Raw genomic sequence first — 144179 nt, 5'->3', positions numbered from 1 at the left:
TATTTCTAGTATTTCTCCTTTGCAATGAAGGATCTGCACAACTAACAAATTCATATTCCTGTGGCACAATTCTGACCCTGTTATTCCTCTACTAAACAGTCTGCAGAGGCTGTCTACTGCCTCCATAATGTGGCACTTCAATGCTTTCACAGCTGGCTCCAACCTAATTCTCCAGATTTATTTTGTATTACCCCTCATCCCAAGCATTACATTCTTGTCAAACTCCCCTCCTAGCTATATTATTTCCCAACTCCTAGCCTTGATCCAGTTCAAGGGTTCTCTCCTACTTGAATTTTTTTATTTAAATTAATAGTGCTTTCTCTGCCCTCTCATTACCTTCTACTGCCTTATTTGTTTGTTTGTTTTATTTTCCTAGTAGAATGCAAGGTACTGGATGACAGGAGCTACTGCCTTTCAAGGAGAGAATATTTCATTCACCATATGTTTTTCTCACATGTCTGACATGGTACCTGGCACATCATAGGTACAGAAGAAGTTCTCATTAATTAAATGTTTTATTTTTTTCTTTGTCTCCCCAGAATCTAAAATGATGCGTTACACATAATAAATATTTGGTCCTCTTGTTGAATTTCTTTTGCTGCTATGAAAGTTTTGGCAAAACAGCCAATGCATGCCTGACATCATTGTGAATGGAGCTATCACTTAGTTCACCTTCCATGACCTAAGACTCTAAATCACCAGGAGTCCAGATTCTTTTATTCATCTGAATGTGTCTCCTCCCGCAACCCAAGTAGCTACGACACCAAACCCAAATTCAGACCTTTTACTTGGAAGAATGATGCAACAATATTCTTCCAATCCAATTGCAGCATGTTTCCAGTAAAAGGAAGAGGAATGGGAACTTGTGGGAGCTTCCCCCTTTTGAATCCTTGGTCTCCATAGAGTGAGGAAGGTCAGGAAAAAGAAACAAGCTAGGAGGGCAGTTATGGTGAGTCCTCAATGATCCATTGCCTTAACAGATGGTCCTACAGCTCACAGAGGCACCAGATTGTACTAGCAATTAGATTTCAAGATCTTTCCCACCCATTAATAGGCCATGTGACCTGTTTACATCACAGGAAGCCCAAGTCACATGTGCTGGTAGGAGCTTCCTGAGAGGAAAAGGAAGTTATGGAGAGAGAGAGAGAGAGAGAGAGAGAGAGAGAGAGAGAGAGAGTGAGAACAGTTATGGCTGCTAATGGCTGCATTCATGATGGTTAGAACTGAACAGGCTGACTTAGCTGTACTGTGAGTTTATCTTTGGGAAGACCCCAGCAGGGGGCTGGAGAGGTTTAGGTATGGTGAGGCTCCATGTTTTGATATAGGATTTTAAGTTTCTTGCTGTTATGATAAAGTGGGCTAACTGGCTGTGGGAGCTGAACATTTGGTTATGGGATATGGTTCTCTGGTGTCTGCATAAATGTTATACATCTTTTCCCTTCTATATGGAGAGTCTGTCATACTTTGAGATACACAACCACATAGGTATATTCATGATTATTTTTGATGTTATGTTTATTGCCTTACTGATACATAGATCAGTTGCCAATAATCATTGGTAGATAACAAGGGGTGGGAATGTGCAGCCAATAAACAGATAGTCCTTGTAGGCAAACAGGACTAGTTTTCAATTAACTTTGATTACTTTAGCAAATAAGAGGTAATTAAGAAAATGTCTACAAATTTGTTGCTTTGCAGGCTCTTCCTGACTCAAACCTGGCCTTTAATTGCACAGGGAAAAGGTGGGTATGGAAGATTTTTTTTCAAGTTCTTCTTGTTGTGGGCCATGGGCTATTGACAATCAAATTTCTTTTGGCCTATAGGTCTGTGTTAAGCTAAGAAGAGCAAATATCCAAATTTTAAGTCAGAGTAGGTGGTTATAGAGTCCATAGTCTAAGATCCTGCAGACTCGACCTCACATTTAAGAGGTTAGCTGCTGTTTTCTTATGTTCCAAGCTAAACTTGTCTTAATTGACTTCTTAACCATAGCTTTTCTTTCTCCAACTTCAAGAACATTCTTCTTGAGAGAGAAGATGCCAACAAAATGGGCATTAACATGCCCTGATTTCTTTCTGTCCTCTTTGAGCCTTTTACCCAAGGGTCCTCCCCACTATCTATCCCTTCATTTTATTTATTGCTTGGGCATTTGGCTGCCCCAACATTTTTACATCCTTGAATGCCTTCTGAACTTTAGTTTTTCTTACCCTGATCTTTCAGGTTGGTGCTTTTTCTAGTATCGGTTCTTAATGATAATCCACCTCTGACCATCTTTGGTATATGCCCTCATCTTCTAATGATACCTCAGTCAAAGCTTGAACCTCTCTGTCTCACAGACTTCCATGGATGACCTGATTCATTCTAGCTTGGAGAACAACCACAGATCTGAGATTGCTACTGTAGCCATAAGTAGTTTTATTCTTAATTGTCTTCCCCCTTGGATCGATATGGAACACGTTTCTCTGTTCATATTGCACCTCTGTTTCATGTCAGGTGCAAAGCTCTGAACATTGCATCAGAAGGTACACCTTGAATCACGTTCGACTTGTCCATAGATCTTCAAACTTTCAATGATAATCTAATGTGCCAACAATGATCAGCACACAGGGAACACATCAAGAAGAACTCTACATAACTAGGTAGGGTTTCAGTTAGTTACCTTTGACTTATCACCCTCTCTTCATTTCACAGAAGGTCCATAGCCTGCAAAGTTTATCTAAAGGTGCTGTTCTAAGTTTGTCTCAAGGTGCTGTTCTACCAAAAGCTTCTTGCTCTGTCAGAAAAAGGAAATTCTGAGAGTTTCTGAATGAATATAAGGAAATAAGATTCTTGCTAGATTGCCGTGCTAGAGTCAACTCAGTCCATCTGAAGATAGCTGGTTGTTAGATTCTAAGTGTGACCATTGTAGGGTAGCTAAAACCAACTAAGCCAATCGTCAGGTGGGGGAATCTGGAGGTTTTCTAAAAGGTTCACTCTTGATCTGGGCAGACAGGAACACAGAAATGGAGACATAATACAGGGTTAATTAAGCTTACTTTATTCTAGTCTTCTCAAGAGGGTTTCTGATAAGAGAAGCACCAACTCCTACAGCTTCCCTTAATTACTCTTCTTGCAAGAGCAGGCAAGAGTAGGAGTACCAACTCCTAGCATCCCCTAAACCTCAATGTGGGCCAGCTGAGGTATGCACACATGCACATTCTCTACTCTCTGACCACTGCTAATATATAAGTTTAATGTTAGTGTAAGTAAGGTGGATTTTAGTGTGTGTAAGGCGGATTTTTGTTGTTATTTCTTAGAGTTCAGTTTCCCAGGATTCATGGCCAAAACAATCTCTGTTTGTCAGCCTCATGGTTCACAATATCTCTGACATGCTTGCACAGCATTATATAATGATAAATAATATAAATCGTTGTGCTTAAATTGTAAACATCCACTGCAACTGTGCAGGGAGATACAGGAATAAAGCTATGTAAACTTGTGAGGCTAATGCTGGCAATATTCCTTCTTTGTCTGTTGCCCTATAAAGCAGGTGGGCACTGGTCAGTGTGTTGGGGAACCCTTAGGGCTGAATGCACAAGCTAGAATGCAAGGTGTGCCTTAATCGGCCCCCATGAAATCTTGGGGAGAATCTGTGTTTGTCTCAACTGGCCCCCATTGAGACTTGAGGGGATTTAGGGGAATGCACAACCTATGCCTGTCTCAATTAACCCCTTTGGGACATAAGGGTAGTTGCCCCCCGCAAATGCCAGCTCCTGCGAGAATGGTGATTAGGGAATGTCGGGGGAGTAGTGCTTCCATTATCAGCAACCCTTGTGAGAAGATTATCCTAGAATAAATTAAGATTGTTACCCTCTTCGAAGCTGTCTTTCCTGTCTGATCAGATCGAGTGAACCTGTGCTAGCAGCCATCCAATTACAGTAGAGTAACAGACAAAGAAGGCAATTTGCCAGCAATAGCCTCATAAGTTTACTTTGACTCATTGTTATATCTCACTATGCATCACAGTGGGTATTTATAATGTTAAGCACAAAAATTTTTATTATTTATCATTACATAATGCAGGACAAAAGTGGTGAGATTTTTACAATGTGAAATACTGGGAAGTAGAAATTGATATGGCCATGGATCTTGGGAACTCGTATCTTAAAAAGAATAAGAAAAGTACATGTTAACGACACTAACCTTACATATACTAAAATCCACCTGACATACATATCATTTACACATTGGACATCTGACAAATGCCACAAATCAGGGCTTTATTTATTGTTTTATTTCTAGACTTAAAAAAATACTCATGAAGAAAATGTTAATAGATCAGATTCAACTTAAAAGTATGACAGCTATATTATTTTTCTGAGAAGCTAGCTGTTAAACATTTACCAGCCCAATTCTACACACTGCCACTATGGAGGATTTTTAGGAGTGCTTACACAGGAGTTGAAATCCTTCAAAGTATGACTGCCTTACATTTTCCATTGTTAGAGGGAATTCCTTCATTGATACAATCATAGAACCTTGATGTATGTAATAATAATAATAATACTTATGTGATACTTTCTATATTCCAGGCACTGTGCTAAAAACTTTATAAGTATTATCTCATTAATTCTCACAAGAATCTAAATAAGTAGATGCCCTTATTATACCCATTTTATAGATGAAGACACTGAGCCAAATAGTGGTTAAGTGACTAGAGAATAATAGCAGAAATATCATCCTGGCTCTACCTGCTGCTAACAATCTGAACTTGGCTAAGTCCCTTTCTATCCCTAGTTTTCAATTTCCTTCCCTGAGTACTGAGATTGTTGAACTAGAAGACATAGTTCTCAAAGAGTGAACCTTTGTGATCCTGTGATTCAACCCCCCAATACACCCCACCGAATCCACCAATCAAATCTTCCCCAACCAGTTTAGAGATTAGGGTATTTGAGCATGGAGATATGAAGAGATTTACACAAGGCCATAAACCCAATGAAAGGCAGGCAGAATCGGGATCCTGCCTAAACTATGGACTCACTCACTTTGAGATGAACTTCTTTCTTTGTTTACAGGAAACATGGACCCTGTTGGCCAGGAACTCTTTGGAACTTGGCATGAACTTCTGAGTAGGTTTAAATTTCTTTAAAACTTAACTGTTTACCCAGTCCACCACAGCCATTTAATGCTTGCTAATTGGCTTTACACAGAGGGAAGGTTCATGGTTCAAGGACAAGAAAGAATGACATGGATTCTGGAGGGAGCACACTTTGAGTCAGCTTTCTGATCATTGTCATCAGGGACATACTTGCTTATGAAATTTTTAGCACTGTCATGGTGGGGAGCCAGAAGCATTCCATTTGGGTGTTGAGATGGTCCAGGTGCTCCCATCAGGGGATAGAATGGCAGTGGGTGCATCTAACCTCCAAACCTAGTAGAGCATTCTGGACAACATGGAATTCTACTTCATTCCAATTTATATGCTGAGGTTCAGTTTGGAGGTAATAATTAGAAGATCTACATCATTATCAGAATTTATATAGTGTTTCAACTTGCACACAGCCATAAATATAGCATTTTGTAGTGTAAAATCCAATTTGGGTGCACCATCTGCTTTGACCTCACAAGTTTCCTGTGAGGTCAGCAGGGCCCATAGCGATATGCCTGTGTATCCTCGGAAGGGACTTTGACTTAGAGTTGGGGGATCTGGTTTTAAATCCAAGCTCTGCTTTTGACTCCCTAGGTGACCTGGGTCAAGTCACTTGCCCTAATTAGGGCTTCTGTTGATCATGTATGAAATCCAGCCATTGGCCACAGTGACTTCCAGCTCTAGATCTATGATCCTGTGACTCTCTTTAGCTCTTTATGGTTTCCCAAGCTCTTTACAGACATGGTTTCCTTTAATTCTCATGGGAATTCTGTGAAGTGAGTAGGGTAAGCAACATTCAGTTCATTTTTACAATGTAAAAACCTATACCTGAAGTGATTCAGAGATTTAAATAAATATGTTCAAACAGGGAGTGGCAGAGCATGATTTGAACCCATGTCTTTTAACTCAATATAAAGCTTCTCCTACCACAAACCCCTCCTATGATCATGATGATTATGTGCTATCTCTTTCTTAAAAATTGGATGTGTGATTCCATTAAGGCATGAGTTCCTGTTGGTAGATGTCATCTACTAATGCACATTGGAACTTTCATTGACACATTCTCCTAGAGTTTGGTGGGGACACTAAGACACTAAGTGACTTGTCTAAGGTTACACAGCAGATAAATGAAGCCAAGTTTTCCTGACTCCAGGGCCTACAGATTATCTACTCTGTGACATAGAAATGGAATGTGGGAGAAGGAAAAGAAGAAGAAAAGAGTGAGCAGCTTAGGTTAGCCTGCTGTGTACTTTGCAGAACATGAACAATGCATCAGCTCCTTTCCACTGAATAATCAACGGAATTTCTCTGGTAACAAATAATGGCACATGGCTATTGTTTATCTGGAGGACAAAAGTACTGACCACTTCCAGGGTGTTTTTTATATATACTGCACCACACAAATCAGAGATGGTATGTAAACTTGATATCACCATAATTTCCACTTGCTAGTGTTTGATTGAATTGAAACGAATTGAATAGATTGAAATCAAAGGCCATAACTGTGAGGGCCAGTACCCCATCTGAGCTACAGTTGCAGGGAAGTTTATATCTTTTTGTAATTCACTTAATATTCTTTTATTAATTTAGATGCTATGGCATTTGCAACATATGTGTTGAATACAGATATTGCTTTGTCTTCTACGGTTCCTTGCACATAACAGGATAACCCTTTTTATCTTCATTTATATTTTTATAATTTTTTGGAAGGGGGAAGGCAGGACAATTGGGGTTAAGTGACTTGCCCAAGCTCACCCAGCTAGTAAGTGTGTCAAGTGTCTGAGGCCGAATTTGATCTCAGATCCTCCTGACTCCAGAGACAGTGCTCTAGTCACTGCACTACCCAGCTGTCCCTATATTTTGATTTTCAATAATTACTATTATAAAATTTTCAGTTCCAATTTTTCCTTGTCTCAAATATGGCATGAAATATGAAATAGTCTATACATGTACAGTCATATTAAATATATTTCCACATTAGTCATGTTGTGAAACAAGATTCAGAACAAAACAGAAAACAAACATGAGCGAGAGGAAAAACAAAGAAAAACATAGTATGCTTCAATCTTCATACAGACTCTACAATTCTCTCTCTGGATCTGGATAGCATGTTCTAACGTGAGTCTTGTGCAATTGTCTTAGGTCATTGTATTGCTAAGAAGAGTTATACCTATCAAAGTTGATCCTTGCACAATGTTGCTATTATGATGCACAATGCTCTATTGGTTCTGCTCACTTCACACAACCTCAGTTCATTTACATTTTTCCAGGTTTTTCTGTAATCAATCTGCTCAGTGTTTCTTATACAGCAATAGTATTCTATGACCTTCATATACGACAAGTAGTTCAACAATTTTCCAACTGATTGGGATCCCCTAAATTTTCAGTTCTTTGCCACCACACAAAGAGATGCTATAAATCTTTTTATACATGTGGGTCTTTCTCCCTTCTTATCATCTCTTTGGGATACACACCTAGTAGTGCTGCTTCACCAAAGGGTATGCACAGTTTTACAGCCCTTTGGGTATAGTTCTACATTGCTCTCCAGCAAGCTTGGATGAGATTGTAATTTTCTTTTAACTTTATCAGATAACATGACTGCAATTTCTGATATTTTGGATAAAGTTAATATGTAGAGTATTTTGCTCAAGGCTTCATTTTATTTTGTTCATGTTTTACTTTTTAGGTTTGTTTCCTGTAAACAATAAATTGTAGAGGTTTATTTTCTTAGTCAATTTATTGTTTTAATTTTATTTGATTATTTGATCCATTCGCATTTAAAGTTTTGAGAGTTGGTTTTGTGTTTTCTCCATTTATCTCAACTACTTCTTTTTTTTTTTTTGAATTAGGGCTTTTTTGTTCCTTTTTATAGACAGTACTTTGACCCTTCAATTATTTTTCTTGATTTCTTAAGACAACTCTAGCCCCACAGACTCTCTTCTAGCCCTCAAAACTCTCCCTCACATTTGTCACTCCTTTTCCTAGTTTTAGCATTTTACTTAATTTACTTTTTACATATACCTTTAATCTAGTAATCTAGATCTTCCCATTTTTCTCTCAGTGAGAAAAAAGAATCAAAAATCCCCTTTTATCATCTCCCTTTCAAATCTTTTTGCTAGATTTTAAAATTTTCTGTACCTTTTCCTGTTTTATTTTAAACATTTATTCTTTGACTGATAGTCCTGATACATATTCATTCCTTCTTTAATTTCTTTATTCTTCTTGGGCTTAGAGCATCCAACGGACCTATTTTGAGTTTCCTCTTCTAAACAATTTCGATGTTTTATTGCCTTAGAGTACTCATCTGCAGCCACTTTTTTGGTTGTGACTCATTCTTAGAACTCTGGTTCCCTTTCTCTCTCTCAGACCTCTTTCAGCTTACACCCGTTGTGCGGTACCCCAAATCCCTGTAACAGAATATATCTGTCTGCACATTGGAATGCTCTTCAGTTAGACCCCTTCCATCACTGAGCTGCGATGTTTCCCTTTACCTTGTTTCAATCCCTCCCTTCACCACTTTGCTCATTTTTTTCATGGTGTCTCTTTTTTGTGAAAGAATATGGAGTTATTTCCATTCATTGTTTATGATCGACTTATTTGAGGTAAATCACACCTTCCCCTCTCTCTCTTACCTTCTCTCTGCCTTTTTATGCATATTCCTATTCTGCTGCTTAATCTTACCTAGTAAATATTTATTCATTTCTGCAGGAAAGATGCATGTGAGTTAGCCTGTGATATTTAAGATCTGTTTCTTTACCATGATCTCTATTTCTTTAAATTCTGCTTCCACGGGCGACGACAGCGGCGGGAGGAGCCGGGCCCGGGGCCGGCGGCGGTGGCAGCTGAGATTGGGGGAGGGGCCCGGGGGGGAGGGGGGAAGATGGCGGCATCGGGGGCGAACGGGCCCGGGCCGGGCTCGGGCTCCGGTTCGGGTTCGAGCTCGGCCTCGGCGGCCAACCCGCGCAAGTTCAGCGAGAAGATCGCGCTGCAGAAGCAGCGTCAGGTTGAAGAGACGGCGGCCTTCCAGGAGGTGATGATGGACATCGGCTCCACCCGGTTACAGGCACAGAAACTTCGATTAGCTCATACTCGGGGCCCCTATTATGGTGGTTCTCTGCCCAATGTTAACCAGATTGGCTGTAGCCTGGCAGAGTTCCAGAACCCCCTCCATTCATCCCTGGATTCACGGAACACACGGCAGCATGGTCTGGTGGAGCGGGTACAGCGGGATGCTCGAAGGATGATGTCTCCCCTATGCCGTTATCCCCGCCACATTGACAGCTCTCCTTATAGTCGAGCCTACTTATCTCCCCCTCCCGAATCCAGCTGGAGAAGAACAATGCCCTGGGGTAACTTCCCTGCTGAGAAGGGGCAGCTGTTCCGACTTCCATCTGCACTCAACAGGACAAGCTCAGACTCTGCCCTTCACACAAGTGTGATGAACCCCAATCCCCAGGACACATACCCAGGCCCCACACCGCCCACTGCCATGCCCAACCGCCGGGGTGGTTTCCTAGATGGGGAAGCAGACTCAAAAGTTTTTGTCTTTCAAGTTCCTGCAGTTGAGGAGAACTTGTCGGATGACAAGCACTTGTTGAAGCCCTGGGATCCTAAGAAGCTGTCTTCTTCTGCCCGACCTCGATCCTGTGAAGTCCCCGGGAATAACATCTTCCCATCCCCTGACCAGCCTGCCAATGTGCCCCTCCTTCCACCTACCCTGAATACTGGTGGCTCCCTGCCTGATCTCACCAACCTACACTTCCCTGCACCACGGCCCACACCCCTCGACCCAGAAGAGACAGCCTATCCCAGTCTGAGTGGGGGCAGCAGTACTTCCAACTTGACCCACACCATGACCCATCTGGGCATCAGTGGCGGCCTGGGCCTGGGCATCAGCTGTGATGGGTCAGGCCTTAATTCACCTCTCAACCACCTATCCCTGCAGTCCTCCGTTAGCAATCCCAACCTTCAGGCTTCCCTAAATAGCCCCCAACCCCAGCTTCAGGGCTCCCACAGTCATCCCTCACTGCCTGCCTCCTCCTTTGCCCGTCATACTATGCCTGCTACCTCCCTGGGCCACCCTTCACTCAGTGCCCCAGCCCTTTCCTCCACCTCGTCTTCCTCGTCCCCTGCGCTGGGCACCCCCCTGTACCCCACTCCCACCCCTGGGGCCTCCCCCCGACACCGACGTGTGCCCCTCAGTCCCTTGAGCCTGCCCGTGGGTGGAACTGATGCCAGACGGCCCCAGCAGCAGCTGCCCAAACAGTTCTCGCCAACAATGTCACCCACCTTGTCTTCCATCACTCAGGGTGTCCCCCTGGATACCAGTAAGCTGCCAGTTGACCAGCGACTGCCCCCTTACCCTTATAGCCCTCCTAGCCTGCTTCTGCCTGCCCAACCACCAGTCACAAAGCCGCTGCAGCAACAACCACCACCTCCCCAGTCCTGTCCAGTTCAGTTACCCAGTGGACAGAGACATTATGGGTTACCATACCCGCCTGCCTCCAGTGGGCAACAATCATATGCCCCCCCACAGGAGACTTCAGCCTGGGGAATCTAGAGCAATTCAGCATGGAGAGTCCATCAGGCAGCCTGACGTTGGACCCTCCCAGCTTCTCTGAGGGGCCGGGCTTCTCGGGGAATGATGAGCCAGGGGGTGGGGGGAGTGGCCCCCAGGACTCCCATGCCCTCAACCGCCAGAACCTGACACACTGTGCCCGCCATGGTCCAGTGCCCAACATCATCCTCACAGGAGATTTCCCCCCCTGGCTTCTCCAAGGAGATTGCAGCAGCTCTGGCAGGGGTACCTGGCTTTGAGGTGGCAGCTGCTGGATTGGGATTGGGGCTGGGGCTGGAATATGAGCTTCGAATGGAACCGCCGAGCCTGGATGGGCTGAACATGTTGAGTGACCCCTATGCCCTGCTGACTGACCCAGCTGTTGAGGACTCATTCCGAAGTGATCAACTACAGTGAGGGATGTAGGACTGGGCACAGTGTCAGCACCCCACTTTTCTCCCATCTTCCCTCCTCCTACTACCCTTTTTCCCCTTCCCCCCGGCCAGTAGAGATTCCACTCTCTGCCCCCGGCCCTTTTCCCCAACCTGAATGAGACCAAGGGATCACAGGATTATGTACAAAGGAAGGGTTGCCTGCTTCAATGTATGGCATCAGGGGCAGACATGGAAGAGCACTAGGGAGGGCCTGAAGCACTTGTAACTTTGAACCGTCTGTCTGGAGGTCAGAGCCTGTTGGATGTCAAGGGGTGGAAGAGGGACTGGGTAGCAGGGCATGCCCAGGTGGTTGGGGGGGAGGTTGCAGTGCTGGCCCCTCCCCACAATTTCCCCTTCCCCCCTTTTCAGGAGAGAGCCAGAGTGGATATTATTTTTTTTAAATATATTATATGTTGATTAAAAAAATCACATCAAAAAAAAAATTCTGCTTCCACCCTTGTCCCCTTGTATACTTTTAGGAAGAAATTTCTGAATAACTCTTCTACTATTTCCTCTTTAAAATTTAGTAGGTTTCTTTCTAGTTTGCTTCTCCTCTTGTGGTTGTACTTGTCTTTTGTTCTTGAAGAAGACTGTGACATCCTGGAGATGATGCTATGCAACTGACTTTGATTTGAGTGAGGGAGGGTTAGGTAGTCACCAACCTCACTTTCTCCTCCAGAGCAATCTGGGTCCAGTGAACAGATATGAATCAGGATGACTAGAAAGCTCCCAGGATGCAGTGGAAGAACTTGGCCCTTTTAAGCTAAGGTTTTTTCAAGGTCTCACTGTGATTGAGGCAACACCAATTCACTGCACAAGAATCTTTAAGAAATGAATCAAGGGATGGCCCCTTTAATCACAAAACAATCAAACTTAGATTCATAGTCCTGATACTTACTCATTTCTTATTTAATTTCTATATCATTCTCAGAATTAAAGCATCCAATGGACCAATTTTAAATTCCCTCTTCTAAACAATTTGTATGTTTTCTTGACTTGCAGGATTTGCCTCAAGCCACTTTTTTCTGTTGTGACTCACCCTTAGATATATGAACTTCTACAGGACCTAGAGAAGATAAAATATTGTCCTATGATAGGAATTTTCTTATGTCCTTGACCATGTCAGTCAGTAATCATTTATTAAGTGCCTATATGTGTGAGATACTATTCTAAGTGGTGGAGAAAGAAATGCAGAAGACGATTCTTATTCTCAGGAAACTTACAGTCTATGCCTTCACCATGATAATTTTCTTTCTTCTTTACCATGTATTCTCCTCTCTTGGTCCATAACATCCAGCCCTTCTGAATTCTGGTTTCCTCTAGAACTCTGGTTCCCTTTCTCTTTGAAAAGATGTGACCCAAGTAATCTCCTTCAGATTATACTCATTGGAAGGTCCCCCAAATACATATAACCGAATATATCTCAACACACATTGAAATTTTCTTCAGTGAGACCCCTTCCATCACTGAATGTCTTCCTTTGACATATTCCAATCTCTTGCTTCACCACATTGCTCATTCTCCCGTGGTCCTTTTTTTCCTTACCATTGGCTTGATTAAGGTACATCATACTTTCCCCTCTATCTCTTTCCTTCTCTATGCCAGTTTATGCACACTCCTATTCAGCTGTTTACTTCCACTTGGCAAACAATTATTATTTTGTATGGGAAACATTTATGTGAGTTAGTCTGTGGTATTTCAGGGCTGTTTCTCCACCACTACCACAATTTCTTTAAATTCCACTTCCCTTAACCCCTTGTGTACTGTTGGGGAAAAAATCTCTGAGTGATGCTTCCACATCATACGTTCCCCTCTTTCTCTTTCCTTTTTTCTGCCACTTTATGCACACTCCTGTTCAGCTGTTTACTTCCACCTGGGAAACACTTATTACTTTGTACAGGAAATGTGTATTTGAGTTAGTCTGTGGTATTTTGGGCCTGTTTCTCCATCATGACCGCTGTTTCTTTAAGTCTGCATCCACCCTTATCCCCTTGTGTACTGTTTGGGAAGAAATCTCTGAGGGATGCTTCCACTATATCCTCTCTTAAAACCTAATAGGTTTTTTTCTCTTCCTAGTTTGTTTCTCCTCTTAGTAGCTTCTGGAGATAGGGCTATCCATTTCATTACCTTTTTTTCTTTTTTCTTGGTAGATTTGTTTAATTTACTTTTCTGGTGTTTCACTTATCCAGGGTGTTCAAGAACTAAATAATTTTTACACATTTGGGGTTTCATTTTTTTTGTCAAGGTAGCTGAAGTTCATCAATTTGATTGATTATCCACTGGTTTTCATTACTGATTATTCTCAGATTAAAAGAGTATGTTATTTTTTGGGTAGTATCATGAGCTCTGTTGCTTTTCAGAATATATTATTGTATTTACTTCTACAGTTTCTGGTGAGAGAAGTGCAGTTTTATAGTATTTCAACTTCCTTTCCTTTATATTCAAAATTCTAGGCAGTTGAAGAAATTATTTTTTAATTGGAAATGTAAAATTTAACCATCACGTTTCTTGAAGTTTACAGCTTATAAAGTTTTTTTTCTCCTCTCCAGATTATTTCTGTGGATTCATTTAATTAGTGCTTTGTTCATGTATTCAGAATTTGGAATATTTTTCCATTTCTTCTAACTTGCATTATAGTGTTCATGGTTTCTGAGTTGTCCTTTTGTTCTCCAGTGTAAATATGAGTGAAGAATCAGATGGCACTAACCAATGATGCAATATTTTTATACCAAAAAAGAATGTCACAACTGTCCTTTCTAAAGTCATGGGTGTAATAGAGAAACTTACATAAGATGGAAGGTGGCTAGAGGTTGTTTTATTATATTTTGAGTACCATAAGAGAAGAAAGGGAGAGGAAAAGGGATATATTTGGGAAGAAAGGGAGAGGAAGAGTGAAGTCACTACAGAAACAAGGAAGAATGGATAAAGAAGGAAGGAAACAAACATTTAGTAAACACCTATTTTGTATCAGATATTATGCCAAGTACTTTAGAAATTTTATCTCATTTGGTATTCCCAAACACCCTGGGAAGTAGGTACTATTATTATCCTGATTTTAGAGGTAAGGAACTGAGGCAGACAGACATTAATAGACTTACTCAGGATCACACAGATTCTATCAAGCAATAGGGATGCTAGATTAGGTGAAGAATAAGCTATAAGTAAAACAAACTCTAAGCTGAAAGTGGGGATTGCAAAAAACAGACTTTTAAAGGAAAAGGGGGAAGGTAAAAACCTATGACTGTGGTCTTGGAAGGGAGAAGAGAAAGTGTCAGGCTCAGTGTAATCATAATCTATTTTCACCACCCTATTCTTATTCGTGAAGGGAGTGTGACAGGGACAGGCATGCGAAATGTAAGAGAATGGGATGGAGTTAATTACACACAAATAATATACATAAGTGTAAATCAACTGATACATAAAGCACTTACAGAAATAGTTTTTAGGGGATTGCTTCCAGAGTTGATGTCTTTGGGGGCTGGGTTAGCAGCAGGAACAGTGGTCTGCAGGGCTGGGAATTTTGACACTTCTGGGAATTTGGGGCATATCATCCTGTTTCGGTCAATTATTTGGTATTTGGAACTGGTGGCAGTGAGGAAGGCAGGCTTCTTCTCCACAGTGTTTGTGTCTCATCTAAATGATGACTGGCTTTGTTCAGAATCAGAGTCAATGGTCTGAAAGCAGGGGTTATTGTTATTCCTAAGTCTGTTTGGTAACAGTCCTGTGCTATCTCTATCTTTTTCCAAGGTAACTTTGTGTTGGTTTGACTTGTCAGTCACATTTCACCTCCTCTGTCTGTTAGAGTGACTTACTGCATTAGCTAGTTTGGGTGAGTGACTCACTAGGTAATTACAATAGTCCAAGCAAGAGGCAATGAGTGTCTTAACTGAATCAAAGAACACATGTGGTACAAATTCTTGTCATACATCCTTTGCTCTTGAAGAGGATCAATGACATCATGAGAGTGATGGCTTGGCTTGTGTTTGAATTGGATTTAAGTGAGGCAGAGTTGTGTAAAGTCATCAGCCTCACTTTCCCTTCCAGAGTCATTAACGTCCAAGACAAAAGTCAAGATGACTGGTGATGGCACATGGGACTGGATGTCCTTGGCCTTTCTTAATTAAAGTCTTTCTTAGGCTTTACTTTGTCTGAGGCAATCCCCAGTCAATGACTAAGGGTGGATAGGAAGTGACACCAAGGTGTCTTAATTAAGCACTTAATACATTTTTTTTCATTGATTTACTCACTCATACATTCAAGCAAAGGAATACCATCTATAACGTACTTTAAAGCTTACAAAGTGCTTTAAATATGTTATCTGATTTGTTCCTCAGAGCAACCCTGGGAGGGAGGTACAGCTATTATTCTGATTTTACAGATGAGAAAACTGAGGCAGAGAGAGATTTAATTGACTTGCTGAGGATCACATAGCTCATAGGCATCTATAGTAGGATTTAAACTCAGGTCTTTCTAAGACAATGTTCAATTCTCTCTCCAGTACTATAACTCATTGACTAAATTGCTCATATACACTTTCCCCCAGCAAATGCATGACTCAGCATGAAGTCAGAAACTATGGTACAACATATCCCAAATTACTCATACAATTATAGTCAAGAAAGAATACATGTGAGAGGCAGGAAGATAGAATATACCATACTTGCCTATCACCAAATGAAAGAATGAAAGTCAAGCATGAATCCGTGTCTGTTAATCAGGGAGAATGGAAGTGCCCTCAAGAAAAGTGCACAACTTAGTGGCCCTCTACAGAAATAGGCAAATTTGGAGGAAAGTACACTTTTAGAGTGAAAATAAATTAGTTCTACTGTGGATATTTTAAGTTTACAGACACTTATTTATCTCTTATTTTTCTAGTATTTCTCCCCTTTTCATTTCTTTTTAGAATTTTGACTTTGTTTTATTGTTTTGTTCTGTCTCATGTAGTCATTTGGCCAGTTAGAATTTTCAAAAAGTTATTTCCTGCCATAATATTTCTACCTCTTTTTACAATATATTTATTCTCTTTTCCTTTTATTTCTCCAATAGATCTCATTTTTTGTATAATTTCCTAGCTCTTTTTTGGAAAATGTCTTGTTTTATCTTATTTAAAAATCCCTGTTAGGCTTCTATACAAGCTACATGGTGGTGTTTTATTTTCAGTCTTTCTTTGTAGATGTTTTCACGTCATCAACTCCTCTATTTCTGTTTTGTGCTTCCCTGTCACCACATTGATGCTTTATCATTGGGTTCTTTTTTTGTTTGTTCATTCTTCAAGCATTTCTTGAGTATAGACTTTATATGAGTGCTGGGCTCTGCTAACTGATGGGGGGAGGGAGATGTCTGCTCTGAGCTTCTATACTTTGGCATTCTGTTTCTGCTTTCACGGCTCACTCTGAAGGCCTAAAAATTTCCAGTGTTCCCAAAGTGGTGTGATTCAGAGAGATATCTGTTCACTACCTTCCTTTTTTGACCTCTAACAAATTATCATGCCAGGACTGGGTCAGTTGATTTGTGTGTGCTTGGGAATTTCATTATACTGCTGCTAGACTTAGTCACTATTAGTCCATTGATTGGTTTTGCAGATTTGAAATGAATAAATTGGAAGATGGCAGCTGGAAAGCAGGGACTAGCATGAGCTCCCTGCTCCCTCCAAAAAACCTATAAAAAATGACTCTGAACAAATTCCAGAACTGCAAAACCCAAAAAATAGCAGAGGGAAGTAGGGCTCCAGACCAGGACAGCCTGGATGGTCTCTGGGTAAGGTGTATCACGCACGGAGCTGGGAGCAGAGCGAAGCAGAGCCCAGCGTGGGCAGCACGGCAGCAGGACCAGCCAGACTACAGAATGGGAGCTGGGTGGAGCGGGCCTTAGAGCCCTGAATCAGTGAGCTGTGGCAGTTACCAGACTTCTCAACACACTAACACCAAAGACAGCAGAGAAGAACTGCAGAAAACACGAAACAGTGGAGGGAAGCAGGGCTCCAGCCCAGGACAGCCGGGATGGTCTGTGGCGAAGGTCTGTCACACATGGAGCTGGGAGCAGAGCAGAGCAGATCAGAGCCCAGTGTGGGCAGCACAGCAGCAGGACCAACCAGATACCAGACTGGGAGCCAGGCAGAACAGGAACTAGTGCCAGGAATCAGTGAGCTGAGGCAGTTACCAGACTTCTCAACCCACAAACACCAAAGACAACAGAGAAGGTTGGTGGGAAAAGCTTCCCGGACAGAGTGATAAGAGTTCACAGTTCGGCCACCGCCCTGGGAGCAGCAGAGGTGGGGCAGTTACAGAACTACTGCTGCAGTTGCTTCTGGCCCCAGGCCCACCTGGTGGAAGGAATTAAGTGGCAGATCACAGCAGGAATGCAGAGCCTGCTTAAGATCTGAGCCCGATCCGGGTTGGCGGTTCTTGAGGAAGAAGGAGTGCTGGTGTGGCAGAGCTGACTGTATAAAAATAGCTCTGAAAATGACAGCACATCCCCTCAAACTTGGAACAAAGTACTCTTTACTCTACAAGGAGTCACACATGGACAGAAAACTTAAGTCAAATAAGTTGGCTGGGAACATGGCCAGGCAGGGAAAATGGACTCTGATTCAGTCTCAGACTTTGGAATTTTTCTTGGGTGACAAAGAAGACCAAAACATACACCCAGAAGAAGTCAACAAAGTCAAAAAGACTACATCAAAAGCTTCCAAGAAAAACATGAACTGGCATCAGGCTATGGAAGAACTCAAAAAGGATTTAGAAAAGCAAGTTAGAGAAATAGAGGAAAAATTGAGAAGAGAAATGAGAATGATGTGAAAAAACCATGAAAAACAAGTCAATGACTTCCTAAAAGAGACCCCAAAAATATGGAAAAAAATACTGAAGAAAACAACACCTTAAAAAATAGACTAACTCGAATGGCAAAAGAGCTCCAAAAAGCCAATGGGGAGAAGAAGGCCTTGAAAGGCAGAATTAGTCAAATGGAAAAGGAGGTCCAAAAGACCTCTGAAGAAAATACCACTTTAAAAATTAGATTGGAGCAAGTGGAAGCTAGTGACTTTATAAGAAATCAAGATATTATAAAACAAAACCAAAGGAATGAAAAAGTGGAAGACAATGTGAAATATCTCATTGGAAAAACCACTGACCTGGAAAATAGATCCAGGAGAAACAATTTAAAAATTATTGGACTACCTGAAAGCCATGATCAAAAAAAGCCTAGATATCATCTTTTTAAGAAATCATCAAGGAGAACAACCCTGATATTCTAGAGCCAGAGGGTAAAATAGAAATTGAAAGAATCCACAGATCATCTCCTCAAATAGATCCCCAAAAGAAAACTCCTAGGAATATTGTTGCCAAATTGCAGAGCTCCCAGATCAAGGGGAAAATACTGCAAGCAGCCAGAAAGAAACAATTTGAGGATTGTGGAAACAGAATCAGGATAACCCATGAGCTAACACCCTCTACATTAAGGGATCGAAGGGCTTGGAATATGATATTCTGGAGGTCAGTGGAGCTAGGATTAAAACCAAGAATCTCCTACCGAGCAAAACTGAGTATCATGCTATAAGGCAAAATATGGATTTTCGATAAAATAGAGGACTTTCAAGCTTTCTCAGTGAAAAGACCAGAGCTAAATAGAAAATTTGACTTTCAAACACAAGAATCAAGAGAAGCACAAAAAAGTAAACAAGAAAGAGAAATCATAAGGGACTTACTAAAGTTGAACTGTTTTGTTCACATTCCTACATGGAAAGAGGATGTGTATAACTTATGAGACCTAGGGTAGCTGAAGGGAATATGCATATATATATATATATGTGTGTGTGTGTGTGTGGTGTGTGTGTGTGTATGTATCATCTGTATATGTGTGTGTATGTATGTGTATATGTATGCATGTGTGTGTATGTATATATATATATATATATATATATATATATATATATATATATATATACGGTCAGAGAGCACAGGGTGAGTTGAATAAGAAGGGATGATATCTAAAAAATCTAAAAAAATCAAATTAAGGGATGAGAGAGAAATATATTGATAGAAGGAGAGAGGGAGAGATGGAATTGGGTAAATTATCTCACATAAAAGTGGCAAGAAAAAGTGGTTCTGTAGGAAGGGATGAGGGGGCAGGTGAGGGGGAATGAGTGAATCTTGCTCTCATCGGATTTGACCTGAGGAGGGAACACCATTCACGCTCAATTAGGTATCTTACACCACAGGAAAGAATGAGGAAGAAGATAAAATGCAGGGGGGACGATAGAAGGGAGGGCAGATAGGGGAAGGAAGTAATCAAAAACAAACACTTTTGAAAAGTGACAGGGTCAAGGGAGAAAATTCAATAAAGGGGGATAGGTTAGGAAGGAGCAAAATATAGTTATTGTTTCACAACATGAGTGTTGTGGAAGGGTTTTAAATAATGATACACATGTGGCCAATGTTGAATTACTTGACTTCTTAGGGTAGGTGGTTGGGGAGGGAAGAGGGGAGAGAATTTGGAACTAAAAGTTTTAAAAACAGAGGTTCAAAAACAAAAAAAGAAAAGTTTTTGCATGCAACTAGGAAATAAGATACACAGGCAATGGGGTCTAGAAATTTATCTTGCCCTACCAAAAAGTAAGGGAAAAGGGGATGGGAGGGGAGTGGGGTGACAGAAGGGAGGGCTGACTGGGAAATGAGGCAACTAAAACATATGCCATCTTGACTTGGGCAGGAGGGTAGAAATGGAGAGAAAATTTGTAATTCAAACTTATGAAAATCAATGCTGAAAACTAAGTATATTATATAAATTAATAATTTTTTTAAAAAAGAAATTAGTAAATTGATGATTCCCCCTGGATTTAGTACACTTGCTTTGGCTATGGCATTCAAATTTCAAAGCTGGACTTAAGGCCAGAAAAAAATTCCCTCTTTGCCCATGGGAACACAGTCATGTAGCTTCGTTTCCAGAGCTTGTTCTTGCTCAATACACTGGTAAAGCCCATGTCCAAAACCACACCCTGTACTCCGGATCTATTACCCGAAACTGGGTAGTGGGTGACCGAGCTGCCAGATGGCTTGTATTCCTGCACCTTGTGCTAATTCGGGTGTGTCCTGGAATGTTTTTCTTTCCTAGTGCTTCCTGTCCTGGTGTCCTATCTTGGTCATCCTTACATACCTGGCTTCTTGGAAACAGAATCAAAGGGAACTTCTATTTTCCAGACATCTTCTGGAGAGCTCTGTGCCAAAAACAAAAGAGCTTGACTTGTCCTAGTGATTATTTCATTTTCCCAGAGGTACAAGAATCAACTAAAAAATTTACTATGAATATGTTTCTTCTCAACAAAAGATACTGGTAGCTAAAATAGAATGGACAGGGAGCCTGAGGTTAATTAACTGCTTCTCTGTTAAACAGGAAAAGGGATAAAAGAGGAAAAGGCAAGCCAGATAGACTGCCATGTGCACTAGCCTTTGGGAAAACAGGTAACAAAGTGTCCAGAATGAAGAAATGATGAATTCAACAGACAAATATTCTACAGCGGATGTCATTACAGGAGGGAGGGAGATGTTCACAAATTATAGTAAAGAAACAATTGAAAAATATTCCATTGAGAAGGAAAGTTGGAAATTCTCTGAAGAGATGACTGTTGATGTACAGGGAGCTCAACAACCAAGTCAGATTTCAGAAAGAAACACGAGGAAAATTCTGTGATTTTATCAATAAAAGAACTACTTCTAACAATGGAAAAGGTAAGGCAGTCATACCTTGTTTCAACAATCTGGCTATCAGTTGTTGTGGGGGTGAAAGGCCAACACAAGCCCAACAACAAGAATGCTGCCAGCACGCTGCAAAAGCCCAGGTTCTTTTGATCTGCTTTAGTAAGGAAAACAACGTTAAGGGGTTAACAAACTTATTTTAATCCAGAATACAAATATAATCACATAGTTCAGAGGAAAAGGTCAGCACCTTGAACTTCAGAGCAAAATACAAAGTACAAACATCGACAGACAGACCTTGTCTGATTCAAATCCCAATACATAGTTACCAGAGTTTAACAAAGTCCCAACATCCGGGTTTACGAGCTGGAGGGCTCTTAGCTACAACTGCCTGGAGTCTCCCCATCAGCGTACACCACCAAGAGTGAAAAGTCCTGCACAAATAGCTCTGTCTTCTCTTCTTATACTGTTTCAGATGTCATCAACTGTCATCTGAATGACAAGAACTTAGGCTGCTATGATTGGCTCTGGAGTTAGCACCTTCCCTTAGAACCCTGGAAGCTTCACACCCACAAAGGTTTGGCACCTAATAGAGATTTGGCCCTGGGGCTTAGCACCTAGTAAGACTCAATGAAACACACTGAATTAATCAAAGGAAACTAAAGCCAAACTCTTCAAGGGCACTTGGTTGAACTGAGTGCTAAGAGCCCATTTTGCTTACCAACACATACCTTTGCAGGATAGTAAGCTCTTGGGTAAGTACTTCTGAGAAAATAATTGAACTTGTCAGGCTCCACACAGGCTCTCTGATGAAAGAATCATTTAAATGAAACATACTCAAGGTCAGTGAACTCCTCTTCAAATCATAAGGAGTGCAGTAATAGAAACAAGGAAGTTGCAAAAGGCAGGAGATTTGGGAGTGAAGATATTGAGTTCAAACTTGGACATGTTGAGATTGAGAAGGCATTCAGTTTGCAATGTCCGTGAGGCAAGTAGTGTTGTAGGACAGAATCATCAAAGTAGAAACTAGGATTGGGTAGATACAACTACACAAATGCATATATGCACATGTATGAATATATGTACATACATGTAAACATTTATAAGTGTGTTTCATAAAAATGAAAATTATTTTTAAGCTCTGAGAGCTGATGAAGTTGCTAAGACAGAGATAGTATGGGGGGACAAGTATAGAAAGTCTTAGGAAACAACACAGTCAGAGGGTGTGATGTAAGTTGTAAACAATTAAGAGAGAAAAAGGATCAGCCGATTTACCCATCGGTAAAAACCTAAGACAGGGTAATGTTACCCAGAGAATACAGAGTATACAAGAGATGATCATCATCCGCAGTAGTGAAAGCAACAGATAAATAAAAGATTAGGATGGCTAAAAGATCATTGGAGTTGGTTAAGAGATAATTAGTGACTTTTGAGAGACCAATTTGAGTTAATTGATCAGATCATAAACTAGATTACAAAGGATTAAGGAGTGAAAAAGTGGAAGCATTGAATTTTGGCAGATTTTTCATCTGATTGCTATTAAACGCCATGAGAAGTGTCTCAGTTCTTGAGGAAAGCTGTGCGCTGTGTGATGCAGTCACTGGGTCTACTGTCAGAAGGCCTGGGCTGATATCCTATGTCTACACCTTACTACTTGTGGGAATTTAGCCCCATCCCTTTACCTCTCTTAGCCCTAGTTTCTTTTTGTTATTGATATTGTAATTATTTTTTTTATTTTTAACATTAAAAAATTGTTCCAAATTCTCTCCTTCCTTTCAGCCCCTTACCCACCCATTGAGAAAGCAAGACATACAATATCAGTTATGTCTATGAAACAATGCAAAACATATTTCAACACTTGCCATGTAATAAAAAGCAATTAAAAAGGAAATAAAAAATATGCTTCAGTTTGCACTGCTTTCATCAGTTCCCTCTCAAGATAGATAAGATTTTTTGTTATTAATTCTTCAGAATTTTCTTAGATCATTGCATTGATCAGATCAGCTAAGTCTTTCAAAATTGATGATCATTAAAATATTGCTGTGACTATGTACAATGATCTCCCATTTCAGTTTATTTCACTTTGCATGAATTAATATAAGTCATCTCTTGTTGTTTTTTACTGTTTTCATGACTTTTATTGTTGTTAGTCCTTCATTCTATAAAAGTACCAATGAATGACTTCATGAACTTGATATCTCGACTTGCACATGAATTGGATTTGAGTCAGAGATATGCAAAATCACCAGGCTCACTCCTCCAATCAGAGTCCAGTGGTAAGAAAAAAGTCAAGACAATGGTTACGTAGCTCCATTTAAAAGACAACGGACTTTTAAAAACTCTTTTTTTTTTCCCAGAGGTATATTTCAAGAAATCAAAACTGAAAACTGCACAGTACTAAACTAAATAGTCTCAGAATTTTGAAGAAAACATATGAAGGAGGGGGCAGAGCCAAGATGGCGGCTGGAAAGGACAGACACGCCTAAAGCTCTCTCCCAGGACCTTCGAAACATCTATAAAAATGTCTTGGAACAAAATCTAGAACTGCGTAACCCAAGAAATAGCAGAAGGAAGCAGGGCTCCAGGCCAGGACAGCCTGGATGGCCACTGGGTAAGGTCTATCAAGCATGGAGCTGGGAGTGAAGCATGGCAGAGCCCAGTGTGGGTGGCAACAAGACCAACCAAACAGGGAGCCAGGCGGAGAGGGTCCTGGCTCCCTGAATCAGTGAGCTGTGGCACTTACCAGACTTCTCAACCCATAAAACCCACAAACACCAAAGACAACAGAGAAGGTGAGTGGGAAAAGCTGCTGGGGACAGAGTCTTAGGAGTTCATGGTTCGGTCACTGCTCCTGGGACAGCGGAGGTGGTGCAGCTACAGAACTACAGCTGCAGTTGCTTCTGGCCCCAGGCCCACCTGGTGGGAGGAATTAAGTGGCAGATCAGAGCAGGAGTGCAGAGCCTGATGAAGATCTGAGTCCAGTACGGGTTGGGGGTTCTTAGGGAAGGAAGAGTGCTGGTGTGGCTGAGCTGGCTGTAATAGCTCTGAAAACAACAGCACATCCCCTTAAATTTGGAACAAAGTACTCTTTACTCTACAAGCAGTCGTACCTTCACAAAACACTCAAGGGTCAAGTAAGTTGGCTGGGAACATGGCCAGGCAGCAAAAACGGATTTAGATTCAGTCTCAGACTTCGGAATCTTTCTTTGGTGACAAAGAAGACCAAAGCATGCGGCCAGAAGAACTCAGCAAAGTCAAGGAGCCTACATCAAAAGCCTCCAAGAAAAACATGAACTGGTCTCAAGCCATGGAAGAGCTCAAAAAGGATTTGGAAAAGCAAGTCAGAGAAGTAGAGGAAAAATTGGGAAGAGAAATGAGAATGATGCGAAAAAACCATGAAAAACAAGTCAATGACTTGCTAAAGGAGACCCAAAAAATACGGAAAAAATACTGAGGAAAACAACACCTTAAAAAATAGACTAACTCAAATGGCAAAAGAGCACCAAAAAGCCAATGGGGAGAAGAAGGCCTTGAAAGGCAGAATTAGCCAAACGGAAAAGGTGGTCCAAAAGACCTCTGAAGAAAATACTACTTTAAATTACATTGGAGCAAGTGGAAGCTAGTGATTTTATGAGAAGTCAAGATACTATCAAATAGAACCAAAGGAATGAAAAAGTGGAAGACAATGTGAAATATCTCATTGGAAAAATCACTGACCTGGAAAATAGACCCAGGAGAGATAATTTAAAAATTACTGGACTACCTAAAAGCCAAGATCAAAAAAAGAGCCTAGATATCATCTTTCAAGAAATCATCAAGGAGAACTGTCCTGATATTCTAGAAGCAGAGGGTAAAATAGAAATTAAAAGAATCCAACGATCGCCTTCTCAAATAGATCCCAAAAAGTAAACTCCTAGGAATATTGTCACCAAATTCCAGAGCTCCCAGATCAAGGAGAAAATACTTCAAGAAGCCAGAAAGAAATAATTTGTTTATTGTGGAAACACAATCAGAATAACACAAGATCTAGCAGCTTCTACATTAATATATGATATTCTAGAGGTCAGGGGAGCTGGAATTAAAACCAAGAATCCCCTACCCAGCAAAACTGAGAATCATCCTCCAAGGCAAAATATGGATTTTCAATAAAATAGAGGATTTTCAAGCTTTCTCAGTGAAAAGACCAGAACTGAATACAAAATTTGACTTTCAAACAGAAGAATCAAGAGAAGCATGAACAGGTAATTAAGAAAAAGAACAAGAAAAAGAAATCACAAGGGACTTAGTAAAATTGAACTGTTTTGTTTACATTCCTACGTGGAAAGATGATGTGTATGATTCATGAGACCTCATTATTAGGGTAGCTGAAGGGAATATGCATAGATATGTGTGTGTGTGAGTGTGTGTGTGCATATATATGTGTGTATGTATGTATATATGTATGTGTATATATACATATATGTATGTGTGTATATATGTGTGTATATATATACACATATATATGTATGCATATGTAGACAGAGGGCACAGGGTAAGAAGGGATGATATCTAAAAAAATAAAATCAAATTAAGAGATGAGAGAGGAATATATTGAGAAAGGGAGAGATAGAATGGGGTAAATTATCTCGCATAAAAGTGGCAAGAAAAAGCAGTTCTATAATAAGGGAAGAGGAGCCAGGTGAGGGGGAATGAGAGAATCTTACTCTCATCAGATTTGACCTGAGGAGGGAATACCATACATACTCAACTGGGTATTATACCCCATAGGAAAGACGGAGGAAGAAGATCAAAAAGGGGGAGATGATAGAAGGGAGGGCAGATGGGGGAGGTGGTAATGAAAAATAAACACGTTCAAAAAGGGACAGGGTCTAGGGAGAAAATTCAATAAACAGGGATAGGTTAGGAAGGAGTAAAATACAGTTAGTCTTTCACAACATGAGTATTGTGGAATGGTTTTATATAATGATTCGCATGTGGCCTATGTTGAATTGCTTGACTTGTGAGGGAGGGTGGGTGGGAAAGGAAGAGGGAAGAGAATTTGGAACTCAAAGTTTTAAAAACAGATGTTCAAAAACAAAAAAAAATTACATGCAACTAGGAAATAACCTACATAGGCAATGGGGTGCAGAAGTTTATCTTGCCCTAAGAGAAAGAAAGGGAAAAGAGGATGGGTGGGGAGTGGGGCGACAGAAGGGAAGGCTGACTGGGGAATGGGGCAACCAGAATATATGCCATCTTGGAGTAGGAGAAAATTTGTAATTCCAACTCTTATGAAAATCAATGCTGAAAACTAAATATATTAAATTTAAAAAAAATAAAAAAAACAAAAATAAATGAGATTGGAGCAAGTGTAACCTGGTGACTATAGGAGAAGTCAAGACATTATAAAACAGAACCAAAGGAATGAAAAAAATGGAAGACAATATGAAGTATCTATTTGGAAAAAACACTGACTTGGAAAATAGATCCAGGAGAGATAATTTAACAATTATTGCATTACTGAAAGACACTATCAAAAAAAGAGCCTAGATATCATCTTTCAAGAAATCATCAAGGAGAACTGCCCTGATATTCTAGGGCCATAGGGTAAAATGGAAATTGAAAGAATCCACCGATCACCTCCTAAAAAAGATACCAAAAAGGAAACTCTTAGGAATATTGTTGCCAAATTCCAGAGCTCACAGATAAAGGAGAAAATACTGCAAGCATCCAGAAAGAATCAATTTGAGTATTGTGGAAATAACACAAGACCTGGCAGCTTCTACATAAAGGGGTGGAAGTGCTTAAAATATGATATTCTGGAGGTCAATGAAGCTAGGATTAAAGCCAAGAATCACCTACCCAGAAAAACTGAGTATCATGCTCCAAGGCAAAACACAGATTTTTAATAAAATAGAGTATTTCCAAGCTTTCTCAGTTAAAAGAATAAAGATGAATAGAAAATTTGACTTTCGAACACAAAAATCAAGAGAAGCATGGAAAGGTAAATGAGAAAGAGATATCACAAAGGACTTACTAAAGTTGAGCTGTTTTGTTTACATTCCTAAGTGGAAAGATGATGTGTAGAATTCATAAGACATCAGTACTAGGGTAGCTCAAGGAAATATACATATATACAGAGAGAGGGCACATAATGAGTTGAATATGAAGGGACGATATCTAAAAAAATAAAATCAAATTAAGGGATGAGAGAGGAATATATTGAGAGAGAGAAAGGGAGTGATAGAATGCGGTAAATTATCTCGCATAAAAGTGGCAAGAAAAAGCAGCTCTGTAGGAAGGGAAGAGTGGGAAGATGAGTGGGAATGAGTGAATCTTGCTGTCATTGGATTTGAACTGAGGAGGGAATAACATACACACTCAATTGGATATCTTACCCCACAGGAAGGAAGGAGGAAGGGCAGAAAAAAGGGGGGATGATAGAAGGGAGAGTACATACGGGGATGAGGTAATCCAGAGCAAATACTTTCATAAAGGGACAGAGTCAAGGGAGAAAACTGAACAAAGGGGAATAGGATAGGAAGGAGCAAAATATAGTTAGTCTTTCACAACATGAGTATTGTGGAACAGTTTTACATAATGATACTCATGTTGCCAATGTTGAATTGCTTGACCTCTGAGGGAGGGTGGATGGGGATGGAAGAGGAGAGAAAATTCTGAACTCAAAGCTTTAAAAGCAGATGTTCCAAAATTCTTTTTTGCATTCAACTATGATATAAGATACACAGGCAATGGGGCTTAGAAATTTATCTTGCCCTACAAGAAAGGAAGGGAAAAGGGGGTAGGAGGGGAGTGGGGTGACAGAAAGGAGGGCTGACTGGGGAACTGGGCAATCAGAGTATATACCATCTTGAAATGGTGGGGGAGGGTAGAAATGGGGAGAAAATTTGTGATTCAAACTCCTGTGAAAATCAATGCTGAACACTAAAAATATGAAAGAAAGAAAGGAAGGAAGGAAGAAGGAAGGAAAGAAAAACAAAAAAAAATATGAAGGAAAAGAAGAAGGAGAAGGAGGAGCAGGAGGAGCAGGAGGAGGAGGAGGAGGAGGTTGAGAAGGACAAGAAGAAAAAAAAGAAGAAAGTTGTGAGCCAATCTTAGAAAGAAACATGAATCCTTAACATTTCTAAATCCTTTTGCAGGCATTGTGGATGTCAACACCATGGTCTGCCTAACCCTCCAGTCTCTTGACAATAATTGCATGGTGGTGCATTTATGAAAGAATGGTCTCAGTTATCGTCTACAATTTAATAAGGGCTAGAGACTATCTTGCTATCAACTCACTTCTCCATCCCATTGATCTTATAACTGTCATTGCCATTTGGAAAATGGAAGTGAATTAGTTTGTGGCTGCAGAGATAAAGAAGCTAGGCTATCCTGAGAAGTAGATCATGGACAACAGAGGGACAACATTATCTGGCATCCCAGATCCCATCCAATCTGGCACCATCCTAATTCTCCAGCTTGGTTTACATACTATTCCCCTCCATAGATTATATGACCAAGTCAACCTGGACCGTTCTCTGTCCCATCGTCAAATGTGAGTTTCGCTGTTATTGTAGATTGGTTCCCCCTGCTCTCTCTTCCTCTAATGTCCTTCAGGTCCACTAATTACCTGTGGAATCCCTTTCTAAGTCCATCTCAAAAGCCACCCCTTCATGATGCTTACCTTGTTTCCTATAGTCAGTAATGACGCTATACTCCAGGATCTCCCATTGACTTTTATTTGCATACTTCTGAGGCACCAATCATGTATTATTTATTTAAGAGTTATGCTCTACCCACTCTCCTCAGTTGCAGCCACAGGTAAAACAGCAGCAGCATGTCCACCAGGAAGTTTTCCACTCCCAGGCTTGAATCTCTGGGTTTCCTGCTTTGAAAGAGAAACAGTAGTCACTGGGGAAAGTTGAAGCGCTTTCCCAAGGATGACCCCATCAAGCCCATCCACCTGATAGCTTTTCTGGGCTATAAGGTGGTATGACCTAAATTATTTGAGAGGTGGACAGGCCTGGATCAAAGGTAAACAAGAAGGAAGTGGTCAAGGCCATCTCCATTGTGGAGATGCCCCCTCATGGTCATTGTAGGCATTGTGGGCTATGTTCAAACCCTATGACACCTGTGGAACTTCAAAACTATATTTGCTGAGCCCATCAGTGAGGAATACAAGAGGTGATTCTATAAGGACCGGCATAAATCCAAGAATAACTCCTTCAGTAACCACTGCAAGAAGTGGCAAGACAATGATGGCAAGACGTAGCTGGAGAAAAATTTCAGCAGCATGAAAAAGTGCTGCCAAGTGATCCATATCATTGCCCACACCTAGATGCACCTGCTCCCTCTGAGACCAAAGAGATCTCACCTGATTGAGATCCAAGTGAGTGATGGTAGCATGGCTGAGAAACCAGACTGGGCCCAGAAAAAGCGGGAGCAGCAGGTGGCTGTGTGTACTGTGTTTGGGCAGGATGAGATGATTGATGTCATTGGAGTGATCAAGGGCAAAGGTAACACAGGTGTCACCATCCACTGGAACATGAAGAAAACTCCCCGAAAATCCCACTGAGGCCAGCATAAGACAGCATATATAGAAGCTTGGCATCTTGCCTATGTGGCCCTCTCTGTGGCTCAAGTTGGTCAGAAGGGCTACCCCATTGCACCAAGATCAACAAAAAAAATCTACAAGCTTGGCCAGAGCTATAAGATCAAGGGTGGCAAGCTGATCAAAAACGTGTTCATTCAGAAAAACCTGCAAATACTTATATGAACTGACACTGAGTGAAATGAGAAGAACCAGGAGAACATTGTACAAAGTAACAACCACATTGTGTGAAGACTGACCTTGACAGACAGCACTTCTCAGGCTTACAATGATCTAAGAAAACTCCAAGAGACTCGAGATGGAAAATACTATCCACATTCAGAGAAAGAATTTTGTCATCTGAATGAAGATGGCAGCATAATATTTGGCCTCCTTTTCTTTTGTTGTTTTGTTTCTTCTTTCTTGTGGTTCTTCCCATTAGTTCTAGTTCTTCTTTACATCAGAACTAATGTGAAAATATGTTTAACACAAATACATAAGTAGAACCTATATCAGATTACATGATCTTGGGGAGGGGGAGGAGATAAAGGGGAGACAGTTTGAAACTCAAAATCTTATAGAAATGAATATTGGAAACTAAAAATTAATTAATTTATTATTTTTAAAAAATACATCCATAAGTTATGATCTATTGGACAAGAGCATCAACCCTCTGAGAGGGCTTAGCCATGGTCAGTTCCAGACTGTGAAGGAGAAGAAAGTTTTCAGGGGGGACCACTCAAAAAAGACTTCACCATGAAAGAAGGTGCCTAATATTTCCAAAACAAGTTGAAACTGGTGGATCCTCAATAAATTTTTCAAAGCTAAAAAGAAAAAAAAAGAATTACCTGCATATTTTTGTTTATGTGATAAAATACAAACTCCAAGTGGGCACAGATTAGATCTTTTAGAAACTTTGTATATCTCTGAACACCTAACACTCTGGTTTACATTACTTGGGCACTTAATAACGATTTGTTGATACCAGAGCAGGAGTGGGAGTGGGAGTAGGCCCAGGGCTGAATTGCTGGTTACAGTGGTTCTCGCCAGGCCTCTCGGTGCAGGATGGAAGTCTGTTGGAGACAGCTGAGACAGAAGCACAGAGCCTGCATCAGCAACAGCAGCTACTCCTGGAACTATCAGCCCACAGTATAAAAGTTTGAAATGCACCTTGTTGAATTTCTGGGAGCCATGATGACTCAGTAAATTCTAAGAGCTGTAGTCCCTCCCTTAAATAAACCTAGAGAATACTGCCCTAAGGGAAACACTGGAATAGAGGAGCCAGAAGTGGTCGCTCAAGAGTCTTTAACTCAAGAGTCCCTTCTTGCAGTAATGCAAGGAGACCAGAGCATGAAAGGAGAAAAAAGAAAACCAAATTACCAGCGACAAAAATAAAAAGAGTTAATTCACCTCCAATGAAGAAATTAAAACAATAATTAGAAATTATTTTGCATAATTATATGACCATAAATTTAATAATCTTAGGGAAATGGGTGAATATTTACAAAAATATAAATTGCCCAGATTAACAGAAGAGAAAGTAAAATACTTAAATAAGCCCATCTTAGAAAAATAAATTCAACAAGCCATCAATGAACTCCCTAGGAAAAAATCTCCAGGGCCAGGTGGATTAACATGTGAATTCTATCAAACATTTAAAGCACAATTAATTCTAATACTTTATAAGCTATTTGGGAACATAAGTGAAGAAGGAGTCCTACCAAATTGTTTTCTATGACACAAATATGGTACTAATTCCTAAACCAGGAAGAGCCAAAACAGAGAAAGAAAGTTATGGACAAATTTCCCTAATGGATATAGTTGCAAATTTTTAAAATAAAACAATAGCAAAAAAGATTACAACAACTTATCATGAGAATAATACACTATAACCAGGTAGGATTTCTTCCAGGATTCCAAGGTTGGTTCTATATTAGGAAAACTATCAGCATAATTGATCATATCAACAACAAAACAAGAAGAACCTTGTGGTTATCTCAATAGATGCAGAAAAGGCTTTTGATAAAATACAACACCCATTCCTATTAAAAACATTAGAAAGCATAGGAATACATGGAGTCTTTCTTAAAATGATGAGTAGCATCTACATAAAACCATCATCAAGCATCATGTATAATGGGGATAAGCTAGATGCATTTCCAATAAGATTAGGAGTTAAACAAGGATATCCATTATCACTCTGGTGGTTCAATTCGGTACTAGAAACGTTAGCTTTAACAATAAGAGAAGAAAAAGAAATCAGAGAAATTAAAAAAGTAAAGAATTGCACCTTAGGTTGCTGAAAAGAGCGAAGTATGTCAGGGTTGTTCCTCACGGAATCCATATATCTGCGGCTGTGCACAACGTTCTCCTGGCTCTGCTCCGCTCACTCAGCATTATGTCGTGTAGTTTTTTCCAGGTTGTTATGAAGTCTGCATCATCCCCATTTCTTATGGCACAATAGTATTCCATCACCTTCATATACCACAGCTTGTTCAGCCATTCCCCAATTGATGGGCATCCTTTTGATTTCCAATTCCTGGCTACCACAAAAAGAGCTGCTATAAATGTCCTTGTACATATGGGTCCTTTTCCCACTTGTGTGATTTCTTTGGGATACAACCTTAGAAGTGGGATTGCTGGGTCAAAGAGTATGAACATTTCTATAGCCCTTTGGGCATAGCTCCAAACTGCTCTCCAAAGTGGCTGGATCAGCTCAGAATTCCACCAGCAATGCAAGGATAACTCCAGGGGACTCACGAAGGAGAATGCTATCTTCATCCAGAGAAAGAACTGTGAAGTTTGAATACAGATTGAGGCGCACTACATGCTCGCCTTTTTTTGCTTCTCTTTTGTTTTTGTTTTTGGGTTTGTTTTTTTTTTTGGTTCTGTTTCTTCTTTCTCATGATTCATTCCATTGGTCATAATTCTTCTCCACAACTTGACTAGTGTATAAATTAATTCAGTGCGAAGTTATACATGGTAGTTATATGAGATTCCGTGCCATCTTGGGAAGGGAGGGGGGAGGGAGGGAAGAAAATCTGCAACTCAAAATTATGTAGAACCGTATGTGGTAAACTAAAAATAAAAAAATAAAATAAAATAAACTGGAGAAGAAAAAAAAGTAAAGAAGAAATGAAGTTATCACTCTTTGCAGATGATGCAATGATATACTTAGAGAATCCTAGACAATCGTAAAACACTGCTTGTAATAATAAATAACTTTAGCAAAGTTGCAAAATACAAAATAAAGCCACATAAATCCATGACATTCCTCTATAATACTAACAAAGCCCAATAGCAATAAATAGCAAGAGAAATTCCATTTAAAGTCACTGAAGCACTATAAAATATTAGGGAGTCTGCCTGCCAAGAGAAACCGAGGAATCACATGAATATAATTACAAAACACGTGGTAGTGGTTAAGAAGTAGAGCGGTGGATCAGTGAAATATGTTAGGTACACGAATAACAGTAGTCAGTGAATATACTAATGTACTCTTTGATAAACCCATAGAGTCCAGCTTCTAGGATAAGAACACAGTATTCCACAAAAAAGGTTGGGAAAACTGGAAAATAGTACGGCAGAAATTGGGCAGAGATAAATATCTTATTGACTTATGCCAAAATAAACTCAAAATGGGTCCATGACTTAGATATAAAGGCTGATACTATAAGCAATTTGGGAGAGAAGAGAATAGTTTACCTATCAGCCTTATAGAGAAGGGAAGAGTTTATGACTAAAAGAGAGATAGAGAGCATTAAAAAATGCAAAATGGATAGTCTGGGCTACATTAAATTCAATATTACCAATATGAAAAACTTGGGAATATACCTGCCAAGACAAACCCAAGAACTATATGAACACAGTGGCAAAACACTTTTAATACAAATAAAGTCAGATTTAAACAACTGAAAATATTAATTGCTCATGGACTTCTTGAGTCACTATAATGAAAATTATAGTTCTATCTCAACTGATATACTTATTCAGTCCCATACCAAACAAACTATCAAAAATATTCCTTTTTTTTAGTAAGTGGGAATTTATTTATTTATTTATTCATTTTTTTCATTTCTATTTTTATTTAATATTTTAGTTTTCAACATTGATTTCCACAAGATTTTGAGTTATAAATTTTCTCCCCATTTCTACCCTCCCCCCATTCCAAGATGGCATATATTATGATTGCCTGGTTCCCCATTCAGCACCCCCTCTGTCACCCCACTCCCCCCTAATCCCCTTTCCCCATACTTTCTTGTAGGGCAGCATACATTTCTATGCCACATTCCCTATATATCTTGTTTCGCAATTGCATGCAAAAAATAACTTTATTTTATTTTTTAAGCATGTGCTTTTAAAACTTTGAATTCCAAATTCTCTCCCCTCTTCCCTTCCCACCCACCCTCCCCAGGAAAGCAAGCAATTCAACATAAATCACACATGTATCATTATGCAAAACACTTACACAATGTTCATGTTGTGAAAGGCTAGCTATATTTCTTTCCATCTTATCCTGTACCCCTTTATTCAGTTTTATCCCTTGACCCTGTCCATTTTCAAAGTTGTTTGCTTTTGATTACCTCCTCCCCCTATCTGCCCTCGCTTCTATCATCCCCCCTTTTTATCCCCTCCCTCATACTTTCCTGTGAGGTAAGATGCCCAATTGAGTGTGCATTTTATTCCCTCTTCAAGTTGGATCCGATGAGAGTATGATCCATTCATTCCCCCTCACCGGCCCCCTCTTCCCTTATAACGGAACTGCTTTTTCTTGCCACTTTTATGTGAGATAATTTATCCCATTCTATCTCTCCCTTTCTCCCTCTCTCAATATATTCCTCTCTCAACCCTTAAAATCATTTCATATTTTTAGATATCATCCCTGCGTATTCAATTCATTCTGAGCCCTATGTCTATATTACCTTCAACTCCCATAATATTGGGAAAGATCTCATGAATTATACACATAATCTTTTCATGTAAGAATGTAAACATAACGGTTCCACTTTAGTAAGTCCATTATGAATTCCATTTCTTGTTTACCTTTTCATGCTTCTATTGATTCTTGTATTTGAAAGTCAAATTTTCTATTCAGCTCTCTTCTTTTGACTGAGAAAGCTTGAAAGTCTTCTATTTTATTGAAAATCCATACTTTGCCTTGGAGCTTTACACTCAGTTTTGCGGGGAAGGTGATTCTTGACTTCTGAGGGGCGGAGCCAAGATGGAGGCTGTAAAGCAGGGACTTGTTTAAAGGCTCATCCCCTAATCCCTCAAAATACATATAAAATGGTCTGAACAAATTCTAGAGCTGCAGAACCCAAGAAATAGCAGACGTACACAGGTCCCCAGCACAGGAGAGCATAGATGGTCGCTGGCAAGTGTCAATGTCACAGTGCTGAGAGTGAAAGGCAGCCCAGCCTGGGCTGCGCTGGGAGAGACCACACCTGTCAGCAGCCAGCAGGAACAGGCCTTGGGGCCATGAAACAGTGAGCTGTGGCAGTTACCAGACTTCTCAACCCACAAACGCCAAGAGCAGGTTAGGGGGAAACTGCAGGATAGAGCTCAGAGTGGTCCGGCCACTAGCTCTTGGGGTGGCAGAGGTGGTGCAGTGGTGGCAGTGGTAGCAGCATGAAACTCCTGAGGCTTCTTACAGAGCTACAGCATCAGCTTGCTTCCCAAGTCCCTGGCACACACAGTGGGGGGAATCTAGCAGCAGAACAGAGAGGGAATGCAAGGAGTGCTTTGTGGGGGCAAAGTAGATTCTCTTGCTGTGCCCTGCTTAGATCTAGATTGTGGTCCTGGTTGGCGGTTCTAGGGTCGGAGGAGTGCTGCTAGAACAGAGCCTAGGGTGATGGTGGAATAAAAGTAGTTCTGAAAACAGCAGTGCTTGGACCCTAAAGCTTGGGATACAGTACTCGCTACTCTACAAGGAGTCATATACCGACAAAAAGCTCAAGGGTCAAGTAGTTGACTAGGAACATGAACAGGCAGTTGAAATGAACTCAGACTCTAACTCAGACTCAGACTCAACCTCTAGATTCCTTTTTTGGTGACAAAGAAGATCTAAACATAAAGTCAGAAGAAGTAAACAAACTCAAAGAGTGCCAAGTAAAAGCAAACTGGTTCCATTGCTTGGGGTCTATTGGGATCGTAAAGAAGGCATTGGCCAAATCAATAACTGCATACCAAGTCCCTTCATGTTTTTGTATTCTCTCTATTAAAGTAACTGTGACTGAAACAGCAGCATACAAGGTAGTAGTCACTTTGTTCAGCTGTCTATCATCTACTGTCATCTTCCATGTCCCATCTGACTTTAGGACTGGCCAGACAGGGTTGTTCCATTGAGTAGCTGTAGGCACAAACACTCCTGCCTCAACACATTGTCTTATAGTGTTAGCAATTTCATCTTGCCCACCTGGCACACGATATTGCCTCAAAGTAATTATATCAGAAGGTTCAGGCAAAGTGATTGGATCAATCTTGATTTTCCCCACTAAGACTTCATTAATGCCTATTTTCCTCACAGCAAATTGGTATTTCCCTTCAGGTAAATTTAAGGTTATACCCTTCAATATGTCTATTCCAATGATGTATTCGGGAACAGGCACAATAACCATACTATATTCTTTCTTGGGCAACTGTGCAATTTTCATCATTAATTTAACTTGCCTGGCTGATATTTCAGTCCCTCCTAGTCCTGTAATGGTAATATGAGTTCCATGGCTGAACTTGTCTGGATTTCCATAAATAAGGGTGGCCTCAGCCCCAGTATCTATTAATACCTCAGTCACCGTACTTGACCCATTTTTCCAATATATGGTCAAGTTAATGTGAGGTCTGCAATCCAGCCTGTGTATTTCCTTAATTTGCGCTGGGGCTCGGCATGTTCCCTAGTATTCCCTTTCATGTGACTCACTTGGGTATGAAGGTTCAACGTCTGTAGCGTTTGCAGGAGCAGATCTTATTTCCCTATTTCTCCTGTTATCAAGTCTTTTATCTTGGTACATTCTGTACAATTCGTTGGTTGAAATACCATCTATCATTTCAAAACCTATCCCTGCTCTCAATAGAGCAGTAAACATTTCTTTTCTTGTCTCTCTATTTTGGCGCCAAGTTTGCTGGTTATTCACCCTTCTCTCTCGAGGAGATCTATCCCTTTCCCAGTCTCCTAAGTCATGTAACTGCAAAATCTTATTTATCACCTCTGTAAGATGGCTCCCTACTTCCCCAAGTAACAGATTCAAAATTAGTTGTTTATAAGCAGGGAGAGCTGTCCTAATTATTAAATTCCTATGAGGGACTCCCATGGGATCATTGTAATATTTGACTGCAGTTCCTATCATGATAGCAGTCTTCATTAGCTCCTCCTTTAGCCTCATGATACAATCTCTAAGTAAATACCAGGGTCTGTGCTCAGTAGCATATCTCTTATTGCATCCCGCAGCGGCCAACGCCAACAGAGTAGTCCTGCCATCACCATCTCCTGGCTGACAATGTTTTCTAAAAGCTTGTTGAACTAGAGGATCATGGCTGATACCTATGAATCTCATACAGTCTGTCCTATCTACTAATATTCCACTGGCCCCTTGATCACTGAATCTTACCATCCAAGATATTAATGGTTCTCCTACTCTTTGGCTGAATCTACTCAAAATATCTGTGACCTCTTGCGGTGAGAAATCTTCCTGAATTTCCCTTATAACTGAATTGTCACCTTGGGTTTCTGTCTTCCTCCTTTGTATGGGACGAGCCCTTGTCTGAGTTTTTAACCATCTCCCATTCTCTATGCGAGGGATGTCCTGAACCCTAGTAGTGTTTTGTGACTCAGCCCCTAACGTTGTCTCATTTTCCCCCAACTCCCTTCCCCTGCCACCACGGCAAGGACAAAGCAGGCAGTCAGGCTCGGTCTGGGCTGGGTTGGAATGCACTCTTGGCTTATTTGGCCTCCTGTTGCTCCTAGCCACATTAATAGAAAAGTTCTCTTTTGAGTCAGTTTGTTCTCCTGCTATCTGAGATTCCCCTTCTTGCCATGGGGTAGGAGTGCCCCCATCTCTTTCACTTAATCTCAATCTTTCATATACTAGCCGGTAGGCTGATAACACTATCCAGCTTTGCCTAGATAGTGATGCCCCTGACAGAATCCCAACCTCTTGTAAACACCTTTCCAAATTCCTAGGATCTCCTCTCCACAGCCTTGGTTCCCAGTTTTCACAGGGTCCGGCTTTTTTAGCCAATTCCTTTGCTAGGGAGGAATTAAATGTATCCTCCCATCCTGGGATATTCATCTCTTCCTCTGAAGTACTTCTGCTTCTAAATAGAGACCTTATACCTAGCGATCCCATCCATCTCGTCGCCCAATGTAGTATGAGGGCAGAGTTTATAATTTCAAAGAGGATCATATATATGTCTGAAAGGTTTGGAACTGCAAGATATAAGGAATGTTCAAAGTAGGAGGCAGAAGAATCAAAGCATATATTTAGGCTCCACAGTAACCAACCCACAAACCAGCATCCCCATTTTGATATATTGATCAATAGCTTCGAGGCCCAATAAGTCTGCCTCACAAGAGTAACCAGGAGGCCACAGAGAAGCATGATGGTATAAAGCAAAATTATATACATGCTTCCCCTCTATGGTAAAAAGATTACCCACTGGCCTCAAGTCCTTGTTCAGCACTCCTCAATCCTCAATTCTCAGATAGGTCAGCTCTGGTACTGGCACCTCCTGCTTCGGCTTCGGCTGTGGCTATAACTGTAGCAGCCTCTGGCTCCAACGGAAGCTGTTTTTAACCATCCGACTTCTGCGGGGGTGTAAGGTACGCCGGGGAAAGCACAGGTTCTTTCGATCTACTTAAGCAAGGGAAGCAAGGTGAAGGGGCTGACAAGCTTACTCCGATCCAACATACAAACAGCATTTCAGTTCAGGGGAAAAAGCCAAACTAGTCAAGGGCACTTGTTGACTAAGTGCTAAGGAGCCCATTTTTGGTTACCAACACAAAGAGCCTACATCAAAAGCCTCCAAGGAAAAAAAAATATGAATTGGGCCCATGCCATGGAAGAGCTCAAAAAGGATTTGGAAAAGCAAGTAAGAGAAGTAGAGGAAAAATTAGGATGGGAAATGAGAGTGATGCAAGAAAATCAAGAAGAACAAGTCAATGAGTTGCTGAAGGAGACCCAAAACAATACTGAAGAAAATAACACCTTAAAGAATAGACTAAGCCAAATGACAAAAGATCTCCAAAAAGAAAATGAGGAGAAGAATGGCTTTAAAGTAGAATTAGCCAAATGGAAATGGAGGTCTGAAAGACCACTGAAGAAAATACTACCTTAAAATTAGATTGGAGCAAGCAGAATCTAGTGACTTTATGAGAAATTAAGACATTATGAAACAGGGGTGGAGCCAATATGGCAGCTAGAAAGCAGGAACTTGTGTGAGCTTCCCGCCCCCCAGCTCCCTCGAAAAAAATTTTTAAATGTCTCTGAACAAATTATAGAACTGCAGAACCCACAAAATAGCAGTCGGAAGCAGGGCTCCATCCCAGGAAAGCTTGGATGGTCACTTGGTAAGGACTATTGTGCATGAAGCTGGGAGGAGAAGGGAGCAGAGCCTGGCTTCCTCGGCACCTGGACCAACCAGAACTGGAGCCGGGCAGAACAGGCCCTAGCTCTCTGAATCAGTGAGCTGTGGTAATTACCAGACTTCTCAACCCACAAACAACAAAGATAATACGGAAGGTTAATGGGAAAAGCTGTGGGGGACAGAGTGAAAGAAGTTCACTGGTGGGGGCAGTGGAGGAGATATAGGGACAGAACTACAGCTGCAGTTGCTTCTGGCTGCAGGCCCTCATGGTGAGAGGAATTAAGTGGTGGATCTCAGCGGGAGTGCACAGCCTGCTTAAGATTTGAATCCAGTCCAGGTTGGCGGTTCTTGGGGGAGGAGGAGCACTGGTGTGGCTCAGCTGGCTGTATAGAAATAGTTCTTTGAACCATAGCACATCCCTTCAAGCTTGGAACAAAATACTCCCTACTCTACAAGCACTCATACCCTGACAAAAGAACTCAAGGGTCAAGTAGTTGGCTGGGAACAGGGCCAGGCAGAGAAAATGAACTCAGATTCAGACTCAGACTTTGGAATGTTATTTTGGTGAAAAAGAAGACTAAAACATACAGCCAGAAGAACTCAACAAAGTCAAAGAGCCTACATCAAAACCCTTCAATAAAAGCATGAACTGGTCTCAGGCCACGGAAGAGTTCAAAAAGGATTTGGAAAAGCAAGTTAGAGAACTTGAGGAAAAATTGGGAAGAAATGAGAATGATGCGAAAAAACCATGAGAAACAAGTCAATGACTTGATAAAGGATACTCAAAAATATACTGAAAAAAACAATACCTTGAAAAAATAGACTAACTCAAATGTCAAAAGAGCTCCAAAAAGCCAATGAGGAGAAGAATGCCTTGAAAGGCAGAATTAGCCAAATGGAAAAGGAGGTCCAAAAGACCACTGAAGAAAATACTACCTTAAAAATTAGATTGGAGTAAGTGAAAGCTAGTGACTTTATGAGAAATCAAGATATTATAAAACAGAACCAAAGGAATGAAAAAACGGAAGACAATGTAAAATATCTCATTGGAAAAATCGCTGACCGGGAAAATAGATTCAAGAGAGATACTTTAAAAAATGATTGGACTACCTGAAAGCCATGATCAAAAAAAGACCCTAGATATCATCTTTCAAGAAATTATCAATGAGAACTGCCTTGACATTATAGAGCCAGAGGGTAAAATAGAAATTGAAAGAATCCACAGATCACCTCTTGAAAATGATCACAAAAAGAAAACTCCTAGGAACATTGTCGCCAAATTCCAGAGCTCCCAGATCAAGGAGAAAATACTGCAAGCAACCAGAAAGAAACAATTTGAGTATTGTGGAAACACAATCAGCATAAAACAAGATCTCTCAGCTTGTACCCTAAAGGATCAAAGGGCTTGGAATATGATATTCCAGAGGACAATGGAGCTAGGATTAAAACCAAGAATCACCTACCCAGCAAAACTGAATATCATGCTCCAAGGTAAAATATGGATTTTCAATAAAATAGAGGACTTTCAAGCTTTCTCAGTGAAAGGACAAGAGCTGAATAGAAAATTTACTTTCAAACATAAGAATCCAGAGAAGCATGAGAAGGTAAACAAGAAAGAGAAATCACAAGGGACTTACTAAAGTTGAACTGTTTTTTTTTTTACATTCCTACATGGAAAGATGATGTGTATGATTCATGAGACCTCAGTAGTAGGGTAGCTGAAGGGAATATACATACATACATACATACATACATACTACACACATGCATACATATATACGCATATATGTACATATATATTATGTAGACAGATAGATAGATAGATAGAGAGATAGATAGGTAGGTAGATAGATAGCAGGCACAGGGTGAGTTGAATATGAAGGTGTGATATCTAAAAAAAAGTAACATCCAATTAAGGGATGAGAGAGGAATATATTGAGAGAGGGAGAAAGGGAGAATAGAATGGGGTAAATTATGTCCCATAAAAGTGGCAAGGAGAAGCAGTTCTGCAGGAAGGGAACAGGGGCCAGGTTAGAGGGAATGAGTGAATATTGCTCTCATCGAATTTAACCTGAAGAAGTAATAACATACATCCTCAATTGGGTATCTTACCCCACAGGAAAGAACGAGAAAGAAGATAAAAAAGTGTGGATGATAGAAAGCAGGGCACATAGGGGGCGGAGGTAATCAAAAACAAATACTTTCAAAAAGGGAAAGGGTCAAGGGAGAAAGTTAAATAAGAAGGGATAGGTTAGGAAGGAGCAAAATATAGTTAGTCTTTCACAGCTTAAGTATTGTGGAAGGGTTTTACATAATGATACGCATGTGGCCTATGTTGAATTGCTTGCCTTCTTAGGGAGGGTGGATGGGGAGGGAAGATGGGAGAGAATTTGGAACTCAAAGTTTTAAAAACAGAAGTTCAAAGAAAATGTTTTTGCATGAACCTAGGAAATAAGATACACAGGCAATGGAGCATAGAAATCTATCTTGCCCTACAAGAAAGTAAGGGAAAAGGGGATGGGATTGGAGTGGTGTGACAGAAGGGAGGGCTGACTGGGGAACGGGGCAGCCAGAATATATGCCATCTTGGAGTGGGCAGGAGGGTAGAAATTGGGAGAAAATTCGTAATTCAAACTCTTGTGAAAATCAATGCTGAAAACTAAATGTATTAAATAAATAAAATTTAAAAAAAGAAAAAGAAAACATAAGCTGAAATTCAGAAGGAGAAACAAGACAAGCAGTACAGTGCTGTTGCTTACAGGGTTAAATTTATTATAAACTCAAATAAAACCAAGTTGTACATAATAGAGAAAAAAAAGGAAAAAAAAAGATATTATAAAAGAGAACTAAAGGAATGAAAAAATGGAAGACAATGTGTTATCTCATGGGAAAAACCACTTTCTTGAAGAATAGATCTGGGAAAGATGATTTAAAAATTATCGACTACCTGAAAGCCATGATCCAAAAATAGCCTACACCTCATCTTCCAAGAAATTATCAAGGAAAATCACCCTGATATTCTAGAACCAGAAGGTAAAAAAGAAATTGAATGAGTCCACTGATTGCCTCTTGAAAAAGATCCCCAAAACAAAATTCCTAGGAATATTGTCGCCAAATTCTACTGTTTCCAAGTAAAGGAGAAAATACTACAAGCAGCCAGAAAGAAACAAGTTGGGTATTGTGGAAACACAATCAGAAAAATACAAGATCTAGCAGGTTGTACATTTAGGAATCAAAGGGCTTGGGATATGATATTCCAGAGGTCAAAGAGCTAGCATTAATACCAAATATATTCTATAAGGGCTAGAAAAAACTATAGAATTAATTTGGAAAAATAAAAGGTCAAGCATATCAAGAGAATTAATGAAAAAAAGTGAAGGAAGATGGCCTAACTAGACCAACCATATTATAAAGTGCTAATTATCAAAACAATTTGCTACTGGCTAAGAAATAGAGTGGTAAACTGGTGGAATAGATCAGACACGTAATATACAGTATGAAATGGCCATTAAAATCTTATGTTTAATAAATGCAAAGATCCAAATTTTGGGGACAAAAGCCCACTACTTGACAAAATCTGCTGGGAAAATTGAAAAGTAGTTTGGTAGAAGGAAGGTATAGACAAACACTTCACACCATATACTAAGATAAGGTCAAAATAGGTACATGATTTAGGCATGACATGTGATTTCATAAACAAATTAGGGAAGCATGCAGTAGTTTACTTATCAGATCTATGGATAAGGTAACAAATTATCACTAAACAAGAGAAAGAGGACATTATGGGATGTTAAATGTGTAATTTTGATTACATAAAATCAAAATGGTTTTTCTCCAACAACAGCAATGTTGCCAAAATTAGAAGGAAAGCATAAAGTTTGGCATGGGGAAATTTACACAAGTTTCTCTGAAAATGCCTCATCTCTCAAATATGTAAACAACCAAGTCAAATTTATAAGAATGCAAGTTATTCCTTAATTGATAAATGGTCAAAGTATATGAACAGCAGTTTGCAGACAAAGAAATAAAATGTACCTATAGTCATATGAAAAAAAATTTCTCAATCAATACTGTTTAGAAAAATTCAAATTTGATGCAGCTAGGTGGCGCAGTTGAGTAGAGCACTGGCCCTGGAGTCAGGAGGACCTGAGTTCAAATCTGCCTTCATATACTTGACACACTTCCTAGCTGTGTGACCTTAGGCAAGTCACTTAACCCCACAATTACCCTGCCTTCCCCCCTCCAAAAAAAAAAGAAAAGAAAAGAAAGATTAAATAAAAAAAAGAATGTAAAGAAAAGCATAGAGAAAAAAAAATCCAATTTAAAAACTCTGAAGTGCCATCTCATACACATCAGATTGGCCAATATGACAGAAAATGAACATGACAAATTTTGAAGGTGATGTGGGAATATTGGTACACTAATACACTGCTGGTGGAGTTGTGAAGTGAGCCAACCATTCTAGAGAGCAATTTGGAACTATTCCCAAAGGGCTATAAAAATTTACATACCCTTTGATTTAAATACCCTACCTAATACTGGTATTAGGTCTGTATCCCAAAGGGATATAAAAAAGGAACTGGATTCCTATGTACAGAAATTTTTATACCATCTTTATTGCGATGGCAAAGAATTAGAAAATAAGGGGAGGCTTATCAAATGGGGAATGACTGAACAACTTTTAAGATATGATTGTGATGGAATACTATAAGAAACGAGGAGCAGACAGACTCCATTATAACCAGAAATACTTATATCAACTGATGCTGAGTGAGGGCATCAAAACCAGGAGAACATTACACATGATTACAGACACAAGGTATCTGTAAGGACTAATTTTGATGGACTCAGCCCTGCTCATCAATGCAAGATTTAAAGAACACTTCAAAAGAGTCAGGGAGGAAAAAGCTATGCACATCCAGAGAAAGAATTACAGAATCTGAATGCAGATTTAGGCAAACTATTTGCTTTCTTTTTTTCCTTCTTTTTTGGTTTTGTTTTTTTCTTTCTCATGATTAATTCCATTGGTCATAATTCTTCTTTACAACTGGACTATTATGTAAATAATTTCAATGTGAAGGTATGTGTAGAACCTATATCAGATTACTTGCCTTCTTGGGTGGGGGGAGAGATGAGTAGAGGGAGGGAGAGAAAATTTGGAACTCACAAACTTGTGGAACTGAGTGTTGTAAACTAAAAATAAAAAAGTAATGAAAAAAATTGATTGTTGACAGCCTGTGACTCCCAACAAGATGATCTTGAAAAAAACTTCCCTACTCCCACTCTCCCTATATAATGTAGTACTAGGTTAGAGTCAGGGACACAATCCAAAGCAACAAATCTGTAGACATTTCCTTAATAACCTCTTGGTTGCTAAACTAGTAAAAGTTAATGGAAAACAAATCCTGTTTGCCTAGAAGGGCTATCTGTTTATTGATTGGACATTCCCACCCCTTGTTTTCTACCAATGACAATAAAAGTCAGTCAACCGAGCTGGTACCTCTGAGAGCTGTAGGACCATCTCTCAGAGCAATGGATCCTTGGGGACTCACTACTACTGCCCTCCTGGCTTGTGTTGTTTTCCTGATCTTATCACTATGGAACCAAGGATTCAAAAGGGGGAAGCTCCCACCAGGTCCCACTCCTCTTCCCTTTATTGGCAACATTCTGCAATTGGATTTCAAAAACATCACTACATCATTTTCACAGGTAAAAGGATTGGATTTTGGGTTTGGATTATAGCTGCTTGGATTGTAGGGGGAGACACAAAAGTTTTAAATGAATAATTGAATCAGGACTCGTAGTGATTTAGAGTCCTAGGTCATGGAAGGGGTGAGTCAAGGGATCTATGAGTGACATCACTATTAGCAATGATGTCAGGCATCCATTTTTTGTTTTGTGGAAGCTTTGATAGCAGAAGGAGAAATTCAGCAACAGTACCAAACATTCACCTTTTGCAATGCATCATACTAGGCTATGTGAATACAAAGACAAAAAAACTCATTCAATTAAGGAGAATTTTTTCAGGACCTACTATGTGCCATGCACTGTGTCAGACATGAGAGAGAAACATATGCTGAATGCAACAGTATCTACTTGAAAGGAAATATTTCCGGTCATTCAGTAGCTTACTTTCCACTAGTGGGACACAACAAATTCATAGACAAGCACGTATAAGGTAATTAGGGGCGAGAGAAAGCACTTGTAGCTGGGGTACCCAAAAAGTTTCAAGTTGGAGAGCTGGGCCTTGAAGGAAGTAAAACATTCTAATAAGAAGAGAGGGAGTAACAAATTCCTGGCTTGAGAGACAGTCTCGGCAAAGGTAGTAGTTGGGAGAAAATATAGGCAGCAGGTTAGTTTGACAAGAATGCAAATTTTGGGGTCAGTGGTAATACAAAATAAATTCTAGACAATGAGGTTGGAACCAGCTATGGTCAGATTAAAGTACCAAGTTAGGGAAGCAGTAGGGAGCCCTGCAGACTTTTGAGTGGATGAAAGAAATGATCAGAACTAGGCTACAGGAATATCAAGTTGTTAGTTGTGTGGATTATTCACTGTAAAGGAGAAATATTAGAAGCAGGGGATTGAACTTTGAGGTCATTTAAACAATAGAGCTACCATGTGCTCAGTATTATGGGGGTCATATAGAGTAAGAGATTTCAGCTGCTTGTGAATTGGAAAGGCCTTGTGCTTCTTATGGCAAATGAATAAAACATGTGGTAAAGCTGTACATTTAATGCCATTTCTCCTGATGAAAACAAGATCTTTTCTGATACCAAACCACTGGACAGTGCACAGGAATTTCATGGTGGGAGTTTTCTAGTCTTCAGTAGCTGTGGCTTCAGCACCTACAGAAGAAGTTGGCAGGGGCTGCTTCCTGGGCTGATGTTGGGGGAAGCTGGGATGGAAGTAGGAACAGTGGTCTGCTGGGCTGGGCTGTCACTTCTAGGAATCTTGGGCTTATGTGCCTGCCAGAGTCAGTTATTTAGTAATCACTTAGAGAGTGTAATGGCAGTTCATGAAATCTCCAAGAGAGTTGAAAGAAAAGAGGGCCCAGAAAGGAGCCTTGATTGGCAGGAGATTTATGATGATCCAGCAAGGCAGATTGAGAATAAGCAGCTAGACATTTAGTGAGAGAATGAGAAGACACAAGTGTCATGGAAACCAAGAGATTTCTTCATTGCTCTAGTTCCTATCTACTTTTCTCTATCTTTTATGGGGAGAGGGAATTTTTACTTTTCTTTTCATTTGTATTTCTGGATGCCTTATGGAGCCATTATCTTCAAATTATTCCAGAAGATAAAGAAACAGAGTCTGTAAAATAAAAGCCAGTTATTTTTATGTCAATCTTTCACAAATTTTGAGAACAGCTCAATAAAAAAGATAAATGATGAAGATCAGAAAGGGGATACAATGATCGTGAAGAGCCACCATGTTTTCATCAGGAACAGATGATGCTTGTTTAACATCATGTCCTTCTTTGACAGAGATATGAAAGTTTAAACTTATTTTAAAAGAAACCTATGGACACTGGAAAGAAGACCTCACAACAGAGAATGGCTCTAAGAACATTGCACAGTTTTATGAAAAAGATAAGGTTATGAGTGCTAAGCACAGAATCATCTGAATCTTGGTAGTGACATTGAGAACAACAAAGAAGATTGTTTATTTAAACATTCTTTTGGGAAAAAGCAGGATTGACTATGGGAAAGGACACTTGCTTGGGGTGAATGACAACAACAGAGAGGAGACAAAGCCAGGCCTTTTTCATTTGACTATAGTTTTCTCTGGCAAGGAGAATGACTCATGCCTTGGAAACGATGGGAGAGAAATGACTAATTGAGAGGTTATGCTCAAGAAAAGTAAGGGAGTTGTAAAAGAACAGCTGATTTTAATTTTTCAAAGAAAAAGAATCCATTTTTTCCCCTCCTGACTCAAGCTCCCACCTTTCATTGAAAGTCAAATCCCTGTAGCAAAAATGCAGACAGGGAAAACAAATTCCCACATTATTCATTTCCATACCGTTTGTGGTATTCTTGTGGAATTCTGAGGCCAGCGATGAGGAAGCTGTAGCCTCAAGGCTACATGTGGCCCTCTAGGTCCTCAAGTGTGGCCCTTTTACTGAATCCAAACTTCATGGAACAAATCCACTTAATAAAAGGATTTGTTCTGTAAAACTTGGACTCAGTCAAAAGGCTGCACCCAAGGACCTATAAGGCTACATCTGTCCTTGAGGCCACAGATTTCCCACCACTGCCTGAATGTGTCCCATTTCTTTCAGAATTTGGATAGCATATTTCATCATAAATCCCTTGGAATGCTGAGTTGTTACTATAGTCGTCATACTTCTCAAGCTTTTATTGTTATTTTTATTGAACAAGTTGTTCTTGATTTGCTGACTTGATTCTGCATCAATTCACACAAATTTTGTCAAGGTCTTCTAAGACCATCCTTTTCTTCATTCTTGGTAGTACAGTAATATTCCAACATATTCATATACAATTATTACTCCAATAACATGGCATATGCTTTCCCCAAAAATCACCCCCTCTATCAAAAGTTGTGCAATAAAACCCAAAGAGTTTATGTGAGAATGGGTTTAGGGGTTTGGTAAGTTCGTCAATGACCTATAAGAAAGAGAGGAACCTAATAAATTGGTAGAAGAGTTTTAAAATTGAGAAATGATTCAGAAATACATAGATACTATATTGATCTTGGCTAGACTTGTCCTCCACAAATGGATAGCCTGTAACGAAGTCTTTATTGCCACTAGGACCTTTTTGTCTAGACAGAATATGCCAGAAATTATTTTTTACCAATCTATAAAAAGGCCATCATGGACCATGTACCATGTGCTAGGTCCCAAGGATACAGAGAGAAAGGAAAACTGACCCTTGCCCTCAAGTTTTCACATTTGAATGAGAAAGATAAAAGGCATTGGGCACAGACACACTTATTAAAAAGACGTCATGACATGAAATAATTTTTCAAATGCAACAATTGTTTGAAAAAGATAGTATAATGTAAGTTATAATTGAAAGCATTTATAGTACTATATAACTGTTTTAAAAAGGATATACATAAACATTACAACAAATTACTGGGTCTACAGCCCTGGGCCACTACTGACCCTGAGCCCCAGACTTCAAGGCATGCCAAACCTGTGGACCTTTAAGCTAGAGGCTGTAGGGAAGGAATTGAAGGGAAAGGGAGTGAGACCCAACTGTTCTCTGTTCACAGCTCCTAACTGCACCATAAAATATGCAATGAATGCATCACTTTACGCTGTCAAAGACCTTAGGTTTGCTTGTGGAAGTTGGCATGGAAAGGAATGCAGCATGTAAGTTATTGTGAAGTGGTGCTATTTTCTGTGTTCTTGCTGCTTCTCAGGGAAGAGATAATACCAAAGTCAACTGAAAATTTAAGTTATGTTCAGCATGTTTACTAATGTATCAATGATAGAAGAACAAATTCTAATTTTCAAAACAGATCATAGCAAAACTGACTATTATTATTCCTTCATCCATTCCCCAGTTGATGGATACTTCCTTAGTTTCTAATTCTTTGCCACCATAAAAAGAGCTGCTGTAAATATTTGTGTGTGTGTGTGTGTGTGTATACATACATACATACACACACACACACATATATATACATATGCATATATATACACACATGTATTCCTATACATACACATGTATATTACAAGCCCACATATATACCTATACACATGTATATATATATGCATACACATATACTCATATACCTCTACATATAGATAGATACATAGATACATAGATGAGTGTGTATGTATCTATATAGTGTGTGTGTCTCTGTGTCTGTGTGTATACATATAAGTATATCTCCTTTCTCTCTTTACTTGATCTCTTTGTAGTAGTGTTATTGCTTGGTCAAATGGTATGAATGCTTTAATGCATTTGGGACATAGTTCTAAAATTCTTTCCAGAAATGATGGACAAGTTGAAAGCTCCATCAAAAATACATTAATAACAATTTCCCCCTCCCAAGCCCCTCCATTATATGCATTATCCTTTTTTGTCAACTTTGTCAATCTGAAGGAGATTCTCAGAGATATTTTAATTTGTGTTACTCTAATTATCAATGATTTGAAATACTTTTTATATGGCTATGTATAGTGTGAGCTCCTTCCTCTAAAAATTGCTTTGTATCCATGTATCTTTGCTCCCAAATCATCCATAGACTGGTAAGGCCTTATATATCAAGAGGACTATTATATAAAGGACATATTTCTGGCTCTGCTAGCTCCTCCATAATTCCTTAAACCAATATCTATGAGTCATTTCTCATGTATCATAACCATATGTAAAATAATGTAAAATACTAAAATCATTTCTCTCCTCCTTTTCCCTTCTCCCCTCATATCAATGAGCTGAGTTACAGCAGCAGTTTCATTGATGTACTCTGAAATTTTATACCACAGTGTCTCTTGGTCATACATTTCCATGCACTTCAAATCCTCTTCTTCCCCCCAAAACTTCCTAATCTTTCTTCAGAGATTTTGTTACTTGGACAAATATTTAATTGAATTTTTCAAACAATAAAAAAACATTGATTAGGTACCTACTACAGGTCTGACACTATCCAAGGTTCTGATAATGCAAAAGCAAATGAAATGGGCTCTGTCATCAAGGAGATTTCCTTTAATTGTTTTTTTTTTTAATTTATTTAATATATTTAGTTTTCAGCATTGATTTTCACAAACGTTTGAATTACAACTTTTTTCCCCATTTCTACCCTCTCCCCACTCCAAGATGGCATATATTCTGGTTGCCCCATTCCCCAGTCAGCCCTCCCATCTGTCACTGCACTCCCCTCCCATCCCTCTTTCCCTTCTTCTCTTGTAGGGCAAGATAAATTTCTATGCCCCATTGCCTGTGTATCTTATTTCCTAGTTGCACATAAAAACTTTTTTTGTTGTTATTGTTTTTGAATGTCTGTTTTTAAAACTTTGAGTTCCAAATCCTCTCCCCTCTTCCCTCCCCACCCACCCTCCCTAAGAAGGCAAGCAATTCAACATAGGCCATATACATCTCATTATGTAAAACTCTTCCACAATACTCATGTTGTGAAAGATTAACTATGGTTTGCTCCTTCCTAACCTATCCCCCTTTATTGAATTTTCTCTATTGACCTTGTCCCTTTTCAAAAGTGTTTGTTTTTGATTACCTCCTCCCCCCCATCTGCCCTCCCTTCTATAATCCCCACTTTTTTATCTTCTTCCTCCTTCTTTCCTGTGGAGTAAGATACCCAATTGAGTGTGTATGGTATTCCCTCCTCAGGTCAAATCCGATGAGAGCAAGATTTCCTCATTCCCCCTATTCCCTTCCTACAAAACCACTTTTTCTTGCCACTTTTATGTGACATAATTTACCCCATTCTATCTCTCCCTTTCTCCCTCTCTCAATATATTCCTCTCTTATCCCTTAAATTGATTTTATTTTTTTAGATATCATCCCTTCATATTCAACTACGCTGTGCCCTTTGTGTATATACCTACCAATATACATACACAGACACACACATATGTATATATATATGTATACACACATTATACACACACACACACACACACACACACACACACACACATATATATATATATATATATATATATATATATATATATATGTATATGTACATACATATTCCTTTCAGCTACTATGATATTGAGGTCTCATAAATCATACACATCATCTTTCTATATAGGAATATAAACAAAACAGTTCAACTTTAGTGAGTCCCTTATGATTTCCCTTTCTTGTTTACCTTTTCACGCTTCTCTTGGTTCTTGTGTTTGAAAGTCAAACTTTCTATTCAGCTCGGGTCTTTTCACTGAGAAAGCTTGAAAGTCCTCTATTTTATTGAAAATCCATATTTTGCCTTGGAGCATGATACTCAGTTTTGCCGGGTAGGTGATTCTTGGTTTTAATCCTAGCTCTATTGTCCTCTGGGATATCATATTCCAAGCCCTTCGATCCTTTAGGGTACAAGCTGCTAGATCTTGTTTTATGCTGATTGTGTTTCCACAATACTCAAATTGTTTCTTCTGGTTGCTTGAAGTATTTTCTCCTTGACCTGGGAGTTCTGGAATTTGGCGACAATGGTCCTAGGAGTTTTCTTTTTGGGATCTATTTGAGAAGGCGATTGGTGGATTCTTTCAATTTCTATTTTGCCCTGTGGCTCTAGAATATCAGGGCAATTCTCCTTGATAATTTCTTGAAAGATGATATCTAGGCTCTTTTTTTGATAGTGACTTTCAGGTAGTCCAATAATTTTTAAATTGTCTCTCCTGGAACTATTTTCCAGGTCAGTGGTTTTTCCAATGAGATATTTGACATTGTCTTCCATTTTTTCATTCCTTTGGTTCTGTTTTTTAATATCTTGATTTCTCATAAAGTCACTAGCTTCCACTTGTTATAATCTAATTTTTAAGGTAGTATTTGCTTCAGTGGTCTTTTGGACCTCTTTTTCCATTTGGCTAATTCTGCCTTTCAAGGCATTCTTCTCCTCATTGGCTTTTTGGAGCTCTTTTGCCATTTGAGTTAGTCTATTTTTTAAAGTGTTGTTTTCTTCAATATTTTTTTCAGTATTTTTTGGGATCTCCTTTAGCAAGTCATTGACTTGTTTTTCATGGTTTTCTCACATCCTACTTATTTCTCTTCCCAATTTTTCCTCTACTTCTCTAACTTGCTTTTCCAAATCCTTTTTGAGCTCTTCCATGGCCTGAGACCAGTTCATGTTTTTCTTGGAGGCTTTTTGTGTAGGCTCGTGGACTTTTGTTGACTTCTTCAGACTGTATGTGTTGGTCTTCTTTGTCATCAAAGAAAGATTCCAAAGTCTGAGACTGAATCTGGGTGCATTTTCGCTGCCTGGCCATGTTCCCAGCCAACTTACTTGACCCTTGAGTTTTTCATCTGGGTATGACTGCTTGTGGAGCAAAGAGTGCTTTGTTCCAAGCTTGAGGGGATGTGCCATTCATTTCAGAGGTATTTCTATATAGTCAGCTCTGCCACCCCTGCACTCCTCCCTCCTCAAGACCCACTAACCTGGACCTGACGCAAATCTTCAGCAGCCTCTGCACTCCTGCTCTGATCCACCACTTAATTCCTCCCACCACGTGGGCCTGGGGCCAGAAGCAACTGCAGCTTGAGTTCTGTAGCTGCACCTCCCCCGCTGCCCCTGGCCGGTAGCCAAACCACGAACTCTGTCCCCCACAGCTTTTCCCACTAACCTTCTCTGTTGTCTTTGGTGTTTGTGGGTTGAGAAGTCTGGTAACTGCCACAGCTCACTGACTCAGGGTGCTAGGGCCTGTTCTGCCTGGCTCCTGGTCTGGTTGGTCCTGCTGCCTCTCATGCTGAGCTCCGATCCCCTCTACTCTGTGCATGATAGACCTCATCCAGTGACCATCCAGTCTGTCCTGTGCTGGATCTTAGCTTCCCTCTGCCATTTTGTGGGTTCTGCAGTTCTAGAATTTGTTCAGAGCCATTTTTATAGGTTTTTGGAGGGATCTTTCCTTTAATTGTTACAGGTAAAATGTACATATATGAATAAAAATATTAGGATTTTTGTTATTTTGCTGTTTGAACAGAGCCAAAATTCATATGAAATATGCATCTAGTAAACACTAAGCTAGGAGGCTGCAGAGACAATGCATTTACCCAAGGCAAAGTCTGTCTCAGTGCATTGTTTCCCACTTTCTTATTCGTACATTTTTTTTCTCGGATTCTTGTTTGTACCAAAAGAAAATCTTTTGAGTTAATACTTAGTAAAACCTGATAACAAGTTCTGTTTTGTGATTATTTGACAAATATGCATTGCCAAGTTATTACTTAGCTGTAGACTACTAAATTACTCATTAATCACCCTACACTAGAACGATGTTTTTAAGTGAAAGAATATGCTTCTGAACTAGTAAATTTGGTCTCAAAAGGAACTTAGATCCTAGTGGAAGAATAACTATATCTCTCTGTCCAGAAACCTGGTGCTTGACACACTTGATTGATAAAATGGCTATACATACATCTCAGTAGGTACGTATGTTTGCTGAAAAGTCGAAAACCCTTAGAGGCCAGACATGGTGGAAAAACTGAAGAAACTTCCATAAATTCTAAAGTCAGGATCTATGGCCTTGCTGAAAGACTCTCCTCACTGCCACTATTCTGGGTCAAAACAGGATTGGATTAGTCTAGTAACAGAGAGCCACCCAACCTATTCAAGCAACGATGGCTTATCAGTGAGGTAGTCTTACAGTTCAATGAGGTTTTCAAGTGAAGTTTTCTATGGTAGTTCATCTTTTTTGATTGATGCATTCACCAATTCCACCCATTTGTGAAGTGTTATGAGGGCAGACCGAAAATGGCTCCAGAGTTGTGAGTTAGCCTACACATGTATTTCTCTGCAATGGTGCAGTAATTTTGTGTTCATTCTCTCCTTGTAGAACTCAGAGAGCTTTAGCAGTCATGCCTTTGAGGGCCAAAACTTCTGGAGTGGATACAGTTTGTGGAAATTAACCAATGGGAATATGTGAGAATTTACAACATAAACCTATAAAAATATGTTCAAAATAGATGTAAGGTGATATTTGGAGGGAAGTCACTAGCTGCTGGGGGAGGGTCAGGAAAGACCTTGTGTAGAAAGTGGTAATTCTAAGATCAGAGGCAAAGTAGGAGTGCATCCAGGCTTGCAAAAGCCTTGCAAAAGTAAGGCTATGGGAAATAGAGTATTGGATGTGGAAAAACAAGAAAGTCAATTAGTCCAAACCATAGAATAGTTGAAGAGGGATAAAAAAATTGTAAAGATTCCAGCCAGGTTGTGAAGGGTTTTAAATGCCAGAGAAGTTTACAATTTGTCCCAGATGTAATAGGGAACCACCAAAGTTTGTTGATCAGGAGAGCACAATGGTCAGACCTGAGCTTATATAGTGATGTCTTAGCCAGAAGTAAGGAAATTTGAAAGAGGGTGGCCTTTTAGGGTAAAGATAATTCTATTTTGTATTTATCAAGCATAATATCCAGGGATGACTGTGGATATTCCAGAGAGGTAGTAGGGTAAAATATATAGATCTGGGATTTATCTCCATAGTGATAATGACATTACCATGTGTGAGTACAGAAAGCGAAGATGGCCCAGGGCAGAACCACAGGGAAAACCCACAATTCAGTATGGACTGTGATTGAGGAAAGGAGGCTAATAAGGAGCAATAATGCAGGTAAGAGGGAAAGAGAGACAATGTGACACACAGAGAGATATAGGACAGAGAGACACAGAGTGATCTGAGAAACCCAGAGAGAAAGGAATAGATTGAAGAAGAAGGTACTCAACAGTGTCAAATGCTGTAAAGAAGAATATGGATTGAGATAATATCACATTTGGCTAGTCAGAGACCATTAGTAATTTTGGAGTGATCAGTTGAAGGTGATGAGTGATGAGTGAGGAATTACTGCAAACATTTAACAACAGATAGGAGAGGCAATGAGAGTAGATAGTTTTTGTTAGGAGATGGCATTTTGGATGTGCCATCTACACAAAATTGACTCTAGGACTTTTTACACTATATAGATACCAATGGAGTACACAGGGAAACTGCCTGAGAAAAACACTGTGCCACATAATGAAAGGGATTCCCAGGGAGCAAATTAAAAGGAATGAGAATACTACTTTGTTGTCCCACAGCTTATGCTTTTGTACACCCAGAATTCATTAACAACACATGCACTCATGTATACATAGGTACACACATGTACACATGCATATAATATGTTATGAAGAAGTTGTGGGGATAAATTCCATCTTTCTAAGTTTTTGTACTGAACTTTGTTCTATTTCTTGGCATGCTTTTCACAGTTGGCTGAAAAATATGGCCCCATCTATACTCTTTATATTGGAACCCAGCCTGTTGTGGTGCTACATGGATATAATGTTATGAAGGAAGCTTTAATTGATCAAGGAGATGTTTTTATGGAGAGAGGAGATATACCAATATTTGAAGATTTAGCCAGAGGACAAGGTAACTTTAGTTTACTTAAAAGAGGCACAGAAAATCAAAATGCATGGCAGAGTATATCAAGTAGAATATGTCTCTCTGGAGTATGGTTACTAGCTTCATTTTTATTGTTCTATTCCCAGGATCTAGCACAAGACCTCTATTTGGTAGGTACCTGATACATACCATGCTGCTATTGATTTTTGGGCTGAATTGAATAAAATTAAACACGATCAATGAACTAAGACAGAAAGTTCACATCCAACATACATACTGGTGCCCTCCCACCACCTCAAGTGTTAGAATGATGAATGTCCTATTCTTCTCCTTTGTCTAGGACTTGTTTTCAGTCATGGCGAGCGGTGGAAACAAATCCGCAGATTTTCTCTCATGACCCTAAGGAACTTCGGAATGGGGAAAAGAAGCATTGAACAAAGAGTTCAAGAAGAAGCCCAATGTTTGGTGCAGGAGCTCAGGAAAACAAAGGGTTGGTTTTCATTTCTTTCCTCCTGGGCTTGTGGGATCCAACTGCTCAACCATTCCAAGTCCTAAATATATTTGCTCTGGGAATCATTTCAAAAGTCTCTGCTTGATCCACCGACCCAGTAATAACTCTGCTGGGCCAGAGAACTCCCTTCTTTTTATTTTTTCTTGCACTCAGGTATTGTAAGCTTATCTATCCTTCCCATAAGTAACAAATGAAAGTGTCCAGGAGAATAATATTCATTAGCCTTAAAGGAACGAAGCACCACATCCAGGTGTGAGCAGAAGAGATGCCCAAACCTCACCTGATTGGAAACATTTCTATTAAAGTTGCATTTCACCCCCTTTGGTAACTTTTCTCCACATTAGGTCAGCCCACTGATCCCACGTTCATCCTTAGCTGTGCCCCATGCAATGTGATCTGCTCTATTCTTTTCCGTGATCGATTCAAGTACAATGATGAGAAATTTCTATATCTGATGAACTTGTTCAATGAAAACTTTCATCTCTTTAACAAACCATGGATTCAGGTAAGGTCATAACTCTCTTCTTATTCTGTGGTTATTTGCTGAGTTTTAGAAACAGGATAAGTATACCATATCTTCTCATCTCTTAGCAAGATTCCCAATACTCATGAGAAAACACTATCACATACCATGAACTAAAGGACAATACCATCATGTGATATTTTTGGTTCCCTAATAAGATGCAAGGTAGATATTTTGTTTCTAGTAGGCATCATCTGAGCTAGTTCTAGGTCACACAAATGGTTAAGTTAGAGTGAGCAATGTCTGATTGGGGCCTGCGATATTCCAAGTAGGATTATGTTTGTAGATGTGGCCAACTAAAATATTTATCAACAAAGAGACTTCCAAGGCTGTTCTAGAGAGAATAGGGAGGACTGCTGGTCAAAGTAAAATGGATAAGCCACTTAGACCAATAGCCTACACTGACTCTGCAGGTGCTCTGGCTTAGCCTCTACAATGAATGGATTTGTGTCTATTTCACAGGACCAAAGCCCTTATTCACTGAAGCCAGAGATAAGGATCTTCATCCAACCAAAAAATGAGCTTCCTTTTCCTTTGCCCATGTTCTGTTGCATTTAGAACTCTGGGATGTATATTAAAGCTAAACTCTTCTCTGGTAGACTTTGAGCTTTTTGAGGATGATTACTGCTCCATTGTTGTCTGTATCACAATAGTCCAATGAATTATTTGGTTCATAGTGAGTACTGAAAAAGTGCTTTATTGAATTTCATTAACTATTTGTGAATTCAATTGAATTAATTGGATAACTTGTTGTCTCTTTGTCTTCTTTGTTATCTTTCTTATTCCAAGGTTAGTAGATTTCTCCTTAACTGAAATGTCAGCCTCTTCTGAATGAGGACATGATATTATGCCATCTGGTCCCCTCAGTGGGTAGCATGGCACTGGACAAATTAGTTTGGAGACATTTGCCAATTGAGGGTTAGATTTGAGAGGATTCATGAAACTCTTGGATTCGTGCAGAGTAGCTCACTACTCCCAAGTGCCTAAGAAGGCTATTCCTTTGAGTTCTCCTTGGATTGAGGGACCACAAGATCAGAGAATTTAGAGACAGAAAAGAATTTAATAGGGGCAGCTAGGTGGCACAGTGAATAGAGTGCCAAGCCTGGAGTCAGGAGTACCTGAGTTCAAATCCGGCCTCAGACTCAACACTTTCTAGAAGTGTGACCTAGTCACTTAACCACAATTGCCTTGTCTTCCTCCCTCCAGCAAAAGAAAAGAATTTAATGAATAGAGGGCTATAATTGGATTCAGGAAGAATGAGTCTGAAAACTACCCGAAACACTTAAGAGTTGTATGGCCCTGAGAAAGTCATTTCACCTTTCTCCCCTTCAGTTTCCTTCTCTGTAAACTGGGGATAATAATAGCACCTACCTACTAAAGTTGTTGTGAGACTCAGTCAAGGTAATATATGTAAGTACTTTGGGCACTTATACAGTGCTATACTAAATGCTAGCTAGTATTGGTTATTAACTGCAGGAAAGTAGAAAAAATTGAGGTATGCAAAAGTGTCATGATTTACCTGGGGTGATCCAATTTGTCACGGGGCGAGAATCCTGACCCAGCTCTTCTGATTCCAAGTCCAATGGACTTTGTACTTATAATTAAATTTATTAATTTATTTTTATTAAATTTATTACTTATAAATAAATTTAAAATTTATGGGTACAAGCCAATCTTATTTTGCTCAGGATTAAGCTCATATTTGCAGGATTACTTATTTAGGACTATAACCCAATTATAATTGTCTGCTGAAGAATAGACAACATCATCTTGAAAAAACAGACTTGAAGTAATCTTAGCAAGAAACATGAATCTTTAACATCTCCAAGTCCTTTTGCTGATATGGTGAATTCCATCACCATGGTCAGGTCAAGGCTCCTTTGTCTTGCCACAGAGACTGAGTGGTGATAAATACTACCCACTTCACAGTAGAGAGGGAAATGAACTTAAGATGTAGAATGTGTGATAGTTCTGGCTATTGCCAAGGTGGTGATTTGTTTTGCTTCACTATGTATATTTTGTTGAATTTTTTTTTTACTTTTTTCCCCAATTTGCAGTGAAGTTGAGAGAGAAAATACATTTTGTCAATGAAAAATTTAATTAAATTTAAAAAGAAACGCAATGCCCTTGAAGAAAATACAATAGTTTGTAAATAGAGATTTCAAATAGTTTCTTCAAGACAGTAAATGCGTATGTGTTTGTTTGTGTTTGGGGTGTGTGTATGTAGCTCTACAACTTTTTACCAGCATTCAGAGCATACCTCCCAGGAGAACATAAAAGAATTTTTAAAATTTTAGAGGAAATTAAACGTTTCATTTTGGAAAGAGTGAAGGAGCACCAAAAGATACTGGACCCCAACAACCCACAAGACTACATTGACTGCTACCTCTCCAAAATGCAGCAGGTAGGATGAATGTGGTAAGCATTGTAATTGTTGAGTAAGGCTGATATTCCAAGGATTCTTACAGAACACTCTCTTCAAAGCATAGGAAGGAATATCAGAGAGAGTTTTAAGGTACCTAGATCCCCAAGGATGCCATTGGCTTTCTAGGAACTGGTCTTTGGTCTGACCATGTCCATTATGTTATCTCTGTATGGGAAATAAGATTGGAATAATTCTGCTTTACTTGGTGATGAGCTGGTGATCTGTACTTTCCTGGTTGGAAGAGGATATTGTATTGGAGAACTTTTGTAGGGATCAATTAATAAACATTTACCAGGCACCTACTATGTACCAAGAACTCTGCCAAATGAGAAAGACACAAAGGAGGCAAAAGATAGCTCCCGCCCTCAAAGAGCTTAAAATCTGATGGGAGAGATGATATGCAAAGAAATAAACACAACGTAAGCTGTAAACATGAGCAATGGGTTGCAGAGAAGGAGTTGGTGTCAAACAGACTTGAATCCAAAACCCAATTCAGACACTTCCCATGTATATAACCCTGGGACAGTTACATCACCACTGTCTGCATTTCTTTTTAGCTGACATCTAATCTTTCTTCTATGGGTCCATCTTTTTATCAAATATTTATTTCCTCCCGTTCATGAAGAAAACATAAACAAAACCCTGATAAAGATAAGGATAATTAATAAAAATACATTTGTATATTGGCTATGTCCAAAAATATGTATCTCATTCTTCATACCAGCCCTATGCTCATGATTGATAATTGAATGGACATGAGTACAAAAATTTTTCAAAATTGTTCATTTTTTAAAATTTATGGGTACAAGCCAATCTTATTTTGTTCAGGATTAAGCTCATATTTGCAGGATTACTTATTTAGGACTATAACCCAATTAGCTTTGATTTTCACATTATGGTTTTCACCTCACTAGATCTCAATTTGCTTTTCTATTAAATGAATATTTGGGGTCAAGTGATCTCTAAGGTTCTTCCAATCTCTACATCACAGGAGCTTGCATATTTCAGAGAATTTCATGGAATTTTTGAGTTGGAAGAGACCTCAGGAACACCTAATTTAACAGTTGTCACACAAAAGGCTTAGACTTCTTTTGCTTCCTCACTCCCAGAAGACATAACTCATAACATTTGTTTAAAATTACAGAGACACATTTCATTTCCACATGAGTGGATAATGTCCAAGAATGAAATGACCTTATTCATCAAGTAATAGATTCCAAGTTGTGGAAATCTTCAAGCTGAGGCTGGACAACTATTTAAAGGAGATTTTTGAAAAGGAAATTTCTTATCAGTCATGGATTGACTGGTTGAATTCAATTTCTCTACAAAATTTGAAATACTGTATTGTTCAGCCCCCCAATTTTTCTCTCAATTCCCCTTTCTGAAAAAACTGAAATTCCTACTTCTCACTGTTTCTTAAAAACTAAAATGCTATCCTATTTTGTGGTGAAAGTATCAGCATGAGAGATCTCTTAGGAGGTTAGTAAGTTTTTAAGTGACTTACTGGATCAGGTCCTCACCATACCATATGTATCATAGATAATAAATAGAGAGTGGGAAGGGATCCAACTCTCATGTTACCTATGAGGAAACTGAGGCCTAGAGAAATTGACTTTTCCATGGATACATACCCCTTAGCTGAAGCTAAATTTTAATCCAGATCTTTCTATCATATTTCTGGATGGCAATAAAGTTGCCTAGGAGAAACAAGCTTATGGTTGGGCAGTGGAATCTTAAGAGCATTGGAAAGATTACAGTCTCTTAGGGTAGGGAAATGAAGGTGGCGAGGTCACCTGGGACAAACTTTATGTACTTCATGTGGTTACCAATGGCTTTCTTTTCTGTCTTTTATTCCTTCATCTATTTTGTACCTCTCCTTTAGGAAAAAGATAATCCACAGTCTGAATTTGATTTGGAGAATCTAGCAATGACTGCAGCAGATTTATTTGGTGCAGGAACAGAGACAACGAGCAGCACTCTGAGATATGGCCTGCTGCTCATTCTGAAACATCCTGAGGTCCAAGGTACAGTACAAGCACCGCCATGCTTATGCTTCAGGTTTGCTTTCCCCACCCCGTGTCTTGCTTAGAAGTTGGCCCCACTTTCCCACCTTTTGTATTTGCATGATTCTCACACAGATAAACAGCAAGTCAGACTAACATAGTTAAGAAAACAGAACACTTGGATGAGGCCTCATAATTGTTTAAGTATGTGAAGGTCTGTCATGGGGAATTCAATTCATTCTAACAAACAAGTATAAAGCTCCCACTGTGCACCCTCAGTTCAATGCTTAAGGTACAAAGATTCAAATGAAATACTCTCCTTCCTCTAATGGCTTACATTCTCCCAGGGCAAGTTCTTCTGGATCTGAACAGGCAGAACTAGAAACCATGGATAGAGTTTGAAAATTAACAAATGGAGGCTTCAAATGAAGAAAGACTTGCAAACTATTAAAGTGCTCCCCAAATCAATTCACTTGCTCTAGAGGTAGTGTGTTCTCCCTTACTGGAGCTTTTCAATCAATGGCTGGGTGACCTTTTTTTCATTCAATTAGAAAGAGGATTCCTGTTCAAATATGGATAACAATAGGTGAAAATAGGCCATTTCTAATGCTGAGATCAGTGCATCAGCAATCTAAAGTATCCAGATGTTAATTGAGATACATACCTGGTGAATGGTGTAAATCAAGATGATAATGTCATCACCAGCACTATCAAATTCAGATGAAGACATCTCCTTTCTTTGGCAATAAAGGGTGCCATCAATATAAAGAATTTATGTTTTTCAAATCACTTTCCATATTAATTCATTCCATACTCTCTAAGGTTGGTGCAGACTTTATCTCCATTTTACAAATCATTGGATAATTGATTTAGAGGTGTAGGGAACCTTAGAAGACAGATAACTCATGATCCCCATTTTTCAGATGAGAAAAATGAGACTTTGATAGATTCAATGACTTGCCTGAATTTACACAGATAGGGTGTAAAGATTAATGTAAATCCAGTTCTTCCTGAGTCTTATCCACTAAACCATGGAATATTAACCTATTGCTATGGCAAAAGCCTTTGTACCCCTGACAGAGTAGAAGGTGGGCACTGAGCCCATCTGAAAATCATCTTAGGTCATATCATCAGGCAGACACTCCACACAGGCTCAACTGAACATTTCCAGGAGAGTGGGATACTCAGGGCTATTTGTATTTTTTGTCCCTGCAGCAAAAATTCATGAGGAAATTAATCGTGTGATTGGACATAATCGAGTTCCTTCCATAAAGGACAGACAAGATATGCCCTATATGGATGCTGTGGTGCATGAGGTGCAAAGATTCATTGACCTCCTGCCTCTGAACCTGCCTCATGCAGTGACTCGGGACATCCAATTCCAACAATATGTACTCCCCAAGGTCAGTACCCTTGGAGAAATGGGATATTAACTCTTATTTGGTCCAGTGATCTCATTATAGACATGAGAAAATGGAGTACCATTATGATGATCTCACTTGAAGTTCTCTTTGAGGGAATATTTTATTATTACATAGAAATACCTGGGATGCAATGCTGAATGAAGAATGAGAGGAAGGTTCGTACTTATATCTGTTCTCCCTGTTTCTCATTCACCGCAGTAATGCTCTGGAAAGAAAATGTAAATGGAAAATAACAGAGTGAGATTTTTTATGCCTTTTTCTCTTACTAGGCAGTGAAGTGGATTGTGTAAATCTTATTATCTCTTCAATTGTGTAGATGGAGCCACTGAGTCTCAGGTCAAATGACTTGGCTATGATCATTTGTGTTGGAGATGAGACTAGAACCTAGGTCTTTAGTTTCTAAAATACTGTTTTTGCTGTTACTAAATAAATATTAAATGAATTAAAATTAATTAGATTTAAGTTTCCTAGCAATGGCTGAGTAGAACTATTCTCCATCAAAAAAGAAGGGAGAATCCCACATAATTTAATATTTAATATGTTTCTTTGAGTGCATTGTTCAGTTCAAATCATCAAGGTTTCAGTAAGAACCTAATATGTGAAAATGTCAAGCGCTGTTTACACAAGGCAGGAATGGAAGGGATTTTCACCATTGAACACTATGACTTCTTCTGAAGGGAGCATAATTTGAAGACAGAAAAATCAGTCCAAAGTAATATTTGTTTTCCTTCAGATCCAAACTATGATTTGATTAGCAGAGTGGATTCCTGCTGGGGAAACTGCCTCAGGAGGAAGCCTAGTCTGCCCCTAGAGGATTTAAGCATTGCTTGGGTCATTGACCATTCACATGTCCTGCCCAAGAGTCACACACACAGCAGGTGTAGGCATGAAGTATAGACCAAGGAACTGAGGGGAGAGAGAAGACAAAGAGTTCAGGGCCTTAGCCAATGCTTCCTGGAATAGTACCCAAGTCAATCCTTGAAGAAAGCTAGAGATTCTGCAGTGCTGAAGTGAGCCAGGAGTGCCTTCCAGGCATGGGATGTGGCCATTGTAAAGTCATGAAGACCAGAGCCTTGTGGATGGGGAACAGCAGTTGCATAACTTTAACTGTAACCCCAAAGAGGGCATGATGGGGACAGCAACCTAGAAAGCTAGACTAGGGTTTATGCAGATTCTCAATGTCTTGACCTCCCAGTTGATACCATACAAAAGAAGTGTGCATTTTGTACTAGAGACAGTAGTGAGTTACTGAAGGTTCTTGAGACTGACTTGCAAAGGATATTCATGATGACAACTGACACTCCCCTGGAATTTCTTCCCTCTAGGGCACAACAATCTACCCCCTGCTCTCTCCAGTCTTGTATGACAGCAAAGAGTTTCCCAGCCCTGATCAGTTTGACCCACAGCACTTCCTGGATAGGAATGGGAAATTCAAGAAAAGTGACCACTTCATGCCATTTTCTATCGGTAAAAAGAAGCCCTTCCAGTCTCTACTTCTTACTATAGAAGGAAAATCTTGTTCCCCTTCCCACTTTTCTCTCGCTGAGCCTCCTCTTGGCAATTCTTCAGAGGATGCATCCCCCTACTGTGGCATGACACACACTTTCTTTTCTAGAATTGCCATGACCTGGTGTCTTCTCAGACCCCTCAATAATGATCTGAGTCTCTTGGATAGCTCACCTGCCCCCTTATTTTAGTGGAAGTCTGACTCCTTTGCAAGATCTACTGCACAAGGGCTTACTCTGGGAATAATGGTGTGAAGAAGGAATACCTTCCTGCCCCTAGTGACCATTAATGGATGACATGTAACTCATAATAATAGTTTTCACCATTTCTGCTCATCTGCCTACTTCTCCTTTACTCCTTTCCCCACTTGCCCTGCTATAATGAGTATGTTTCACTTTGGCTGACACTGATATTCCATGAAGATTACTAAACACAATTTGGTTTCTTTCTAGGGAAACGGTCCTGTGCCGGAGAGGGCCTGGCGAGGATGGAGTTATTTTTATTCCTTACTACCATTCTACAGAATTTCACCCTCAAACCTGTTGGGGATCCAAAGGAAATTAGTATCAAGAGCAATTACGTTGGGATCACCAACGTTCCACCACATTACCAATTATGCTTTCTTCCTCATTAAGGAAGAACAAAAAGTTGATGTGGTAAATTAAGCAGTTGGTTTCATCTTCTATACTCAATACTGTCCTGTTTTTATTGTAATTTCCTTGGAGGGAAAGAAAAATTCCCACCTCTTGATTAAAATCAGTCTTAAATTTCAGAGACAAGAGAGGCTTGTAGAATCTCTTGTATGTCATTATGTAATAGGGGCTGTGTTATAGCCATTCATGTGTAACCCTCTCACCAACATTTGCAGCCCCATCCTCAATTCTAGAATTAGGGTATGGGGGAGATATGTAAAATATCATCCCAAACCATATTAGTTTGTACTTTTCAGATTTCCTCACCCGTGATCTTGTTTTGTATTGTAGAGTTCTTGTAGGTGAATTTGGTGTACAATCAACAGGGCTGTGTTGCTAATAACTCCTGATATGCAAATCTCTGCTTGGACTTCCATACATTGATGATTCATGACTTCAAAGGTGGAATGATGATATGGAAGAATTCCTGGCTTTGGGAGCAGAGGACCTGAGATCAATCCTATCTGTAATGATAACCTGTGTGGCCTTGGGCAAGTCACTTCACCATGTATTCTCATATCAGCTTCTTCATCTCTATAATGAATGGGTTGGACCACGTGAGCTCAGAATTCCCTAATGAGTCTCCATCTATAATACTTTGATTAGTGGGGATAGTCTATTCATCCATGCTTTAGGTCCTAATTCCATCTCTCATTTCACTTTCCTCTTTTCAGCATATTGCCTCAGTAGTGAACCAGTTACTTTTTAACCTGTCCTTCACTTTCAAATACCTATGTCCTATGGAGACATGCATTTCCTTACCAAATTCCAGCACAGAATTATTCCTGCTACTTGCCTTCTCTGTTACTAGAACCTTGCTACTAAACACAGATCTCTTTTCCAACTGACTACTTCCTCTTTTCAGCATCTATTCTGAGATTTCTCCCCTCTACTGAGGCCTTTCCCATCATTTCACTCAATCCATCACTCCCATAAGATTGAACTTAATACATAACTGAAAAAAACTGTCACTATGCATTGCTAATGTATTCTTTTCTAAAATTCTTTCTTGTAAATCACCTCTCCATCATCACACACCCACTTCCTTTCTTTTGTTCCAATATGATAGAAGGGGTGGAGAGGAAAAAAAAAGGTAAAATTTCTCCTTGCACCCTCAAGGCCCACTATGTGGACCTTTGACCTTACCTACCCCTCTCTCCTCTGAGAGGTTGCACCCTCTAACCTCCACTGTCTTTTCCTAATTTTCAATTTCTCTTCATGCACTGATTCCTTTCCTACTGCTTTCAAAGAAATGCACTTCTCCTTCATCCTTAAACCAAACCAAACAAATCAAAAATCTCATTCCCAGAGATTCCCTGATTGTTTCTCACTGTATGTATTTTTCTCAGTAATCTTTCAACTCTGAAATTACGAAATATGCCTTTTTGAATATCTGCTGAGTTAAGAACAGTTCCTTCAGTTCAGTGGAAAAGGAAGGTTTGCTTCAATTTCTAGGAGGTGCAGGACATCTGATTCTTGAATGACTGGATTTTCATCTCAAAGGTACAAGAATTCTGAGTTACACAGAGCTAGCAGGAAAGCACCTGTCAATGATCTGTTCAGCCCCCATTATATTGCCTTCATCTTTCTTTCTTCCTTTCCATGGCCAAACTTATCAAAAAAAAACTATCCCCATTGGTTTCTTTCTTACCTCTTTGTGTCCCCTTTTGATTTTTTCTCAGCAATGATCCTGGAGGGGTCTGCCATTACTTCTCTACTTCCCTTAATGGATGAGGAACTCAGACAAACAGGGTCAAGTGCCTTGCCCAAGGTGACATATCTAGTAAGTCTCTGAGGCCAGATTTGAACTCCGAAAAATAAGTCTTTCTCATTCTTAGTCTAGTGATCTATGCACTGCCTCACCTAGGTACAAAGATCAACAACAGTGAGGAATCAGAAGGGACTATACAATGATACAGTATTTATACCTCTCATCTGTAGCCCCAAGAAGCTGTATCAAGTACAATGGCCAAATGCTGGTAAAACCATCTTGGCACATCAGCTAAACCAAGCTGAGTGTAACTGACAGGTCTCAAACCTGTTTGTGACTTAAGGGGATGTCTACTCAAAGCATATAAAGACTTCCCCTAGTAGAATGGAAGGATGAGAACAAATTGTTTTAATGGCCATGAAGGCAGCTGGGCCTTAGACAGACATCAAAGAGGCCAAGGCCATCTAATGTATCCTGAGCCATCACCAGTTTTTCTGATTTTTGTCTTGCCATGGACTTTGATGACACTGGAAGAGAGTAAAGCTGATAAATCCCTGATTAAAGGCAATCCATAAAGAAGGCAAGACATCACCCTAAGATGTCATTGGTCCCCTTCAAAAAGAAAGGATGAACCACAAATTACATACTGAAATGTAAAGATATTACCACTTCTCAAATTCCTAATGTCCTTATGGGTCATAGAAACTATTGAACAAAGAGCTTGGAAATGTTTTTGTTATGTATTGATGACCACCAAAGAAGAAACAAAAGGGAGGAAACAGGAATACCCTAGGGGAAACAGATAGAGATTGATTGGGGATGCTTTATGTCATATAACTGAAAGGGGGAAATAGAAGGTTTTATACAGATGATGAAAGATTTTGTATTTCTGAACTTGTGGTTTAAATATGAAGAATGGCAAACTCCTGGCTTAAGGATAGCATTCACGTCACATGGACTGGTAAGGGTTTATATGCCTGTAGTCTTTGAAATCTCTTCAAAAGGGATTAAAATTAAAAATAAAGAGAGGGAAAGAAACTACCTATGTAGTTTTTATGTATATCTTAAATACAGAGAGTACCTATGGTGTGGGAAGAATAGTAACAAGGGGAACTTTAGATTCTCTTGTAAGGAGGGAAATGTGACATTTTTGGTATCAATCAGACATCATGGGATGAGATCCATGAGGGGAATGAATCTACAGTATTCAAAAGGAAAAAGACAAAGGACAGATAAGGCATCATGGTAGGGAGAGCAGTAGCACATGAGGAAATTTTAGAAAGAGGAAAAGCAAAGGTGGAACCATTGTATTGAAGATCAAAGGAAGGGAAAATAGAAACAACTTTGTCATTGGAGATGGAAAGAAGGAACAACCAAAGAGTTTGAGAAGAGGAGGCATGAGATAAAAATGATCAGAGACTTCAAAAACTGGATATCTGCTGGAATATCCTGTCTATCTCTTTTTCTCTGTCTTCCCTCCTTCCATCTTTGGTGCTGTCTTTCTCTTTATATTTATGTCTCTCTGTCAGTCTCTGTGCCTATCTGTCTGTATTTCTTCTTCTTTAGGGGCAGCTAGGTGGCACAGTGGTTTAGGTGCCATGCTGGGACTCAGGAATACTTTAGTTCAAATCTAGCTACTGACACTTACTAGCTGTGTGACCCTGGAAATATTACTTAACTTCTGAATGACTCACTTTCCTCATCTGTAAAATGGGGATAATAATAGTACCCACATCCCAGAGCTGTTTTGGGAGGATCAAATGAGATAATAATTGTAAAGCATTTCACACAGTGCCTGGCACATAGTAAGTTCTATAAATATGTTAGTTATTCTCTCTCTGTATCTCTGGTTCTATCTCTCTGCTCTGAGTTTTTTTTCTCTCTCTGTATCTCTACCTCCTTATCTCATATCTTTGTCTCCTTGACTCTGTCCCTGATTTCTCTGTTCCTGATATTCTTTCTCTCTCTGTCTCTCCACACCCTCAAAATAATTCTTGATGTTCTTGACTTACCTAAATGAAAATTTCATGTTTCAAAAATTGAAATGTCAACTTTGGGTCTTACTCTCACCAAAGAACTGATAATTGTGATAGAATTGAAAGGCCATGGCAGAGTTGACCGTTGAATCTTAGAATTTGTGATAGACAAGAAAAGAGCTGGTTATAGGCTAATGGAGAGATAAGATTAGGGGCAGAACAGATTCTATAGAATTTGGAGAAAGGACATGGAACATCATGTGACCTAAAATTCTATAGGAGCATTCAGTACAAGAAGGGCTAAAACTGCTTGGTATTAAAATGTGTAGAAAAAAAATTTAAAAAGCCAGTCAGGAAGATAAGATAGAGGGGTAGGAACACACATTCACACACACCATGCCAAGATACTTACACCTAACCCACAGAATTATTTGGAATGCTATTTAATCCTCTGTCTGGTGAGTCTTACCCTTTTGTTCCTTAGAGATGCTGTGAAAATGCTTTTCCTTCTGTCATCTTCTCTGAGCTTGTCCCAGACTGAAGATAGGAACAAAAAGGGAAAAACAAAGAAGGGGAAAAGATAAGCATAAAAATATTTGCCTTTATTCACCTTAAGAAAAATTGTTTTTAATCTACATAACACCATCAGCCAGCATTATATGTAATGAGGATAAGCTAGATGGATTCCCAGTAAGATCAGGGGTGAAACATGGATGTCCATTATCACCCTTACTATTCAATTTGGTACCAGAAATGTTAGCTGTAGCAAGAAGAGAAGAAAAATAAATTGCAGGAATTAGAATAGGCAAAGAAGAAACTAAGTTATCACTCTTTGCAGGTAATATGATGATTTACTTAGAGAATCCTAGAAAATCAAGTAAAAACCTACTTGAAATAAAAAACAACTTTAGCAAATTTGCAGAATATAAAATAAACCCACATAAATCCTCAGTATTCCTGTCCATTACTAACAAAGCCCAACAACAAAAGATAGAAAGAGAAATTCCATTTAAAGTTATTGTATATACTATGGAATGCAGCTGATTATAGGCTAACACAGAGATGAGTTTAGGGGGAGAATAGATTCCATAGAGTTTGGAGAAAGGACATGTAACAGCATAGGATACACAAAGGGTAATGGTAAATGGATGTAGTAGAGTATATTATGCTTCAGCTAAACTAAAAAAAGCAGGGGTAGCTATCCTAATTTCAGACAAAGCAAAAGCAAAGACAGTTGTAATTAAGAGAGTTAAGGAAGGATACTATATCCTGCTAGAAGGAACCATTGTCAATGAATCGATATTGTTATTTAACATATATGCACCAAGTGGTATAGTGTATAAATTTTAGAGGAAAAGTTAAGGGAGTTACAGCAAAAAAATAGAGATCAAAACTACACCAGTGGGAGCCCTCAAGGTTCCCCTCTCTGAACTTGATGGATCCAACCTCAAAATAAACAATAAAGAAGTTAAGGAGGTGAATAGAATTTTAGAAAAGGTAGATATGATAGACCTCTGGAGAAAACTGAATGGGAATAAAAAGGAATGTACCTTTTTCTCAGTGATACATGGTACATACTCAAAAATTGACCACATACCAGGGCATAAAAACCTCACAATACACTGCAGAAAGGCAGAAATAGTCAATGAATCCTTGTCAGATCATGATGCAATTAAACGTATTTTAATAAAGGATTAAAGAATTAAAGAATTAGTGGGCCAAAAAACAAATCAGAGAAACAATTAATAAATTCATTCAAGAGAATGAAAATAATGAGACAACATACCAGACCTCATGAGATGCAGCAAAAGCAGTCATTAGGGGAAGTTTTATTCTCTAAATGGTTACGTGAATAAAATAGTGGAAAAAGAGATCAATGAATTGGGCATGCAACTGAAAAAACCTAGAAAAAGAACAAATTAAAGATCCTCAATAAAATACCTAATTAGAAATACTGAAAACCAAAGGAGAGATTGATGAAATTGAAATCAAGAAAATATTTGAGCTAATAAACAAAACTAAGAGCTGGTTTTGTGAAAAAAATAAGAAAAATGATAAACCTTTGCTCAATTTGATCTTAAAAAAAGAAAAAAAGAAAACCAAATTAAGAGTATCAAAACTCAAAAGTATACATTCACCACCAATGAAGAGGAAATTAAAACAATAATTAGGAATTATTTTGCCCAATTGTAAGCCCATAAATTTGAAAACCTGTGGGAAATGGATGAATATTTATAAAAATATAAATTGCCGAGGTTAACAGGAGAGGAGGTGAAATACCTAAATAGCCATATCTCAAGAAGAAATTGAGGAAGTCTTCAATGGAAATCTTAGGAAAATATCTCCAAGGGCAGGTGGTTTTACATGTGATCAAACATGTAAAGAACAATTAATTACCATACTTTATAGACTATTTGGGAAAATAGGTGAAGAGGGAGGCCTATCAAATTCTTTTTTTGAATTAAATATGGTAATAATACCTAAAGCAGGAAGAGTCAAAACAGAGAATGAAAATTATAGATCAATTTCCCTAATGAATATGGATGCCAAAAATTCAACAATTTATTAGCAAAAAGATTGCAACAACTTATCATGAGAATAATACTCTATTACCAAGTAGGATTTATTACAGGAATGCAAGACTGGTTCACTATTAGGAAAATTTTCAGCATGATTGATCATATCAACAACAAAACTAGCAGAAAATATATGATTATCTAAATAGGTGCAGAAAAAGCTTTTGAAAGAATACAACATCCATTCCTATTAAAAAGCAAAGATTACATCGGAATAAATGGATTCTTCCTTAAAATTGTAAGGAGCATGTACCTAAAACCATCAGCAAGTCTTATATGTAATGGGGATAAGCTAGATCCACATGCAGTAAGATTAGGGGTGAAATGAAGATGTCCATTATCATCCTTATTATTATTCAATTTGTTACTAGAAATGTTATCTTTAGCAATAAGAGACGAAAAAGAAATTGAAGGAATTAGAATAGGCAAAGAAGAAACTAAGTTATCACTCTTTGCAGGTGATATGATGATTTACTTAGAGAATCCCAGAGAATCAAATAAAAAAAAACCTACTGGAAATAACAACAACAAAAAAAAAACTTTAGCAAAGTTGCAGGATATAAAATAAACCCACGTAAATCCTCAGCATTCCTATATATTCTGAACATAGCCCAACAGTAAGAGACAGAAAAAGAGAAATTCCATTTAAAATTACTGTAGACACTGTAAAATATTTGGGAGACTACTTGCCAAGACAAACCCAGTGCATATATGAACGTAATTACAAAACACTTTTCGCATAATAGCAAGAGATCTAAATAAATGAAAAAAAACACCATTTGCTCATGGTTAGGTGGAACTAATATAATAAAAATGATAATTTTACCCAAATTAATTTACTTATTCCATACCCTACAAATCAAACTACCAAAAATTATTCTACACAACTGGATAAAATCATAAAAAGCTTCAACTGGAAGAACAAAAGGTCCCAAATGTCAAGGGAATTAATGAAAAGAAATGCTAGGGAAGGTGGCCTAGTCATTCCAGGTTTGAAACTGTACTATAAAGCAGGAGTGATCAAAACTACTTGTTTCTGGCTAAGAAACAGAGTGGTGGCTCAGTGGAATAGGTTAGCTACACAAGTGGCAGAAGTAAACAACCATAGCAATTCTACTCTTTGATAAACCCAAAGAGTCCAGCATCTGGGCTAAGAATTCACTATTTCACAAAATCTTCTGGGAAAATTGGAAAATGGTAGGGCAGAAATTGGACATAGACCAATGGCTTGTACTGCATACCAAAATAAAGTCAAAATGGGTTCATGATTTAGAATTAAAGGCTGATCCTGTAAGCAATTTGGGAGAACAAGGAATAGTTTACCTGTAAGACTTATAGGAAAGGGAAGAATTAATGAACCAACAAGACATGGAGAGCATTACAAAATGCAAAATGGATAATTTTCATTATGTTATATTGAAAATAAATTGTATAAACAAAGCCAATAAAACAAATATTAGGAGGGAAGTAGAAAATTGGGAGAACATCTTAACAAACAGTGTCTCTGATAAAGGCCTCGTGTCTAAAATATTCAGGGAACTGAGCCAAATTTATAGGATTACAAGTCATTCCCCAATTGAGAAATGATCAAAGCATAAGAACAGACAGTTTTCAGAGGGAGAAATTAAACATATCTATATTCATATAAAAAAAGCTCCAAATCACTATTGATTAGAGAAATGCAAATAAAAACAAGTCTTAGGTACCGCATCTCTCCTGTCAGATTAGCTAACATGACAAGACAGGAAAATGATAAATGCTGGAGAGGATGTGGGAAAATTGGAACATTAATACATTGTGGGTGGAGTTGTGAACAGATCCAGGCATTTCGGAGAGCACTGTGGAACTATGCCCAAAGGGCTATAAAGATGTTAATACCCTTTGACCTAGCAATACCACTCCTAGGGCTATATCCCAAAGAGATCACACAAGTGGGAAAGGGACCTCTATGTTAAAAATATTTATAGTTGCTCTTTTTGTGCTAGCAATGAATTTCAAATCAATGGGATGCCTATCAACTGTGGAATGGCTAAAGAAGTTATGGTATATGAATGTAATGGAATACTACTGTGCTATAAGAAATGGGGAAGATACGGACTTCATAAGAACTTAGAAAGACATATATGATACGATGCTGAGTGAGGGGAGCAGAACCAGGAGAACATTGCACACAACCACAGACATATTGCTTCTATGTTGACTAACTTTGATAGACTTGGCTCTTCTCAGCAATACGTGGTTGAAAGGCAGCTCCAAAGGATTGATGATGGAAAGAGTTCTCTAAATCCAGAGAATGAACAACAGAGTCTGAATGCAGATTGAGGAAAACAATTTGCTCTCTCTTTCTTTTCTCTTCTTTTTTTGTTTTGTTTCTTCTTTCTCATGATTCATTCCATTCGTCATAATTCTTCTTTACAACTTGATTATTGCATAAATTAGTTTAATGTGCGGTTATACGTAGAATGTATATCAGATTCCATACCATCTTGTGGGGGAGGGGGGGGGGAGGGAAGGGAAGGGAAGAAATTTTGGCACCAAAAACTTGTGGAACTGAGTTTTGTAAACTAAAAATAAAACCTTAAAAATAAATACAAAGCAGAATTGGCCAAATTCTTAATGATACAAAAATTTCAATTGTTTAAAGACAATTGCTAAAAAAAATTAGAATTAGGCAAATGGGGGAAAATGTGCAAAAAGCTCTCTGAAGAAAATAAGTCCTTAAGAATTTGAATTGGGTGAGTGGAAGCCAATAACTAGAAATCAAGACAATGAAACCAAATCAGAAAAATTAAAAAAAAATAAGAAAATATGAAATATCTTATTAGAAAAAAAAGAGTGACCCAGAAAATAGATGGAACACATGGCCTTGGAGAGCTGTCCAGTTTGGTTGTTGCGTAGATTGTCTGCAGGGAATAAGTATGAGATAAGGCTAGGAAGTTAGGTTTGAGCCAAAATATGATAAGCTTAGATTTCCAGAACAAGAATCTTGGGTTTACCCTGTAGGGAATCTGGAATTTCTTAATGTAAGCTCTTTTTTAAGGCAGGTACAGTTGTGGTATTGGCCCTATCACTTGGGCATCTAGCACCATGCCTCCCATGTTATTGGTGCTAAATATTAATCAGTTCATTGATAAACATTTATTAAAGGCCTGCTATGTACCAGGTACTATGTTAAATACTGAAGATACAAGAAAAGAGCAAAATTGTCTCCTACCTTCAACAAGTTTTTGTTCTAATGGAGGAGACCACATTTTACCTAAATGAGCATGCAAATAATAGAGTGAATATAGAGTAAATTTAAGGTAGCCTCAAAGGAAAAGATACTATAGCAGAGGGGAGTGGAGGAAGGAGGAGCACCAAGAAGGGCTTCTTGCAGAATGTGGGATTTGAAGGGTCTTAAATGAAGCCAGAGATGTTAGAGAGGAAGAATTATAAGATTTGGAGACATATTAGATATGTGGAATGTGAGAGAAGAGTTGACACCAAAGTAATGAATACTGAAACTATGACCTAGAAATATAATGGTCCACTTAGTAGAAATAAGAAAGTTCAGAAGTGTCTGGGGGTGGAGGAGTTCGTGCGGTGGTGCCGGTAGCAGGAAGCTCCTGAGGTTGCCACCAGAGTGGCAGTATCAGCAGCTTCCCACATCCCTGGGTCACAAGGTGGAAAGAATCTGGCAGCAGATCAGAGAGGGAATGCAAGGAGCGCAGTGTGGGCACAAAGGCCGATTCTCTTACTGTGCCCTGCTTAGATCTGAATTGAGGTCTTGGTTGGCAGTTCTTGGGGGAGGAGGTGCACTGCTGTGACAGAGCCTGGGGTGACATTGGAGTAGAAGTAGCTCTGAAAACAGCAGTGCTTGGACACTAACGCTTGGGAAAAACTACACTCTACTGTACAAGCAGTAATATCCTGACAAAAAGATCAAGGGACTAGTACTTGGCTGGGAGCATGAACAGGCAGAGAAAATGAACTCAGACTCAAACTTAGACTCAAACTCAAACTCTAGATTCCTTTTTTGGTGACAAAGAAGATCTAAACATACAGCCAGAAGAATTTAATGAAGTCAAAGAGCCTACATCAAAAGCCTCCAAGAAAGATATGAATTGGGGGGTGGAGCCAAGATGGCAGCTGGAAAGTGAGATCCCTGCCAGGTCCCTCCAAAAACTTATAAAAATGGCTGTGAACAAATTCTAGAACCACAGAACCCACAAAGTAGCAGAGGGAATCAGGGATCCAGCCCAGGACAGCCTGGATGGTCGCTGGATGAGGACTATCGCACACAGAGGGGAGGGGAGCGGAGCTCAGCATGGGCGGTGGCAAGACCAACCAGACAGGGAGCCAGGCGGAACAGGCCCTAGCACCCTGAATCAGTGAGCTGTGGCAGTTACCAGACTTCTCAACTCACAAACACCAAAGACAACAGAGAAGGTTAGTGGGAAAAGCAGCAGGGGACAGAGTTCGCAGTTCGGCCACTGCCCTAGGGGCAGCGGGGGTGGTGCAGCTACAGAACTACAGCTGCATTTACTTCCAGCCCCAGGCCCACCTGGTGGGAGGAATTAAGTGGCAGATCAGAGCAGGAGTGCAGAGCTTGTTTAAGATTTGCATCAGGTCTGGGTTGGTGGTTCATGTGGAAGGAGGAGTGCTGGTGTGGCAGAGCTGTCTGTATAGAAAGAGCTCTGAAATCAACAGCGCATCCCCTCAAGCTTGGAGCAAAGTACTCTTTGCTCTACAAGCAGTCATACCTCAATGAAAAACTCAAGAGTCAACTAAGTTTGCTGGGAACATGGCCAGGCAATGAAAACACACTCAGATTCAGTCTCAGACTTTGGAATCTTTCTTTGGTGACAAAGAAGACCAAAACATACATCCAGAAGAAGTCAACAAAGTCAAAGAGCCTACACCAAAAGCCTCCAAGAAAAACATGAACTGGTCTCAGGCCATGGAAGAGCTCAAAAAGGATTCAGAAAAGCAAGTTAGAGAAGTAGAGGAAAAATTGGGAAGATAAATGAGAATGATGCAGGAAAACCATGAAAAAGAAGTCAATGTCTTTGGAGACCCCCCAAAAAAATACTGAAAAAATATTGAAGAAAGCAACACTTTAAAAAATAGACTAACTCAAATGGCAAAAGAGCTCCAAAAACCCAAAGAGGAGAAGAATGCATTGAAAGGCAGAATTACCCAAATGGAAAAGGAGGTCCAAAAGACCACTGAAGAAAATACTACCTTAAAAATTAGACTGCAGCAAGTGGAGGCTAGTGACTTCATGGGAAATCAAGATATTATAAAACAGAATCAAAAGAATTAAAAAGTGGAAGACAATGTGAAACATCTCACTGGAAAAACCATTGACCCAGAAAATAGATCCAGGAGAGGTAATTTAAAAATTATTGGACTACCTGAAAGCCATGATCAAAAAAAGAGCCTAAATATCATTTTTCAAGAAATTATCAAGGAAAACTGCTTTGATATTCTAGAACCAAAGGGTAAAATAGAAATTGAAAGAATCCACCAATCGCCTCTTGAAAAAGAACCCAAAAAGAAAACTCCTAGGAATATTGTCACCAAATTCCAGATTTCCAGGTCAAGGAGAAAATACTGCAAGCAGCCAGAAAGAAACAATTTGAGTACTGTGGAAACACAATCAGAATAATCCAAGACCTAGCAGCTTCTACATTAAGGGATAGAAGGGCTTGGAATGAGATATTCCAGAGGTCAATGGAGCTAGGATGAAACCCAAGAATCACCTACCCAGCAAAACTGAGTATAATGCTTCAAGGCAAAATATGGATTTTCAAGAAAATAGAGTACTTTCAAGCTTTCTCAATGAAAAGACAAGAGCTTTCCTACATGGAAAGGTGATGTGTGTAATTCATGAGACCTTTCTCAATACCAGGGGAGCTGAAGGGAATATAGACAGAAGGCACAGGATGCGTTGAATATGAAAGGATGATATATTTAAAAAATGAAATAAATTTAAGGGGTGAAAGAGGAATATATTGAGAGAGGGAGAAAGGGAGGAATAGAATGGCTTAAATTATCTCATATAAAAGTGACAAGAAAAAGCAGTTTTGTTGGAAGGGAAGAAGAGGCAGGTGAGGGGGAATGAGCGAATCTTACTCTGATAGGATACAACTTGAGGATGGAATAACATACACATGCAGTTGGGTATCTTACTCCACAGGAATGTAAGGCAAAGGGGATAAAAAGGGTGGATGATAGAAGGCAGGGCAGATAGGGGGAGGATGTAATCCAAAGCAAACACATTTGAAAGGGACAGAGTCAAGGGAGACAACTGAATAAAGTGGGACAGCATAGGATGGAAGGAAATATAGTTAGCCTTTCACAACATGAGCATTGTCTAAGTGTTTGGCATAATGATACATGTGTGATCTATGTTGAATTGCTTGCCTTCCTAGGGAGGGTGGGTGGGAAGGGAAGAGGGGAGAGAATTTGGAACTTAAAGTTTTAAAAGCAGATGCTTAAAAATATTTTTTGCATACAGCTGTGAAACTTTATATATAGGGAATGGGGCATAGAAATCTATCCTACCCAAAAGAAAGTACGGGGAAAGAGGATGGGGGGTGGGTTGTGTGAAAGAGGGGAGGACTGACAGGGGAATGAGGCAATCAGAATATATGCCATCTTGGAATTGGGAGGAGGGTAGAAATGGGGGGAAAATTTGTAAATCAAAATCTTGTGGAAATTAATGTTGACAACTGAAATATTAAATAAAATACATACAAAAGAGATATATAATGCAGTAATGCAGATTTAGAAAAAGCAGCTAGATATGTAGCAGGAGAATCAAAACACATCAGTGGCATGGAAAACAAGAGAAACATCTCCAGATATATTTTGATCTCCCATTTTTTTGTGTATTAACCCTCATTTTTTGGAATTATTACTTTGTTTCATTGTTTCTTCATGTGTAATGGAGCCATTTGGCCAATTCCAATTTCCAAGAAGTTTTTTCCTGCAGTAATATTTGTACTTCTTTTTACACTTATCTTTTCCTTTTATTTCTCCAATATATCTCATCTGGCTTACACTATCCTGTCTTAGCCCTCTCTTAATTCTTGTCTTGATTTTTCTAAGAAGCCCTGTTAGGCCTGTGTGCAAGCTACATGGTGTTGTTTATTTTTTTTTAGTCTTTGTAGTTGTATTCAATTCATTATTTTCTTCTCTATTTCTGTTTTCAGCTTCCCTGTCAATGTGTTAGCTCTTTATCTTTGGGTTCTTTTGAGTTTGCTCGTTCTTCAAGCTACTTCTCCACTATGTATTTCATATTAGTGCTGGACTCTGCTCTCTGCTGCAGGAAGGGAGATGTGTAATCTGAGCTTCTATTCCTTTATGTTCCATTGCTATTTCACAGCTCAATCTGGGGGCCTAATAGTTTTCACTGCTCCCAAAGTGATGTGATCCAGAGTGAGGTCTGACCACTACAAGTTCTTGTCTCAGGAATGGGTCAGTGGCTCTGTGTGTGCTTGGGAGTTTCAGTAGACTGCTGTTCCACTTAGTCACTGCTAGCCCATTGGTTGGTTGCACAGGTTTGAAGTGAATGTTTCCCCATAGATTTAGGATACCTGTTCTGGTTTTTCCATTCAGGTTTCAAAACTGGACTAAAGGACAGTACAAAATCCTTCTTCTGATGCTGGGATCAGGTTCACATAGCTATATTTCCAGAACTTGAGTCTAGTGGCAAGACAAAGGTCAAGACAATAGTCAAGTAGCTCCTTTTGAAACATGAAGGGCTTTTGCAAATTCTGTTTTCCCAGAATTATATTTCAAGAAATCAAAAATGAAAAGTGCACAGGACAAAAGTAAATAGTCCCAGGCTCTTGAAAAAAATATGAAGGAAAAGAAAGAAAATATTGTGTGTGTGTGTGTGTGTGTGTATGCGTGTGTGTGTGTGTGTGTGTGTGTGTGTGTGCATGTGTGTGTGTGTGTGTGTGTGTGTGTGTGTGTGTGTGTGTAAAGGCTTTTCTAGGTAAGGGTGGGACTAGCTTTTATAATCTTTTGTATCTTCAGCACTTAGTGCAGACCATGACACATAGTAGGGGCTTAAGAAATGTTTATTGACTGATTTTCCAAGTGCATGGGGAGGAGTGAAATGTGACAAAAACTGGAAATGTAGGAAGATCTTAGTTAGTAATTGACCTTAAAAGTCAAAAAAGCATTTTGTATTTGATCCCAGAAGTAATAGGAAATGATTGGGGAGTCTTATAAGCATGATCAGACTTGTGATTTAGGAAACCTATTTGGCAGTTGAGTTTGGCAACATGTATTGAAGTGAGGAGAAATGTAACTCACAGAGAACAATTATAAGGCTACTTCATGATATCAGACATGATCCAAGGAAGGCCTAAACCAGAATGGTAGCTGCAAGTGGAATGGAGGAGATGTATATAATATATGTTATGAAGGTAGAAAAAATATGACTCAGCAAGAAATTGGCTATTGGGGATAAGTAGGAGAGAGGAGTGGAGGATGGCACTGAGACGGCAAGCCTTGGTACTAAAAGGATTGTGGGTATCTCAGATATTAATAGGGAAGTTCAGAAGAAGGAAAAGTTAGAGGAAAAACTTATTTCTGTTTTGAACATGTTGAGTTTGAGATGTCTTTGGGACATCCAGGTTGAAATATGTCCAATATTCTGTTGGCATTGTAAAATTGTACAGAAACAGGTCCACAAACACCCTGAAATCTATCCCTAGACCTTCTTCATTGGCCCTTGGACCTCAGGTTAAGAGCTCCTTCTATAGACAATAGAAGAGGGCTGAGAACAGAGTTTAGGGGACAGTGATGGTTGACAGGGATGACCTAGGTGAAGATCCAGCAAAGGAAACTAAGGAGGATTCAGGCAGGAGGGTGAAGTACTATAGGAGGCAGCATAATACAGTAGGAAAAGTCAGCCTTGGAGCCATGAGGGACAAGGATTTATATCGTGTCTATGTGGCCCTGGCTAAGTCACTTAACCTCTTAGCAACCCAAGCAACATGGTCTAAAATTATAAGATACAGACCAGATTTCAATGTTTAGGAACATTTTGATAGCTTTTTTAATACTCTCCACATTTTTAATAGAGCTAACATTTCATTTTCATCTTTTCTCATGTTTGAATATTTAGATCATGGATCCTTTGGAACATGTGGTGTCTTATGGAACATTCTTGATTATTTATGCTGGGGAGGGAAGGCATATTGGTATTCAGTTTTCTCAGTAATTTTGTGCGTATGTCATTTTCTGATTATGATAAGGGCTTTTCAAAAGGGGCGCTGGAGTTGGTGAATTGAAAATTAGGGAAATTAGATTTTGAAAAAGTATCTTCAGTTTCCAGTCACTAGTCTTTTCCTGGACATCACATGGGGATGGTCACAGCTGTAGAGAAAGATTGCATCTTAGCGGTATTGGGAGAGATGACCTTGGAAAGTCTGACAAGTGATGCCAGTCTGCTTTTAGAACCCACTGGCTTTAATATCTTCCACGAGATAGTAACAAACAGAGCAGATATGTTGTAGCTATGGTGAGGCAGGCAGGGCTTTGTTCTAGGGCTCTAACACTAAGAGGGTGAGGAGAACATTTGTATTCTCTCAAGCAGTAGAAATAATGGCTCTTAGAGCCTAGTGCAGAAGAATAAATGGCTAACTGGCCATGCAGCAGCTGGGTGTCTTCCTCCTCTCTCTCCCCTGACAAAATGAATCTATCCCATTGCAACTCCTTTCTCGGTTGGTCTTGATCTCTAACATACCCAGCAGTTTCCTTAGCAGTTTCCCAGGGTCTCTGTCTCCTAAATACAGTGCAATGTCCTGATGAATTCAAAGTGCCTTTGAAGTCACTTAGTGTTTCTTTCCCTGCTGTCAGAATTGCTAATTATGGATCTAACTGTTGCTATGAGCTACCAAGTACTTCTTTTTTTTTTTTATTTATTTTTTTAATGCAATTTATTTATTTAACATATTTGGTTTTCAGCATTGATTTTCACAACAGTTTGAATTACAAATTTTCTCCCCATTTCTGCCCTCCCCCCCCACTCCAAGATGGCGTATATTCTGGTTGCCCTGTTCCCCGGTCAGCCCTCCCCTCTATCACCCCCCTCCCCTCTCATCCCCTTTTCCCTTCCTTTCTTGTAGGGCAAGATAAATTTCTACGCCCCATTGCCTGTGTATCTTATTTTTTAGTTGCATACAAAAAGTTTTTTTTGTTTTTGAACATCTGATTTTAAAACTTTGAGTTCCAAATTCCCTTCCCTCTTCCCTTCCCACCCACCCTCCCTAAGAAGTTGAGCAATTCAACCTAGGCCACACATGTATTATTATGTATAACCCTTCCACAATATTCATGTTGTGAAAGGCTAACTACATTTTGCTCCTTCCCAACCCATCCTGCTTTATTGAATTTTCTTCCTTGACCCTGTCCCCTTTCCAAAGTGTTTGTTTTGATTACCTCCACCCCCATCTGCCCTCCACTCCATCATCCCCCTGCCTTTTATTTTTTTTTTATCTTCCTCCCTCTTCTTTCCTGTGGGGTAAGATACCCAACTGAGTATGTATGGTATTCCCCCTCAGGCCAAATCTGATGAGAGCAAGGTTCACTCATTCCCCCCTCACCTGCCCACTCCCCTCCTCTCCTAGAACTGCTTCCTCTTGCCACCTTTATGGGAGATAATCCACCCCATTCTATCTCTCCCTATCTCCCTCTCTCAGTAAGTTACTCTCTCATCCCTTAATTTCATTTTATTTCTTTTAGCTATCTTCCCTTCATCCTCAACTCACCCTGTGTCTGCTCTCTTTCTTTTACATATATATATATATACACATACATACACATACATACATATACACATAGATACATGCATACATGCACATTCACTTATATATATACATAAACATATATATATGCATATATATATATATGCATATTCCCTTCAACTACCCTAATACTGAGGTCTCATGAATCACACTCATCATCTTTCCATGTAGGAATGTAAACAAAACAGTTCAACTTTAGTAAGTCCCTTGCAATTTCCATTTCTTGATTACCTTTTCATGCTTCTCTTGATTCTTGTGTTTGAAAGTCAAATTTTCTATTCAGTTCTGGTCTTTTCACTGAGAAAGCTTGAAAGTCCTCCATTTTATTGAAAGTCCATATTTTGCCTTGGAACATGATACTCAGTTTTGCTGGGTAGGTGATTCTAGGTTTTAATCCTAGCTCCATTGACCTCCGGAATATCGCATTCCACGCCCTTCGATCTCTTAATGTAGAAGCTGCCAGGTCTTGGGTTATTCTGATTGGGTTTCCACAATATTCAAATTGTTTCTTTCTGGCTGCTTGCAGTATTTTCTCCTTGATCTGGGAGCTCTGGAATTTGGCAACAATATTCCTAGGAGATTTCTTTTTGGGATCTATTTGCGGAGGCGATCGATGGATTCTTTCAATTTCTATTTTGCCCTGTGGCTCTAGAATATCAGGGCAGTTCTCCTTGATAATTTCCTGAAAGATGGTATCTAGGCTCTTTTTTTGATCATGGCTTTCAGGTAGTCCAATAATTTTTAAATTATCTCTCCTGGATCTATTTTCCAGGTCAGTGGTTTTTCCAAGGAGATATTTCACATTGTCTTCCATTTTTTCATTCCTCTGGTTCTGTTTTATAATATCCTGATTTCTCATAAAGTCACTAGCTTCCACTTGCTCCAATCTAATTTTTAAAGTAGTATTTTCTTCAGTGGTCTTTTGGACCTCCTTTTCCATTTGGGTAATTCTGCCTTTCAAGGAATTCTTCTCCTCATTGGCTTTTTGGAGCTCTTTTGCCATTTGAGTTAATCTATTTTGTAAGGTGTTGTTTTCTTCAGTGTATTTTTCAGTATTTTTTTGGGTCTCCTTTAGCAAGTCATTGACTTGTTTTTCATGGTTTTCTCGCATCCTTCTTATTTCTCTTCCCAATTTTTCCTCTACTTCTCTAACTTGCTTTTCCAAATCCTTTTTGAGTTCTTCTATGGTCTGGGGCCAGTTCATGTTTTTCTTGGAGGCTTTGGTTGTAGGCTCTATGACTTTGCTGTCTTCTTTAGGCTGTATGTTTTGGTCTTCTTTGTCACCAAAGAAAGAATCCAAAGTCTGAGACTGAATCTGGGCGCGTTTTCGCGTCCTGGCCATATTCCCAACCAACTAACTTGACCCTTGAGCTTTTCAGTGGGGTATGACTGCTTGTAGATTACAGAGTTCTATGTTCTATGTTTGGGGGGGAGGTGCCAGTTCTGTCAGAGCCGCACTCCTCCTTCCCCAAGGACCCCCAGTCCAGACTGGGCTCAGATCTTCGGCAGGCTGTGCACCCCTGCTGTGATCCGCCACTTAATTCCCCCCACCAGGTGGGCCTGGAGCCGGAAGTAACAACAGCTGTAGCTGCCCCACCTCCGCTGCCCCCGGGGCTGGAAGCCGAACCGTGAACTCCTTCCACTCCCGCAGCTTTTCCCACTAACCTTCTCCGCAGTCTTTGGTGTTTGTGGGTCGAGGGGTCTGGTAACTGCTCACGTATTCAGGGCGCTAGGGCCCCCTCCGCCCGGCTTCCGGTCTGGATCGTCCACGCCGCTCAGGCTGGGCTCTGCTCCACTCCGTTCCCAGCTCCCAGCTCCCAGCTCCCAGCTCCGTGTGGAATAGAGCTTGCCCAGAGACCATCCGGGCTGTCCTGGGCTGGAGCCCTGCTTCCCTCTGCTGTTCTGTGGGTTCTGCCGTTCTAGAATTGGTTCAGAGCCATTTTTATAGGTTTTTGGAGGGACTCGGGTACGGAGCTCACTCTAGTCCGTGCTTACCAGCCGCCATCTTGGCCTGCAGCCTACCAAGTACTTCTAAAGGAATTTTTGTCATTGCTACTGCTCCTACTCATCCCTGACTCTTACTGGCCATAAAGCTCTAAACTAGTCCACAGAGCAGAGTCTTCCCTTTCAAGTGATCTTGGCCACCATGTAGCCAGACAGGGAGGAGGAAGAGAACTATAATGAAGGACAAGCTCAAGAAAATCCAGGGAGGAGAAATACAGAACCAGAAGGAGAGTGTGGTCAATAATATCAAAGGTTTCACAGAAACCAAAAATGAAGACTGATAAAAGACAACATAATTTTTCAACTAAAAGACACTTTAATCTCAGAAAGAGCAGTGTCTTTTGGGTAATGAAAGTGGAAGCCAGATTGGGAGTGGGGGAATGAAGTAGGAGGCAGGAAAGTAGAGGCCAATAGATAGATCGTTTTTCTAGGAAGCTGACTGTGAAAGGGAGGAGAGAGACAGAGACAGAGACAGAGACAGAGACAGACAGAGACAGAGAGAAGCAGACAGACAGAGAGACAGAGACACAGAGAGACAGAGAGAGGCAATATAATCAATATAATGGGGGCTGAAAATAGCATGTAGAGGGATTCACAGGTGGTTTTCCTGCTGGCCATGTGTGACTCAGCCTCATTGTACCTTTAAGATGAAAATCAATTAATTCAGTACACAAATGCCCTGTGCCTCCCAGAAGCTGAAGCAAATCCTGCTCCACTGAGCCAGAAGAGCTGTTATCAATTCAGCAAATATTCAAAAACGGCATGCTGTGTCACTCTGAAGTGCTGAGTTCTGAGTAACACACAAACAATAATGAGCAGCCAGGGAATCTCTGGGAATTAGATGAGTTTTTATTTTGTTTTAAGAATGAGGGAGATTTACACATGATTGCAAGCAGTAGGGAAGGACACAGTGGACATGGAGAGATTAAAAATTAGGAAAAGACAAGGGAGGACAGAAGGCACAAGTTGTCAGAGGAGAAAGGAATAGAAGTGATTAAGGCCCAAGTTGAGGTTTGGGTAGTTGTAAGGAGAAATACTATCTTCATTTGCTGTTACTCCACCTCCTTCTACCATACTGGAACAAAGGGAAGAAAGTGTGTGTGGGGAAGATGGAGAGGTGATTTAGAATATAGAATTGTAAAACAAATTACCAATAGACATTCTCAATTTTTTTCAGTGAAATATTGAGTTCAGTTTTCTGGTGAGAGGGAGAGGTATTAGACAGGCCTAAATTTAAAAGAGAAATCTTAGAAAAGAGGCTGAATGGAGAGAAGTAGTGAGTCAGAAAGGAGTTTTGTGTCCACTGCCAAGCCAATCCTAACAGAGAAGGCAAGATGTAGGAGTAATTCCTTGTTGGAATTTGGTAAGGAATGCCCATCTTCATAGGGCAATGGAAGAAAGTATTTTGACATAGAGATCAGTTTAAGATTGGACTGGCTCACCATTGGAGCAAGATTCTGAGAGGAAGAAAGTGAGTCAAGGGATGGAGTGAGGATCTGGGAAAACAGGGAGACATGGAAGTGAAGGAAAAAGTGGGTGCAGAAAATTGAGCCACAGGAAGAGGTGGCAGTGTGTTATAGAGGATATAATGTTGGACTTGGGGTCTGAAAAATGCAGGTCTGAAGTCTGCTTACAACACTTTAGAGCTGTGTGACCATAGTCAAGTCTCATGATATCTAAGATCTTTAGGCAATTCTCTCAGATTTACCTACTGAGTTATAGTTCAGTTCAGACCTGCTCATAGAACCTTGAAAGATTGACATATTGTGTTGTGTTGTAGCATGGAGGTGTTCTTATGTGGCAAGAACCTAAACACTAGAAGATTTTACAGAACTAGAAAGGTATGGTTCCATCAATGGAGAGTGGTGACCATGCTAGCCAATAGCAGAGAAGTCCATCACTACTGTGTCTATTATCAAGGAGAGTTCTCCTTTGAATATAACCTTTGAAAAAGTTCCACTAAAGCATGGGTGGGTGCATCAACTATGTCCACTGATCAAAGTATCATAGATGGAGAATCAGTAGGGAAATTTAGGTCCATGGAATGAAACCCATATGTTGTGGAGATGAAGAATATGATGTGTGAATAAGTAGTGAAGTGACTTATAAAATGCTATGCAAGTTGTTAGCATTAGAGTCAGGAATGGTTCCTGGTCCCCTACCCTCAAAGTCAGGGCTCCTTCGATAATACTATTTTGCTTCTGAAGTCATAAATCCTCAATGTGTGGAAGTGCAGGCACACATTGCACATCAGGAGTGAATAGCAACATAACCATGTTTCTTATACCCCCAAATTCACAACGAAGAGCTACACAATGCAAAATAAATCATCAGTGAGGATATTTGAAAATTGCAAAAAAATGGGGCTTGGAGGGAAGATATTTTGGAGATCTCCCTCCACACCCAAAAATTAGATTTGAGGGTGGGAATTAGAGCAGTACTGGAGACATTGGTGAGAGGGTTGTGCATGACCTCTTATAAGGCAGACCCTATTACAAAATGACATACAAGAAACTCTGCCTGTCATGGCACTGGAAAATTAGACCCATTTTAATCAGTAGGTGAGAATTGTTTTCCCTTAAGGGAATTCCTGTCCAAATCATGAGAGCATTGAGTCCAGATGATGAAACCAGCAGGCTAATTTGCCAAATCAATTTTGTCTTATTCTTTAGCGAGGCAGAAAGCACATTTGGTGATTTCCTGGAGCATTGGAGAACCCACCACGATCATTCTTGAAATTAATTTCATTTGGATCTCCAACTGCTTTGAGGGTGAAATTCTGTAGAATTGTGGTATAGAACAGAAACAACTCCATCCTCGCCAGGCCCTCTCCAAGACAAGACCGTTTTCCTGGAAAGAAACAAAATTGTGCTTAGAAATTTTCATGGAATATCCGTGTTGGCCAAAGTGGAACAGACTATTGGATGAGGACAATAATAGGAAAATTAGTAAAATAGAAGGATGTAGAAGGGGAGAAATGGGGAGAACCATCATTATGAGTTGTATTCCAGTCATTAATGATCACTAGTGGAAAGAAAGAATTCCCTCTTCATACCATTCTTCTCATGGTGAGAAAAATGCGCTGTGGCTCTTCCAATGGAGACAGACTTCCACTAAAATAAGGGGGCAGCTGAGCCAGCCAAGAGCTCAGCTCATTTATTGAAAGGTCTGAGAAGAAGTAAGGCCATGGGAATACTAGAAAAGAGAGCAGGTCACATGCCACAGTGGAACAGTGTGTCCTCAGAAGAACTACTGGGAGGAGGCTCAGCCATAGGAGAGTGGGAGGGGGAATAGGATTCTTCTTCTAGGATGAGAGGTAGTGATGGGAAGGCTTTCTTTTTACCAATGGAAAAAGGCACGAAGTGGTCACTTTTCTTGAATTTCCCATTCTGATCCAGGAAGTGCTGGGGGTCAAACTGATCAGGGTTGGGAAACTCTTTGCTGTTGTTCAAGACTGGGGAGAGCAGGGGGAAGATTTTTGTGCCCTAGAGGGAAGAATTCAGAGGAAAATCAGTTATTATAGTGATATACATAGTATGCCAGGCCCATTAATCTTCAGTGAATCCCTATTGACTCTAGTATAAAATGCACACTCCATTGTGTATAATATAGACTAGGATGTCTAACCATTGAGAATCTACATAGGCTCCAGTCTAGTTTTCCTGCTTTATGTCCCCATAGTTGTCCCCTTCATGCCCTCCTTAGGGTGCCATCTAAACTGATCCAACTGGTAATTCCCATCCATAAGTCTCCTTATCTAGTTTTCATGCCCTTATAATGGCCATGTGCCACACGTGTAAGGCCCTCCTTGCTCACTTCAGCCTTTTGGAATCCCTAGCTTTCTTCAGGGATTGGCTTGGGTAGCCCTCCTATAGGAAGCTTTGCCTAAGTCTCTGGGCTCTTTGTGCTCTCTCTCCCCTCAGTTCCTTGGTCTACAATTCACATGCACACCTGCTGCTTGTGTGACTCTGGGGAGGACATATGAATTGTCAGTGACCCAGGCAATCCTTAAGCCTCTAGGGGCTTTTTCCTGAAGAAGTTTCTTCAGGAGGAAGCCACTCTAACAATCAAATCACAGCATGGATCTGAAGGAAATAAATAATATTTTGGGTGGACTTTTCTGATTATAATTTGTGCTCCCTCCAAGAGAAGCCAAAGTCCTCAGTGGTCAGATAACCCTTCTTATCTTGCCTTCTGCCAGTATCACTTGGCCCAGAAATTTTACCGCAGTAGGTTTTTGCTGAAGCCTTAATGATGTGAACTGAAAAGGCACTTAATGGGTATATTAAATTTGAAATTAGTGGAATATTCCTTTCTTTCTTTGAGGGAGAAAAGTTTTGCTCAACCATTGCCAGGAAACGGCAGTGTAATTCAAATTAATTCAATAAATGTTTATTTAATAACCCTTGGAAAGTAGAATTTTGGAGACCAAGGAACTAGGTTCTAGTCTGAACTCCAACATTTTTAAATGGCCTTGGTCAAATCATTAGACCTGAGACTCATTGTCTCCTGCACAATGGGACAGAAAATAGTATCTAAACAATCTACTTCACTGTTTAGTAAAAGGTGTTGGCATAAACAAAATTTTCCAACGAGCAATTTCACCCTCTTATTTTCCCTGCACATTTTCTTTCCAAAGTATTCCTGTAGTGAATGAGAAACAGGGAAAACCAAGTATGCACCTTCCTCTCAGTCTTCATTCAACACCACATCCAAGTTAGCTGTATGTAACAAAAGACTGCTTTCAGGAGAAATTTCCATGAGATAATGAAAATGGGATTCCACTTTCTCATGTCTAAAATGAAATCCCTGGATCAGATGATGTTTAAGATCTCTTCCAACATGAGATCTCATTCTCCCAGGAGTGCTGACCTTTGGGAGGACATACTGTCGGAACTGGGTGTCCTGGGCCATTTCACGGGGCAGGTTGAGAGGTACAAGGTCAATGAATCTTTGCATTTCATGCACCACAGCATCCATATAGGGCATATCTTGTCTGTCCATTATGGAAGGAACTCGATTAGGTCCAATCACACGATCAATTTCCTCATGAACTTTTGCTGCAGGGACAAAAACAGGAATAAGCATTGCACTTCCCAGTCTCCTGGGAATGCCCACCAGAGCCTGTGTGAAGTATGTGCATGAGGATATGACCTAGGATGATTCTCAGATGGGCTCAGTGTCCTCCTTCTACTCAGGCAAGGAGGCAAAGGCTTCTGCAGCAGCAATGAGATTATTGTCTGTGGCTTACTGGATAGGCATCATGAAGAAATGTGTTTATGTTCCTCATTTGACACTATCTGTTTAAACTCAGGCAAGTCATGTGACCTATGTGAGCTTCATTTTTCTCCTCTGAAAAATGGCCATAAAAAGTTATCTGTCTCCTAAGGTTCCCTACACTTCTAAATCTATTATCCTACGGTTTGTAAAATGGAAATAATAACTTCCCCTTCCTTGCATGGCATCAAATGAAATTATATATGTCAAGTGATTTGAAAACCTTACACATTTTATGTTGATGCCACCCATTATTGTAAAAGAAAGTAGATGTCTCCATTTGAATTTCACAGTGCCGGTGATGGTATTATCATGTTGATTTAAACCATTCAACATGTACATATCTCAGCTTCTCTCTCAATATCCTAAACTGCAGAGGTATAGAATCTGAGCACTAGAAATACCATGTTTTCATGTAGGGCCATTTGTAGTTGAACAGGAGCCCTATTTCTAAAGGAATGAGCAAATGGTCATCCATCCTTTGCTGGAGAACCTCCAGGAAGTGAGAACTCATGACCTTCAGGGCAGATGAATGGAGTTTGGGAGTACTTTAATAGTTGGCAAGTTTTTCCTTACATTAAGTCTCCATTTGTCAATTTTCAATTTCTATCCATAGTTCCTAGTTCTCACTCTTTGCATCCAGCACAACCAGCCCTGGAAGAATGTAAGCCATTTCAGGAAAGGCAATGTTTCTTTTGAGTCTTTGCATCCTAAGGATAGAGCTGAAGGTGCACAATGGGAGCTATATACGTGTTTGCTAAAATGAATTGAATTCCCCATGACAGATGTTCACACACTTAAATAACTAGAAATTCTTCTTCAAGTGTCCTATTTTCTTAAATACACTATTTTCTGACCTGTTCCTGGTCTGTGTAAGATTAATTCAAATCCAAAAAGTGGGAAAGTGGGGCCAGCTCCCGAGCAAGACGCAGAGCTGGGAAAGCAAGCCTGGTCTGTAAGCATGGCAGTTCTTGTATCTTACCTTGGACCTCAGGATGTTTGAGAATGAGCAGCAGGCCATATCTTAGAGTGCTGCTGGTTGTCTCTGTTCCTGCACCAAATAGGTTTGCTCCAGTTATTATTAGATTCTCCAAGTCAAATTCAGACTGGGGATTATCTTTTTCCTAAAAGAGAGGCACAAATTAAATGAGGTAATGAGAGACAACCGGGAAAGCCATTAGTGACCATATGAAGTACATAAAGTTCATTCTAGGAGCCCTCCCCCACCTTCATTTCCCTACTCCAAGAGACAAGAATCTTCCCCATGCTTTCACTCTTCCACTGCCCAACCATAGGCTTGTCCTTCCCAGGCAACTTCCTTCCCCTCAAACAATATGGTACAGTGGGTAGGGCACTTGATTTTGAATCAGGAAGAGCTGCATTTGAATTTGTCCTCAGATAAGACATAGATATGTGTCCATGGGAAAGTCATTTAATTTCTTTGGACCACAATTTCCTCATATGTAACAGGAGAGAGCTGTATCCCTTTCAGGTTTCTACTTATTATCAGTGTTATGTATGGTAGGGAGAGGACCTGATCAAGTAATTCACTTAAAACCTTACTGATCTGGGAAGTGACCACTTATACTGAAATTTTCACCCCAACACTGGACAGCACCTTTGTAAAACAACAAGAGGAAGAAGGGATTTCAGATTGTCAGAATGGGGAACCAAGAGAATTTTTTTTTCCCAGTGGAGAATGCTGAATTTCAATTTTTAAAGGAAAAATGAACCTCATCCAGACAAGCTGTGACTGATCAGAAATTTCTTTTTCAAAATCTCCCTTAGGTGGTCATGCAGCTTCATCTTGAAGCCTTCCACAGATGGGGAACTTCCTACATAATGAAGAATTTCATTCCAGTCTTGGCCATTAGCCCCTTCATGTGGAAATGAAATGTGTCTTTGTACTTTCAAACCAGTGTTATAAGTTCAGTCTGTTGGAAGAGAGAAAGCAAAAGCATTCTCATCCATTTCTGTGACAGCCCTTAAAGTTAGGTGACTGCTGAGCTCCCTTCCAGCTATCAATTTCTGTGAAATTCTCTGAAATATGCAAGCTCCTAGGACTTAGAGACTGGAAGATCCTTGTAGATCACTTAACCCAACAAACTCACTATCCAGAAAAGGCTATTGTGGTCTTGAGAGGTGAAATGATTTTTTTCAAGGTCACAGAGGGAAAAATGGAAAAGGGTGGATGGTGGAACTATTTTACCTGGAACAAAAATGAAGCTGTCTATAGTTTTAAAAAAAGGCTGAGACAAAGTAGCTCATTTTCTGCTCAAATTAACTGGCAGCTAAACTCATGGAGATGGAAAAAGAGAAATAATCTGGAACAGGACATAAAACAATGGATACAGCCCATACAATTAAGAACAGCTACTCTAATAAATGAGAAAATCAAGCAGTCATTATTATAGGACTCTCAGAAATAAAGGAAAGACACCCTAGAGGCAGTTGGGTGGCACAATGGAAGAAGTGCTGGAGTTGGAATCAGGAATACCTGAGTTCAAATCCAGCTTCAAACATTTCTATCTTTATAAGCCTGAGAGAGTCATTTCACTTCTTTCAGCCTCCTTCATCTCTAAAATGGGGATAATAATAACATCCATCTCCTCGTGTTGTTGTGCTGATCAAGTGAAATAATATTTGTGAAGTGCTTTGAAATTTTTAAAGCATGCTATGAATGTTATAGCTATAATTACTAAAATGTTTCACAAAGAGAAAAGAATTAAAAGAATACATAAGGCTGAAGTGTGGCCTAAAATAACAGGTCTCAAAAATGAAATAGTAAATAGACAATTTGGAACATATGATGAACAACTTGTCTAAAGCTCTGTAGATTCTTTGAAGGTGAGTTTCACCAGCAGATTTGGTACTAGAAAATAGAGAAATTTTGATGCAAAAGGTAGAGACAAGAACATTGGAAAGCATTGGCTCTCCTCAAACCAAAATAATCTTGAAGACAGGAGAAGAAATATTTTAAGGAACTTCTATATCTTAGAAATATAGAATTAATTTGAAATAACCTGAATATAAGATTTTAACAATGAAAAATACACAATTGCTAAAAACTGAGGATAAAGTGTATATTGATAGAATTCAGAGACTATCCAACAGAAAGAAGGATCGAGTTTAACACATTAGAACTGTAGTATCAAATATTAGATTTTTCAACACTTAAGTATTTGGGAGGATGAAAACAGAGCCCTTCACCTATCAAGGAAAATAAATTTGAATAGGCCAGGACTACTCCTCCACTTTGAGAAATAAAGGAAGAGACTGGAAAACAACACTAATAAAATAAACGAAAATTAGGTTATACACCAAAAACTCATCCTGCAAATATGAGCTTAATCATGCATGCAATAAGTTTGACTTACAGACATCAACATTGCAAAATGTAACAATTTTGAAAGATATCCAACTGATATTCATTCAATTATCAATGGTGAGTACTAAGGACCAGCAATGAGGAATGTTACCTGCCTTCTTAAGAGAGAGTTGGTGGACTAGTATGCAAAGGGAGACACATATTTTTGCACATGGCCAATATGGAAATTTATTTTTCTTGATTATGGTTATGTGTTAACAAGGGTTTTGTTTATCTTTTCTTCATTGAGTGGGTGGAAATAAATAATAGATAGAAGATAGACATACAGAAAAAATGGTGGACATCAGGCATTTTCTAATAACATTCTCAAAATGAGTCAGGTATATGACACGGAAAATTTTAAACCACACAAGCATAAGGCAAATACATTAATGAGAAAATATTAAGCAATGTAATCAATACTCTTAGGCTTTCAAATAAATTCAACATTATTTTTTTAAAAAATATCCCATTGGTTCAGAGCCACTGAAATAAAGGCAACAATATAAAGAGGCAACAGAAAAAAGTGGCAATATTTCTGGGGAGGAGGTTAAAGGAATCTTGGTATCAACCTGGAAGAAAGTTTCTAGTGAATGTTTCAATGACTCATGTTTAGTTCTTTGCTGTTTAACATTTTTGTTAGTATATAAAATCAATCAATCAACAAATAGTTAAGAAATATCATTTATTGTCAGGCAAAGTGCTAGGTAGTGGGGATATAAACAAAGAATTAAAATAATGCAGTCACAAACATGTAAGAGTTTACTTTCTCCAGAAGGAATACAACACATTTAAAAAGAAGTATACATGGGATCTGTACAAAATAAATACTCAGAGAATTTTGGGTGGGACACCAACAACATGAAAATAAGGGAAGGCTGCTTGAAGGAGGTATCAGCTAGTGTGGAAGGATATCAGGGCTGGTAAGAGTTGAGGAAAGTAAGTGATTGCATGCCAGGCATAGGGGCCAGAGTGTGAAAAGGCAAAGAGGAAAAAGAAGGGATATTATGTACAGAGAATAACAAGGAGGCTACTTTGCCTGGGAGCATATAAGTTGTGATGGGCTAAATGGATAACTATCCTAGAAAAAGAGGTTTAAGCAAGATTGTGAAGGGAGTTAAAAACCAAACACATGAATTTATGTTGTGTCTTAGGAGCCCTAAAGCCTCCCGATCATGGGAGTGTCCCAGTGAGTCTTGCACTTCATGTATGTTAACTTTGAAGTTTTGTGAAGAATGGATTGAGAGTCTAGACAGGAAAGAATTGTCATTGTCTGGATAAGAGATGATGTTGAACTAAACTAGGGTGATTGTGGTGTGAATACAGAAAAAAGTTAAGGATTACTGCCATGACAAGGTTGGGGGTGGAGGCAAAGAAATTTACTTTCTGTTCTTCCCTCCTACACCCTCCTCCCCCATTGATAGGAGTTACTTGGAAAGTTCAGATTCAATGAGAAAGAGGACTGCCTGTTCAGCACTCCCAAAATGATTGTTCCTTGTACAAAGGCTGCCCTCTTCCTGAAATTAATTAATGTTGAGTGCTTTTATGGAAGCTAGTTTTAGCTAGCATTTAAAGTAATACCTAGCATTTATATAAGGATTTAGGGTTTGTTATCTCTTGTTATTCAGTGACTTCCGCCATGTCTTATCCTTCCTGAACCCATTATTTTTTCTTGGCAAAGATACTGGGCTGGTTGGCCTTTCCTTCTCCAGTGGATCCTTTTTGAGGAAATCAGAGGTTAAATGACTTGCCTGTGGTCATGAGTGTAGGAATTATCTGAGGCTGGATTTGAACTCAGATCTTCCTGACACCAGCCCCAATGTTTCCCAGTGAGCCATCTCCTGCTTCTGTTTTAAAGTTAACAGCAGGCTTTGCAAATATCATTTTGGCCTCATAATTATCATGGGAGATAAATGTTTTTGTCCCCATTTTATAGATGAGGAACCTAAGGCAAACAATGGTGATATGATGTGCCCAGGAAGTGTGTGAATTTGGCTTTGAACTCAAGCTTCCCTGACTCCAAGTCCTGCACTGCACTCCAGTTCTGCTCTTTAGAGCTTACTGTGTATGTGCTAGTTCCCATATTATCTCTGCCATTAGATTGTAAGCTCTCTTTTCCTCTTTTGTGTCTTCAGCACTTAGTAAAGTACCTGGCACATAGTAGGCACTTAGGAAATGTTTTGTAATTGATTCCTATTGCCTTTCTCCAATACAATATCCTGCCCCAAACGGGAAAGCCCAGATGAGAAGCCCAGCACCCAAGAAAGCAGAACTCTTCAAATCCCATTTACCTTACCAAGTTCAAATAAGGGATAGGGTCATATCAAAGCCCAGTTAGTATAAATCCAATGACATCCTTAAGAAATGTTGATACCTGGAGACTCTCAGAGGTCCCTTCCTGTGCTTTGAAGAGAGTTACCTGTAAGAGTCCTTGATATATCAGCCTTGCTTGAGGAGCAAAGTACTTCCCCCATTCACCCTACCTGCTGCATTTTGGATAGGTAGCAGTCAATGAAGTCTTGAGGGTTGTTAGGGTCCAGTATCTTTTGATGCTCCTTTACTCTTTCCAAAATGAAATGTTTCATTTCTTCTGTATTTTTATGAATTCTTTTAAGCCTTTCAGGAAAGTACACTCTGAGTGCTGGTAAAAAGTTGTAGAGCTATACCCCCCAAACCCAAACAAACACATGTGAGTTTATTGTTATAAAAAGATGAGTTTATACCGCTACTTACAAATTATTATGTTCTATTCATAGGCACTGCATTTCTTTATAAGATTAAGTTTTTTCTTAACAAACATTGTTTTTCTCTCTCATCTTCAGTACATATTAGGAAACAAAAAGAAAAATAAAAGCCTTGAAACACATGTACATACTGAAACAACACAAATCCCCACGTTGACAACAGCCAGAAAAGTGTGTCACATTTTACATCTTGAGTCCATCCCCTCTCTGTCGGAAGGAGGGAAGCAGGTTTCATTGCCATTCCTCTGGAATCATGGTGGGTCCTTACATTGACGAGAGTACTTGAGCCTTGCATGGTATTTGTCTTTCCATTGTCTTTTGGGGGGGGAGGGGGCTTATGCTAAAAATTGCTTGTGCTCACTTTACTTGACATCTATTCATAAAGTCTTCCCAGGTGCAAAGTTGTCCTTTTCATCATTTCTCAAAACACAGGAGAATTTCATTACATTCATACACCATAATTTGTTCAGCTCTCCCCCAATTGATGAGCACCCCCTTAGTTTCCAGTACTTTGCTGTCCCCACAAAAATATCATTTCTTTTTTGCATATAATTTAAATATTTCATGATTTATTTTTTTTTATTTTCGGGAGGTACTAGCCAAAGCAGGTATCACTGGCTCAAAGGACATACATGATACAGTAATTAGAGAGTGAGAGAACTAAATTGATTTTAGATGGCCTGGACAGTTCACAGTAACACCAGTAGTGGTCAATAGGCTGTTTTTCCAATACTCCCTCTAACCTACGTTATTTATCATTCTTTAAATATGTTTTCAAACATTTAGAAGGAAAAATCAAGACATCCATTTTTTTAAGAAAGCCATTTGGGGTCAATTTTGATAATTTTTAAAGTGCAATACAGAGACAAAAAGATTAAGGCATCCATTCGAAAAGACTTGGTATTGATTATGGAAAAGGGATTTCTAGCAGCCATCAGCAGACAAAAGGTCTTATCCTAATTGCCCACAAAAAGTTTCAGAGTTATACACAACAGACCTAGGAAAGTCAGAATGCATTGGCCTCACTGAAGTTCAGGGAGTAACAATCTCATTTCGTTGACTGAAATGGGTATGGGTAGAAGACAATGGTCCTCTCTCCAGAGAGAGGACATTAGCAGAATACAATGCTGCCAAGTTTCAGTGGCGGTGGTGATTAGGACTGGCGGGAGAGCAATTAATTAGAAACTTCAGAAAAAAGAAAGCTGTATCCACTACAGAAGTTCAACACTTGACATGAGAGGAAGAAAAAGATTCTCTTCAGAGCAGAAAGCATAAAATCAACTTCTTTTATTTTTTTTTCAATTAACAAACATTGTCTCTTCCTGCCTCTTGAATTTAGAATTTTAAAAATTCTTGTAATAAATATGAATAGTCAAGCAAAACAAATCTCGCATTGCCTATGTCCATAAATGTATGGCTCATTCTGCATATTCAGTCTGTCACCTCTCAGTCAGAAAAAGAGCAGTACATTCCATTATGGGTCCTCTGTAATCAATGTGGGTCATTGCATTGATCACAGTAATTCAGTCTTCCAAAGTTTTTTGACTTTACAATGTTTTGTAATTGTACAAAATGATCTCCTAGATCTGCTCATTTCACTCTGTATCAATTAATACAATTCTCCCCAGATTTCTTTGAACTGCTCCCTTTCATTATTTCTTTCAGTAAAATAGCATAACATCAAATTAATGTAACACAATTTTTCAACCATTCCCAAGTTAAAGGGTGTGGCCCCTCAGTTTCTAGTTCTACAAAAAAGCTGCTATTAGCACTTTTGTATATATGAATCCTTTTCATTTTTATCTGTTGTCTTTAGGGGCTAAAACTAAGAGACAAATTGCTGATTGAAAGGGTAGGTAGTTCACTGACTTTTGAGACACAGTTCCAAATGGCTTTCTGTTATGGGGCGAGTTAGAGCCGACCCCTGCCCTCCTCGGACCTCCATGCCCAGAGCCTGCTGAGTGCTCTGAGATATGGGTAGAGCCAGGAGGAGGGGTCTCATCTTTGTTGCCTCCATAGCAATTCCAGGTCTTTGCCTGGACCTGCTTGAGCACATGGCACTTCCGGTTCTTTATCTGGATTTGCCTGACCATTTGCCTGGACAAAGGCCTGTGTGTTGGGGTTTAACAGGCCCCAACAAGTTGGGTGTTGGGGTAGAGGACCCAAACAGCTTCCAGAAGGACTCCACCAACATCATATTGATATGCCTGTTTTTCTGCAGCTCCACCAATATGCCATTGTCCTATTTTATCACCCTTCCCAAATGAGAGTGAGATTTGCTTTAGTTTTCACTTTTCTAATCATAAGTGATTTGCAACAATTTTTCATATGGCTATTTGACATTTTTCATTGAGAAATGCTTGTTCATAACTTTTGTCCATTTATCATTTGTGGGATAGCTCTAATAAATTTGAATCAATTCAACATAAATCTTGTCATTAATATCTTTATCAGAGGAAATTGTTGCAAACATCTCCCACCGTTTAACCGTTTTCCTTCAAATTGGAGCAGCATTGGTTTGGTTTTGGATAACAATTGTCAATTTGGTATCTCCAAATTGCACTTTTTATCATCCATGCTTCTCTAAAACCATTTTTCATGAACTCTTTCCCTATTTACAGATCTGAAAGGTGATCTTTTCCTTGTATCTCTAAGTTGTGTGCTATGTGGCCTTTTCTATCTGTCATGTGTAAAAATGAATGTAATCTTTGTAAATAGTGTGAGGAGCTGGTCTTAGCTCTTTTTTGCCAGAGGAGTTCCTATTTTTTTGTTTTGTTTTGTGTTTTATAATTAAGATATTTTTTTTATTTTTAGTTTACAGCCCTCGGTTGCACATAATTTTAGTTCCATATTTTCTTCTCCCCCTTACTCCCTCCCTCCCGGAGATGGCATGGAATCTGATATATCTTCTACATGTAGCTTCTCATTGAACTTATTTACACAATAGTGAAGTTGTAAAGAAGAATTATGACCAATGCAATGAATCAGGAGAAAAAAGAAACAAAAACAAAAAACAAAAACAAACAAAAGAGAAAAACAAACAAAGGTAAAAAAGGAGAGGAAACAGTGTGCCTCAGTCTGCATTCATATTTCGTAGTTCTTTCTCTGGATATAGATAGCTCTTTCCATCATGAGTCCATTGGAGTTGTCTTTGCACCTTGTATTGCTGAGAAGAGCTAAGTCTATCAGTGTTAGTGTAGAAGCAATCAGTAAATGAGAAGATCTTTTCTGCCCATTTGAATAGGCTTCATGGGGGGGCTCTCAGGGTCGTAGCGGGAGTGGCTAAGACTGGAGCCAATGGTGGGCACCTGAGTTCTGGTCGCTCAGATGATGTTTTAATCGATGGGATGACATCCAGGGACTATATAAAAGGAGAGAACACAGCTTGGAGATTGAGACATAGTGGAGGAGGCAGTGATGGCCCTGGTCGTGGAAGTGTTGGTGGGAAGAGTGGCAGCAGCAGCAGCCCTGATAGCACAGGTGGCGGTAGCCACTGAAGTAGTGCCAGTGGCAGCTGGCACTACTGAAAGCAAGACTGACCCACATGCAGACCGGAGAGTGCTGAGCAAGGGCTTGAGGCCAGTGGGTAATCTTCTTATTGCAGGGCCCTGGCATTGGAGGGGAGCACCAGTATGGCTTGGCTTGCTGCCATAATATTTTTCTGTAACCTTCTGGTCACTATTGTGAGATGGGCATATTGGTTTTCAAAGGTTCTTGCGAGGATATCAAATTGGGGACACTGGTCCATGGGTCTGCTACGTTGGAGCTTGAATAAATGCTTTAACTCCTCTGTCTTCTACTTAGAGAATTACTTATATCCTGTGATTCTGAACCATTCAGGCATATTCATGATTTTCTTTGAAATCATGAATTCTGCCTTAACGATACAGTCATCACAGATTCCATATATCTGTGGTTGTGTATAATGTTCTTCTATTTCTGCTCCACTCACTCAGTATTATATCTTGTAGGTTTTTCCATGTTATTATGAAGTCCATATCATCCCCATTTCTTATACCACAATAGTATTCCATTACCTTCATATACCACAACTTGTTCAGCCATTCCCCAATTGATGGGCATCCCCTTGATTTCCAAATAATTGTTACTACAAAAAGAGCCGCTATAAATATTTTTGTACATATAGGTCCTTTGCCCACTTGTGTGATCTCTTTGGAATACAACCCTAGAAGTGGTATTGCTGGGTCAAAGGATATGAACATTTTTATAGCCCTTTGGGCATAGTTCCAAATTGCTCTCCAAAACAGCTGGATCAGTTCACAACTCCACCAGCAATGTAACAGTGTTCCAACTTTCCCACATCCTCTCCAGCATTTATCATTTTCCTGTTTTGTCATTTTAGCCAATCTGACAGGAGAGATGTGGTACCTAATTGTTGTTTCAATTTGCATTTCTCTAATCAGTAGTGATATATAGAATTTTTTCATATGCCCATAGATATCTTTAATTTCTTCCTCTGAAAACTATCTGTGCATATCCTTTGAACATTTCTCAGTTGCAGAATAAGTTGTATTCATATAAATGTGACTCAGATCCCTATATATTTTAGAAAGGAGCCCTTTATCAGAGACACTGGTTATAAACATTTTCTCCCAATTTTCTGCTTCCCTCCTAATCTTTGTTGCATTGGGTTTTTTATACAAAACATTTCAATTTAACATAATCAAAATTATCCATTTTGCATTTTGTTATGCTCTCTATCTCTTGTTGTGTAATGAATTCTTTTCTTTTCCATAAATCTGATAGGTAAACTATTCCTTGATTTCCCAAATTACTTATAATATAAGGCTTTATTCCTAAATCATGAAGCTATTTTGACTTTTTTTGGTAGATGCTATTTATCATTTTAAGGACGGCTCCATTTATTCCTATGTTTTCTAGTGTTTTTAATAGGAATGTGTGTTGTGCTTTGTCAAAGGCTTTTTCTATGTCTATTGAGATGATCATATGGTTTCTTCTAGTTTTGTTGCTGATATGAACAATTATGCTGATAGTTTTCCTAATACTGAACCCGCCTTGCATTCCTGGAATAAAGCCTACCTGGTTGTAATGTATTATTCTCGTAATAAGTTGCTGCAGTCTTTTTGATAATCTTTTATTTAAAATTTATGCATCAATATTCATTACGGAAATTGCTCTATAATTTTCTTTCTCTGTTTTGACTTTTCCTGGTTTAGACATTTGTATCTTGTGTCATAAAAATAATTTGGTAGGACTCCTTCTTCACCTATTTTCCCAAATAGTCTACAAAGTATAGGAATTAGTTGGTCTTTAAATGTTTGATAGAATTCACATGTAAAACCATCTGGCCCTCGAGATTTTTTCCTAGGGAATTCATTGATGGCTTGCTCAATTTCTTTTTCTGAGATGGGTTTATTTAGGAATTTTGCTTCCTCTTCTGTTAATCTGGGCAATTCATATTTTTGTAGATATTCATCCATATCCCTAAGGTTCTCAAATTTATGGACATTCAATTGGGCAAAATAATTCCTAATTGTTGTTTTAATTTCTTCTGCATTAGAGGTGAATTCACCCTTTTCATTTTTGATACTGGTAATTTCATTTTCTTCTTTTTTTTAATCAAATTGACCAAAGGTTTATCAATTTTATTGGTTTTTTCATAAAACCAGCTCTTGGTTTAATTTATTAATTCAATAGTTTTCTTGATTTCAATTTTGTTAATCTCTCCTTTGATTTTCAGTATTTTTAATTTGGTATTTAATTGGTGATTTTCAGTTTGTTTTTTTCTAGCTTTTTCAGTTGCATGTCCAATTCATTGATCTCCTATTTCTCTATTTTATTCATGTAAGCATTTAGAGATATAAAATTCCCCCTAAGAACTGCTTTTACTGCATCCCATAATTTTTGATATGTTCTCTCATTATTGTCATTCTCTTGAATGAAATTATTAATTGTTTCTCTGATTTGTTCTTTGGCCCACTCATTCTTTAGAATTAGATTATTTAGTTTCCAGTACTTTTTAGTTTATTTTTTGCTGGTTCTTTATTACAAATAATTTTTATGGTATCATGATCTGAACAGGATGCTTTGATTACTTCTGCCTTTTTGCACTGGACTGTGAGGTTTTTATGCCTTAGGACATGGTCAGTTTTTGAGTATGTGCCATGTACCACTGAGAAAATAAGTATATTCCTTTTTATCCCCATTCAGTTTTCTCCAGAGGTCTATCATATCTGCCTTTTCTAAAATTCTGTTCACCTCTTTAACTTCTTTCTTGTTTATTCTGAAGTTAGATTTATCAGGTTTAGAGAGAGGGAGGTTGAGGTCTCCCATTACTATGGTTTTGCTCTCTATTTCTTCCTGTAACTCCCTTAACTTCTCGTCTAAGAATATGCATACCATAGCACTTAGGGAATATATGTTAAACAGTAATATTGCTTCATTTTTTATGGTGCCGTTTAGCAGGATGTAGTGTCCTTCTTTCTTTTAATTAGTTCTAGCTTTGCTTTTGCTTTGTCTGAGATCAGGATTTCTACCCCTGATTTTTTTTTTTACTTTAGCTGAAACACAATATATTCTATTCCAGCCTTTTACCTTTACCCTGTTTGTATCCCCCAGCTTCAAATGTGTTTCTTTTAAACAGCATATCATAGGATTATGGCTTTTAATCCTTTCTGCTATTCATTTCCATTTTATGGGACAATTCATCCCATTCACATTCACAGTTATGATTACTATCTATGCCTTTTTCTCCACCCTATTTCCCCCTTTTATGCTTTTGTTTCTCCATTTCCCCTTCCACTGCTCAACAAAGTTTTGCTTTTGACCACATCCTTCCTCAGTTTACCTTCCCTCTTGATTCCCCTCCCTTATCTTCCCATTTTCCACTTGCTACATCTTCCCTACCTTCTGGACACCCCCTCCCTTTTTCCCACTTTCCCCTCCTACTGCCTGTAGGATGAGTTAGAGTTCTGTACTTATCAGCATATGTTATTCCCTTCTTGAGCCAAATCCCATGACAGTAAAGCTCAGATACTGCTCTTCTCCCTCCTTTCTTTCCCTCTACTACAATATGTTTTATGCCTCTTTATGTGATGTAATTTACCCTTTTCTACTACCTTCTTACTTCTTCTCCCAGAAACATCTCTTTATATCTCTATAATTATATTTATACCATTATATTGGTTATTTTATACTGACATCCACAGTATATGAATATCCCTTTCAATTGTCATAATAAGTATACTATTCTCAAGATTGACATATATAAATCATATATATATATATATATATATATATATGTATGTATCAAGCATATATAAAACAAAATAATCCTAAGTAAGGATGTAATTAATTAGCCTTATTGATTAACTAGGGTTTTCCCCCAATTTCCTATTTATGTCTCTCTTGAGTTTTGTATTTGGAGATCAAATTTTCCATTGAGCTCTGGCCTTTTCATCAGGAAGTTCTGGAATTCCCTTATTTTATTGACTGTCCATCTCCTTGCCTGGAAAATTATGCTCAGTTTCTCTGGGTAGTTGATCCTTGTTTGCAGTCCATTCTCCTTTGACTTTCAGAATATCATATTCCAACATCTCCTGTCATTTAATGTAGAAGCTGAAATATCTTGCCTGATCCTGACTGTATTTCTGTGATATTTGAATTGTTTCATTCTAGCTGATTGCAATATTTTCTCCTTGACCTGGTAGTTCTGGAATTTGGCTATAATATTTCTTGGAGTTTTCAATTTGGGATCGTCTCCCAGCATTGATCAATGGCTTCTTTCGATGTGAGTTTTACCTTCTGGTTCTAGGACCTCTGGGTAATTTTCTTTAAGGATTTCATGGAAGATACTGTCCAGGTTCTTTTTTCATCGCAGCTTTCAGGTAGGCCCATAATTCTCTGATTGCCTCTCCTGGATCTATCTTCCAGTCCGGTTGTTTTTCCAGTCAGATATTTCATGTTTTCTTCTATTTTTTCATTTTTTTGATTTTGTTTGACTGATTCTTGATGTCTCATAGAGTCATTAGCTTCTACTTGCCCAATTCTGATTTTTAATGTTTTGTTTTCTTCCTTTGTCTTCTCTATCTCCTTTTCCATTTGGTTGATTTTATTTTTCAATGAGACATTTTCTCCAATTATATTCTGATTTTCTTTAACCACTACCCCGATTTTACCTTTTAAAAATTTGTTTTCCTCAATGATTTTTTTTCCTTTTTTTCCATTTTTTCTTTTACCTCCCTAATTTGGTTTTTAAAGTCCCCATTGAGTTATTCCAGGAATGCTTTTTGGCCTGGAGACCAGTTCACTTTCCCTTTTGAGGTTTCAGATGTGGGTAGTGTTCATGCTGTCCTCTTCTGAATTGATATTTTGGTCTTCCCTGTCTCCATAATATGAGCCAACCATCTTTGAAAGCTTCTTACAATTCTTTTTCATGGTGTTTTTTTCCCCTCCTGGTTTCTGAAGTGGATGCCTTTTTCTGAGGCTCATGAGACTCTGTCCCAAGTTTCTTGTGTTGGGATCTAGCTTTATGTGCTATGGCCTGTGGTTTCATGAGGTATGCGGAGGGTGGTCTGCCTGCTGGGAACCTCCTCTTCCCCAGGACCTGCTCTACAGCAGGGTTGGTCTCAGCTCTTATCTGTGTTGGTGTCTGCCACTTCCCCTGGCTGTGCAAAGCCAAGTCTGGAGTCCTGGCATTGACATTAGTTAACTCCAACCCCTGGGGCTCAGTTACTTTTGTTGCTCTGCTAAGGTGAGGGCTGCTGGGACACCTCTCTACCAGCACTAGTCTCCTTCTGCCACCACAGGAAGGGCCCTCTCCCCCACTTCTCTCGCTACTGAAGCCTCCCTTCCTGCTCCTCTGTTTCTCCTGATGTTTTATTCTCTGGGTTTATTCAAGGGAGGGATATGAGCTGTTTTGCCTGCACATCCTGGCTCCCAGGAGTCCAAGAAGGTGAGTTTCAAACCTTTAGACCATGGGTTGAAGGCCTCAGGGCTAGCTGCTCCTGCGGCTGCAGGTTCTGTGCTCCAACAGACTCCTGTCATGGGCTGAGAGGCCTGGGGCTCGATCGCGGCCATAGCCAGTACTTCTGCCCTAGGCCTGTTCCTGCTCCAGCGTTCTGCTCACCCAGTGCTCTGCCAGACCGTCAAGCTGGCCAGATTCTTCTGCTGTTGCTGGTTGGTTTGGTCTGGTGCCCTGGCATTTGCCCCGGGGTTGGAGGCCTCTGGGCTAGCTGCTCCCTCGGCCACAGACTCTGCACTCTGACATACTCCTGTCCTGGGCTGGGAGGCCTGGGGCCTGATTGTGGCTGTAGCAAGTACTTCTCCTCTGGGCTTGTTCCTGCTCTGGCTTTTTGCTCACCCAGGGCTCTCCCAGACCTGCATGCTGGCTGGATTCCTCTGCTGTTTGCGGTTGGTTTGGTCTGGTTCGCATCTGTGTGCCTGGCGTACCTGCACCTTTCAGTCTACTAGTGGCTTCTAACTCTCTCAAATCTGCTCAGATTCACCTTTTTAGATTTATCTGACAGAATTTGTGAGAGGGCTCCAGTAGTTCCTTCCTTTCACAGTGCCGTCTTGGCTCTGCCCTTGTGTTCCTAGTTTTTAATCACTTTTTTGGCCAAATAGTGAGTCCCTGCCCCAGTAGCTGGTGGAGTTTGTCTTATATCTAGCATTAGGCTACCAGATTAGCTTGTTTCTAATTGCAGTATACTCCATCTATTTCACTGACCTATCTTTCTATTTTGAAATGAATAACAAATCATTTTGGGATCTGATACTGCTAGGCTCCCTTCTGATCCCATTTACTCATGATTTTTCTTGAGGTTCTCTACATTTTGTCCTCCAGATAAATTTTATTATCATTTTTCCAAGCACTATCAAGTAATCCTTGGATTTAGATGACATTACATAAGTAAATAAATTGAGGTGGTATTGCCATTTTTGTTATATTAGTCCAGCCTACCTATGAGCAATTAAGATACTTTTAATTACTTGGGTCAGTCTTCATTTCCATGAAGGAAGCCTTGTGCTTGTTGTATTCAAATCGTTGCTATATACAAGTTTGTAGGTCAATCCCCAATTATTTTATATGTGCTAGAGGTTTGTTAATGGAATTTCTCTTTCTATCATCCTCTGTTCACTTTAGCTGGTAGCACACAGAAATATGTATGGCATTGTTAAAGTTACTAGCTGAAATATCACTTTGAGGTTAAGGAGTAATTAATGTTTCCTCTACTAAAAAGTCATCCTAATGTGCCCACTCTTGATACAAATGTGATCATGTCCTGCCAAAGGATCTTTTACCAATGCGGAAAGGCTTCCAAGAGAAGATATGACATACCCTTAGCATTTTATCTGTGTTTGATGGTCATTGAGTCAGAAGGTATGCTGGATAATGAGCTTTCTCACTGTACATTCAATTAAATGAGTCTGTACTAATCAATTATTAATCCACTGAGGTCAATTCAATTAATATTTATAAAGCACTTAATCAATGTAGATCAGAATATTGGGTGTTCAGAGAGATACAAAGTTTCTAAAAGATATAATCCCTGCCCATGTGGAGTTCGTATTCTATAAGGGAAATAAAATAAATATACATGATTGGTGCATCAGAAAGATGCATGTAAAATCCTATGGGAGATCCTGAAGCATAGGATCACTGCTGATTGCAGGGAACAAGGGAGGCTTCATGGAGTATGTGGCATTTGAGTTTGACTATAATGAATTGGTAGAAATTTGGTATGTTAAAAGGGAACCTGAATGACACTCAAAAATGTGAAAGAAGCACAGAATTTAATGTAGGACAGAGAATGGTTCAGCATGGCTCAATCATAAAGTACATGAAGGGGAGTAGAATGTGGATGAAGATGAAGAGTTAAGGTGATGTCAGATTTAGAGGGTCTAGAATCCCAAACAAGATAGTCTTTTCTACCTCGGGGGAAGCCCCAAACTAAATTGCTTCCATTCTCTTGGTGGCATTGATGGTTATCAGATAAAAAGGAGAGTGGTGGTAAATGAAGAGCAGGTTAGTGTCTGGCTCCTATAAAATTGAAGACGAAAACTACACCATCATTTCACGAACTAGTTACCACTCACTCTCCTTGCCAACAGAGAGGGGGCTTGGGCTGAACATGGTGCTGAAAATCACAATATCAGCAAAAGGAATTGGAGATGGTAAAGATTCTTGTTTTTTTGCTAATTAGTTCATGTCTGTTTTGTAAAGATGAAATTGTTCTTCAGAAATAAAAAAAATGATAAATTAAAAAAATGGTTGGATTTGGAGTTAGAAGAGTTGGGTCAGTATACATGCCCTGTAACATATGTGGTGACCTCAGGCAAATCATGTGGCTTCTTTGTAACAGTTTCTTCCTCTCTGCAGTAACCATAAAAACAATACGTAGCATTTATATATCACTATATAAATGCCCATATTGCTTTACATATATATGCTCATTTGAGCCTCATGACAAATTTGGTAGGTGGCAGCTTGTATTATTATCATCATTATCATTATTACTATTATTATTATTATTATTCACAAGAAAAATAAGGGTGAGAGTAGTGAAGTGACTTTTCAAGGGCCATACAACTGTTAAGTGTCTGAGGGAGGTTTCAGAGTCATTCTTCCTCACTCCAGGTCTAAACCTCTATTCATTAAATTCCTCTCTTTCCCTAAATTCTATGCTTTTGTGATCTCTCAAAAGGGCAAACAGAGGAAGAGGCCTTCTGGGCAGTTAGAAGTAGTGAGTGTGGTGTTAATGTGATTAAAAATCTTCCCCTCTCACTTAATACGCCTCAGGTAGAGTTGCTCAATGGAAGCTTGATTAGGGGAGGTTTGTTTGTAGGCAGACCCACACATTTTGTTAAGTAAGTGTTAAGCACCAAGGCCCTAAACAGGGTATGTATACCCTGTGGGTAGCCACTATGGTCAGAATCTATAGAATGCAGAATTGAGAGAACTGAGAATCTACAGAATTGAGAGATTAGAGAACTGAGAATTGTGAGAATCCAGAGATTGAAGAATCCAGAGAACACAGAATTGAAACTGAGAATTCAGAAGGAGAATTCAGCCCAACCAGAATTAGAGAGAGACCGAGAGATGGAGAGAGAAGGAGAGGGAGAGAGAGAGAGAGAGAGAGAGAGAGAGAGAGAGAGAGAGAGAGAGAACTGAAAGGACTCTGAGAACTGCAAGGACTCTCAGAACTGCAGAAGGAGAGGATCCAGACAAGCATACAGTTAGGATTCATAAGTGAATGTCTTCGGGGAGGCCCTAGCAGAGGGGAAGGATACAGGATGACTTGGCTCTTTGCTGTGATACTCTGTTTTAATCTCTTTGCTGTTAAATTGAGGTGCATTTACTGGTTTGGGGATACAATTACTGCTATGTTGAACTGGGGTTACTGGTTTGGCGATTTGATCCCCTGGAGTCTGAATAAATGTGTTTACCTCTTCTGCCTTCTATACAGACAGTCTGTTATACTTTGTGATTCCAAACTATACAGGCATATTCATGGTCACCATCGATATCATGAATGTTGCTTTACTGATACAGTGAGCTACTCTGAACAGATTCTGAGTTTCATAAGTCCTCTCAAATCTAAGCCTAAAGGGCAATTGTCTCACAACTAATTTGCCCATTGCTGCACTACCCACTGAGGAGACCAGAAATCAAAATAGTATGTGCTCCTTCAAAAGAAGCTGATATTTGAGTTAAGGGAAATCTACTTACCTTGGAAAAGTCTACATTAAAAAAAAAGAATATAAAGAGACACCAAGGTATCACATCAATTTAATTCAATTCAAATTAAGTAAATAAAATACATTAAGCATTTCTGCAGTACTCAAATATGAACAGTCTGGCTCTGTGCTAAGCTACTGTGATATAGACAACAATGAAGTATTCCCCTTCTGCAAAAATATTACATTCCTAGGGAAATGTGTTTAGCTAGAATATGTATGCCAGAATGTAAGTAGAACAGAACATGGGTAAAAGAAAATAAAGCTTGTTTTTAGTTGATGAGGATTCTTAGCTCTACTTTCAGTGAACGAAGACTTTGATCCTCCACATCCATCCACTGTAGAGGCTAGGCCATAGCAGTCCCTGAATCAGTGTAGGCTATTGGGCTAAGTGGCTTGCTCACTGTGCTTTGGCCATCTGTCCACCCTAATCCCTACAGAATACACTGGGCAGGTTCTTTCTTGATAACTATTTTGCTTGGCCACATCTATGAACACTATCCCACTTGGGATAGCTCAGGCCCCAATCCAGTTTCTCACTTTTACTTAAATATTTGTATGACCTAGTTCAGAGGCCTACTGGGAACAGACTATCTATCTGGATATTATTTGAGAGCCAAATGTATTGCATGATGTTATGATCCTTGACTGCATGCCTGTGGTACACCGATCCTGTTACTGAAACTCAACAAACAGCCACAGAATAAAAAAAGAAAACTCTGGCCTTACCTGCGTCCATGGTGAGCTAAGCAGCTGAAAGCTTTCATTTAACAGCTTTAGCAGATATAGAAATTTCTCATCATTGTACTTGAATCTATCACGGAAGAGGATAGAGCAGATCACATTGCAGGGGGCACAGCCAAGGATGAAGGTGGGATCAGTGGGCTGACCTAATGGAGAAAAAATTTACCAAAGGGGGAAAATATCTTTAACTGATATGTTTCCAATCTGATAGAAACTGGATATCTCTTCTGCTCATACCTGGATATGATGTTTAATTCCTCTAAGGCTAGTGATTATTGTTATCCTGGACAATTTTCTTTGCCCTTTATAAGGAAACTAGATAAGCTTGTAATACCTGAGTATGAAAAGAGAGAAGGTAGTTGTCTGGCCCAGCAGAGTGATTGCCTGGTCAGTAGAGCAAAGCAGGAACTTTAACAATAATTTCCAAAGCAAAAATTATGTAGGAGTGAGGATGTATGAGCAGTTCGACCCCACATGCCCAAGAACAAAAAAAAATGGAAACCAACCATTCGTTTTCCGGAGCTCCTCCACCAGGCATTGGGCTTCTTCTTGAACTCTCTCTTCAATGCTTCTCTTCCCCATGCCAAAGTTCCTTAGGGTCATCAGGGAAAATCTGCGGAGTTGTTTCCACCTCTCTCCACGACTTGCAATAACTCCTAGACAAAGGAGAAGAACAGGACATTGGTCATTCTAACACTGGAGATGGTGGAGGGCACAGTTTGCATGGAAGACATGATTTTGGGCTTAATTCATTGATCAAGATTACTTTTATTCAATTCAAACAAAATGCTATGCAGTATGATAAGTATCAGGTACCTACTACATGAAGATCTTGACCTAGGTGCTACAAACAGAACAATAAAACTGAAATCAGTAGCTATGCTCTGAGGTGGAGTGAGGGGGGGGTAGATTTTACTGGATATACTCTACCATAACCTTTGATTGAATACATTAAATTTACCTTTTCCTTTGATTACTTCATCAGTCACTGGAAGAATAGGTCTGTCTACAAACGCATCTCCTTGATCAATTAGAGCTTCCTTCAAAATATCATACCCATGTAGCACCACAACACGCTGGGTTCCAATATAAACTGTATAGATGGGGCCATATTTTTTGGCCATCTGGGGAAAGAACGCCAAGAAATAGGATAAGGTTCATTATGAAACTATATAAAGATGAAATTTACCCCCAAAACTACCTCATAACATGCCATCTGCATGTGTATATATTTGTACTTTTGCATGCATGGGCCCATATGTGGTTAATGAATTGTGTGTAGACAAAGGCTTAAGCAATGGGACAACAAAATAAAATTCTCATTTCTTTCAGTTTGCTCCTTGGAAATCCCTGTCGTTATATGGCGCAGTACTTCACTCAGAGTATCCTTCTGTGTTCCCTTGGCACCTATACAAGGTAAAGACATTGTAAAATATTTGGGGTTAATGTTGTATAGATGAATCATGGAATATGTATGAGAGGGTATGAGAGAAAGCCACACAACCCACATAAGATGCTGAGAGGATTGCCATCTCCCAGCAAAAGCTATCTATTCAAATTACCTATCATCTGATTTCTGAAAATATTTGCAGTATTTCTTCATTCATCATAGGTCAACTCAAACTGATCACTCCAAAATTACTAGTGGTCTCTGAATAGCCAAAACTGATGGCTTTATCTCAGTCCTCATTCTTCTAGACCTCTTTAGAGCATTTGACATTGTTGACTACACTCTTCTCCCGTATACTCTCTTCTCTCTGGGTTTCTCTAATCCCTCTCTCTCTCTCTCTCTCTCCTTCTCTCTCTCTCTCTCTCTCTCTCTCTCTCTCTCTCTCTCTCTCTCTCTCTCCTTCTCTCTCTCTCTCTCTCTCTCTCTCTCTCTCTCTCTCCTTCTCTCTCTCTCTCTCTCTGTCTCTCTCTCCTTCTCTCTCTCTCTCCTTCTCTCTCTCTCTCTCTCTCTCTCTCTCTCTCTCTCTCTCTCTCTCTCCTTCTCTCTCTCTCTCTCTCTCCTTCTCTCTCTCTCTCTCTCTCTATCTATCTATCTCTCTCTCTCCCTCTTTCTCCCCTGTCTGATTGCTCTTTATCAATCTCCTTTGCTGGATCATAGTCCAGATTAAACAATAGATCAATGTGTTCTCCATATGGTTTCATCCTGGGCCATCTTCTCTGTCTACACTTTCATTCTTACTAGCCTCATAATCACTATGGAGATAACGCAGAGGTCGATATATCTTGGTCTAGTATCATTCTTGAATATTCATAGGAATTTTACATTAAATAAGTATAAAATGAAATTCATTATGTATATGCTAAAAAGGCACCCTCTTCCAAACATGCTTATTTCTGGCTACAATACCGCTATATAAGCTCAGGTATAACCATTTCACTCTTCTGATCAACAAATTTCACTGGTTCCCTATTACCCCTGGGATCAAATGTAAACTTCTTTGGGATTTTACCCCCTTCACAACATGGGTGGAACCAATGTTTCCAATGTCATAATTCCTCTTCATTTATTCCATTGTTTAGAAAAGTTGGCCTATTTGCTGTTTCTCACAAAATACTATCTCCAATACCCTTGATTTGTAAGGCTTTTGTAGTCAACATGCCTAGGATGTACTTATTCCTTCTCTCTGACTGTAAGAATTCCTAATTTTCACAAATCTAACCTCAAATGATACTTTCTGCAGAAGGGCTTTCCTTCCCCTTCCCACAGGTGCTAGTGCCTTCCCCTCCAAATGCTACCTTACATTTATTTTCACCATTTTTTTCTTCTACTTACTTTGCAAATTCTCTCATTGTCCCATTGTCTTCCTCAATCTGTATCCATACTAGAAGTTTGGGCCCTCAAAAATGTGACTACTAAATCTCTCCGACTTGTATGTGGACAGTAAACACAAAATTATTGTACCATTGCAGTAAGGCAAAGATGTAGGGATACATAAGATGAGGACAACTCACAGCTCTGGAACCCTTAAAGTCTGCCTTAACAAAGGTTGATAGATGGGTTGAGTTGGAGGGTGGATCTGTTGAGAAGCTGAGCTGTTCTAAGAAAACTTCACTGGGCCATTATGCTATAAGATTAGCCCATTGCTAAGCTGTACTGTTCCCCCACTGCAGATCAGGTGTATACCCGTCGGACTAGGTTGGATTGCTCACTATTAGTGGGCCACTCCAATTCTGAGCTGACCCAGGGCAGTGGCAGTGAAGAGAGTCTTTCAGAAAGGCCTCATATACTTGGGAAGGTATGGAAGCCTCTTCGGTTCTCCATGTATGGAGTCTGAGGGTTTTCTGCCCTTCAGGCAAAATACATAATTCCAGAGAGGTATATAGAGCCTCTCTTTTATCAACCAGCTCTGTCAAGCACCAGGTGTCAGTGCAGAGAAATAAATCCTTCTTCCACTAGGATCTGAGTTCTTTTCTTAGAAATACTCTTTCATTTAAAGACCTCACTCTAGTGTAGGATGATTAGTGAGCAGTTTACTAAATCCTCATGCCTACAGGCCAAGCAATAACATAGCAACATTTATTTGTCTAATAATCACAAAACAATTCTTAGTCTCAGGTTTTCCCATGTATTAAAACCAAAATTTTCCCTTTTGTACAAATGAAACACTGGGACACAAAGCATTGAGACAGACTTTGTCCTGGGTAAGTGCCTCATCTCTGGAGCCTTCTAGCTTAGTGTTTTCTAGATGTACACTTCGTATCTGTTTTTGTCCCTTTCACCAGCAAAATTGCCAAAGGGGCAGAGACTATTTCATTTGAGAATTTGCATCATCAGCACCTTGGATAGTACCCAGTATTTACATAATTAATTCTTTATGATTAAGTGACTGAAAAAGCAAATTAAATACTCATCAAAGTAGCAACATTTTTGAAAGATTTCTCTAGGAAGATTTTGAGGGAAGAAAGGCATTTGAAGTAGATTAAAATGTATGACAAAGAGCCTCGTGGTGGAAAATTTCAAAGTACATCAGTGAAACTGCTGGCTCAGTTGGGCTCATTGATAAGATGGGGAGGAGACAGAGGAGAAATTTTTAATATATTGTTTTACATGTGTTGATAATGCATGTGAAATGACTCAGAAATGTTAAACTAAAGAATTTTGTTGAAGTTAGCAGAGCGAGAAATATTTGTCTTTGGTATAATGGCCCTCTTGGTATATAAGGCATTACCATTCCACAGGTGATTTGGGAGCAAAGATGTATTAGAAACAACAATGGGAGAGCAGTCAGAAGGCTGGAGTTAAGACAGAGATAGAAGGAGGGCAGATATTATGTAAAATGAAGGCTCTACATTCAGGAAAAAGAATCAAAACATGCTAAAATTTTAGGTCTTGTTCCCACAGGGCCTTCAGGTAAGAAAGGACCCAATTGGAATCTAGGACAATAGAACAAAGAAGCCAACCAAAAAAATAGAGGAAGAATGTGTCACAACTAGCTAGTGTATTGTAAGTTTGCTTAACAGTCCAGATTATCTATATCTAAGAGGAAGATAGTAGCATGGGTGCTAAAGAAATGACTCCAACATTCCCAATACCCTCTCTAGCATCAGGGGATAAATTTGAGGGAGGCAAGACTGGAAAATGTTTGCTTGTTCAAAGTTCTAAGGATCAATAAAGGGCTTCTGAAATCCAAGGTCAAAAGGTTAGTCCACAAGCCTAGAATCCCATATTGGAGGAAATGTGCATGCCTGCAGAGGAAGATGATAGAAAGTAGGGGTCTTCTATAGAGCTATGTGATGCTACATCTGGAATTAAGTGTAGGGAAAACAGATTGAGTAGGGCTAAGTTAGCTACAAGTTTTTGAAAACCAAATCCCTCACAATTACAGACACAAGGTACCTGTGATGAATAGCTTTGATAGAGTTGGCTTTTCTCAGCAATACGAGGTTCAAAGACAGCTCCCAAAGACTCGTGATGGAAAAAGCTATCCTCATCCAGAAAAAAATTACAGAGTCTGAATGCACATTGATGCAAACTGTTTGTTCTCTTTTTTTTCTTTTCCTTTTTCTTCTTTTTTTTGTATGTCCTTTCTCATGATTCATTTAATTGGTTATAATTCTTTTGTACAACTTGACCATTTTGGAAATAAATTTAATGTGAAGGTATACTTAGCACCTATATCAGATTACAGGCCATCTTGGGGAGGGGGAGGGTGGATGGGACAGAGGGGGAGAAAATTTGCAACTCCAAAACTTGTGGAACTGAGTATTGTAAATTAAAAATAAAAATAAATTAAAAAACAAATACCTTTAAATAAAAAACTAGAATAACATCTAGTCCTGAAAAACCTAGAATGGTTGACCCTGCAAAAAAGACCCAGGACAATGGGTTAGGAGAGGTAATGACTATGGAATGGTGGGTCATCAAGAAGAAATAGTGAAATGATTAATAAGCATTGCTTTTTTCCATGTGGAGACATAATGACTAAGACATTTACTAAAAATTGACTTGAAAACTCAAAATTATATCTTTTTAAAGTAGGGTAAGTTGGGGGGGAATCTTAGTGGCAATTGATAGCAAAAAGTTGGGGGAGACAGTAGAGGCATGACTAATCTGAACTATAGGCACAGAGACAAGGGCCTTGGAAGCCACCTTATTTCACAGATGAAGAAACTAGGTCCCAGGGAAGTAAAGGGATTGGCCCAAAGTCCCCAAAATAGCAAAGTTTGGAGGCCTCCTGACACTAGGTCCAGTACTCCATCCACTGTAACACACAGCCTTCCTCAGTACATGATATGGGTCAGATAAAAAAAATCTATCGACATCCAATGCTTCCACTTCTTTCAACTATTTTACTTCAAACATTCTTGGTTTTGTACTACAATAGAAGTCAATTAAGAACTAGAAGACTAGAACATCTGGCTGTATAATGGTGAAAGACTTTCATCCAAGCCCTTAAGAAGTATTTCCTTGGAGTTGGGAGGAGGAAGAAGATAAAACACTGGTCTTCCACAAGCCTTGGTTTTAGATTCCTTCCTTCACTTCCTTGGTCATAAAAGGAGCCCGTGAAGTTTTGAGGATATAAAAGATATAGGGACTTCCCATAAGCATCCTGGCAAGATTATTGGAATAAGTGATATCAGGGTCTAACTCATGACTCAAGGATATGACATGATAAAGAAAGTCAGTTTCAAGGCTCTACAGGGAGCACAGCAGAAAAACAACACACCACTTGAGGAGAAAATCTTAGACCCCCTAAGAAGGCCTTCCAAAGATGTGAGTTCCCCCTTGGCCAGATGTGTATACTTGAGCCCATTTCCTGTCTATGTCCGTGTAGGAAAATATGTCACAGGTGACTGAGTGACATATTTCACATCAACAGTTCTTGTTATACTACCCTTTCCCAAAAGCAAATAAAGTCTGGCTGAGTATTGATATTAACCAATAATCATGGGACAAGCCCAGTAGGGGGCGCGTGAACTGTTAGTATGATAAAAGCTCACTCCAAATCCTCAGGCCTACAGCTAAAATGTGTGGGAATAAGAGGTAGCCAAGCCCCAGAGACCCAGTCTGCTAGGGCAAGTGGGGGTTGAAAGAGCAGGGCCAAAGCAAGGGAAACAAATACACAAATAACAGACTGGGAGTACTACAGGAAACTGTGAGCTTCTGTTATGTACAAATGAGTGGTTTTGATCAGTATTTTCAATTTAATGTGATAGTAATAAACTGTCCTCTTTGCCTATGTCCTTTATTGGGCTCCTTTCTGCTAATATGAAAAAGTACTTAATTAACATCATTATATTTGGAAATTCATCAATAAAAACTGGGGAAATTTCTTTTCTTGTTACACGCATACCTATATAATTCCTTTTTTCCTTTTGGCCTGCAAAGCCTAAAATATTTATTTTCTAGTCCCAAGTAAAAAGTTTGCCGACTCTTGCTCTAGGTTTCCAAGACTTAGCTTTTGTTGCACAAAATGTTTCTTAACTAATTAAACCCAAAATTCCAAGGAAAAGCAGTGCTTGTATGAAACTTATACTGCAGTAAAATCAATGGAACGACAATTAATATTTGAAGCCCAAGTAATATCAAGCAGCTTTATGCATCTCCTAATGATTTCAAAAGTGAAAAAAAGAAGCCAAATCTCCTTGCTCACACAGGTTTGCAATGAAGATATTTTTAAGCTCAAACTATGGTTCCAGTAGCAAACAGGGCTTGTACCCTTTATTCAAGGGGAAAAAATCAATATTCCAGATACCACTTAATTGTGCCCTTGAAGAGGTATCACTTTCATATCTCTGTCAAAAGATATGAAGTCAACCTGGAATGATTTGTTCTTGATGAAAATAGGGTGGCTCTTTGTAATCATTGTGTTCCTTCCCTGGTGTCCACTGAACATATTTTTGTTGATCTGTTATTAAAATTTCCCAAAAATTGACATAAAACTCATCAGCCTTTATTTTACAGGCTCTATTTTTTTTCTTTTTGACATTTGGCTTTGTAATGATTTGAGGTTAATGGCTCCATAAAACATCAAGAAATAATAAAACACAGTCAAAATTTTAAAATAAAAATGGAGGAAGGTGAAAGGAGGAGCTTGAGCAATTGAGAAATATCTGGAGACCTTTTTCTTCTTGATTTCCATGATACTGGGATTTTCTTGTTTTTCTGTCTGGACACTTGTTCTCAATCTCCATAGCTGGATAATCATACATCTCCTGCCCACTAAGGCTCTTTTCTGGGCCCTTTTGTATTTCCACTACCTTGCAGACCTCATGACCTGCCATAATACTCTCTAACTAGTTGATCTCAGCACCCCTGGTTTGAATGATTGTTTCTAAGTAGAAGAATCCCACAACTGTATGACTAGACTTTATCACTTGTGAAAACCAGGCTCACATGGCCAACTGCTTATAAGTGATTTCTCAACCTGGAGGCCCTGTTGTCATCGCCAATTAAACATGTCCTCAATGTGAGTAATTTTTTCCCCTAAAATTTCCCCTTCCTCCAAACTTACTCATTTCTCTTGACAGAATCCAAGAGGTGGACTTCACTAGGAGGCACTTCCATTCACCCTGAGAGCCACATTTTTATATTTGACTTTCACTCTGACTTACGACCTGTATCCAATTGACTATGGTCAAGTCAGTTAGATTCTATCTTCACATCTCCTCCTATCCTGCCTCCTCACATATCCACTGACCCAATTAAGACTCTTGTCCCTTCTTGCATAGACTATCCTAATAGGCTAGTGAGACAGGCATCCCAACTATGTAACACAGCAATCACTACAAAGGAAGGAGAAGCTGGCATGTGACAGACAAGTCAAGCTACCACCAAAATGCCTTGGAAACTGAAGGAGGTTGCCCAGAACTGCTAACCCAGAGCCTTTGTGATTGACACTTTCATGGGTGGAGAATATGTAGCCTTGAGGCCACATGTGCCCTTCAAGGCTCTTGTATGCAGCCTTTTGACTGAGTCCAAGTTTTACAGAACAAATCCTTTTATTAAGTTGATTTGATCTGTGAAGTTTTGATTCTTTCACAAGGACTCACATGAGAACCTAGAGGACTGCAAGTGGCCTTGAGGCCACAGGTTCCCTGCCCCTGCTCTAGATCACTAGCTCTGCTTTGCACCCCAAGCCAAGCAGTCATCCTTTCAATGAGGAGCAATCACTGTGGAGAAGGGATCCAGCTTCTTCAGCACCACCACTACCAGTTAGTAAACAACTGATTCTAGCAGGTAGGTAAACCCAAGATTGGCAGCCTGGCCCTACTGACCTACTGCTCCTACTTCCATCCAGCCTTCCCTATTCTTAGACAGGAAAGGAACTCCTGGCAACTGTTTTTGTAAGTACTGAATGCAGAACTACTAAAGACTAGAAAAGTCCTACCAACAGAGTCCTGGGCATTGTCCAATGGTTCAGTATCAGAAAAGACATGATTTTTATCAGTGGAATTGTCATTGAATGTCCTGCATTACTATCAGTTTTGTTACTTTGCCCTAAGGACGGCAAGGCATTTCCAACTGATACGCAGCTGAAATTTCATACTCTGGACTATCTCCGTAACACTGAGCACATAGTAGGTACTTAATAAATGATATTTTTTTCTCAAAAGGCCTCCAAGTTCAACTGCCTGCTTTGAGTATCTCTCCTTTACAATGAAGACCCCGCACACTAACAAATTGAAATTCCTCTGGAAGAGTTCTGACCATGTCATTCCTCTTCTCAAATGTCTGAAGGGGCTCCCTGTTGCCTCCCTAAATTGGCATGTCAGTGCCTCCACAGCTGGTTCAAACCTAATTGTCCAGATTTAGTTTGTGTTAGCCCTCATCCCAAACTTTACATTCTTTCCAAACTCCCCTGCTGGCTTTATCATTTCTCTACTCTTTCCTTTTTGCCCAGATTGTCTCCCACTCCTGGAATTCACTCCCACCATGCCTTGCAATCAGAATCTGTTACGTCCTTCAAGGTCCAAATCAGGGGCTCTCTCCTACTTGAAACTTTTTGTGGGTCCCCCAATTACTAGTGCTTACCCTGTCCTCAAATTCCCTTCTACTTATCTATGAATTTGTTGCATTCCTCTTGTAGAACATAAGCTCCTGAAGGACAGGAACAACTTACTTTCAAGGAGAGATTGTTTCATTCACCATATGTTTCTCTCCTGCATCTGACACAGTGCTTGGCAAATAGTAAGTAATGAAGAAACTCTCATTATTTGAATGATGAATTTTTACTTTTGTATCCCCAGACCATAGTATGATGCATTAAAAAGGTAAATATTTGGTCTTGTTGTTGAATTTCTAACGCTGCTACCAAAGTTTTGACAAAATGACCCATGCTTGCCTGACATCTTTGCTAAAGGAGATATCACTCATAGAACCCATACCTCACACCATCCATGACCTAGAAATCTAAAGGACCATAAGTCCTGATTCAATGATATATTTGAAGCCTTTTTGTCTCCCCTCCAAAACTCAAGCAGCTAGAATCCAAACCCGAAATCCAGTCCCCTTACTTGTGAGAATGATGCAGCCATGTTCTTCAAATTCAATTGCAGTATGTTGCCAATAAGGGGAAGAGGAGTGGGACCTGGTGGGAGCTTCCCCCTTTTGAGTCCTTGCATCCATAGAGACAAGGTCAGGAAAAGGACAAAAGCCAGGAGGGCAGCTGTGCTGAATCCCCAAGGATCCATTGCCCTGACAGATTGTCCTACAACTTGTAGAGGTACCAGATCAGTCACTGTACTTTTATAATCATTGGTAGAAAACAAGGGGTGGGAATGTCAAAGCAATAAATTGATACTCCTTGTGAGCAAACAGGATAAGTTTTCCATTAACTAAGGTAAATTGTGCTTAATTGACTTCTTAATGATACTTTTTGTTTCTCCACCATGAAAACCATTCCTCTTGAGAGAGAAGATGGCAACAAAGTATGCGCTGACACACCCTGCCTTCTTTCTGACCACTTTAAGTAGTGCTCCACTTACCCAAGGGGCCCTCCCCATATCTATATCTATCCCTTTCTTCTCCTTCTTCTTGCTTAAATCTTTGGTGTCCTCAACATTTTTACTTCCTTCAAGATCTTCTAAGCTTTAGTCTTTCTAAGCCTGATCTGTCAGGTAGGCACCTTTCTTTGTATCAGTCCTTGATGATACTCATCCTCCAGTCATCCTTTGTACATGTCCTCACCTACTAAAGAGACCTCAAACAAAGCATGAACCCATCTCTCCACAAACCTGCACCATTCTTGCCCACAGATCTCAGATTAAGACTGTAATCAAAAGTGTTTTTTTTTATCTTCCTCCTTGGATTGATGTAGAACACATTTCTCTTTTCATCCTGACCTCCATTTTCATGTCAGATTCCAGACTCTGAAAATCACATTAGAAAGTATGTCTTGCCCCATGTTTGACTTGCCCACAGATCTTCAAAGTTTCAAAGATAGTCTAATGTTCCGTCAATGGTCAACACATGGACAGCACATCACAATGAGCTGTGCACACTTAGGTAGGGTCGCAGCTAATCACTATTCATTTATCTCCCTCTCTTCTTTTCATAGAAAGTCTATCACCTGCCAAGTTGGTCTAAAGGTGCTATTCTGCCAAAGTTTCTTGCTCTGTTGGAACAAATGATTTTCTGAGAGTTTCAGAAAGAGCATAAAAAGATAAAGAAATAAGGGACAGTGACAGCTATAGTTTTTTTTTTCTGGGAAGCCAGCGGTTAAACATTTACCAGTCCACCCCTATACTCTGACCCTGTGGAGGATTTTTAAGAGTACTTAATGGAGAGCTGCCTGTCCTGCAAAAGTATGGCTGACTTACATTTTCCATTGTAATAGGGAGTTCCTTCATTGATACAATCACAGAACCTTCATTATATGTAAAAATAATGATAATAGTAATAATATTTTGTAACATTTTCTATGTTCCTGGAATTATGCTAAAAGTTTCATAATTATTATGTCATTAGTCCTCAAAACAATATGAGTAAGTAAATGCTATTACTATCCCAATTTAACAGATGAGGAAACTGAGCCAAATGGTGGTTGAGTGACTAAAGAATAATAGCAGAAATACCACCGTGGCTCTACACCCTGTCAATATTCTGACCTTGGTCAAGTCACTTCTTATCCCTAGACTTCAGTTTACTTCCTTGGTTACTGAAAATATTAGACTAGAAGACCTAGTTCTCAAACAGTGAACTCTTATGATATTGTGATTTCCCCCTTCCCCAGCAGTCAGATCCTCCCCACCCAGTTAAAAGGTTAGGAAATTTGAGCACAGAGATATGAAGGGATTTACACAAGGCCATAAACTCAGTGAGTGTCTGGGAGCACTGGTATCCTGCCTGAACTATGGACTCACTCAACCTGAGATGAACTTCTTTCTTTTTTGTAGGAGACGTGGAGCGTGGTGATCACTCATGAACTCTTTTGAATCTAGAATGAATTTCTGAGCAGGTTTACATTTCTTTTTTTCAAATTCTAGTATTTTTTAAATTTATTTTTAGTTTTCTTCTCTCACTTCCATAAGATTTTGAGTTCCAAATATTCTCCCTCTTCCTCCCATCTCACCTTCCCAACATGGCATGGAAATTGATAAAGGGTGTACATACACATTCATATTAAACATTTTTTACATTAGTCATGTTGTGAAGAAGAAGTAGAACCAATGCAAAGGACCATGAGAAAGAAGAAACAAAAGAAATCCAAAAAAAGGAGAGAACAAATAGTATGTTTCAATCTGCATTCAGAATCCATATGTCTTTTTCTGGATATGTATGGCATTTTCAACCATGAGTCTTTTGGATCTGTCTTAGATCCTTGCATTGCTAAGAGCTAAGTCTATTAAAGTTAGTCGTCACACAATCTTGCTGTTTCTATGTACAATGTTCCCCTGGTTTTTCTCACTTCACTCAGCATCGGTTCATGTAAGTCTTTCCAGATTTTTCTGAAGTCTGCCTTCTCATCATTTCTTATGGAACTGTAGTATTCCATTACATTTGAATACCATAACATGTTCAGCATTTCCTGAATTGATTGGCATTCCCTCAATTTCCAATTCTTGGCCACCACAAAAAGAACTGCTATAAATATTTTTACATGTGGGTCCATTTTCCATTTTTATGATCTCTTCAGGATATAGACCTAGACTTGCTATTACTGGATCAAATGGTAGGCATAGTTTTATACCTCTCTGGGCATAGTTCCAAATTTCTCTCCAGAATGGTTGGATCAATTCACAACTCCACAAGCAATGCATTAGTGTTCCAATTTTCCCACATCTTCTCCAACATTTATCACTGTTTTTGTTCTGTCATGTTAGCCAATCTGGTAGGTGTAATGTAGTACCTCAAAGTTGTTTTGATTTGCATTTCTCTAATGCATAGTGATTTAGAGCAATTTTTCATGTGACTAGCTTTAATTTCTTCACCTGAAAACAACCGTGTTCATATCCTTTGACTGTTTATCAACTGCAGAATGACTTCTCTTGTTATAAATTTGACTCAGTCTTCTATATATTTTAGAAATGAGGCCTTTATCAGAAACACTGGTTGAAAAAGTTATTTCCCAGATTTTTGCTTCCCTTCTAATTTTGGTTGCATTTATTTTGTTTGTTCAAAACTGTTCAAATTAATGTAATCAAAATTATCCATTTGGCATATCATAATGTTTTCTGTCTCTTGTTTGATCATACTTTCTTCTATTCTCCATAAATCTCACAGGAAACTCTTCCATTCTCTCCCAGTATGCTAATAGTATCAGTCTTTTTTTGTGTTTGTGTTTTTGGCAGGGCAATAGGGGTTAGGTGACTTGCCCAAGGTCACACAGCTACAACATGTATCAACTGTCTGAGGCAGGATTTGAAATCAGGTCCTCCTGATTCCAGGGCCAGTCCTCTACTCAAGGTGCCACTTACCTGCCCCCTGTATCAGTCTTTATATTTAAATCATGTACCCATTTTGACTTCATCTTAACATATTGTGTAAGACATTGGTCTATGCCTACTTTCTGCCGCACTAATTTCCAGCTTTCCCAGCAGTTTTTGTCAAATAGTAAGTTCTTATCCCAGAAGCTGGAGTTTTGGGGTTTATCACACAGTAGATTTCTGTAGTCATTGACTACTGTGTCTTGTGTACCTAACCTATTCCACTGATCCACCTCTCTATTTCTCAACCAGGACCAAGTAGTTTTGATGATTACTGCTTTATAATACAAAATAAGATCTGGTATGGCTAGGCCACCTTCCCTTGCATTTCTTTTCATTAAGTCCCTTGATATTCTGGACCTTCTGTTCTTCTAGATCAATTTGTTAATATTGTTTCTACCTCCATAAAATAATTTTTGGTAGTCTGATTGGTATGGAACTGAGTAACTAAATTAATTTAGGTAAAAGTGTCATTTTTTTAATTATATTAACTCAATCTACTGATGAGCAACTGACATTTTTCCAATTATTTAGATATGAATTTATTTATGTTAAAAGTAATTTGTAATTGTGTTCACATAGTTCCTGGGTCAGGTTATATTCTTTCAAACTAATCCAGAACTGCTATTATTTAATTCCTGGTAATTGGTTTCCATACATATGTAAGATGCATGGTTCAAGGATAAGAAAAGTGATGTAGATTTGGGAGGGATAAGGCTTTAAATAAACCTTGTGATCAATTTCTATGCTGAGATTCAGTTTGGAAGTAATTATGAAATGTACATCATTATCAGACCTTTATAGACCTTTAAATTCATACGCAGACTTAATTATAGAGTTTGGTAGTGTAAAGTGCAATTTAGGTGCACCTTAGACTCCTCTGAACATCAGAAGTTTACTCTGAGGCCACCAGTGCACATGATGAGGTGGCTTGGTATCCTGGGAAGGGACCTAGACTTGGAATCAGAGGATCTGGTTTCAAATGTAAGCTCTGCTGATGACTCCCTATGTGACCTTGGTCAAGTCACTTCCCCTATCTAGGGCTTCAGTTTCTCAAATGTCAAATGCAGCCAATGGCCTCAGTTACTTCTTAATTCCCTTCAGCTCTACATCTATGATCCTATGACTCTCTTTAGCACTTTATGGTTCACCAAGCTCTTTACAGACATTGTTTCCTTTAATTCTCATGAGAATTAGGTAAGGTGAGAGGGGCAAGCATTACTCAGATCCTTTTTCAAATGCAAAAACTTGGGCCCTGACTGGTTCAGTGATTTACACAAATATATTCAAACTTGGAGTGGCAGAGCAGGATTTGAACCCATATTTTCTAACTCCATATAAAGCTTCTTCTACCCTAAAAACTTCCAATAATCATGCTAAGTATGTGCTATTTCATTCTTTAAAATTACCTTGTGATTTCATTAGGTCATGAGAACCTGCTGATATATGTCATTTCCTAATGCACATTGGCACTTTCGCTGAAATATTCTGCTAGGCTTTATTGGTTATATAAAGAAATGCTGACAATTTATATGGGTTTATCTTATATCCTGCAACTTTGCTAAAGTTAATTGTTTCAAATAATTTTTTAGTCGATGCTTTAGAGTTCTCTAAATATACCACCATATTACCTACAAAGAGTGATAGTTATGTTTCCTCATTGATTATTCTAATTCCTTCAATTTCCTTTTCTTCTCTTATTGCTATACCTAACATTTCTAGTACTATATTCAATGATAGTAGTGATAAGGGGCATGCTTGTTTCACCCATGGTCTGATTCAGAAGGCTTGTAACATACTATCATTACACCTAATGACGGCTATGACTTTAGATAGATACTGTATATCATTTTAAGGAATGGTCCTTTTATTCCTGGGTCTTTGGTGTTTTCAATAGGATTGGGTGCTGCATTTTGTCAAAAGTTTTTTTTTAGGCTCAGATTCAATCTAGTTCAGCTCAGATTGATCTGGCCCACTGGCATAAGGGTCACAAATGCTCAGGCTTCTTAAGAGTCTATTCAATATGGCAAGTCTTTAATAAACTTTGTGTTTCCTTGGCTGAGAAGGTGTGAGCAGAATTTGTTCCACAGGACCTGGCAGGTCAGTATTTTGTGGTCTAGAGCACTCCTCAAACCAAACCTCATCATCTGGTTCCCTGAGGCCAGAAATACTGCTAATCTCTAGTTCTTCTCCATCCAACACTGGAAGGCACCATAGAATTTTTTGGTACATGTAAATTTGGGTACAGTTCACTACTTAGATCTTTGTTGGCACATACATGGAGACAGTGAAGGTTCTCACTTTGGCTGCTCCCTGCCTTCTTTTCCTTGCATGATCATAAATCAGGAATTATTTCCAGGGGGGGCGGAGCCAAGATGGTGGCTGGAAAGCAGGGACTTGCTTAAGCTCTCCCCCAGGTTCCTCCAAACACCTGTAAAAATGACTCTGAACACATTCTAGAGCTGCAGAACCCATGAAATAACAGGGAAGCAGGGCTCCAGCAATAGAAAGCCTGAATGGTTGCTGGGAAGGCTCTATTGCATGGAGTTGGGAGTGGAGCAGAGCACAGCACAGCACAGCATGGGCCACGCCAGGACCAACTAGACTGGGAGCCAAACAGAACAGGCCACAGGGCCCTGAATCATTGAGCTGTGGCAGTTACCAGACTTTTCAACCCACAAACACCAAAGACAACAGAGAAGGTTATTGGGAAATACTACTGGAACAGGGTGAAAAGAGTGCACAGTCACCCACAGCCCTGGGGGTACGGAAGTGCTGCAGCTCTGGGGCTGCTTCTGGAGCCCTAGCAGCAGTTGCTTCTGGACCCAGGCCCACCTAGTGGGAGGAATTAAGTGGAGGATCAGAGTGGGAGTGCAGAGCCTGCTTGGATCACAGTCATGGTCCTGGTTGGTGGTTCTTGGGGGAGGAGGAGAGCTGGTGTGGCACAGCTTGCTGCATAAAAGTAACTCTGAAAATAGCAGCACAGCCCCTAAAGCTTGGGATAAAGTACTCTCTATTCTACAAGCAGTCATACCCTGACATAAAGCTCAAGGGTCAAGCAGTTGGCTGGGAACATTGCCAAGCAGCAAAAACAGACCCAGATTCACACTCAGACTTTGGAATCTTTTTTTGGTGACAAAGAAGAACAAAATATACAGCTAGAAGAAGTCAACAAAGTCAGAGACCCTACATCAAAAGCCTCCAAGAAAAACATGAATTGGTCTCAGGCCATGGAAAATCAAGTAAGAGAAGTATAGGAAAACTTGGGAAGAGAAATGAGAGTGATGTGGGAAAACCATGAAAAACAAGTCAATGACTTGCTAAAGGAGACACAAAAAATACTGAATAAAATAACACCTTAAAAAATAGACTAACTCAAATGACAAAAGAACTCTAAAAACCAATGAGGAGAAGAATGACTTGAAAGGCAGAATTAGCCAAACGGTAAAGGAGGTCCAAAAGACCACTAAAGAAAATACTACCTTAAAAAGTAGATTGGAGCAAGTGGAAGCTAGTGACTTGATGAGAAATCAAGATATTATCAAACAGAACCAAAGGAATGAAAAAATGGAAGACAATGTGAAGTATCTCATTGGAAAAACCACTAGCCTGGAGAATGCATCCAGGAGAGATAATTTTAAAATTATTGGACTACCTGAAAGCCATGATCAAAAATAGAGCCTAGATATCATATTTCAAGAAATTATCAAGGAAAATTGCCCTGATATTCTGGAGTCAGAGGGAAAAATAGAAATTGAAAGAATCCACTGATTGCCTCTTGAAAGATATCTCAAAAATAAACCTCCAAGAATATTGTCACCAAATTCCAGAATTCCCAGGTCAAGGAGACAATACTGCAAACAGCCAGAAAGGAACAATTCAATTATTGTGGAATCACAATCAGGATAACACAAGATCTAGCAGCCTGTACATTAAGGGATCAAAGGTTTTGGAATATGATATTCTGGAGGTCAAAGGAGTTGAGACTGAAACTAAGACTCACCTATTCAGCAAAACTGAGTATAATGCTCCAAGGCAAAATATGGATTTTCAATAAAATAGAGGACTTTCAAGCTTTCTCAGTGAAAAGACCAGAGCTGAATAGAATATTTGATTTTGAAATATGAGAATCAAGAGAAACATGAAAAATTAAACAAGAAAGAGAAATCATAAGGGACATGGAAAGATGATGCGTGCAATTCATGAGACCTTTCTCAGTATTAGGGTAGTTAAAAGGAATATACATATACATAGACAGAAGGCACAGGGTGAGTTGAATACAAAAGGATGATATCTAAAAAAATAAAATGAAATTAAGGGATGAGTAAGGAATATATTGAGAGAGGGAGAAAGGGAAAGAAAGAATGGGGTAAATTATCTCACCTAAAAGTGGCAAGAAAAAGCAGTTCATTGGAAGGGAAGAGGGGGCAGGTGAGGGGGAATGAGTGAGTTTTGCTGTCATCAGATTTGACTTGAGGAGGGAATAACATACGCACTCAATTGGGTATCTTACCCCACATGAAAGTAAGATGAAGGGGATAAAAAAGGGGGAAATGATAGAAGGGAGGGAAGATAAGGGGAAGAAGTAATGAAAAGCAAACATTTTTGAAAAGGGACGGGATCAAGGGAGAAAATTGAATAAAGGGGGACAGGATAGGAGGGAGGGAAATATAGTTAGTCTTTTGCAACATGGGTATTGTGGAAGTGTTTTGCATAATAATAGATGTGTGGCCTGTGTTGAATTGCTTGCCTTCTTAGGGAGAATGGGTGGGAGGGAAGAGTGGAGAGAATTTGGAACTCAAGGTTTTAAAAGAAGATGCTCAAAAAAAGTTGTTTTTGCATGCAGCTGGGAAACAAAATTTATAGGAAATGAGATGGAGGTCAAAGGAGAAATTTATCCTGCCCTACAAGAAAGTAAGGGGAAAGGGGTGAGGGGGGGAGTGACAGAAGGGAGGGATGACTGGAGAACAAGGCAATCCAAATATATGACATCTAAGAATGGGGAGGCTAGAAATTGGGAGGAAATTTATAACTCAATATCTTCTGGAAATCAGTATTGAAAACTAAAAAGTTAAATAAAAATGACAAAAAAAGAAATACACCATATGGACATTTGGAATGGAAAAAAAAGAGCTAGAAAAGAGTGATTCATCTCCATAACTTCCCCGCAGAGAGAATACTTTGGAGTTTCTTAGGCAATTGAGTCATCAGCAACAGGGGCTGGGCCAGCTATTGGCTGTGCTGGCTCTGGGGTGAGCATCTGCCATTTTCACATGCCTGGTTTGAAATGAATGCCATTCCCCAGAGGAGCAGAACCAAGGCAGTGTTAGACAGAAAGTTATGCCCCAGGGGAGTTAAAGCTTGGCCCACTAAAAAGGTAGGGAAGAGAAAGAGTGCCTGGCTCCTACCTGCCTTCTCACCAGCATATCAGAGAGTAGCCAGCATTGTTACAAGCAGGAGTTCATCTAAGGGTTTTTATGTTTTTCTCTCTTCTTCGATTTTGAACACCATTTTGTTCCTCCCTTTCTGTTTCTTTTAAGTAGGTTTTTTTCTGACATTACAGTTTTATAAGCATTGGAGATACCCTTATTATGAAAAGATTTGTTAAAATATATTCTTATTTCATTTTTGCCTTGATGAATTTGAGTTTTAAACTGAATGTAGGGGGAGAGGGGAAATAATCACATTTTTTTGTTTTATAATTTTGCCATACAATTTTTTAAAACACATTTTTGTTCCTTTCTCATTGAAGTTTTTACTCAATGAATTTTAAAATCCTATTTTTTTATTTTTGTTTGTTACAGTTTTCTTCTTGTCTTGCATTTTTTTTCTAGCCTTCTCTAGGTAATCCTTCTGTCTCACTCAATCTGCTGCACTACTCCAACAAATAGAAATATGAAAGTCAATATGTTATTCAGTGCTGCTAATAATGCAGTAAACACATATTTGATTTAAAAAAAGGGCTATTTCACCAAAGCTTCTTGTTCTGTTGGAACGAAGGAGATTCTGAGAGTTTCAGAAAGAAGATAAAAAGAGAAAGAAATAAGGTTCTTGTCCAAGGCTGTGTTAGAGCTGGCTCAGGCCATCTGAAGAGGGCTGGTTGTTAAATTCTAAATGTGACCATTTATACTTTGGATATCTGACAAATACCACAAATTAGGGCTTGGTTTATTGCTTTATTTCTAGACTTTAAAAAGTGGTGAAGAAATGTTAATAGTGCAGATTCAACTTAAAGGCATGAAAGGTATATTTTTTCTGGGAATATGGCAGTTAAACATTTACCGTTCCACCCCTGCATCTTGCCGTGGTGGAAGATTTTTAAGAGTACTTACACAAGAGCTGCCTATCCTGGAAAGGTATGACTGGATTAAGTTTTCCATTGTTACAGGCAATTCTTCATTGGCACAAGTGGCATGTAATTATAATGATAACTAATAATATTTTTGTGACACTTTCTATGTCCCACACACTGTGCTAAAAGTTTTATAAGTATTATATCATTTAATCCTCACAAAATTATGAGTAAGTAAATGCTATTATTATCTCAATTTTCCAGATGAGAAAACAGAGTCAAATGGCGGGTGAGTGACTAGAGAATAAGAGCAGAAATACCATCCTGGCTCTATATGTTAATATGCTGTTAATATGCTGACCTTGGTCAAGTCACATGCTATGCTTAGACTTCTGTTTCCTTCCCTGGTTACTGAGAGTGATGAACTAGAAGACCTAGTTCTCAAACAATGAACTCTTGTGATCCTGTGATTCCACCCACCCCCACCAGTCAAATTTTCACCACCCATTTTAAAGATTAGGAATTTTAAGCACAGAGATATGAAAGAATTTATACAAGGCCATAAAAACCCAATGAGTATCTGGAAGAATTGAGATCCCTCCTGAACTATGGACTCAGGCAAACTGAGATGAACTTCTTCCTTTGTTTATAGGAGACATGGAGCCCATTTTAAAGATTAGGAATTTTAAGCACAGAGATATGAAAGAATTTATACAAGGCCATAAAAACCCAATGAGTATCTGGAAGAATTGAGATCCCTCCTGAACTATGGACTCAGGCAAACTGAGATGAACTTCTTCCTTTGTTTATAGGAGACATGGAGCCTGGTGACCATTAATGAACTCTTTTAAACTCAGCCTTGACTTCTGAGCAGGTTTATATTGCCTTAAAACTTATCTGTTTACCTAATCCAGCACTGTTATTATTTGATTCCTGCTCATCGGTTTCCCGCAGATGGAAGATTAATGGTGCATGGCGAAGAAAGAGCAATGTGGATTCTAGAGGAAATTCATTTTCAATCAACTTTCTGATCATTATTGTCATTCCAATCAGGGAGACACATGGTCATAAACAGTTTTTAGCATTGTCAGGGTATGGAGCCAGAAGGATTCCATTTGGGTAGTGAAGTCCTCCAGGTGTTCCCATTTGGGATAAAATGGCACTGTAGGCATCAAACTTCCAAACCTTGCAGAGCATTCTGGACAAGATGGAATTCTACTTCATTCCAATTTTTATCCTGATGTTGAGTTTGTAGGTAATGAGAAGTATGTCATTATCGGACCTTTATATAGCTTTTAAACTCATAAAAAGCCATAATTATAGAATTTTTTATTATAAAGCACAGCTTGAGTGTGCTTTCGACTCTTTTGACCATCAAAGTTTCCTGTGAGGCCAGCAGTACACATAATGAGGTGGATTAGTGTCCTGGGAAAGGATATAGACTTGGATTCAGAGGATCTGAGTTCAAATACAAACTCTGGTGATGACTCCCTATGTGACCTTGGAGAAGTCACCTACCCTAACTAGGACTTCAGTCAATTTTGTCAAATTAAGCCATTGGCCTCAGAGACTTCCAAGTTCCCATCCAACTCTAGATCTATGACTCTATGACTCTCATTAGTACTTCATGGTTTACCCACCTCTTTACAGATGTTGTTTTCTTTAATTCTCATGACAATTCTGTGAGGTGAGAAGGGCAAGCATTAGTCACCTTAGTTTTCAAATGCAGAAAACTAGGCCCTAATGGATTCAGTAATTTACACAAATATGTTCAACCAGGCAGTGGCAGAGCAGGAACCCATATCTTTTAACTCTATATAAACCTCCTACCACAAAATCCACCTATGATCATGCCAAGTATGAACTATATCATTCTTAAAAAATACATGTATGATTCCATTAGGGCATGAGTTCCTGTTGATAGATGTCCCCTCCTAATGCACATTGGCACTTTCTCTGAAACATGCTGGTAGAGATTTTTCTGAACTGGAAATGATTTGTCCAAGGTTATTTAGCCAGTAAATGGAATAAAGTCTTCCTGACTCCAGGGCCAAGATTTCATCTACTTGGCCACATAAGAATTAAATGTGGTGTTGGAAGTATAAAATGAGAAGAAAAGAGGGAACAACTTGCAGTAGTCTGCTGAGTGCCCTGCCAATCATGGGAAATTCATCAGGTCCTTGCCCCTGAGTATTCTATGGCATCTCTCTGACCATAGATGACCACAGCATGTGGCTGTTATTTATCTGAAGGAAAAAAGAACTTACCGGTTTCAGAGTGTTTTATACACATTGCACCCTACAAGTCAGTGATGGTATGTGCACTTGAAAATGAGGATGGTGAAGTGAACTTTTTAAAGGAAAAGGAGGAAGGTACAAACATATGTTTGGGATCAGGGAAGAGAGAAGAGAAAATGACAGTCTGGGTGGAAGCATATTGCATCAATCATGGGGTACAAATGCTTGTCTATTTTCACCATCCTGTTCTTATTTCAGAAAGTAAGTGTGAGCAGGCAAGAGAGAAAAGTGTAAGAGAATAGGATGGAAGTAATGACACACAATTAACATTCATTAGTGTAAATGAACCCATACATAGAGCTGAGGAGGACAGCAGAATAGATTAGAAAGCAGAATACAACAATATGTTATTTATAAGAAACATACCTGAAACACAAGGGATTTGCGCAGTTATATATATATATATATATATATATATATATATATATATATATATATATATATATATATGTATGTATGTATGTATGTATACACATATATATGTATATATGTATACATATATATATATATATATATGTGAAGAAACTGGAGCCAAAGATATTATTCCTCAACTAAATTAAAGTAGCAGTAGCAATCATGATCTTAGAAATGACAAAAGTAAAAATAGAATAAATTGTAAAAAAGAATAAATATATTTTGCTGAAAGACAACATGGACACTGAAATAATATCAATAACATACATCTATTAAATTTCAGAGAATATACATACTTAAACAAAAAGCTAAATAAGTTTCAGGAAGAAATTCATAGTATTTATGGCTTTTTCTAGTTATTTGGAATGGGATTTACCATTATATTTTTGCTTCTTGAGTTTTTTTATTATAATATGGAAATGATGAAAATTTTTCAGCTTGTTTCATTCTCTGAAAATTTCCTGATGTAAGTAGCTGTATCAATCATAATCTTTGCTGATTCGTTTTAATTTTCTAAGTATACCTGCATATCATAAGGAAAGAGTGGTAGTTTGATTTCCTCTTTACCTACTTCTATGCCGTTAATTTCCTCCTCTTGTCTTATTGTTCCTAGCATTTCCAGAAGAATATCAAATAATAATGGGGAGACTGGGCATCCTTGCTTCACTCCTTCATTTATTAGGAATGGCTCTATCATACCTGCATTGCATAGGATGACTGCTTTTGGTTTTAAATAGATGCTTTTAAAGTTGTGTTTTTTTTTAAAAAAAAGTCTCTCTATGCCTAAATGCTGTAAGGCTTTTAGAACAAAAAACTACTGCAAATTATCATAGCTATTTTTCCATCTATTGAGATAACCATGTGTGATGGGAAGTTTTGAGTTTTAAGATGATAAATTATATTGATTATTTTCCTAGTATTGAAGCACTCTTACACTCCTGATATAAATCCTACTTGACCACAATGTCTGATTTCTTAGATAAATTTCTGTAGTGTGCTTGACAAGATTTTGCTCAAAATTTTTTGACTCAATATTCATTAATAATATCAATCTATAATTTTCCCTCTTCATCTTAGCTTTTTCCTGATTTCTGATTATATTTGTCTCATAAAAGTGTCCTCATAGGGTGCTTTCTTTCTCAATTTTGAAGAATAATTGTTCTTTAAAATTGTTCTTTAAAAGTTTGATAGAATTCTCCTGTTAATCTATCAATACTAGGAGGGATTTTTTGTCACTATAGAAGTTTCTTTATGGGCACCTATGGGAATATGAAATTCCAACGAGAATATGAAATATTCCATTGGAAAAACAACTGAAAAGGAAAATGGACTGTGGAAAGATAATTTAAGAATTATGGTACTACCTGAGATCAAAGATTAAATGAGGGTCTTGAACATCATCTTTTAAGATGCTATCAAAGAAAATTGCCCTGATCTTCTTGAACCAGAGAGTAAAATAGATATTGAAAGAGTCCTATGATTGCCTCCTGAAAGAGATCTGTAAATGAAAACTCCCCAGAATATATTAGCCAAAATACAGTATTTCCAGTTCAAGGAGAAAATATTTCAAGCAGTCATAAAGAAACAATTCAAATAATATAAAGTCACATACTGGATAATACAAGATTTAACTGGATAACAGCAAAGGATAATATGGCTTAGAATACAATATTCTAGGGGGCAAAGGAACTAGGATTATAAGCAAGAATCACCTACCTGGCAAAACTGAGTATAATTTGTGGGGGAAAAAGTGAATATTTACTGAAATAGAAGACTTTCAAGCATTCCTGATGAAAAGACCAGAGTTGAATAGGAAATTAGACTTTCAAATACAAAGTTCAAGGGAAGCATAAAAAGGAAAACAAGAAACAGAAATCATAAAGGACTCAATAATGTTAAACTGTTTACATTCTTACATGGTAAGATAATACTTGTAACTCCTAAGAACTTTATCATTATTATGCCACCTAAAGGAAGTATACATAAACAGAAGGCATAGGTGTGAGTTGAATATCACAGAATGAAATCTAAAAAAAATTAAATTAAGGATTAAGAAAGAGGAATATCCTGGGAGAAAGGAGAAGGGAGAGGTAGAACAGGTTAAGTTTTCAGACTTTAAAGGGGCACAAAAGATCTTTTAAGTGGAGTGAAAGAGTAGAATAGTGCTTGAAGCTTACTCTCATCAGAACTGGCTCAAAGAAAGAATACCATACACAGTAACTTTGATATGGAAATCTTTGTTACTGTACAACGAAGTGGAAAGAGAAGGGGATGAGAGAAGGAGGGGAGGGTAAAAGGGAGACTGAATTGGGAAGGTAGGATACATAAGTAAAACACTTTTTGGGCTGGACAGAATAAAAGGGCAGAGAGAGAGAGAGAGAGAGAGAGAGAGAGAGAGAGAGAGAGAGAGAGAGAGAGAGAGAGAGAGATAATCAGGTGGGAAATAGAATGGAGGGAAATACTCAGTAATTATAACAGTGAAAAAGATTACAGCAAGTTTCTCTGACCAAGCTTTATTTCTAAATATATGGAGAACTGAGACAAATTTATAGGAAGGCAAATCACTCCTTGATTGATAAACAGTCAAAGAATATGAGCAAGCAGTTTTCAGATGAAGTAATCAAAGCAATTGATAGTCATATAAAAGACTCTAAATTACTATTGATTGGAGAAATGCCAATTTGAAAAACTCTGAAGTAACATCACACCTAACAGATTGACTAATATGACATAAAAGGAAAAAAAGGAATGTTCAAGGGGATGTGGGAAAATTAAGTTATTAAAACACTATTGGTGGAGTTGTGAACTGATTCAACCATTCTGGAGAGACATTTGGTATTCTACCCAAAGGTCAAGAAAACCATACGTATGTTTTTACTATGCAGTAACCCACTATTAGTTATGTATTCCAAAGACATTTTTTAAAAAATAAGAGAATCTACATATAGAAAAATATGTGTATCAGCTCTTTTTTCGATGAAAAAGAATTCAAAATTGAGGGGATGCTTTTAAATTGTGGAATTGCTGAACAAATTGTGGTATATGATTGTGATGGAATACTCTTGTACTGTAAGAAATGACTATTAGAATACCATCAGAAAAACCTGTAAAGACTTACATGAACTGATTCAAAGTGAAATAAGCAGAAGCAGAGGAACATGGAACACAATAACAGCAATGATGTACAATGATCGGCTATGTGTGATTAAACTATTCTCAGCAATAAAATGATCCATGACTACCCCAAAGTACTTATGATGAAAACTGCTATCCATATCCAGAGAAAGAACTGATTGACTATGAATGTGGATCAAAGCATACATTTTTAAAACAATTGTTCTGGTTTGTTTTATACATCTATTTTCATTCACAATATAACTAATATGGAAATATGTTTTACGTGACTACACATATATAACCTCTATCACACTGCTTGCTTTGTGAATGAGGGGGGAAAGGGAGAGAAGGAAGGAGAGATTTGGAATTCAATTTTTTTAAATGCATGTAAAAATTATTTTCACGTGCAACTGAAAAATAAAATATTAAACTAAAATTAAGTAGATAAAAGAGGATAGAAGGAGAATAAGAAGAAAGCATGGGGGCCAAGCCATGGTGCCTGGAAAGCCGGGACTTGCCTAGGCCTCACCCCCAGGACCCTCCAAATACTGATAAAAAATGGCTCTGAACAAATTCTAGAGCTACAGAACCCATGAAACAGCAGCAGGAAGCAGGGTTCCCAGCCAGAACCGCCTGGATGGTCTCTTGGTAAGGTCTATCACATGGAGCTGGGAACAGAGCCCAGCATGAGTCATGTCCAGACCAACCACACCAGGAGCTGGGCGGAACAGCCCCTAGCACCCTGAATCAGAGAGCTGTGGCAGTTACCAGACTTCTCAACCCACAAACTCCAACGACAACAGAGAAGGATAGTGGGAAAAGCTGCAGGGACAGAGTGAAAGGACTTTATGGTTCGGCCACAGCCCTGGGGGCAGCAGAGGTGGTGCAGCTCTGAGGACAGAACTACAGCTACAGTTGCTTCTGGCTACAGGCCCACCTGGTGGGAGGAATTAAGTGGTGGATCAGAGCTGGAGTACAGAGCCTGCTTAAGATCCGAGCTGCAGTCTGAGTGGGCAGTTCTTGGCAGTGGAGTAGTGCTGGTGTGGCACAGCCCCTCAAGCTTGGAACAAAATATTCTCTACTCTACAAGCAGTCATACCCCGACAAAAAACTCAAGGGTCAAGTAGTTGGTTGGGAACATGGCCAGGCAGCAAAAATGGACTCAGATTCAGACTCAGACTTTGGAATCTTTCTTTGGTGACAAAGAAGACCAAAACATAGAGCCAGATGAACTCAACAAACCCAACAGGGGGCTCATGAACTGTTACTATTAGAAAAACTGACTCTAAATCCTCAGGCCTACAGCTAGAATGTGTGGGAATAAGAGGTAGTCAAGCCCCAGAGACCAGTCTAGTAGGGCAAGTTGGCATTGAAAGAGTAGGGCCAGTGCATGAGAGACAAATACACAAATACAGGAAACTGTGAACTCCTGTTATGTACAAATGAGTGGTTTTGATCAGCATTTTCAATTTAATGTGATAAACCGTCCTATTTGCCTGTGACCTTTATTGGGCTCCTCTCTGCTGTTACAAAAAAATATGTACTCAATTAGCATGATTATGTTTTGAAATTCATCAATAAAAATTTGGGAAATTTCTTTTCTTGTTACACACATATCTACATAATGTAATCCATTTTTACTTTTGGCCTGCAAAGACTACTATCTCATCCTTCATGTAAAAATTTTGCTGACTATTGTTCTAGGTTGCCAAGCCTTAGCTTTTCTTGCATGAAATGTTTCTTAATTAATTAAACCCAAAATTCAAAAGAAAAGCAGTGCTGGTATGAAACTTATACTGCAGTAAAAGCAATTGAATGACAAGTAACATTATTTGAAGCACAAGTAATATCAAGCAGCTTTATACATCTTCTATGATTTCAAAAGTGAAAAAGGGAAGCAAAATCTCCACCCTCACACGAGTTTTCAATGAAGATATTTTTTAAGCTCAAACCATGGCTCCAGTAGCAAACATCCTTCTACCCTTTATTTGAGTGCCAAAGGAAGTCCCATATTTCAGATATCACTTAATTGCACACTTGTAGAGGTATCACTTACAAAGGATATGAAGACAACCTGGAATTATCCATTCTTGATGAAAATAGCGTGGTTCTTTGTAGTCATTGTGTCCCTTCCCTGATATCCAGGGAATATCTTTCCATTGATCCGTTATTAAAATTTCCCAAAAGATCATCATCCTTTATTTTACTGATGATTTCTTTCTTTTTATGAAATTTGGCTTTGTAGTGATTTGAAGCTAAAAGCTCCATAAGACATCAATAAATAATAAAACACAAAAACAAACTGGGAACAGCAGAAGAATCTGGCCAGGCTGCAGGTCTGGGAGAGTGCTGAGTGAGCAAAACACTGGAGCAGGAACATGCCCAGGGAGGAAGTACCAGCTACAACCACAATCAAGCCCCAGGCCTCTCGTCCCAGTATGGGAGTCTGTCAGAGTGCAGAGCCTGCAGCTGCAGGAGCAGCTAGCCCAGAAGCCTCCAACACACAGTCTAAAGCTTTGAAACTCTCCCTCTTGGACTGCAGGGAGTCAGGATGTGAGGGTAAAATGGCTCATATCCCTCCCTTGAATAAACCCAGAGAATAAAACCTCAGGAGAAACAGCAGAGACAGAAGTGGGGCTTCAGTAGTGAGAGAACTAGGGGAGAGGGCCTTTCCTGTGGTGGCAGAAGGAGACTAGTACAGGAAGAGAGATGTCCCAGTAACCCTCACCTTATAAGAACAACGAGAGTAACTGAGCTCCAGGGGGTGGAGCTAACTAACGTCAACACCAGGACACCAGACTTGCTTTTGCACAGCCAGGGGAAGTGGCAGACACCAACACAGATAGGAGCTGAGACCTCCCCCTGCTGTAGAGCAGTCCTGGGTAAGAGGAGACTCCCAGCAGGCAGACCACCCCTCCCCCACACCTCGCAAAACCAGAGGCCATAGCACATAAAGCTAGATTAAAACTCAAGAAACTTGGGACAGAGCACCCTGAGTCCCAGAAAGAGAAATCTACTTCAGAAACCAGGAGGGAAAAAAACACCATGAAAAAGAATCGTAAGAAGCTTTCAAAGACAATTGACTCATATTATTGAGACACAGAAGACCAAAACACCTATTCAAAAGAGGACGGTATGGACAATATACTCACATCTGAAACCTCAAAAGGGAAATTGAACTGGTCTCCGGACCACAAAGCACTCCTGGAATAACTCAAGGAGGAATTTAAAAACCCAATTAGGGAGGTAAAAGAAAAAAATGGCAAAAAAATTCATTGAGGAAAACAAATGTTTAAACGGGAAAATCGGAGATTTGGTTAAGGAAAATCAGAATATAAATGGAGAAAATGTGTTATTAAAAAGTAAAGTCAACCAAATGGAAAAGGAGATAGAGAAGACAAAGGAAGAAAACAAAACATTGAAAATTAGAATTGGGCAAGTAGAAGCTAATGACTCTATGAGACATAAAGAATCAGTCAAACAAAATCAAAAAATGAAAAAAATAGAAGAAAACATGAAATACCTGATTGGAAAAACAACAGACCTGAAAAATAGATCCAGGAGAGACAATCTAAGAATTATTGGTCTACCTGGAAGCTATGATGAAAAAAAGAGCCTGGACAGTGTCTTCCAGGAAATTCTTAGAGAAAATTGTCCATAGGTCCTAGAACCAGAGGGTAAAACTGTCATCGAAAGAATCCATTGATCAACCCTGGAAGAAGATCCCAAATTGAAAACTCCAAGAAATATTATAGCCAAATTCCAGAACTACCAGGTCAAGGAGAAAATATTGCAAGCAGCTAAAAAGAAACAATTCAAATATCACAGAAATACAGTTAGGATCAGGCAGGATCTTTCAGTTTCTACATTAAATGACAAGAGACATTGGAATATAATATTCTGAAAGTCAAAGGGGATTGGACTGCAAACAAGGATCAACTACCCAGTGAAACTGAGCATAATTTTCTAGGCAAGAAGTTGGACATTCAATAAAATAAGGGAATTCCAGAACTTCCTGATGAAAAGGCCAGAGCTCAATGGAAAATTTGATCTCCAAATACAAAACTCAAGAGAGACATAAATAGGAAATGGGGGAAAAAACCCTAGTTAATCAATAAGGCTAATTAATTACATCCTTACTTAGGATTATTTTGTTTTTTATATGTTTGATATATATATATATATGTATATCTCAATCTTGAGAATAGTATATTTATTATGACAATTGAAAGGGATACACATAGACTGTGGGTGTCAGTATTAAATAACTGACATAAGGATAAAAAATACAATTATAGAGATATTAAGGGATGTTTCTGGGAGAAGAGGTAAGGAGGTAGTAGAAAAGGGTAAATTACATCACATGAAGAGGCACAAAAATATTGTAGTAGAGGGAAAGAAGGGAGGGAGAAGAGCAGTATCTGAGCTTTACTGTCATGGGATTTGGCTCAAGAAGGGAATAACATACCCTGATAAGTACAGAAATCTAACTTGTCCTATAGGCAGTAGAAGGGGAAAGAGAGAAAATGGGAGGAGGTTATCAGAAGGGAGGGAAGAAGTAGCAAGTGGAAAATGGGAAGATAAGAGAAGGGAATCAAGAGGGAGAGTAAACTGAGGAAGGCGATGGTCAAAAGCAAAACTTTGTTGAGGAGTGGAAGGGGAAAGGGAGAAATAAAAGCATAAAAGGGGGGAAACAGGATGGAGAAAAAGGCACAGATAGTAATCATAACTGTGAATGTAAATGGGATGAATTCTCCATTAAAACGGAAATGGAAAGCAGAATGGATTAAAAACTATAATGCTACAATACACTGTTTACAAGATACACATTTGAAACAAAGAGATGCACACAGGGTAAAGGTAAAAGGCTGGAGTAGAATAAATGGTGTTTCAGCTAAAGTAAAAGACCAGGGGTAGCAATCAATCCTGATCTCAGACAAAGCAAAAGCAAAGTTAAATCTGATTAAAAGAGATAAGAAGCACACTACATCCTGCTAAAGGCACCATAAACAATGAAGCAATATCATTGTTTAACATATATGTCCCAAGATGGCATGGCATGCAAATTCTTAGAGGAGAGGTTAAGGGAGTTACAGGAAGAAATAGGTAGTGAAACCATAATAATGGGATACCTCAACCTCCCCCTCTCTGAACTTGATAAATCTAAGCTCAAAATAAACAAGAAAGAAGTTAAGCAGGTGAACAGAATTTTAGAAAAGGCAGATATGATAGCCCTCTGGAGAAAACCAAATGGGGGAAAAAGAGAATATGCTTTTTTCGCAGCAGTGCATGGCACATACTCAAAAACTGACCATGTACTAGGGCATAAAAACCTCACAATCCAGTGCAGAAAGGCAGAAGTAGTCAAAACATACTTTTCACATCATGATGCAATAAAAAATATTTGTAATAAAGAACCAGGGAAAAATAAGCTAAAAATTAATTGTAAACTAAATGATCTTATTCTAAAGAATGTGTGGGCCAAAGAACAAATCAGAGAAACAATTAATAACTTCATTCAAGAGAATGAAAATAATGAGACAACATATGAAAACTTTTGGGATGCAGTAAAAGCAGTTCTTAAGGGAAGTTTTACATCTCTAAATGCTCACATGATTAAAATAGAGAAAATGGAGATCAATGAATTGGGCATGCAACTGAAAAAGCTAGAAAAAGAACACACTGAAAATGCCCAATTAAAAACCAAATTAGAAATACTGAAAATCAAAGGAGAGATTAATAAAATTGAAATCAAAAAAAACTATTGAATTAATGAATAAAACCAAGAGCTGGTATCATGAAAAAATAAAATAAAATTGATAAACCTTTGGTCAATTTGATTTTAAAAAGGAAAGAAGAAAATCAAATTACCAGTATCAAAAATGAAAAGGGTGAATTCACCTCCAATGAAGAGGAAATTAAAACAATAATTAGGAATTATTTTGCCCAATTACTTGCCCATAAGTTTGGCAACCTTAGGGATATGGATGAATACCTACAAAAATATAAAATGCCCAGGTTAACAGAAGAGGAAGTAAAATTTCTAAATAACCCCATCTCAGAAAAAGAAATTGAGCGAGCCATCAATGAACTCCCTAGGAAAAAATCTCCATGGCCAGATGGTTATCTGTGTGAACTTTATCAAACATTTAAAGAACAATTAATTCCTATATGTTATAGATTATTTGGGAAAATAGATGAAGGAGTCCTACCAAAATCTTTTTATGACACAAATATGGTACTGATACCCAAACCAGGAAGAATCAAAACAGAGAAAGAAAATTATAGACCAATTTCCCCAATGAATATCGATGCAAAAATTTTAAATAAAATATTACCAAAAGATTGCAGCAACTTATCATGAGAATAATACACTACAACCAGGTAGGATTTATTCCAGGAATGCAAGGCTGGTTGAATATTAGGAAAACTATCAGCAGAATTGACCATATAAACAACAAAATTAGCAGAAGCCATATGATCATCTCAATAGATGCAGAAAAAGCCTTTGAAATATACAACACCCATTCCTATTAAAAAAATAGGAAGGATAGGAATAAATGGAGCCTTCCTTAAAATTATAAATAGCATCTACCTAAAACCATCAACAAGTATTATTTGTAATGGGGATAAGCTAGATGCATTCCCAATAAGATCAGGGGTGAAACAAGGATGTCCATTATCACCCCTACTATTTAATTTGGTACTAGAAACATTAGCTGTAGCTATAAGAGGAAGAAAAAGAAATTGAAGGAATTAGACTAGGCAAAGAAGAAATTAAATTATCACTTTTTGCAGATGACATGATGATTTACTGAGAAAATCCTAGAGAATCAAGTAAAAACCTACTTGAAATAATGAACAACTGTAGCAAACCTGCAGGATATATAACATATCCACATAAATTATTACCATTCATGTACATTACTAACAAACCCCAACAGCAAGAGATAGAAAAAGAAATTCCATTCAAAGTTACTGCAGACACTGTAAAGTATTTGGGAGTCTATCTGCCAAGACAAACCCAGGGACTATATGAACATAATTATGAAACCCTTTTCACACAAATAAAGTCAGATCTAAATAAATGGAAACAATATCAATTGATCATGCTTATGATGAGCTAATATAATAAAAAATGGCAATTTTACCTAAATTAATTTATTTATTCAGCACCATACTCATGGAACTACCAAAAAAATTATTTTATACACCTGGATAAAATAATAACAAAATTCATCTGGAAGAACGAGGGGTCTAAAATATCAAGGTTATTAATGAAAAGAAATGCTAAGGAAAGTGGCCTAGCCATACCAGGTATTAAACTGTACTATAAAGCAGTAGTCATCAAAACTATCTTTTACTGGGTAAGAAACAGAGCCATGGATTGGTGGAATAGGACAAGTACACAAGATGCAGCAGTCAACAACGATAGCAATCTATTATTTCATAAATCCTAAGAATCCAGCTTCTGGGCTGAGAATTTACTATTTCACAAAAACTTATGGGAAAATTGGAAAATGGTAGGGCAGAAACTGGGCATTGACCAATATCTTGCACCTTATACAAAATAACATCAAAATGGGTTCATGATTTAGGAATAAAGGCTGATACTATAAGCAATTTGGGAGAGCAAGGAATAGTTTACTTATCAGATTTATGGAAAAGCAAAGAATTCATGACACAACAAAAGATAGAGAGCATTACAAAATGCAAAATGGATAATGTTGATTATATTAAATTCAAATGTTTTGTATTTTAAAAAAAGCCAATGCAACAAGGATTAGGAGGGAAGCAGAAACTTGGGAGAAAATCTTAACAACCAGTGTCTCTGATAAAGGCCTCATCTCTAGAATATACAGGGAACCGAGTCAAATTTATAGGAATACAAGTCATTCCCCAATTGAGAAACGGTCAAAGGATATGAACAGGCAGTTTTCAGAGGAAGAAATTAAAGATATCTATAGGCATATGAAAAAATGCTCAAAATCACTACTGATTAGAGAAATGCAAATCAAAACAACCCTTAGGTACCACATCTCTCCTGTCAGATTGGCTAAAATGACAAAACAGGAAAATAATAAATGCTGGAGAGGATGTGGGAAAATTGAAGCACTGTTACACTGCTGGTGGAGTTGTGAACTGATCTTGCCATTCTGGAGAGCAATTTGGAACTATGCCCAAAGGGCTATAAAAATGTTTGTAAGCTTTGACCCAGCAACACTATTTCTAGGGTTGTAACAAAGATATCACACAAGTGGGAAAAGGACCTATATGTACAAAAATATTTATAGTGGCTCTTTTTTTGTAGTAGCAAAGAATTGGAAATCAAGGTGATGCCTATGAATTGGGGAATGGCTGAACAAGTTGTGGTATAGGAAGCTAATGGAATACTGTTGTGGGCTAAGAAATGGTGATGATACAGACTTCATAATAACATGGAAAAACCTACATGATATAATGCTGAGTGAGTGGAGCAGAACCACAGATATATGGATTCTGTGATGGCTAACCCCAATACACTTAGCTCTTCTCAGCAATACAAGATGCAAAGACAACTCCAAAGGACTCATGATGGAGAGAGCTATCTACATCCAGAGAAATAACTGTGAGTATGAATGCAGACTGAGGCACATTGTTTGCTCTCCCTTTTTTCCTTTTGTTTTTCTTCTCTTTTGTTTGTTTTTGTTTTGTTTGTTTGTTGGTTGGTTGGTTTTGTTTCTTCTTTCTTCTGATTCATTCCATTGGTCATAATTCTCCTTTACAACTTGACTATTGTGTAGATAAGTTTAGTGGGAAGTTATGTGTAGAAGATGTATCAGATTCCATACTGTCTGGGGGACAGGTGGGGGAAACAAATCTGGAACTCAAAATCATGTGGAACTGAGCGTTGTAACCTAAAAATAAAAAATCTTAATTACACAAAAATAAATAATAAAACACAGTCAAAATTCCAAAATATAAATGGAGGGAAGTGGAAGTAGGACCTTGGGCAATCAAGAAATGTCTGGAGACCTTTCTCTTCTTGATTTACATGGTACTAGGCTCTTCTGCTACATGTCTGACTGCTTATTATCAATCTCCGTAGCTGGATAATCATACATCTCCTTCCCACTAAGGCTCTTTTCTGGGCCCTTTTTTATTTCCACTCCCTTACAGATCTCATGACGTGCCATAACAATCTCTAACTAATTGATCTCAGCATCCATGATTTGAATAATTGTATCTAAGTGGAAGACATCCACAACTATATGAATAGAACTTGGCACTTTTGAAAGCCGGGCTCACATGGCCAACTGCTTATAAGTAATTTCTTAACCTGGAGGTCCTGTTGGCATTGTAAATTAAACATGTCCTTAATGTGATTAACTTTTTCTCCTAAAATTATCCCTTCCTCCAAACTTACCCATTTCTCTTGATGGCATCCAAGAGGTGGATTTCTCTAGAAGACACTTCCATTCACCCTGACAGCCACAGATGTATAATTGATTTTTAATTCTTACATAAAACACATATCCAATTGATTATCATCAAGCCTGCTAGATTCTATCTTCACGTCTCCAACATGTATTCTATCTTGCCTCCTCACTTGTCCACTGACCCAATTAAGACTCTCATGTCCTTTTGCTTAGACTATTCTAATAGGCTAGTGAGAAAGGCATCCAAACTACCTAATATAGCAAGTCACTGTGAGGGAAAGAGAAACTGGAATGTGATAGACAAGTCAAGCCACCACTGAATTCCATCGGAAAATGATGGAGATAGCCCAGAACTATTATTCCAGAGGCTCTGTGACTGAACCTTTCATGTCAGTGACTCCTGCCACTAAACCAGAGGCAGGGAATCTGTGGCCTGGAGGCTACGTGTACCCCTCTAGGGTCTTGGGATCTACCTTTTGAATGGGTTCAAGTTTCACAAAACAAATCCTTTTATTAAGTCGCTTTGTTCTGTGAAGTTTGGATTCTGTCCAGGGGTTGCACTTGAGATGGAACACAGCCTCATTTGGCCTTGAGGCTGAAGGTTCCCTGCCCCCACCCTAGAACACTGGCTCTGCTTTGAACCCAGGCCACCCTTTCAATGAGGAGCAATCACAGTAGAGAAGGGATCCACCTTCTTCAGCACCACCACTACCAGTTGCTAAACACCTGACTCCAGCAGGCAGGTAAACCCAAGACTACTGGGACTCACAGCCAAGCCCTGCAGACCACTATTCTTGCTTCCACTGCAGCATCTCCCATCATTAGATGAGGGAGGAAACCCCTTAAAACTTCTTCTGTAGGTTTTGAAGGCAGAACTAATAAAGACTAGAAAAGTCCCACCAAGAAATTCCTAGGCACTATCCAATGGTTCAGTAACAGAAAAGATATGATTTTCATCAGTGGAATTGTCATTGAATGTGCTCCTTACCATCACTTTTGTTACTTAGCCCTAAGGACCACAAGGCCTTTTGAACTGATATTCAGCTGAAATTTCATGCTCTGGACTATCTCCAAATCACAAATAAGTGATTTTTTTTATCCAATGCCCTCCAAATTCAATTTCCTGCTTTGAATATCTCTTCTTTGAAATGAAGTTTCTGCACAACTAAAACTTGAAATTCCTGTGTCACAGTTCTGACCATGTCATTCCTCTACTCCAAAGTCTGCAGGGACTCCCTATTGCCTTCCTAATTTGGCACTTCAATGTCTCCACAG

The 144179-nt window shown here is 39.0% G+C and overlaps 3 protein-coding genes and 1 pseudogene across 3 annotated transcripts; 3 read left to right on the top strand and 1 right to left on the bottom strand.

Moving 5' to 3' along the window:
• Nucleotides 1-9005: 9005 nt before the first annotated feature.
• LOC118828041 (CREB-regulated transcription coactivator 2-like) lies at nt 9006-11467 on the top strand. Its single transcript, XM_036734427.1, is given in 3 exon segments — nt 9006-10647; nt 10650-10882; nt 10884-11467. Coding segments are annotated over 3 exon segments (2091 nt in total). The 3' UTR covers nt 11100-11467.
• Nucleotides 11468-28624: 17157 nt separating this feature from the next.
• LOC118829461 lies at nt 28625-30137 on the top strand (annotated as a pseudogene).
• A 14304-nt stretch (nt 30138-44441) lies between these two features.
• Nucleotides 44442-66813, top strand: LOC118828044 (cytochrome P450 2C23-like). Its single transcript, XM_036734432.1, has 9 exons — nt 44442-44665; nt 54842-55004; nt 55318-55467; nt 55833-55993; nt 58239-58415; nt 60319-60460; nt 61655-61842; nt 63189-63330; nt 63822-66813. The coding sequence occupies exons 1-9, from the start codon at nt 44489-44491 to the stop codon at nt 64001-64003; spliced, it is 1482 nt and encodes a 493-aa protein (XP_036590327.1). The 5' UTR covers nt 44442-44488; the 3' UTR covers nt 64004-66813.
• Nucleotides 66814-85804: 18991 nt separating this feature from the next.
• LOC118828046 (cytochrome P450 2C23-like) lies at nt 85805-118131 on the bottom strand. The gene is made up of 9 exons (XM_036734434.1): nt 117955-118131; nt 108950-109112; nt 108495-108644; nt 107974-108134; nt 94264-94440; nt 89396-89537; nt 88009-88196; nt 86480-86621; nt 85805-85986 (listed from the first exon to the last, which is right to left on the bottom strand). The coding sequence occupies exons 1-9, from the start codon at nt 118129-118131 to the stop codon at nt 85805-85807; spliced, it is 1482 nt and encodes a 493-aa protein (XP_036590329.1).
• Nucleotides 118132-144179: the final 26048 nt, after the last annotated feature.

The sequence above is a fragment of the Trichosurus vulpecula genome, chromosome 8 (genome assembly GCF_011100635.1).
Source record: "Trichosurus vulpecula isolate mTriVul1 chromosome 8, mTriVul1.pri, whole genome shotgun sequence".
NCBI lineage: Eukaryota > Metazoa > Chordata > Mammalia > Diprotodontia > Phalangeridae > Trichosurus > Trichosurus vulpecula.
This window is presented reverse-complemented; position numbering and strand designations above follow the sequence as displayed.

Excerpts from the sequence above, each read along its gene's own strand:
- LOC118828044 (XM_036734432.1), top strand. The coding sequence starts at position 44,489 with ATGGATCCTTGGGGACTCACTACTACTGCCCTCCTGGCTTGTGTTGTT. Across the intron at positions 55,005-55,317 it reads AGATTTAGCCAGAGGACAAG|GACTTGTTTTCAGTCATGGC; the intron begins GTAACTTTAGTT and ends TCCTTTGTCTAG. Across the intron at positions 58,416-60,318 it reads ACCTCTCCAAAATGCAGCAG|GAAAAAGATAATCCACAGTC; the intron begins GTAGGATGAATG and ends CCTCTCCTTTAG.
- LOC118828046 (XM_036734434.1), bottom strand. The coding sequence starts at position 118,131 with ATGGATCCTTGGGGATTCAGCACAGCTGCCCTCCTGGCTTTTGTCCTT. Across the intron at positions 88,197-89,395 it reads CAAACATCCTGAGGTCCAAG|CAAAAGTTCATGAGGAAATT; the intron begins GTAAGATACAAG and ends TTGTCCCTGCAG. Across the intron at positions 86,622-88,008 it reads GACAGTATGTCCTCCCAAAG|GGCACAAAAATCTTCCCCCT; the intron begins GTCAGCACTCCT and ends TCTTCCCTCTAG.